Genomic DNA, 129,531 nt, shown 5'->3' with positions numbered 1-129,531 from the left:
AGAGATATGCTTTGTGCAAATAGTTTTGGCAAAAAAAGAAAAACAGTAAAGTGGATTTTCGTTTTGTGCATCTGATAATGTTTTTCTGTGTCTTGTAATATAAATATCTAACATTGGTCCTTTATGCTGCTGGGTCAGTTTGATGTTTCTAGCTTCTATTTATTTACTCTATTTATTGTTAGTTATGATGTTAAAAAAGTCCATGATCAAGCACTTTCATAAGATGCTTATAGCTGTTTGTAATTACTCAAATTATGTTCAATTCCATTTGTACAAAGAGAAGTGACACTTGACATATATTCCTTTAAATATGGTATACTTAAGCTTCATAATGTTATATACTTTGGACTCTGTATATAAAAGTTTGTGTATGCAGGATTCTTCTTGTAATTTGTGAATTTCATCATGAGTTTTGAAAATATCTTTAAGATGCCAAATTTTGAGACACCCAAATATGATAAGTATTATCCATAATATTTCTCATTAAGCAATCATTTTTATTTCCTAGATAGCGACATTTAACGATGAGGAAAATAAAATTATTTTGATTCTTATAGTGAAAAATCCAAATACTGACTTTATTGAAAAAGCTTTCCATAAAGCAGTTGTGTATGAAGAACAGAAATTATTTAAATTAAAAATATATACATTGCAAGGACTCACACTGTATGAATAAGGCTTTGTGACTCACACTGTATGAATAAGGCTTCTTAAAGAACGTTTTCAAAGATCTTTAAATCTTTTTGTTACTTTCACTGGACTTTGTTACTAGCCACTCGAATAAATTTTTTTCAGGGATACATTCAGGGTTTCATTTAGAACCTTAAGCCTGTCGACTTCCTCTACTCACAGTCATTCCTCAATACCAGCAGCCTGAACCATATTTCAGCTAATTTGGTGAAGTTGGAAAATCAATTCTGTTTTACAAATACTAATGCTGTGATCATTATCTTTGCTCTAAGGGCTTACATTTGAACACAACATAATTCAGATTAATAATGCATATTTAATAAATGCTAACATAAGTACCAAGGAAGCATTTTGGTTTCCAAATGAATCTCCACATACAGTTGTAATAACTAATCAATAATTAATTATAAGCTAGTTGACCCAGTAGACTCTTGCTTCTTATACGTATTAAAAAAAAGGAATCTGGTAAGCTGATTGGAAAACTAGAAAATATAATGTATAATCACTTTTTCTGCTATCTCTTCACTTGAACACAAGATTAAGATTTATTTAGAGTTCAAGAGTTCTTGCAACCGCAAGCATAAAATTAAAAAGAAGATAAATCCTAAATAGGGAAACAAGTATGCCAACAGTGTGTAATGCATGTTTGACCTCTGATCTAGTCATATCCAATCTTGGACTTTATGCTTTCAGTGAACTTAGTTGTGAACCAGCCTTTATGCTTATCACAGTGTCTGAGGTATCACAGGGCATCTTACCATAGTTTGCGAAGCAAGTCATGTCCATCTGGCTGACACTGAGGAGTTCCACACTGTCCTCTTTTGCCGAAGCCTGGACTAACTGCTGCATTGAAGACCTTGAATCTTAAAATGTTCGATCTTTAAACATATAACCATAATTTCTTGCAAGGTAAGAGCTTATTTTTAGGCAGTTCACTATCACTGAAGGTAAATCTGGTTTTAATGTACGAGGACCACTACAAAAGCAATTGGCCCGCAAAATCAGTGATGGTATGTCAGTAGAGTTGAACCTTCCCACTAATATTCTGTTACATTTCATTGCTGAATGGAAGATGGCAGCAGGGGGGCAGTCCGACAAAATGTCTGACATGAATGTGCAAATGAAGGAAATGTGTATCATTGATATTCATTGATGCTTTCTTGGACTCTGGAGACCAAACAGTGGATGTTAGTACAGTGAGGCAGTGAGTGGTGCATTTCAGCAGTAGTGACAGCAAAAGGTTCACCTCCACTGGTGCAGATTCTTATGAGCACAACATGTAGGCTCTTGTTCATTGCTGGTGAAAATACATAACTAATGGTGTTGAAAAATAGTGCTTAGTTGCACTAAGTGTGCATTATCAAACAGTATGTTTGTGCTCTTTGGATCTGTTGTAGTTTCCATGGAAATAAATAGGAGGTATTACTTTCAGAGAGACCTACATAGCTAGCTGTCACTGATTCTTCTGCTAGCAGCTGTCTACTGCTGGATAGCACTCAAAGTTATTTGTAACCTTTTAGAACCTTAAAAAATACAAAAACCAACACGTGCTTGTTGATATTGTTGAGTGGAATCGGATATGTTAGCAGTGTTAACAAATGCTTTGAGTTTTATCCATGTTCTTTGGTTAAAATGCACAAAAGTGTCTCTAATGTCTTTCTTATTTAACAGCAGTGTGTCCAATGAATTCCCAGTGATGATTTCTCCTAACTTTGGGTCCTGGTCTGTAGTGGTTTCCACTCAACAGGGAACCCCTGTTCTGGCTTGTCTGAAGTCAGCTTTTCAGAAATCCAAAGCACACCTTATCCCACTTTGATTTTCTGATTGCAGTGCATGACACTTCTTCAATTTGTAGGTAGCTTAGATCAGAGAACTGAGCTTTGAGTAGGTTGCAAACATCTAGTCAAGATTAAATTAAAGCTAACTTTATGAATTTCTTATGAGCATAGTTACAAAGTTTTGATTGGACAAATAGGAACAGACATGGTTCATAGCATCCAAAAGATGGATGGAGTCAAGATTCTAGCTTTCTAAAAGTTTGGAAAGAAGGAGACTGCATCTCACTTTCAAGTCTGAGGTCTGCTTTGTTTTACTGATGATAAGCATGAACATTTAGAACAAACAGTCTAGCAAACAAAAACAGTAACAGCAACTTCATCTCAGAATACATCTCTGACAGTTGTATCCCTGATAGAATATAACGTTATATTGTTCTGTGGTTTTTTGGTCTTGTACAAAGGTATCCACAAACAGAGGCTGTTAATCTTGTTTTAGTAAACAGAGAATAAAGGAATACTTAATTGCTTTGGTAAGATACCAGTTAGTTAGTAGATATACTTTAGTATGTAAATCGTTCCTTTATCAGCCATGTTTTAGCAACTTTCTAGTCACGAGGTATGAGAACAACTGTCAAAGGTTTTACGAATTCATTGCATTAAGCGTGCAGGAAAGTGATAGATATATGATTTAGCAGTTTATTATTCTTCATTAAAAATGCAGAAGGGTGTTAACAAGGTTTTGTTCTCAAAGGTATTACATGGAGAGAAAAGGGAGAGAGGCTAAAGTAAAAAACAAAGCTATGGATTGTTACAGGCTTGTGTATTGTTAAAGTCAGATGAAAAATCATACTTATTTATTCCAAAGCCTCGTTGTGCAGTAAAACAGAGTTAATGAGAGATCAACCCTATTGCTCAGAAATCTGAAATTTTGGCAAATTTCAGCTCATCTTCAGTTGGAGCTGGATAAATTTGAGTTTGTCTGTTTCTCTGTAGCTTCCATGGAAGTCCAAGCAGCTGACTAATTAGTCACTCTGAAGTAGAAGACAAGTGTATTGTCCTCATTGTCACTTATGTTTCTGGTTCTGTGTATCACCTTTACTCCCGAAGTCTCTTACTGTTTTGCTTCGTAGATTCATCTTTTGCGTGTGTGTGTGTGTGTGTGAAAATGGGCACAGCGAACTAATAAGAAAATCGTTCATTTTTATTTTTCTTTTCTGCTTATGAGTTGCATATGAATAATTAACGAGCATGTTGCATGCATGAAGTTGTTATATGCTGTAATAAGACAGTGCTGCAGATGTTGCAGTATGCAAAAGAAGCAGCTCTTTGCACCGATTGCACCAATTGGTTGCCCACTTGTGAAACTGTAAAAATATTTTATTAACGTTCGTTAGTTAATTTCTAAAGCAGAATCCGATTCCGTATATTTAGAATGGTGAACATGTATTCTCAACTGAAAGAGATATTAGAATAAGGTATCCATACAATTCTTCATCTAGAAAATGAAATAATTTCTAACAGCATAATACAGAATTAAATGTATGTTTTTTGTGATGTGTGAACGTAACTATTTTTATTGAAGATTGTAAATGTGCAGGACAATCTGCATTTCCATGAGTGATTTGGTACTGATATTTTTTTCCTATTACATTTTGGTGCAAAGTAGGAGCAAAATCTTCGGTTCTGACTGAAAGTACAATTGCATGAAATTTTCTGAGTCTTTTTTTTGTGTTATAAGATTTACAGGTATTTCATCAAGAACCTGTCCAGATAAAGCACCCCTTGGAAACACACTGAATAATGAAACATTCAAGTTTTTGCTATAGCAATAAGGGTAGAAAAGAAACAACCAATCCCCTTAGAAGTATTCCTCACAGTTTGTACAAAATACAGTCTACAGGAAGAGTATTATATTCTGATCCCATATTTTTTTCTCTCTCCCAGTAGACAAATTTCAATCTTGTGTGAGAGACTATAAACTAGTTTTGAAAAGATCAGTAGAGAAAATGCTGCATTTACAATTTGCAATTGTGCATTTGACAATAATCATATTTGTTCTAAGGACACAAGGACAAAAGATATTTGGCAGGTAGGATGGTGCAGAAGGGTATTGTTGAGAAGCCATTTTGTCTATTTAGCACAAGCAATTTTGTTACTTTCATATTGAAGAATACTCACCTCTCTATTTCAAAATAATCACTGTAGCTAAGAAACAGTGGTAAACGAAACTTTTCAAGGTTAAAAAAATGAGCTCATCTTTTCATGGTTGTGATACTTTATAAACAAATACTAAAGCTTGTTACCAAATTCTGAGATTAAGGTAGCTCTCCTTGTTAGGAAACATGAGCCTTGATCCATCAGGGTATGTTTGCATGTTTTACTTCTACTCAGGTTAAAACAACAAAAGACACTTCCGTGAGCTTTTTGTTGGTCTGCAAGTCTTCCAGTGCTGTGGTAAGACCTTTGTAAGGACTTCAGAGCCAAAAAGAAACACAAGTGAATCATACACACTGAATGTGCTGTTATTGTTACTGCCTTTATCATTCCTTGTATCTCATTTAAATGAGACACGTATCTTTCACTAGCTTTTTTTAATATATATATACAATATATGCAAAGGAAAGAAACCTATACTTTTTCTCTCTGCATCTCTAATTTGAAAATATATGATGTTCAGGAAATCATGTTAAGCTTGCAACAATCTTTTGAAAATTAGCTCATTTGTATGAGCTGAATTGAGCACCAAAATGTCAGGTGTGCTCCTTTTCCCAGCATCATTGCTAATCTATAGTTTTGGTAACTGAAGAGAAATGATGTATAATGAAAATGTCTACTGTGCTGTGTATCATTAGCTATTCCTTATTACAGTCAGCCATCTATTCATCCTTTCTGGATGTACTCATGAATAAGATGCATAACAAACTGATGTTCTGTTTTTTCCTCATTAAGAATCTGATATCTTGTTCAGCAACACTGAAGAGGAAACGATTTGCGTTTGGTTCTCAGTGCGCGTTTTATAACCCATAGAAAATTAAAAATAAACAGCAATATGCACAGTGATTTCATATACTTTCTTTCATTTAAATTAGAAGCATTTCCAAAAAGGATATCAGACAGAGCTTGTATGGTGTGAAGGCTTCTTTTATAAGTGACTCATAGAATATTTGATGAATCAACATCTATGAGATAGATATATTCTACACTTCAGTTCTTCAGTGTGACACATTGCTTATTATTCTGGTTATCCTCAAATCTCTGTCCTTTAAATGTTCATTTTTTAGTAGGGTCTCCAGTTCTACAGATCTATAATGCATAAACATATTTTCAGTACATGTAACGGACAGTAGCAATGATCAGTAGCTAAGGAGGAGGCAAAAGATATAGCTAACTTTGTATATGGTCATGGAGCTAATTCCTAAAATTTTAACTGGAGTTAATTTCCGGGGCTTTTCTCAATTGGTTTCGAGTACAAGGTCTTTAAAATAAAGTATTATTATAAACATTTTTATAATTATTACTTTTATTATTATTTTTATTATTTTTAACAGCTAACAGCTTCTAACTCCAAGGGTGCCCACAGATATTTTGTGATGCCACTAACAAATAGTAAGTTTCTATCAATGTAGGCTTTAAATCACTAAGATTTGGTTGGCAATAAGCTGAAATTACATGATTATTCAAATAAATCTCCAGCATTTGGAGATCATGAAAGGATCTGCTATTCACTTTTTTAGATGGAAATATGCTGTTAGGTGGGAAATTAAAATTCTTGCCCACTTGAGAATAATTTTATACTTGAAACAAGACCTGATAAAGGAAGTAGTGGGGAAAAAATCAAATGAAATGGAAATCATGTACTCTCTCTCTTTATGCTTTTCTGACTAACAACATTTGTTGTGTTGGGCAGAGATGTGGCTTCACGTAATCACTGTGGACCAGTGCAAGGCCAGATTCTCATTCACTCTGTAAAATCTGAACAGAGCTTCTAGTTCATTCTTAATGTCTTCTGTGTCCAGTCTGAACATGTTAGTGAACAGACCTAGTGAAAACTGTCAAGATAAGTATAATGTTTCTACCTTTGCTTATAGTCCATCATCTGCACCTAGTTTATATATACCCTGTAATACATCGCTGACAAAACTATAAATTATTGTGAATAATCACAGTGCAGCTACATCCGTTTAGAATTACTTATTGAAACAGTTCCTTTGGACTTGGAGAGTGTTCCTCAGTTATAAAAAAAAAATATATGAAAAGATCTATTATCTCATTTTACACCTACAAACCTTAGTGATAAGTGTTTTTAAAAATAACTCCTTCGATCAGTGTTACATGCCCAGATGGAATTGTTTTCCTTTTTACTCTATCTGTGCCCATATCACTACTGCAGAATTCAATCCTTAAGTTCTGTGCCTTGATGACTAACACAAGGACATGTTTTTTTAATAGCTAGTTGAGAAGGATCAAAGAGCACACAGTAAGTTACATGGAATTGGTATTGATCAACAAGGTTTTCTCAAGGCACAACAGGACTTTCAGCTAGTACCACATATACCAGGTATCTGATGCACTTTGGGTATGTATGAGCATGTGAGAAAACAAAGCAATCAGACATACACAGAAGGATTGTGGAGGGGGGGAAGGAAATACAGAAGGAAAAAAATGGCTAAATCAAACTGTGTTAACTCAAACCTGCAATGCAGCTGCCTATTTTTCTGTTACTTTGTGCAGCGCTTTGAAGCACAGATGCTAGGCAAAGAAGGCTTGCCAATTTTGCAGCACATCCCTTAAGAAAACAGGATTGTGGCTATGAATGTGTCTTGATTTTAACACCAAATATTGCCTTTCCAGATGCATATATTATCCTACACAGAATGAGGAGGAAATCTTTCTTCAATATCATTTCCTAATCTTTTCATATGAACCTTGGCCTGGCTTCATCCAGGTATGCGGATGAGATGGAGTAATAAAGAGATAAAGAACTGGTCTCCTGTCATTTTAGAAGGTGGGAGCAAAAAAGATTGTTCTTCTTTCTAATAACTTGCTTGTAGATTTCAGTTATTCAAAGATTAATCTCTTTGTTGAACAAGCAGGACTGACAGTTCTTTCAGTTAATACTCCTTGACTGATCATAGCTAGATTATTAACATTTCTTCATCTAATTTTGGCCAGACTCCCATCTAATCCCAGGATATGAGGGAAAGTCATATCTCCCTCACATTTTTCTTTAGATAATTTAGCTATGTACAACTATAGCTTGTCCGTCTAAACTCTGCATTTTTCTTTGTATTTTTCTTTATATTTTCTTTGCTACGTTTCAGTCCCGCTCCTATTCTTCCACATTTCTATAATCCTGAACTTTGTAATGGTCTTGGATGTGGTTTGAACTATTAATATGGTTTTTCTCTGCCCAAAGGTGTCTAGATCTCTCTTTGTGACAATTTCAAATTATTTAATCATTAAAACTAATATATTTATATGAAACATTATTGCATGTAAAATGTTAGCTATATGAGGAAAATGCCAAACAAAATCTTTCATCAGAATGTCTTTCTTTGTAATAGCATTCTGTGCTGATCGTAGCTAGATATCTTGAACTACTATAAACAGTGCATTTTACAATTAGCAGGAGTAAGCAGCAAAGGAGTATACTGTCCTCATTTTTAACACATTTACTTGTAATCGAAAGAAAAACAGAGGCTTCTCAGCATGCTGAGAACTTAATTTTAATAACTGATGTTTACTTAATGGTTGTAACTGCAGCTAAGAGATTGGCAGTTTATAATATGCTAGCATTCCCAGCTGTTATCATTCAAATAAGGAGGAAGACTGAGAAATTAACACTGAGAAAACTACTTAGCCACATGGTACAGCACAGAGGGTATAAACTTGACTGCAAAAGAGCAGAGCAGTGTATGGAACAGAAACATTTTCCCCAGTATGAAATATAGTTGTAAGTATAGTTGTTTTTTATATTTTACTTAAAAGGTCCTCACAGTAGAATCTTTTGAAAGGAAGCACTTCCAACCGATAGTATTTGTACCTATTTGTAATGTATGTCTATAATTTTTTTTTTGAATTCTGAACAGAACTGATTGATTGGTAGTTATTAGCCTCATTTTGTCAAAGCTAAAATTGACATGATTCTATTCAGATCTTCACAGAAATTACAGTACCAAATGGTATCATCAAATGTAATATTCTGTACAAGAATTACATTATGTTTATTATAGTTATTTAAAGGGATGAAAAAAATGATGTGAAGATCTTGTTCAGGAAGACATTCATCAGATTGCTACCTTTTGTGCCCAGCTTGGCTCTTAAGTATTTTGCTTTTCTTCCATCTATCTCCAAGTGCTTTTTATGAAAAAGCAAGTTTTGGTTACTTTATCTATTAGATAGGCTAATAGAGGCAGAAATGATAAAAAATGATTCATTTCATCTCTCTCTGCAGGTCAGTTTCAAAATAAGGAGCATACCTAGAAACACATTATTTTTTACTTAACATCCCCATGTGCCACACGCAGCATTATGATATTTGCAATTCTCACTTGCAGGATTTAAAATAGATGTGGGCTTTTTTGTTGTTGTGTTTGTTGCAGTGTTTTTGTTCATTTGTTTGTTTAGTATAGATATGGATACATAATTCTCATTAGCTCTGTGGAGTACACAGACATGCCTGAGAATGCTGGGCTGTATCGATCTAAATGAATACGGAGACCACACAGCATTAGTCTGGAGATATTAATTCAGCTATCTCTGAGTGATGGTGGCATTTGAAGCTTTCAATGAGGGAAGGTTCTCTGCCAGCCACCAAGAAAAACAGATCTCATCTATCCTAGGTGAAGGCAAAGCATTTCTTTGCAAGGTACTTGTGTTTCACTCTTTCTGCTTCTGCAGATGGGTGTCCCTGCCTGGAGAATCATGGCTTCCTGATGGAGGCACCCGAGAGTCCATAAATAACTGTATTCATGGTGATCCTGGTGTAAGTAATATGAAATTCCATTTCAGGTATCCCAATATATATGTGTCATTAAAGAAAGATAATAATAAAAAAGAAAGAATAATTAAAAAAAAAAAATTGAGAATTTGTGCTTAGCATGTAGGAAACTGACAGATTTCCATGTTAGTAGCTGAAAGTGACCCACCACCCAAGAAGCACACCGAGGATGGGCATAGGGCAGGGCAGAAGGTGGCAACTGTTTCTCTCCGCTAAGCGCTGGAGTTTCCACACTGCTGCAACCCAGAGATTTCCTTGGAAGTGCCTGGAAGCACTCTGAATGGAATCATATCATAGAATGGCTTGAATTGGAAGATTATCTAGTTCCAACTCCCTGCTGTGGGCAGAGCTGCAACCCACCAGCTTAGGCTGCCCAGGGCCCCATCCAGCCTGACCTTGAACACTTCCAGGGATAGAGCACCCACAGCTTCTTTGGGCAGCCTGTTTCCCTGTCTCACCTCCCTTTGAGTAAAGTATTTTCTCCTAAAATCTAAGGTAAATCTCCCCTCTTTTAGTTTAAAACTGTTCCCTCATGTCCTGTACATATCTGCCCCTGTAAAGTGTCACTCCTTCTCTCTCTTGTAACCTCCCTTCAAATAGTGAAAGGGTACTGCGATGTCTCCCCAGAGCCTTTTCTTCTCTAGACTGAACAAGCACAGTTCCCTCAGCCTGTCTTTGTAATAGAGGTGCTCCAGTCCTCTGATCATCTTTGTGGTCCTCCTCTGGGCTCGATCCAACAGCTCTACATCATTCTTGTTCTTCCAATAAAACACATCTAATAGAAATGCATGTAATTAAGGTACCTTCTGTTATGTTGAAATTGGATAAGTGTAGCCTAGCAGTCATTATGGAATGACTGACGCTTGAATTTCTGTTCCCTCCTTCACGACTGTCTTTTTTTCTTTTTCTTTTGCATTTATCACTCAAATTTCTGTATGCTATAGCCTCAAGGTGATGGTGAATTAAAGGAAAAAAAGTAAAAGGAAAAAAATCACATTATTCATTATGAATTGTCCATGCTTCAAATAGTATGGGTATATGGATGCAGTGAGAGTAATTTGCATTAATAGTTATAAACCAACTTTGGTTTCGCATAACAACATAAATAATGAACGATAATGAACAAAATTTATTTTGTTGCAGACATTTCACTGGAGCTATAACTATGAAATGAAAATATAGTTTTTTACAGTCACATTAGTTTGCTTTTTTTACAAAATAAAATATAAGCAATAGGCTTTTCTGTTTCAAAATAATCATTATTTTTCAGTATTTCATTTTCTGCAGTTCTCTCAAAGTGCTTGTGATAATATAGTTAATGCAGGTAATTTCATTCTGGTGGCGTATTATACATTAAGGTAACTTCAAATATTAGGTATATTTTCTGAATTCCAGCCAAGTACAATTTTTCTTGACCTAGAACTTCCTACTTTAAAATCTTCTTTCCAGTGTTAAATTCTGACCTTTGGCTTCTGACATCATCTTCTATAAAAGTAGCATTTGCTATTTGCAAAGAAGTCTTTATTTTATTTTCACAGCTAATAATTTACTTTTCCAGTGGAAAAGCCTTAGTGGCTGTTCATTTGAATTTTAACTTAATATTGAACATAGATATCTTCTTTGCTTCTACTCTATCACAAAGTCTTATATATTTTCTTTCTGTCTTTAAGTTTCCATGACAGTTGCCTTCATATTGGTTATGTAGAAAAAGTAAGGGAGATCATAAACTGTTTTTTGTTAGTAAATAACTAGTCTATGCTTTGCAATGAAATGTGTATTCCTTGTGTGATTCTGCTGAGAAGATTAACTAGTCGTTCAGCTGGGACTAATTACAAGCTGCAGCAGCTGGAGAGAGAAAGATCAGGAGGCCAGATGGCTTGGAGAAGTATAGGGGATTTTCTATTTGTTACAGGTTTGAAGTACTTACTTAGTTATCTGGGAAAAAATATCAGAGGATGACAGAACGAAAAACTCCTCGGGAGTGAGAGAGAGAGTGTGAACAAGGTAGAAAGCATTTCTTTTTTTTTTTTTTTTTTTTTTTTTTCTGAAGTAGAAAATGATTAAATTTGGGTGTTACTCCTGGCTAGCTTTGAAAAGATGGGGTGGGACAGCATCTGAAAGTTGCAGAGGGTTCTGATCTCTGCTTGCCAGGTTTTGCTGCTGGGGAGGAGATTAACTGAAGATCTCCGTCTGGGGCACGGGCAATTGTTGGTCTGCTGAGTATTTGTGTACCATTTTGTATTCTGGATATGGGAGAGTGTTGATTAGTGAAGATTGGGTTGAAATGAACCTCTCTGGTTATTAGTGTGTGAAACCCTTTATTGATGTCCACAGTAAGCTCGTTAAAATTAGGCTGTCAGTTCAGTGATTGCTTGTTTCATCTTTGTATTTAACTGGTGATTTTTTGACATATTGACATATTCCTTTTCCATTTAGTTGTGGCTTACATAAGCTTGTGTTCTGGCTATTGTGGATTATTTTGCTGAAATAGTGGTTATTCTTGAGTGCAAGAACTGAGCATAGCTACTTAAGGATGTCATCAAAACCATATGTTGTAAATGGCACACTATTCAGAAAGTAAGCATTACTACAATGGATACCTGCAACTTAGAAATGTTGGATTTATGTATCCCATCTGCTTAGAATAGAGGATCTTTTTTATCATACTTGAGATATGAGTTTGAATAGGTAAGATTAACTGAAAATCATTTGAGGAATTTGCTGCCAGCTCATGCTTGTCAGAAAAGCAATCTATATCTGTCTATATGATATCCACAATTGCTAACAATATTCTATAATTTGAAAATCTTAAGTACCTTGATTTGTGGGTTTTGCTTTCTTTTTCCTTTTTCTTTTTTCTGTATGTCTGACATTTCAAGAAATAGGGTGAAGGGATTTCAGAATTGCAGGGGTAATTGTAGAAAATCTTACAAGGTTGAAAATGAATTGGAATATTTTTAGTTGGACATTTTTTTTATTCTTACAGCAATCGGAAGTTAATTTTCATGTTCTATTTTGGATCAATTTTGTTACATAAACCTTCATGCAGCATTTAATCAAGGTTTGAGAGGATTGTGTACTTAGTTTTGCATAGTCAGTAAAGCTAGATGTAGTGGCAGAAGTGGAAAGATACATATGTTTATCTGCACAGTCATTTAGCCAATGATCAATAAATGTCTGACGATAGATCAATACAGATGTAATCTCCAATCTGTGCACTTCGAAGAACAATCTCCTGAGCGTTCTTACCACAAAATCTATATTTGCTCCTGTCTTCATTCAAGCTGATTTATGCTCTGATGCTGTTTGCTTTCAAGGACCTCCATTTCTCTAAGTGCTGCCCAGTACGTAAGCAACAATCCATCAGCACACTACTAATATCGCAGAGGCTTATATTTAATTACAGATAACAGGCTCAGTGGGACTAAAAACAAAGTAACCAATCACTAAGATTTGATATACTGAAATATAAAAAGAGATGGAAGCCATAAAGCACAAAGGAACTTTGTGAAACAAATAGGTGTTCTGATGTTGTGCTCAAAACATGTGGAATGTGAGAATAAGTTATGTGATAAAGTAGATTTTCAGTCTTATTTTTTTCACATAATAAATACACTTTTGGAAAGAAAAGAAGTCTGCTGAGTAACCAACCAAGTACTCATGTGAACTAAATACCCTTGTGAGTAGATGGTGTAAATTTAGTGTCTTAATTACACTTATGTAGAAAATACATATGGATTAGTTCTGTTTCTAAGTAAAAATCGGTGTTTTTATTTTGCTGTAATATCAAAAAAAATTTGCTTATCTTCCATAATGTGAGGTTTTTTCAGCATCCCTTTTTCCCATACATTACAAGTGATGTAGTTTCTCCGTACCAGATATAGCACAACTTCTTAAATGTTCCTTAAATTTGCTCGTATTTGCATATTTTAGAAAGAGTTTGTGTGTTTTTTTTTTTTTTTTGCACAGACTTAGGAAAACCCCCAGTGTCTTTATTTAAACTGATATGTGAAGAGCCAGTGTATAGGCTGACGTGGAGGGAAAGTGGTATGCAATAAACATGCTCAACTTTAATGTTGCTTTAAGTGTAGTTCTGATATCTGGGACTTTTGGATTTATTATAAACTGACTTTGTTAGGAAACTAATGTAGCAAAAATACAGTTTAACAATATCTGTCCTATTTTAAAGTTAATTTTATCTGGGTCTAATATTAATCCATTAATTCTTCTAAGCTGATGAAAGTATTTTTAAAGAAGGAAGTCTGTCGTGTCCAATAAATTCCTGACTAGTTTAGTCCCATGTCTTTGCACAATGAAGTTAAACCATCATAGGTAGGTAACTCAGGATTTAATGTCTGCTTGTTATTTCCATGGAAACAACAACAGATACAAAGAGCACAATAGCACTGTTTAATACAACAGATTCTCAGCTGCAAAACATGAGTTTTCAACGTAGTCACCATATTTAGCTGTGCATCTTCACCAGCAATGCACAAGAGCCTGCGTGCTGCACTCAAAAATTTGCACCGGCCTGCTGTTGCTACTACTGAAACACACTGCTTGTTGCCTCACTGTGCTCACTGGTCTCCATAAATCAAGAGTGTCAATGAACGTCAGTGGGTGCAATTTTTTCCATAGGGAAGATTACAAATTTCTTGCATGTATATTTCCATGTCAGACTGCTCCTTTGCTGCCATATGTCACACAACAACAAAATGTAACGGAACATTAATAGGAAGGTTCAATCTCTACTGCCATACCACCAAAAACCACCTCTGATGTCATGAACCAACATAATAAAATAGGAGGCACTGCTTTTAGAGAAGCCCTTGCAGGCACAAACAAAAGATGAATAAAATAAGCATCTTAAACTGTCGTAGCTGAATCTTATGAAATGTGGAAGAATCTGAATTAGTTGGGTGGAGATAGGAGAGTCAATCAATGGAAGAGGTAGGCAATGAAAACAAAGTGAAATCAGAAAGACTGCAACCAAAATGAAGAAAAGAGAAAATGCCAGTTGATACGTTTAAGCATTTGATGTGGTAACTATTATTTCAGCTTAATTATGCCTGTCGTAGTAGCTGGATAAATGGAAATAGTGGGTAATCATTGTCAGCTCTGTAGTTTGTTTTTATGGATGAAATCTGAAGTATTAATCTTTTGCTTCTGAAAAGATAACTTGAAGTTGAGCCTCTTAGTCAATAAAGAATGAATCTGCATGCCTGTAAAAAGGGATTATTGTTAAATATCTGTGAAATATTGTTAGATAGACTAATCTGCAGGGAAGGACCTTTCTGTTAATTTGCTGGTCACCGGATCTGTGACCAGCTGCTAAGGTTTTTCTGTCATTTTGTCCTTTTATTTAGCCCCAGGTTTGGCATCCTCTGAGGACTTTCAGATACATTTGATGAGTGTGAGTTTGCAAGTACAGCTATTTGTACACTAAAAAATCTGCCTTGAACTTAAGCTTTAAAAATATTTTACTATCTTCTGTAAGATGAATAGGAGCTTCTGTAATAAATTCTTGAACATGCAATCATTAAGTATAAATGTATAAGAAAAGGTTAAGTTGAATGAGTTGTGCTAAGATTAAGAGAAATGAATATAGGTTTGCTTTAGTCTGTTAAGTCACCACTGTTTGACTTGGTATGATATAATGTAGAGGTACTGTATTTACAAATTTTACTGATCACTGTCTGCGTAATAAGATTTCCCTTCTTACAAAATAATGATGAGGTAGAGAAGGGGCGAGAAATTAAAAATGAAGCTTCTTTAAAGTTATAGAAAACTTCCAGATCATATATTGAAAGGTAAGCAGGGGTCAGCCAGCTTTTGGACTGAGTACCCTGATTCACCAAATAAGAATGAATAAAAACGTTTTCATTTTATTTTATTTTTAATTTTTTATTTATTTATTTATTTATTTATTTCAGTATTACTGGTCTGCATTTGAATTAAAAACTGTAGATTCTTCAAACTCCTTTGTGTTCCTCAGTATCTGGCTGTGGAGAATGCACCACTGTCAAGTTTCTCTGTGAGGTAAGCTATTTTTTAATGGCTGGATTTTCTGCTGAAGTTTTCCAGGAGTGTCAAGTAAATTCGATGCTTCTCACTGAAACAAATTTATTTTATTTCATAATCAGAAAGTCTGGTTTCTTTTACTAGCTGAAGTAAGAGAACATCCAAACAGCTGCCGATGCAAACAGACCAGGTGCTGTATTTTAACTTATCCACCGAATGGTGGATAATGTAAGTTCCTCATCCTTTTGGTGCTTTGAATTTTGAAGTTGTGAAGGTATCCATGCTTCTATATAGTGTTTCCACATGTCAGATGGAGTGCTGCTGCTGCAGACATCTGAAGGCAAAGAAGTGTCAGTAGGTGAAACATGCCGCATGCGGAAGCTCAGCTGAATACCTTAAGTCACAGATAGTCCTAAAAAGAGAAGTTAAATCACTCTTTGATATGTGGCAGTGTCAGAATCCAGGGCTCGAATAATGATAGCCAAGAAAAGAAGTACACAAGATGAAGGATGATGGGAGGATGAGAAGCAAAGTAGTTTATAGTACTTAGCTGGCAAACAAGACACTACAAATCTCTTTAATCTTAGTTGTTAATTAGATTTCACATATTTTGCATGTGTTAGACTCTAGAATGATCCAAGAGCATAGGATTATCACTCATGCTTTGTCAAGACTTACTGTGGTTGTCAGGAGTTTTGTAGAGAGGAGCCAGAATAATGAATTAGAAATGCTTAGGATTCAGAAGCACTGCTGAGTCCTATCTCTAAAGTTACTCAACCTCTTTATCACTACAGCACAGGTGCTTCTATTTCTCTGTGTAAACCAAAATTCTTGTGTTTCTTGTGAGATATTCTGATACGATCCTGGTAGTTATACATACACTTGCTCATTTTACCCAGGGTTTCAGGTTTCACTTAGGTATAAAATAGAAATATATGAATTGGTACTTGCAGCCAAACGTAACTAACTGGAAAACCTGTAATATACAGGAAAATGAGAAAAACATTTTTTTAAAGCCTGACAGTGTCGTGCAGATATGGACTAATAGCATGAAACACTTTTTATTAGAATGATGTTTTTAGTAAGAGTACTAATGTATCTGTCAAAAACCACCCCTGGAATGTTATTCTGTCAATGTATACAACCTTTGGTATTTCAATATGTACTGGGAACACTTACGGAAACCATTTGGTATGGTATCATGTAGCTTAAAAGATCATTTCTATGATTTAGAAATAAACCTATGATTAAAAGTACTGCTTCTAGCCTGTTCCTGTTATTGATGGTTCAGTAATTCCACTTTTCTAGAATTAGTGTACGATGAATGACTATATAAAAATGATAGGCAAGGTAAATTAACCATCTTGGTTGCTTTGAACCCAAAAGTTTGCATTACAGCAACTTCCACTACTGGTGGACATACAAAGAACAAAAGCAGTTATCTAGCTATGCTATTACAGAAAGCAGTAAAATCTCTATTTGGTGTACAAGCAGTTCGATCTTGAATAAATTCTAAATGTTGTGTTTTAATATTACTGACATATAAACAAATTCATTGAATTGTGACTAAAAAAAAATTCAGGGTATAGATCTGCTGTCCCCAACAAATATTAGCAGAAATCCTTTTCTTGCTTGATAGTCAAACAAATGCCTATTTTCTTAGCCTCATGTTGTCTCAAGTGTTTAGACTCTGAGCTGTGGATACTGGGAGGAAGTTGTGGAAAAAAAGAGATGATCTGATTAACAACAGAATGCATGGCTTGTGAATAATTATTTAAAATTGTCAATGTGTGTAACCAGTGTGTAGATGATATTCATAGAATCTGACAAGACATGACTTGTCAATATGAAAAATAATGTGACAGAAAGTAAGCACAAGAGATGCAAAGTGTCACTTTACAGTTATGAGTACAAATGTGATGGTAGAACTCTCATCCAGTTCTCATTATGTAGGTAATTACAAAATAAGGTATTTATATGGTAGTTTAAGTAAAACTCATATGCCCATCAGCACTCTGAGAACAGTTTACTTCAGAGATAGAAAGGATTCTTGCTCTTGCTTATGATAATTAAGATAAAAAATCCTTGCCTGAAATCCCGTTAACTCTATTGTGTATTTCCTCCTATTGTGTATTTTCTACTAGAGCTTTCTTTTTAGGATGATGATGTGATATAGTAACAGAGTAAATGATGATATCATATTGCTAATTAAAAGTTCAGATAACCACATTATATATTTATATAAACCTAATCAAACAAAGGGTTTATTATATATCTATTTAGAAGAATTATAGATTTAATTTTTTTCCCCCACTAGGTATTACTTTTTTTTTTTTCAAAGGGGACTTAATCTAGTCTGTACTAGAGGAGTTACTTTTAAATGACTTGCATGAATTTTTAGCTTATGGTGTATCAAACAGTATTTGTTGCCAGACAAACATGTATATTAGATTTACCATATAACAGAGCAAAAGGTAGAAGTTGATCTAGTAGCAAATAGATTCTCATTAGGATGCTGTATTTCTTTACTGGGAAATCTCTAAACTATTTGCACGTGCATGACTTATTTCAAAATTCCAGCTGTATTGACACTTGGTCAAGTTTCAGGGCAAGTTACTTTCAGTCTAGGTTTAAGAATACCTCCAATTTCTAATTTATTACTATTAATTTAAAAAGTTATTACCTAGGCCAAGGCTGTTGTAAGCAAGTTAATGAATTAGGCTTCAGAAACTTTAAGAAAGTAGTACAGGTGTGAGTATATTGTGTTAGTTGCTTCTGAGGCTAGCAGAAGGCACCGTTGTCTTGTCCTCTTATACACAACATACAGCTTTTGAGGATATCTAAGAAAGTACTTTTGGACACATGCAGGAAGTAAACATGAAATAAACTTCTTTTAGCAACTGAGAACAACCCTGTCTGTTATACTGCGAGGCCTGCCGTCAGTGTAGGTAACTGAAACACCAAAACTCTGTCAAGTATGAAATTAAGTGTGAAATCAGGTGAAGCAAATGAAGGAAATAGTAATTCTGTATTCAGACTTCTTCATATTAACCGATATCCTGCTAGTACCAACTAATGCCCTTTAACTTTTGTTACCTTGCCACTTTCCAAGCTTTTATAATTATCCTTAAGTGCTGGTCACTATTACCTAGCATTTCTGTACGCTTACCGGAGAATCTGAAATACTGATGAGTTGCTCTCAAGTAAATCCTTAGGAAGTTCTTGTTAGGAGAGGAACAAACTTATAAAGCTCTAGTAGTTTAAGTACTGAAGAAGATATATTCTATCTCACAAGGTGGACCAGATGATCATGCTAGCATTTCTTACCTCTGAAGCATCCCCTTTCAGCCAAGGAGCAAAGGAGAATGAAAAGGCAGATAGCAGACTGACCTGGTGTAGTCAGGACCACAACATGGTTAGCCCAGGGAGCTGAGCAGGCTTAGCACAGTGCCTCTTTGAGAGACAAAGAAGTAGTCCTTCCTGAGTTGTAGTTGTTTCGCATTCATGGGCAAATGAAAGATGTACTGTTATTCTTTGGGACCATCCTATTGTTTCTGATCTTGGATGGATATAAGGAGGGGAACACAAGCCAGCAGTCGTCACCCGTGTCTCAGCTCTTCCTTAAGACAGCCGAGACGAGGAAGTGAGGAAGGAGGAGATGGATTTCCTGAGATAGCTCAATTCCCACCATTTACCACTGGAGAACAATGTGTAGAGTGTTTGTATTCACATCTACTTAAACTGCACAGACAGTAGTGTATTCTAATTAGATGGAAATTCCAATTCTCCCATCTGAAAATTCCCCCTTCCTTTGAGATACGACATAAAACATTAGAAGGATTGCAAAAGCTAGGCTGCCCTCAATATAGGAAAAGGTATCTCTGTGTTAAGGCTGATGCAAATAAACAAGATAGGATAAGAATGCTGTTTCTATGTGCACCTATTCTGTCAAAGGCTTCAACCCCTAAGACTGTCAAATTGGATCGTTCTTATTGACTTTTTTAGTGTTGTCTATAATAAATAAATAAGTTGACAGGTAACAGGAGGCATACTGTGCCTGCAACTAACCAAACTTCAGTATTACAGTTTGTTTAAATCCAGTGTACTTCAAAGAGCATAAGAAAACATTTCCACTTTTATTGTTTTTATTTTGGGGAAACAGGTGGGAGGTTAAATATTCTATTTCTTCATTACTTAGGGGAAAGAAAAAAAAGGATAGCCACTTTTTTAATACGAGAAAGCACTAGAATGATATAGAATGATAGATAAACAAAAAAAGTTATTCTTTCCCTTTTATTGTGTTAGGATAGAAAGTGATGCTATGACCTATTACTTTTTTTTTTTTCTTTTTTTTTTTGTTCGCTGCCTCTGGTTGCAGAAGAAGATAAACAAAAAGCAGAATTTTCTTTTAAGTGTTGGGACCTGGAAAACATCTGAAATCTAAAAAAAGCTGCTATGACCATTCTGGGAGGCTCTGTAGCTCCCTCAAGTTAGGATTATTGTTTCCATTTGATTTTGGTGGACATTACCTACATAGGCAAGGGTGCCCTAGAAATGTAACAAATGAGGAAGAGCTCTCCTGGTGACTTTTCAGTTTGAGATAAGTATGTGTAGTTCCTTGTATCACTGTGCTTTTCATTAAAGCAGAGCACCACACTTCCTTTTTTCCTCTGCTCTTGAGTTGAAGGAACTTTCAAACCAGCCATCCTTGTCATAGTAGAATGGTTTCTTGTTATTCTATCAACTGATAAAAGGTCTCACGTGTGTGAAGTGAGAACTGTTGGCCATCCTGTAGGTTTGAGCTTGGCAAAATTGTTCAAGTGTTTGAGCATTCTTCATTGTACTAGACAGTTTCCAAAATGGACTAGGAAAAAAACCAGCATAAATACAAGAAAAAATTAACCAGCATATGCAGGAAGTTATTAAACCATTTGATTCTTGAAGGCCAAGAATGAGCACAGGAATGAAGTAAGTACTGAATACAGCTGTCACAAAGGGAAAAATGCTTTCTCAGCAAGCTTCATTACACAGACTTCCCTAATTAAATGATTAAACACTGTGCAGGATGTGGACAACTTCTTATTTTTTATTCTTTAGAAGTCATTCACAACCTTAGTTTATACATTGATTTTATTGAATTATATTCACTTGAATTTCAATCTTAATGACATACCAAGGCTTTGTGAAAAGTCTTTCAATTAATAAACAAGTAGGTTGCTCACACAAAAATAATATTTTCCTTAAAAGTTATTTGAAATAGACTCTTTCTAAACCACTAATCATAATATCTTTGTAGGTGTGGTTTATTAACTTGTTTGAACAACATTACACAAAAGATATCAGAGGAGAACCAAGCAGCACTTGTTTTCCTAATGATTCCTCTTCAGAGTAATGTGCTTTTTGTAGAAGAAAGAGCACATTTCCTGCTCAGGAAGAGTATTTTCTGCTCTTGCATCAGTACCGTGTTCCCTCACAGCTGTTCCTGCCTCCCCGTGGGGAACACAATAAGCTGCAATTAAATGCAGGTGCTTGGAAGCAGGAGTGCCCTTGCTCTGTTTAACAATCTGAAGCAACAAACAAAAGAACCAGAGAGACAGGAATCCACCTTCTGTTTAATGGGGCATGAACACTTTTTCTTGGCACCAAGACAAGAGTCTACCTTTTGTTAGAAGTACCTTCCTCTTTTTCCCTAGGTGACAACACAGAGGCTTACCTCTTGTTTATTAGTTCACTGCTAGGAGAGAGAGAATCTAAACAAAACCATATGCTGTAACAGGAAAACAGCAGTCAGTAGGCAGACAAAGTAGAGCTCTTGCCTTTGTGTAGTAATACAGTTTATTTCTGTTTCTAGATTTGTGGAGGAGAGAGGGAAAAATATCCCTTTTCCCTCCCTACCCCTTTCCTCTCTGTGTTGTATAGTCGAGGAGTGGTAATAAGCAGACATCTTTTTAACTAGAATGCAGATTGCATTTTTCTAGAGTAAGAATTTTTGTTGCAGAGATACGTGGGTCCAAAAAAAATGGCAGAAAAGATGCCAGGGGCCTAACTTGATTAGATATTCCTGTCTGTGACTAGCTGCTCCTGGAAGTGGTAGGAGTCCTATTCTCAGCAGGCAGGTGAGCCCTGCTGTTTGGAGCAAGGTGGAGAAATCACTCACAAACAGCTCAGGGGAGATAAATTGCTCTTCCAAACTCCTGATCTCTCTGAGAAATGCTTTAGTGAGGTCTTGTTAACTTTGCCACACAGATTGTGTCTTTCCCTGACTATTGCATTTGTACTCTGCAGGTCCCAGCTCACCATTTATCCCCTGATCTGTTGGATGTGGAGCAGTAATGTCTCAAAATGATAGTCACATCATGTTGGATAAAAGAAAGAAACCAGAGAAGTCATAATTCACTTCGGGTATGAACATTCTTGATCTACTTTCCCTGCAGGAAACCTAATTTCTCAGCCAAAATGCTGATCAGTTTTCCCGTGATCATCAGACAAATGTCTCTCTAATGTTCCCCTTTACGCCCCTCACAGCTGCATGTGCAGCACAGCCAGCAGTGTTCCACACCTGAGTGAGGCATGTGCCTATGGCAATTACCCAGCCAAAAATGTATTTTCTACTTTGGAGTGCATGTTTTTTTCCAAAGGAGAACCCCAAACAAGGGATATTATTTCTCTGTTGAAGGGCCTGTAGCCATGAAATATCTTCTTGATCCCCTTAGACTTCTGTCAAGCTTAATTGAAGTGTATATAAACATTTATGGGGGAACAACTGTGAGCATATTTACACTTTCAAATAATTATGTATGCCACATTTGTTCTAAAAATATCAACAGTTAAAAAGAGAATGCTTGTGTTGAGCAGTTTTCTGCAAGGGGAGGGCTTTTCTCTCATGAAGTGTTATCAATGTACTCTTCTTTGTGAGATGGTATATAGTACTGTGAAGCTTGTAAAACACTGTGGAAGCCAGTATCATCTTTGCTTGCAACTGCAAGATTATCTGTAATGAGGGGTCCTTATGCTGGTTTATAGGATAGATTTGCAAAGTAGGTTATAAGCTATACCACAGTTTCAAAGACAACAGTTCTTTTGAGTAACTTAACAGATTTACCTAGCTGATTTACTGTGGGTTTTAAAGCAAGCTATGAGGCAAAATTTTATTTCCTGAAAAGTAAAACTGAGAATCAAGCTTTCAAGGTGTTTTCAGGTGAATGTTTTTTAGCTTTGAAGAGTTCAGGTTTTGGAGATGTTCTCATTTTTGGAATGTTTTGTACAAATATAATGAGAAATAAATTATGTTTCCAGGCAGCAGACAGCTTGACAGATAACAGGTTCTCTTAAGGGTCAGTGAATCCTTTTGCATAGCTTTCCTAATTAGGAAGAAAACTAAAACCTATCTTTAAAAAGAATGAGGGTAGGAAACAGAAGGGCAGATGTGTGAACAGGGAGGAAGGGGGATAAGGAAATAAACTGAGAAAGCTGTGTCTGTCCAAGTAAGTTGTATTCCCCATAGATCGTTCAGTGCTGGCTAGTATTTTAATGATTTTGTTTCGGAGAGGGAGGAGTGGGATTTTGTCTCTTCTGCTACACATCTGGTCAAAATTTCCCCTCTTCTACTCAAACAAGTAGCCAGAAAAGCAGGTTTCAGGCAGTTTTGAATCCTATGACTTTCAGAAGTCATCTCATCTCATAATGGTTTCTACGTACTTTATCTGACAAACGCACTTGTATATCTGTGAATGTTGGTAGTCATGGTGGCTCAGTTTTTTTTTTTTTTCTTCCCTCTTCTTTTATGGGAGGTCTTCTCCTCAGGGTATGTGAAGTGGGGTTGTTTTTTAACAAGCTAATTAAATAGCAGTAGTTTCCTGTAATGGAGATTATCTAATTGGATAGCCATTTAATGGCCTGCTTTGAAATTTAAAGTAACTCATACCTGTAACTGTACTAGAGTGGAAATAAGCACTGCCCATAATGAGCCTCCGTCCCTCTGCTCTCCCCCTTCCCTCTGTTATATGTAGCTGCAGGTAAACTGTACTGTGAGAGCAAATATAAAAGACAATATTAGCCTGTCAATTTGGAAGTAAAATACAGTAAGAATTGCTTCGTTGGTATATACCAGCGCACTAGTATTCTCCTGAATGTATCTTCAGGTTTTTGTTTTCCTTTTCCCCACATTCGCTCTAAATATGGAAGAGGAAGAAGGTAACTACTGCTAAGGAGAAGGGGCTTTAACAATTTATGCTATTTTTTTCATAATAGTTTTGAGGCTAAAACATGTTCATGATATTCAAAGAGAATATTTCAGAAAGTGAATGCAATGGCATGATGAAATAGAGTCCTTCAGGTAGGTCTGAGGTATGAAGAATTGATTGACTCTGTGGCCATAGCCTTCAGAGGTCAAAGTTATAAGCCAAGATAGCATAACTCTTGTTCAAGACTGTGGCAGAAAGTGGAAAAGACAAGAGCAGCTGAATTAAATCTAGAGATTATGTTCAGGGTTATGAAGCATTCACTCAGTGCTAGCACCTTTATCATTAATGTTTCCAGGAGGTCACAGGTCTCCTGTGACCAGGGAACTCTCTCCCTTAGAGCACTGTGAAAAAGAAATCTGTGATCTGTATCTGCTTTTTTCTCTCTTTCCTTTTGATATGCCGTAACTGATTTTAATAGTGTGCATTAGAGGATGTGTTCCATATCCTATACATTTGTTTGCATATTTTTTTTTCTCCTCACTTTTTATGAAAAAGTTTTGCTTAACTGCAGCTGCAGCATTTCCTTATTTTTTATGGAAATTAGGATGAAGAGGGTTAACATCAGGCTGTCAACAAAACCGTCTTTTCTTCAGGTGCAGACGGATGTCTGGACATTGAAGAAGTCCAGCAGCTGCAGATGTTGATTAAGTAGTTATTGTTGTGCCATAAAGAGGAAAATGAAAACACGTGGGCTTGTCAGTGAAGCTAAAGACCCAGTGATAACTTGAACAGGTCTTCTCCTCAATGTCATCTTCTTTCATGCAAAATAAGGCAATTAGTTTTCTTACTATCTGCGGCATAATCACACTATAGGTTTTCATTTTTTTCCTCTGCACCATTATGTATCACAAAGCTGGCTACAGCATCTACTCACTTGGATGCAACTGTAATTAAGAACACGTCATAACTTTTTACTGGAGCTTAAGTCCTTTGTCTTGGAAATATGCATGTGGCAGTAGTATTATGTGTGGGAACAGCTGAGTCACGGCCTGAAACTCTGATTGATCACCTAAGGTGAGCCATGAGTCAGCCAGAGGAGCACAGGTGAAGGCAATTCAGGTGGAGCCAGGCTCCACCCCTCCTACACTTACTTAAGAGCTGGCTACCAGTGGGGAAGGATTTCTTCTGGAGATCTGCTCTGCTGGAGTTTTGTGAGTGAGCCTAGGATAGGGGTAATCTTTTTATCTTTTTTTTTGTTGTTACCATTATCTACTTTGCCAAACTCTCTTGTTTATTTTGTGATTATAATATCTTAATATTCCTTGATTATACATGTTAGCATTGGAGATTTACTATGAATTTGTAATAAGCAGGAAACAAGCAAAAAAAAAAAAAAATCTCCAGTTGGTATTGCTAATATCTTGTGCTTTTATTATAGTTTTCTTAAAAGACCCATGAGAGTGTTTCCTGTTCAACAAGTTCAATTTTTAAGATGAAGGATGATGCTTAAGTACTGGCTTAAAAATATATATTCTACTCCTCTTCCTCTCTCCCTTCTTCAGTCAATTTTTTCTCTTACATTTTTAGTAAAAGTGCATTCATATCACGCATGCAAGGTGTCAGATCCTTTTACGTGTTGAATAATAATGCAATTACTTCAAAAGTACAGGTAGAAATGTATGAGAATTACAATCAGTATTGTGATTTAACTTGTGTAAAATCAAGTGTTTTCCAAAAGTTTGAGACATTTAAAATAATAATTAAAAAAAAAAAAAAAAGTATGCAATGTAAGTATGGTGGAAATTGAAACTCTCTGGATCTCTCCAGGATGATTTTGCAGTTTTTAACTGAAGTATGAAACAGGTCAAATTCTTCCCAAGTGTTTCTCCTTTGAAGTGTATTGATTTATGCTAGAAATAAATATGACCCAAGGTGTCTCACCGCTGATGTGTAATCAGTGGAACTGCTTCCAAAACCATACTGCACAATGTACTGCTATTGCCTTGAGGTTGGTGATTAAACCCTCAGTTACTTTTCCCTGTCGAATTCTGGGCTGCCATGAGATTTCCTATTCAGTGCTGTAGCTGTGTAAGAAAGAGGTGTGAAAAGAATGAATTGTAATTACGCTGGACACACAGGTCATGCAAGGCTGTTGTTAGGACTCTGCATGCTGTTTGTGCTTCTTGTTCTTGTTACAGATGTTTGATTTCTGAAAAACAGTACCCTTAGGTGTCATCGTGCCAGCGTGTCCTGGCTAGACTCTGATAAAAGATCCAGTCAAATGTGCCTTTAAAAACTCAAGGTCACAGTTTCAGCTTGGACTGGTTTGAATCCCCTGTTTCTTTACAGTGACTGAGGCGAAACTTTTTTGCAGCCTGTTTTCTTTTTGCAAAATGCCTGAAAGCTGAGAACTTGTTAAGAAATGCTTAAGTGACAGGATAGAATATGGCAGAAATCCAAATATTTGGATACAGTTGTTTAAGTATTTTGATTGCTTGCTTTTTGTTTTAGTTTTTCTCACAATGATGTCGTAGATATTGAATAATGAGAGGCTATGATTGTATAGCAAAAAGAAAGGCTTCAAAACATTTGGGCAGAGTTCCTAAGTAGAATGAATGTCTTTATCTAGAACACAATTGAAGTTGTCTCCCTTAAAATTCAGGTACTTTGAAATGTTCCTTCAGCAGTCTTTGTCCTTTCTTTTTTTTCTTCTAGTTATGTCATGTAGTACAATATGAGATATTCAGTTGTGCCTTAAATGTCAAATGTTAAATGTGATGATTATTATAACCCTGTCTTGATTTGGTATGGTGTACTGTTCTAACTGGCTTTTGGTCATAAACTTCTAGCCTTTTAAAATGACAAGTTTTATAGTCCTTCAGACTAACGAATGTGCAGTAAAAATGCAGAGATACCAGCCTTCTAGCACAAAAAAAAAAAAAAAAAAAAAAAAGGATACAAACATTTCCACTGAAATTAGGTTCAACAGGCCTTGGTAAAATGTCTGCTGACCTCTAGAATGTTTACAAGAAAGGAAAACCTTATTAGATAACTTATTAATATTTTGTAGCCCTCTATGCAATCCTCAGAAATGCAACATGAGTTTTGTGCAATGCTAACAGTGATAGAAAAGTAATATGAGAAGGAACTGTTTGAGATATGTAAGGCCAGTAGCTGAATCAGTAATTTGCTCTAGGCTATTACATATGTTGTCTAATGATAAATCGAAATTCAGATAAAGGTTCTCCATTAGAAGATGTAAACTTAAAGAGGTACTTGGTACCAGCCACCCTTCTCAGTTTGCTGTACTTTGTCTGAATGTTATACTGTTTTGTAATGATGACATCACTTTTATTCCCAGGATGATGTGAGAAATTTCCTTCAGGCATAGGAATATATTGCTGTATATTTAGTTTTAATGAGTTTGTTACTCATTGAAAAGAGACAGTGTAGCAGTCACCTAAGTTCCCTACTTTCTTTATCTCAGCAATGTGGACAGGGTAGATATTACTGTCTTAAGCTGCTGTGTTTCACAAGTGGCTTTATACTTGCTTCACAAGTGGTTATATCAACATATAAAAGGAAAGTGCAAAAACTACCACATCAGAAAACTGTATTTCTTCCTTCTATAGATATTTTGCATTAATTGCTCAGTCCAGCAGTCTGAAAAAGAAATCCAAATCTCTCTTCATCACTTCCAAACAATGCATATCATAACCTAGAAATACTTTCTGTTGTTGAATAAGTGATCTTATACTGACTAAATATCATTACTGTTGTACTCTTCTCATCTTTTCTATGAGTTATTCAGTTATATCTGGCTTTATCTTGATGATTTCTCTTGATCAACACTCTTCACAAGTGAACTCCATTTTTCTCCCAAGAAGTTATTAAGTAATTAATATTATTTCCAAGACTGATTCTTGAGCAATGTTGATCCAGTCAAGTGATAATCACTGTTATTTTTCTTTGCTTAATTCTTTTCACAGCATACAGTTCTTTTATTGCAGCCTGTCTTTTGTGGCTGAAGTCATGATTTTTGTTCTAGTGCTGTATTGAATGTTCAATGATTTATTTGAATTAATTGTCAGTTCATATTCTTTATAAAACAATTATTGCATTAGTCTGGAACAATCAACTTCGAATAGAATTCAATGCAAGTTTACTGTATTTCCATTAACTTAGGTTCTGATCTTTTGTAAATAACTTTTTAGGGATGGGGCTTTGGTTGACTGAGATCAGACTAATTATTTTAAAGTTTCTTTGACCTGTGTTGTACCTGAGGTACAATATATCAAACTTCCCTATTGTTATGTGTTATTTTTATGCTTTTAACTTTACTATATGTTCCTGTAAGTTCCAAACTTTTAGAAAGTCTCGGGACTTGCTGTCTTTCAATAGATTCACTCCTTTATCTCTCTCTCTCCTTTGAACACATTTAGTTGGGGGATTTTATTCTTATCTTAGTATGTAGGTTCGCTCTTGCTCTCTTGCCATCTTGCTGTGTTTCATATACAGCCCAGTATTTTCTTGATTTTGGAGCCATACGTAACATTATCTTTTAACTGATTCAATGATTTGGAGGATATATTTCCATGGTAATCTCTTATATTAATGATAAAGAAAAGGGATTGTTTTTGTGCTCTCATTGCTTTGCCCTGTTTCTTAACAAGCCAGAAGAAACAGGCAAAACCGATGCAGTGTTACAATTCTTTTTGCCAGTTCAAATTACTTTGGGCTCCCTTAACACTAGACAGAGCTGTTTTAAAATCTTCTGTTTCCTTAGCAGACTGGGAATCCTGATGGCCTTAAAGGCGCAATATCATCTTCTGGTTGAGAGATCTTGATCTGAAGCTAGATATCCCATGACTCTCACTTTTCTGCTATTAAGTTCTCATAGTTACTACCATCAGTCTACTTACTTTCCCTTAAAATCCAGCCAGCTGTCTGTCAGTCTTAAATTTTAATAGGTATATATCTTTCTACTATTTGGTACATATTACAAATCTGTCTTTCCGAAAAACTGCCAACAGTTCAGATTTTGTGAATGCTGAATTAAACAATAAATAATACCAGTATAAATGTAGTATTCAAACATAACTCACTTTTGCATTTAGGTTGCTGCTTGCTGTCACTGGAAAAGGAATAAAATTTAACACACAGGATAACACTGCTTCAATTAAGATATTGTTCAAATATTAATAGCATGTAGTTAAATGTGTTGTGTACACAATTTTTTTTTTGAACACTTGGCATGTAATTCAAATTTATTAAGATGGTAAGGAATCTGGGAATCATAAAATAAGAATGAGCATTTTACAACATTATTTTAGTGTTTTGTTTTTAACTGCATTTGAAAAAACTTCAGTTTGGTTATCATGTCTTAAAATAACATTATCTGCATTTCAAGAGACGTATACTTTGATAAGTGGCCCATATGTGAACAAGTTATATGGAAAGATATGCCTTAATGGATGTCCAGAGAATGGTTATTTTGCTGAATTAACAAGAGAACTTGGTTTTGTGTGATGAAAATCAAATAACCTCGTGCAGGATCATATAATTGAGCTATGTGGATATAACTAGCAGTATAACTACAATACTGATCAGTATATAGGTGTTGCTTTCTTATCTCTCAAGGGCAATGTACCTGTTGTTCACGTTTAATTTGAATGCTCCTTACTGGAAAATATGTTGCACAAGATTCTATTGATGGCTCTTTGACCTTGTCAGAGCACAACAACTTGATTGATGGAGTAAATAGCTCAGTGTGGAACAGGCTGGCATTTACTGCTACTAATTATTTAATGGTTAATGTAGTCCACAAAAATACCTTTTCAAATCCTGTACAAGCTCACCTGTCTTTGTTGTCCAGAATGAAATCTGAGGCAGAATTAAATTTTCTCGAGGAGACTTGAGGATAGTGATGATTCTCAGGAGAACATCAGTCCTATTGGAGTAAAGGAAGAAGCATGGGAAAGGGGGGTCTGTATGTTAAAACAGGGATGCTGGTATAGATGTAGGCAGCTTTTAATGGGGACATTTTTCTTCATGTGCTGGGAAGGACCCAGACTCTTGTTGTGTTGACTGAGACTGCATCTAGGTTCTGCTCTTGAGGAGGAAAGCAGGGCAAATTCCTTTATTTAGAATTTTGGACATTGTGAGCATAACACTTGGGTTAACCAATTGGTATTTTTTTTACTTAATGAGGTAGGGTTTTGCATGGTCTGTTCAAGATCAAATGATTATGTATTATGCATAATACATAATAGCTGAAAATTCATTATGTAATATGCTTCCCATCTCAAGCACTGAAGATGGGATCCATTTATAAGCACAGAAAAGTGAATCTGTTACTGTGTAGGAAGAAACAGCCTATTCACTACAGCTCCACAGTAACTTTTGCTAGTGTGACTTACACAGATGTTTCTTTAGTAGAGGTTGGGCAGCTACTTGAGCTTTTATTGCATATCTGAGCAAATTTTGTACAGTGGGAGCAAAAGTGTTGATATCATTTCTAAATAGATCGGTGTTTTTGTTTTGTTCATTTTTTTGTTGCTTTTTCTCCATTCCTCCCTATACATTTTTTGGTTTTTTTATTTCCCCTCTTTCTGTTTTCCAAAACTCAGTCATGGCTCAACTGTAGGGGTGGTAGAGCTGTTCTAATTTAAGAAAGGAACCTGAATGAATGCTCTGAGCTTACTGCAGGACCAGACATGAGTGAGGTAGCTGGAACATGGGCATAACTTCAGACTAAGACCAGAAATCAGTCCAGCATAACTGAGTCTTATAAACCTGCTGGGTGGAAGGTAGGTAGAGTTTTTGCCCGTATTTGGGAAAAGATTAAAACGTAAGTCCTCTCCTCCCCTTCCCAGTGGATCTCTTGTTGAGAGCAAGGATGTTATGATTTGACCCACCTGTATCTTGCCAGGGAGTATGTCTTTATGAATGAAATAATAGCTACCCTTGGACTTTTTTTTTTTTCCTAATTGAATTTGTTGCTATCATTTATCTCGTGTTTCTGAACTCCCCATCACCCTTTCACCTGGCATCACAGCCAGTCTCCTAGGAAAAGATAAGGTATTAAATCGGTTAATATTGAAAGGCTGCCCTTGTTGCAGATGTGATCTTATCAGTCAGTATTGACTGATTGCTTAGAAACCAAAGTTCCTGGCAATGTATACACAGTTAACATGCTTCTAATGTGACAAACATTACTGTACTGGAATATGTAGGCTATATTCCGAATAGGTGATTCAGAAATCTGCTCAGCAGCATTTTACTCAAGCAGATTAGTCCTTTGAGTAGCTCTGTGACATGGACTGACAGTTTTACTCTTGACAACTCATGAAAATATAATCATAAAAAGCTAATTTATTGTGAAGAAATTTTGTAGTGCTTTTCCTCTTAAACTTCTTACAGATTTGGATTTTTTTGTATTTTAGAGGATAGAAAAACTATTCCTCTGCAATAAAGGAGGAAAAGCCCTAGGTTGCTCTGTCAGTAGGTGATGCATATTGTTTTGGAAGATATTATTTTTAGTGCCTACAGCAAAGGGTAAGCATTGTAACAAGTGTAACATCTTTTGAAGCCAGCATTAACAAACACTGTCAAAATAGGCTTGCCCATCTTTAATGCTGAGAAAATTTTACTTTCAAGATAGAGTGTGGTGAAGTTAAAGGGGTGAAACCATTACTAATTGTAGTTGTGAATTCAGAAGCATCACTCCAAGTGTTTACATCAGAAGGGTCTACATGTAAAGAAGGAAGAGTTGGGCATAAGTAGTCTTAACTTATAATTATTATTTTTTTTAAGCAAAAATAACATTACTTAATACACTGTTGTTAGTGACTGAAAATGTTAACTGATGTTTAAGAATGGAGTGTGCTGGGGTGTTGTGTAGAAGTTTTCTTGTCCCTTCTCTCATAGTTAAAGACTTTCAAGCAATGCAATCTCTGTTGGTAAAAAGGAGAGTTAGGGAGAATGTGTATCCCGATGTGATATATCAAAAGCCCTCATGCTGTTCTCTGATCTTGACTTCACAAGACAGCTGGGAAAGCACTTTTTTGCACTTTAGTTTTACTCAGTCAGAAAGTATTTGCCAGTATGGCAGCACAGTACTGGAAAAGGACCTTATTAATTCAGGCATCTAGTTTAAAAAGAGGCAGACTCAAATATGTATGTGATATAATGACCACTCATGCTGTTCCTGAAGTGTTACCCTTGAGCAACAAAAATTAAAATTCATCAATGTGGAAGAAAGTGTGTCACAATGGATATCAGATATCTGACTGTGGAAGGGTAGTGAGACCAGTTTGGAGAAGTCTTCTATTTCATTATTTTTCTGCTTTCATAATTCTCTTACATCTTTAAAGAGGGCTCATGAATGAATTCAGAAATAAGTTTTAAGACAGACAGACTGTCATTCTCCCTTCACTTCAATCTCAGAAACCACGAGCCATCTGAGAGCTGAACTGCTTTATACTTCAAGAGGGAGAAATTGATAAGATTTAGATCAACCAGAAGAATAAGAAAAGCAGCTAGGGGGTGAAAACACCTGAATTCTCAAAGGGCCACTTACTGCCAGCGTGAATCCAAGAAGTTCTCTTATGCTCAGAATGGCCTAGTAATGTATTATAGTTCCATAATACTTGAATAAATAGGAAAGGAATTGATTGCACGCTTTTTATTTCTCTATTAGTTTAAAATAGAACATCTTCAAACATCTTCAGTGTTTGTTTGCTGAAGCACCTGAATACATCAATGGGTACATAATGAGAATCTATTTCGATCTCAGAAAGCACCAGAGGGGGATAAATAATGTACTCCATAGCAGAACTGGCAAATTCTTAAGCATCCCTTTAGCTGTACTATGATTTGTGTTGTGTGTTTGTACTCAGAGCTGTGAAGCAGCAACTGTGCAGCTGCTTCTCTCTGTGAGCAGCAATAGGACATTTGGGCCAGGTGGTTGAACCGTTGACTCTACAATAATGGGCAATAGAAACAAATTGCCCTAATCACCTGCCATATTTTGCTGCTTGGATCTTGCTCTTTCTCTGCCATCTTGAATTTAAGGTGGGTCCCTCATAGGCAACTAAACACAAATGCGAGTGTGATCATACACTTGGCACTTCCAGTTCTTTGATCTCCAGATCAGAGACATGGACTGAGCACTGCTAAGACCCGCGTAAACACAGAAAGGGTTTCACCCTGAGGGCATCACAGTGCTAGTGGTGGATCAAATTGCCCTACACCACATATTTATCTGGAGAAGAATAGCAGATGTTTCATTTTGCTTTTTGCTGTCTGCAGTGTGTAATCATACCAATGAAATCACTGGCTGCTTGCATGGAATTTAATTTAAGAGATGAACAAAATCTCTGCCCTTTTCAGGTGATTTGGTGTTACTTTTCTGTCTGTGACCTGGTCTAGCTGATCATCTCATGGTGTTTCTCTGGCAAAAGCCTCTGTGCCTCTCTCTTCTACTTCTGGTACCATTCCAGCCACTGTCAGCAGAGGCTTGATGTGTTTTAGTGGCTGACTGGGAGGTATGCATGCCACTGTTTCTCCATATGTTGAACAGTCTTTCATGGAGTTGCCCAGGCACGCTGCCTATAGCTATAGCATTTCTATTGCCGATTTCCTTAAAAGTAAATAGATTTTAGGTTGTGTCCTGTGAGCTTTCAGAAATTGATTGATTACAAGCCCACCAATGGTATAAAAATCTGTTTTTCTTATTTGTGTAATAACTGCATACAGCAGAGATCAAAAGATGTGTGCGAACACTACAGGGGGCAGATTAAAAAGAACGCGTGTGAAGAAATTTTGTATATAATGGAAAATATGTTGAAATTAGACTAAAATAAAAATATTAGACTAACATACAGCTAAGCAATACATATTTATGTGCATGCATATACCTGCACAGGCACGGACATGGAAAGACTGATGCACACATAAAACCCAAACCCTTCATCTTGTTAAAATAAATGATGATCCTGTATTGTGTGCTGTGGAGGACTACTTTTCCTCCAAGCATCCCAACTTGGAGTACACAAAGCAATGTGAATATTTAAATGTAGTTTTCTGTGTAAGGCATGTTCATGTATGGAAATAGTGACATTCATGACTGTGAATATTTAAGGAAGGAATCTCTTATTTGGAAATATTTAAATACATCTCCAAAAATATGCTATATCTCATCCATCCTATTTTTACATTATGCTATAGTTCTGGAAAGAAGGAAAATTGAAAAGTACCTCATCAAGCATGTTATCTCTTCTGCCACTTTGTTATCTTTCAGAAGCGAAATCCTTATCACTGACAGAATCTGCAGAAGACAGCTATGGACCATTAGTTCTTAGCATATTCTTTTGCTTCGCCCTCCCCACCACTCGTGGTAGCTAATGGCAATCTAGATAAGCATCTTCCAGGTCTCTGTCTAACTGATCATTTTTATCATTATCAACTGCCTTTTTGTGGGTATAAGTGAAAGTTTTGCAGTGTATCATGAAATGCTCTGTGTCTATCTTTTCTCTTACACACACTGTTACAGTACATAGCATAGCCCTCAGTAACTTCCCACTTCTTCTGAATAAGTAGTAGACTGTCATTTTTATAAGTTTGTCTAAAAATTTTGCACATATACCTTTATGGTCTGAAAGATAGCTCTCACCTGGAATGGAAGGCCTCTGCTCTGTGCATGTACTGCACATTGCAACAGGGCAAAATGCTTAGTGTCTATTAAACTGATCATCTGTTACCTCGGATCTGCTGTTTTAAGGTTATGTTGTACTGAATATTCCAAGATTTGTGATGAAAGTACATAAAATTCCCTGTGTATTTGCTTTATGCTTATACATTATTTGCTTCCTTCTGACCCCTTTCAATCTCGCACTCTTCTGAGCATTTTCACTACTTTGAAAACATTTCATAATTCTGAAATCATGTAGAATATTTGCTATTTTTCCCTTCCATATTTCTCCTTCTATTTCCTCAATGAAGTACCTAGAAAACAAAGTGACTCAATTGCGTGGTTCTGAAAACTACCTGTGTCAGTTTGTTTTTTTCATCTCCGTGTGTCTGATTAGGAACCAGAAAGAAAAAAGGAATCCTTTATATTTACTCCTTCTAAGATCTTCCTTTTACTGTCACTGAGCAAAGGTGGAAGGAATCAACTACAGAAAAAAGTGAACTTTTACCATACTAAAAAGAAAAATTCTAAAGTAAAAGATGAAGTAAATGGATTTGCTTGAAAACTAGTGCTGGAGTTAGTGATTTCTCAAATAAAAGATCCAGCCTCCACATGCTGAAGTAAAATGAAAAACTGGAGTTGTGAAGTGGGGTGGACAATTTGCCCTTGGAAGGACAGTCTAGCTGGGCATTCCTGCTTCAGTTAGAGAAATGGATCAAGCTGAAGCTTATATTTACTTGAGGATCAAGCCCTGAACTCCTGTTCGGTCTTGCAGCACTTCAAAGTACAGACAAAAATTTAACATGTTTAGCAATGGAACTTATCCAAAAGATTGTGAACATACATGAATCATTGGAATGATAACTAGTGAGTTCTGTCTTCAGAGTAGGATGACTTTTGTACATGAATGCTCTCTGTGGAACAAAGTTAAAAAATAAATAGCACCTATGGATTATTTTGTATATGAAAATAAATACCTATGTTTAGACTCAAAATATCCAAATTTTTTTCGTATCTAATGCATATCGCATAGTTGGACGAGATGACCTCTAAGAATTCCTTCCAACCCAAACAATTCTATGATTCTACGTATTTCATGTATTGAATGCATATTTTGAATAGTAACACTCTTACAGAAAATGAAAGTAGCAAATATAGCCTGTTTCCCTTCAGTTGAAAGTATGATATGGTAAAATCTGCTGCTAGAAGACTCCCTGTTAATGGATGTTTATGTCAATTATATAACTTGTGCACTCATTACAGTTGTGAAGATTGAGTCTTTGGAATATAATTTGTTTATTTTTAAGTATGTTTATATTGTTCCTGTTGACAAATAGGTACGAATGTCAGTGGACACTGAAAATTTTTCTTACATGGATGTATTTTTAGTTCAATAGCAACCAGACTTGATACATATTTTCTCATCAAATGCAGCTTCAATGTCTCTGTAGTTTACGTCTCTAGTTGAATGAAAGTGTCAAGAGATTAAAACAAAGAAAAAGAACACAATACTACATTGCTTGTTTTCTAGATTATGGAACTCTTCCTCTAGTAAAGGTTTCCGTTTCTTAGCCCTTGTAAATAGGTTTACATCCCAATGCTAGGCTTATTTTCTTTACTCCATTACAGTTGCTAAAAAGCTGTGTAAACGGCATTGAAATGCTTCTTAAAAAAAAAAATAGGGGAATACTCTTTTTAGTGCAGTTTCTTCTTCAACTTAATGGCTCAAGGACAGAGATTTCTTTTTTTTTTCCTGAACATTTGCTTAACTTGTTTTCTTTCCCTCCCTATCCTATAGGACTTACATGAAGCAGATTTCTGTTTCCAGTACCTTTGTAAATGAAGGGAGAAGGAAATTTGCTGTTTCCAAGGCAATGAACTGCCTTGCTTTGTTTTATTGTTTTAGATAATCGAATATCTGTGAAAGACATTCAATAAAGTCATTGGAGATTAGTCTTCTAGTCATAGAAAAGCACAGAGAAAGCTTTTTCTACTGGGCTTGATCTAGGAAACCTAATTTAGTGACCATTGCTTTTTTGCTGGCACCATCATAGTGTATATTGTTTTGTACAGAGCCAGGAAAAGCAGGCTCTGATATCAAATTAATGTTACCTGGATGAGTGAAGAGCTGTAATTTATAAGAATTGGCATAATGTACAAAAGAGAAAGGCATTGCATTGTATTTCCTGCACAACAGGGGAAATGGAGCTTAAATGTAGCTTTTCATATTTGAGACAAGGAAATGTTTTTGCAATGTTATTAATGTGAATTCTGAAGCCACTTGCTATACTATACTGGTTTGGCTAAAAGAAAATTATTAACAAATAAATACTGGGAGTTGAAACTGCAAGGAGCACCATATTTGGTGTTAATGAGCAGCACAAGAATTATTTCATTGTAATACTCAGAAACTGCTAAAATCTGAATCCATTTAGATTCATAATTATCGTTAATGGAATTTAGTGTTTTGAGGATGGTGGAAAATATCCTGGCTTTAATAAAATATTAACGGGCAGAAACTCTGGATTAAATATTCATCCCGGTGCCTTTGGAGGTTATGTTCTGTTACTACCATACAGCCCATTAGTAAATAATGATCTAGTGGCAAAACCTTCTGGGACTTAGTATAGCTTAATACAGAACTGCTGCAAGAAGTTAAATTTTAGCATTTACGTATTTTCTATTTTTATTTATTGATTTATTTATTTTGAGTAGTTACTTTGTTTACATGGAGAAAATTTGGTATTGATAGTCATCCAAATCTAACCAGTAGAGGTAAACTATCAACATTGACCTGGAGGCATGATTCCTCCCATACCAGTGATAGCTGCCTGACTGCATGTTGAGCATTGCCTAGGCGATCTTTACTCCTGCCTTGCTCAGTCTTACTGGCTCCAGCCTTTTCTGTCAAACAGATTTGGGCAATTTAAAGTAGCAGCAGAAAGAGAAGCAGATAGTGAGGGTTTGGGGCGTATCTTTTCCTAGCAATCACAACAGAAGCACATTAATATTGCCTTTTTGTGAAAGGATTATTGAATGTCCCATGAAAATCAAGATGCGAGGATTTACGTTTTCTAGCATACATCCTGTGGAGTTGATAGAAAGTGTATTGTTGAAATTATTAGTAATGGAAATTTGGGGCTTTGACATATCCATTTTTTAATGAATAGGTTTTCAATTTTAAAATCAGTCTTTCATTTAATAAGCAAACACTTGTAATGACATTGTAGCATCTCATGAGAGTTGTACTTGAGCCAAGAAATTTGCAACATGCAGAGAAAAAGGGTAAGTAGCAATCTAAATACAGCTTTCAAGATGCGCTGTGGCTAGTAAGTCCCATGGTATGCTGTTTTTTTTCTTTTTTTGTCTGTGTGAGAGAGAGAGAGAGGAGCATAGAGGCCGCAGGAAAAATGTATTTCAAGCAGGCAGCCAGGCTGCAACTTGCAATTTCCTTTCTCTGAGTACTACATACCTATTGTATTTGAAACAAATTGCCAATGTGAACACTGTACCAAGCCATTTCTATCTCTGATGTCAAAGATAACGCAATATATTGTATTTAAAAGTCAAAGAGCATAATGTCATGGAAGATACTTGAAATATGTCAGTTTTATTATTCAACTGCAAATATTGACTAGAACAATTATACATAAGATTGTTTTGTCTGCAATAGAGTTAAATATCAGCATTTTCTGATTCTTAAATGGATGTTGTCGGTTTTAACTGGTGAATGAACTGGCATTGAATATGGGGAATTCCAGCACCCCAGAATTTATGGTGCCATATCTCTCCAAGCCGTAAAAGTTCATAAAAACCTAAGTCCTTTCACGGACCTAAAGAATAAAAGTGGTTTCCAATGCTATTTCTGGAACTCATGAGGGAACAAATTAGGCAGAGAAAAAAAAAAGGAAAAAAAAACTTTTCCTTTGGGTTACAAATGTACCGAATCAGTGGTCTAGTATTAAATGTGGAGCTTGGTGGCACTGCATGTAGCAAGGGGTTGGAGATTGATCCTTGAGGTCCCTTCCAACCCTGGCCATTGTGTGATTTTCTTATGTGGCTTTCAGTAGAGTATGAAGAGTAAATCCAAATATCTGAGGAAAATCTGAATGCATGAATGTGTGCTGTTTCTGTTGTTTGTTTTCTGTTTCAGGTTTTTATGAAAGTAAATAACTTTTTTGTTTGTTTGTTTTAAAACTATTGTAGTGCTCAACAGCTTAACAGAGCTGTTCTGCTAAACAGCTGTTAGTGTATTTCTGTGCTCTGTTTAATTATATGCGTGAAATACCCTTGTTTACTAGGAAAATCACTGAACATCTACCTACAGAGTTCAACTCACTTTAACAAGTAAGGATCATCTTTTTAAAATAAAAAAATCTCTAATTTACTAATCAATGTAATTTACTGTTGTAAGCAATTTTTTGTACTCATGCGTATGGTAACATGGCTGCAATATTTCAAATCAAGATTTAGCTATATAATGGAAATAGCTCAGGAAAGGCTGCAGAGTTGGGTGCCAGATCATCTCCGGCAGTATTTGTGGGAGATAGGCCCTCTTTGCTCTTCTCCCATACATGCATCTGATTTCCTAGGAGTTAGGATTTGGTGAGCCTGGGGCAGCTCCAGATCGTTATTTGGCAATTTGTCTTGGCACATCTGCCAAGGTGCGAACTGTAGCAAAACTAAGGTTGTTTTCTGCAGAACCATCTTGGGCTGAAGAGGCACAGCAACAAACTGTGGGTTTTAAGATTTGCTGGACGCAGCCAGAGCAGACTTTGTGTCAAGCCATTTTATGCTTTCACATCCTGCTGATTTGCTTTGAAGAGCCTGGTGCTGAGTGCTGTGTTTTTTCTAAGATTTTAGTTTTGAGTTTATGTAATGTAATTATGTTCTTACATCACCATTGCTTTTAAACAATTTCCAATGTACTTGAGGTGATTGAGTATTAAACCATGACGCTGCCATGGATGCTGTATTATAAAGGGATTCAGATCTATGGGTTACTGACTATTATTTGTTTCTTAGTGGATGTCTGATAGTGATGACAACTGTAATATTAACTGGAAAATGAATGAAGTAATAGAAAATAGGTATTTTGCAGATGGGTGAATAATTTGAAATGGGGAAGGTATGCATCTTATTTATTAGGATAGCAATATATATTTACACATATCAGTGGGTGTGACAGCTTTACACCTTAGACTGTTTGTTCGCATTCAGATGTGACTGTAGAAGATATTTTTATTTCGGGCCGTAAATTATATATCGTCTCTGTGTTATGAACTGCAAATATATGCAGTATATTAGAATCTGTGGTAATTTCGCTACTTACAAGGACATATGATTTCATTGGTTTTAATACTACCTGAACTAAGTATAAAATGAAGACAGGCATCATATGTGTTTGTAGTATATAAAGATTCATATAAGCTGATTGACTATGTTATACACTTTTGCATGTGAAGGAAATAAGCACTAATGCAGTAGCTCTGTAGAACTGTTACAAATGTGAGTCTGAATTTATTTAACTAGTCATGCTGTGTGACTGCTGGAGAAAGAGGAGACTAATGAAGTCACAGTGCTAGTTTATGAGCAGTGTTAAGACCACATGACTTTGGTAATGGAGGAAATGTGGGCTAGAGTTTATATCTACATGATAAAGGTGCCACTGGCAGATTTGTCTGGTACATTTGTTTCTGCATTATAGATGTATAACAATTTTACAAAACACTAACTTTGGTGGAAAAATTTATCTGTGGAAACTGTTTTTCCTCCAGGTTACTGCCCTAAACTGTAGACATAGCTCGATGTTATGCTCAGAAAAATGAGTTACTCAGCAAAGTAACTGTGAAACAAAAATAATTCAGGTTGTTGGCTGGCTTTCATCTATACATCTGTGTGTGTGTCTATATAAATATATATATATGTGTAACTGTAGAGAAAGATGCATTAGAATTTCTCCAAAAACTTTTTTTCCTTAAAACTTCAAAAAATATCTACTATGGTTGTTTCTAAAGCTCTTGCAGAAATAATAGCTGTAGTAGCTTTGTGGCCACTGTCAAAAAATAGTCTTTGAAGAACTGCTTGGCCAGTTTTTAGGAAGCTGCCAAATAGCTACACTGAAAGATTTCTGGGAAATTTGCGTAGACTTTATTAATTTATTAATGCAGATCTATTCAACATGTTGAACCTCCATTTTACTTGATGGATTTTGAATTATTTATCATGAAAAGGTAGCAACTTCTGGAGTGTGACTTGTGTTTTTTTTTCCTAACAGTTTCGAAGTCACGCTATCAACTAGATTTTGACAAATCTAGACTTCAGGGTAGGCTAAGTCTACCTGATATCATTAACTTTGAGTAGCAGAGACAGTGTCTAGTTATCTCTTCTGAAATGTTGTCTTTGCTGTACTGTTGTAAACTTGTTTAGTACCTTTATAGCAGCGTAGTGCACTCAGCCGAAGCTGTACTTCTTTGACAGTTTTTTAATCTATCAAGTTCATGGACAAAGCCTCATAATCCACTAACTGAACACATACCTTTTCTTTATTTATTTAAGAATCAACGTTACACTTCTACGGTATTTTTAAGTCAAATATAAGAGTGCCAGTGCATCTGAAATGTCTCTTTTTCCTGTAGACCCTGGATTTTTTTCTATTGTATACTATCTGAGCACTACAAAACTAAGCCTCTAGTCATCTTTTAAATGGCTCTAATTTCCTTTTGCTAACTAGCAGAATAACCTTATCTACAACTGTATCTCAGTTTCAATCTAATTTATCTTCATCAATAATGCTACCCTTCACACCATCCTCTGGAAAGCTTAAAAGGAAAATAGCTTAATTAGGAACAGCAATGGCATTTCACTTTCAGAAAGATGGAATGTTCAACACACTGTGTTGAAACAGTACTCTCTGATTAGAATAACTTATGTGGCTAGCACTAAATAAATATGAGGAAAGGGCCTTCTGTAACCAGTGTGCCCAGAACAATGTTTTCTTGTGCTCACAAATTAGCAAGTTGTCATTAGAAACAATTAATATTCTTATACTTGTCATGTGAGCAAATCAATATCTTACATATGAGATACCAGATAATACAAATTTTAATATGGAATGAAATTTGATGATGTGCTTAAGCTGTCACGTTTGCCTTTTTGTAGTTCACGTTGGTTATATTTCAGGTTGTATCAGTAACTTTTCTTTGGCTTTTTGGTGGACGAATAAACGTTTCATGGTGATCTTGATTCTGCGTGCTGCGTGATTATGAGTTTAGTCCCCTTGCAACACTCAGGAAATCAAAAGTGGAAGAGACACCATTTTTCTTTTGTAATGGTCAAACATATATGCTGTATAAAATAGGGAGCACATAACAATTACATTAGCATAGAGAGTACAAAGGCTTTGCAAAGGCAGGATGTTCTATCAGAAATTATTTTCTGGAGAGACATCAGTGTTCAATATTATGAAACAGGTGAATTATTACAAATAATTAAGAAACTTGAGTTAATGTTTTAATAGAATCCTGGACATAGACTGCCCTAAAAAAATAAAAGAACATCAGGGGTTTACTATAAAGTCTGTTTCCTTCTATAGATTTGTCTGAATTGTTCTTGGAGAATTCTGGTCATAAAATGACTGTCGAGTTGCTGGTTATCTCATTTGTTAAACTGTGGAATCTATGTACCAAAAGAAAAGAGATGACAGCCAGTCTCCTCCAGCATTCAATGAAGTACCAGTAAGTATTACTCAGGTGTGCACAAAATTACATCATGCAAATCAGATCTGAAGAAAGTGTGCTAAAAAGTTCGGTGTATGTTTGTTATTTATTATTTCACCTACTACTTGAATACTTGGTACTTGTAGAGTGTTACGTTGAGGAGAATGTCAGTGTACTTTCTCCCTCAGAAAAGGCAGGACTGTCACCTCTTGAAATGGGACTGGCAGAGTACGAGGAGAGACTGTTGTTCCCTGGCTGTCAAAAGCTGGGAGAATCCACAATTATTCTGACAGTCTGAGTTATCAAACATCCAGTATGAAAGTGAGACTTGTTTATATAATATTCTTTACCCGTGTACTAACTTCGTGATTTTGTTTTCATAGAAAATAAAATTTTCTGTTTTTCTTATTAATTCTCTTGGGAAAACTGTTCTTATGCTCACCAAGTGCGATTCTATGAAATACTAATGATTATAATTATTCATGTGCTTCGAGTAGATGAGCAAGAAATATTCAGAACACAGAGAAACTCTGAGTTTTTTTGTTTGCTTGGGGGTGCAAAAGAAAAAAGGAAGAGGGATGTACTTGGGCCTGTTATAGATGTCACAATATTGATGAGCTCAAATGGAAGACTTTAAGGCTTTTTAAATTTTTTTTTTAAGCTTGTAAATCATATATCAATCCCAAAATGAAATGTGCTTTACTTCCACAGTCTTAAGCTCCCCAGATATAATTTGTAGCATTAGTTTTACAAATGTAGCAGCTGAAGGAAGCTGGAGGCCCAATCCATTTCACAGAGTTGGTAAAAATATGCAATTGGTCCAAATTCAGAGTGCCCAAATACTTGATACAGGCAATACAGTAGAAATCACCACTTTCTTTTCTTGCAACTTCTGAAGTATTTTCTCTGTCAAGCAATGCTCATTATCTCAGATGACTCCTATCTTTATCACTTCTGTGCTGCAAACTGCACAGCAAATAAAGGTCAAAGATAATTAGCTGAGGAAGGGGGCTGTTTATTTTCATCCTCACCAGAGCTTTTATTTTTGTAATTATTAATAGAGAGTTGGTAATGTTACAGAATGAATCCCCAGTGAAAAATTTAATACTTACTGGAAACAATCTTCACGTGATAGTTGCAAATTTAAGGTGTTTCTTATAACCTGTCAAAGTTTCATTTGTTAGAAGCCTGATAGTATAAACTGAGTTCACAATGAGACAAAAGAAGCCTAAAGCTCCATTTTAAACCCTAAAAGGCTATGGTTAAACTTACGTAAATTCAGACTCGGCAAGTGAGAAAGGACAGAAAGCTAGAGAGTTTGGCAGTGCATGGTGTTGTGACTAATGATACAGAAGTCTTCAAATGCCATGAACTGCTGGGACTGAATAAAGAGATGTCTGGACTTATTTTTTTTTGTAGTGTTATCACCATTCTCTGTCGTCTTTACCTGGATGTGCTGGACGCTGTTTTTTCTTCTTCTGTTTTTTTTTTTTGTTGTTGTTGTTGTTCTATAGTTCTTCTATGTGTGAGGCCTAGGGATCACTATCCAGTCATTGTCATCACTGTTCACTTCACTAGCAAGTACAAATGCCAACTTCTTGAAAATAATGTGAACAGCAGACTTAAAGCAAGAAAATCAGGACAGTTAATAAATGAGTTTCCTAGTTTTGTTCCTTCACAATAGCTGCTAGTGGTTATGTGCTTTTCACAGTAAACTTAGAACTTGTATCTGAAGATGAATTTCACTAGCAATGTTTATTGCAATTCAATGTTCAGTGAATGGAAATCTGAATTTGAGCTCTTTTAGGAAAATGCATGTGTGTAGCGCTAGACAAAACCTCAACATTTTCAATATGTAAAGGTTATGTGTTTTAGCTAACTTTACATGAAACAAACTTGAATGGAACAAACTTCTGACATATTGAAAACCTCTTGCTATAGCTGAACTGATGAAAGTGGTTATTTTTTTAATGGGAAAATTTTTGGTTTTAGTTTTGGAATTTGAATAATGAGGTTACTTACAAAGAAGATGCACCAAACATTCTCTTATGCCTTGTCAGTATTCTAAATAGTTCATAAGACTTTTTTTCTCCCAAATAATAATGTGTACACATTCTGTTTAAATGTTTGAGTTGCCTCTGTCTGATTTTAAAATAATGTCTTAATAAAATCGTAAGCATATTTTTCACCCAGTCCTTAACAAAACGGCACATTTCACAGTTAGCAATTACAGGTTGGTGCTGCGACTTTGGCAGTTGTTTTGGAATATTTTGAAGTGCTGAAGGTGAAATGTAATTAAGTGTATGTATCACATAAATGTTTCGATCAATTTAAATTAGTCACTAGGTGGCCATGTATCACAGATGGAAGTGTGGTATTTAACAAGAAGAAAATTCTTATTAATAATGCAGTCCTTTGTATATTAATCCATTAGTAGACTTTGTCTTACGTGCACACACTGTCTGATTCAATTACATCAGTGGGCCTGAAAACATGAAATTTATCCTTCCTCTTCTTAGTATCTCTGTCTACAATGCTTAAAGATAAAGTAGACATTGGAATCACAGGAAAACTGGATTGTATACAGATACTTTTTTTCTGTTTTCTAATCTGATGGCTTGAAAAAGACAAACTCATTTTCTCTGAAGTTCTTTCTGTTCTTTTATTGCCATTAAATGGATTAAGAGTTTATCTTGTTATAAGTATTTAAGAGATGTTATTCACCACGTGTGGGATAATGAATGCACTTTACATGTGTAGAATGTTGAGTTTAGCACCAAAAAAAAAAAAAAAAAATCATAAAATACCAGGTGAAATTCTAATAAGGTCAGCAAGTTATGTGTATTTGGTTAATTTTCAGAATGTCTTTCCCTCCCACCCCCCCAACTAGAAAATGAAAACACTTTTGTATATTTATAGCTTTCTGAAAAGGGAAATGTATTATTTTTGGTTATAGCTAAGTATATGTTTAATGCCTAATGTATCAGCTGTAACTTTGAAGAACAGAATATGCATGTTTTATGAGATGCAAACACCTGAAAACAAATAGAGTTGGTTTAAAAGAAATTGTGTCATTATTTTGTTACTTGAGGAAAAATGTTGTTGTTTCACCTTAAAACAGCAAAAATGGAAAAGTAACAGTCTGTTGTTATACCCCTGGTTATGGTGTATTTCTTCTTTTTTGTTTTTGAACATCTGTCCTCTTTTAGATTTATGCAATGTAAATAGAGAAGGTAAATGTTTTTTTGAATTGATCTTCTCTGATACATTAGACTGTCTGAGAAAGAAAATAGAATTAGCTTTCCTAGTTTTTATGATGTTAGAGTCAAGGCAAAACAAGAACTAACCAATAGATTGCTTCTAGCAATGCACTAGATATTCCTGTTTTGGTTAAATATTCCAGAATAATGTCATCAATCAAGAAGTTTTCCCATTCCACATGGAGAAATGCTACTTTGTTAAGCATTGCTTAACACTTTGACATGTTTGAAAAATTGAGTCCTAGATCCTAAAGGTTATTTGTCATAGGAGAAGGAGAAAATATGTTCTATGCATGTGAGAATGGCAAATAAAGACTGTAAAGATGATAAATCTTGAGTTGAATACATAAACTACTTGGATTCATAGTTCCCAGCTTCGTTTCTCAGAGTTGTAGTTTAATTTGGCCTTTACAGACATGTAACTGTACACAGCAGGGAAGTAGATCATGTCTCAGAATGAAGCCTGGTAAGGGAAACAGAGAAGAGATCAAGCAGTACATACTGTATTTTGAATGTTGGCCTTGCTGACTCCTTATAATAAGTTGATTTGATTTTCAGGATTACTGGGTTTTTTTTTGCTGATTTTCAAAGACACACACAGTAAGGTAAAGCAAGCCTTGATTCTGTCCTCTCTCACAAGATTTAAGTGATGAAATATGTGTGTCAGGCCTGCAAATTTTTTTGCATTTGCACCAATTTGTATTGGTGACCTAAAGACCAGCCTAGGTCACTTACTGGTATGATTAAAGCCATTTTATTCAAAAGAAACTTTCTAAAGGCTTTTTCTCAGAGCTGATAATTTCAAACAGAGACAAAATTATTATTTTATATTAAACAATTTTGCCAGGCTACTGTGAACATGTATAAAACTGAAGAAGCTTGAAGTGAGCAAAAAAAGAAATCACTTCTTAGAATTGTATATTGTACATTGTGGCCATAGCATGCAACTTTGTTATGAGATAAATAGTTCAAATTTTAGGGTAACATAGAGAGTTTTGGCTGCATCACTTGAATAAAGGTTTAGTAATTTGATAGTGAGAGGCAACAAAGTGATGCTTCTTAAGCTCTGTAGTGTTTGAATATAAACTGATTTTGGCATTTGTAATATTTTAGGATTCTTTCAGTAATTCTACAATTCTCTCTTTGTTAATGCAGTAACATCACCAGATCATTAGATAATGTCTTTATAATATATTTCAAGGCTGTCAGAGGCACCTTTATCATTACAATATTCAGCAACTGAACACTCTAATGACAGATTAGTGAAGGTCTGGGGACTGGAAGTCATTGGTCATCCCTGAGTATGTTGCAGAATAAAAAGCTGTGGCTACTGTGCTGAATCTCACAAAAAAAACCATGACAGGAATTCTCTTTGTCTGTGTTGTCTCCATAAGAGAAAACAGTAGAGGGCAGTTGGGAGGAGGAGATATTCATGAATCATTTCATGAACCAGTCCAGACAATTAATAGTAGTAGAATGTGGAAAGAGGACTGGAGAAGCTCAGGTCCTGTGATATGAGCTCCCACTTAGCATGGAGTGTTGGTTGCTTTCCACAGAGCTTGGCTTTGCGGAAGCCATTGGTACTTTGGATACAAAGTGTTGCTCCCTCAGTCTGTTTACATGTAAGGAGTGCTTTTCTCCTCACCCACTGAGGTTGCAGTCTTTACGTAGTAGCACATGCTTTTTTGGTGGGCACAGTATGTAATTGTTTTGTTCTTTTCACTTAAATCAATCAGCACAATGGTACAAAAATAAATTGAATGGGAAATGCTCTAGACAGGGGTGAAAATTTAAGGTTCTGTAGATTTCAGGTATGATGCCAAAATAGTGAGAAATACTTGCACACTAACCTACTGGTAAATAATAGCTTTTGCCTTTGGTTCCCTGGTATATAAATACCTTTAATTCCCTTGTTTTGCATTTTGCTATATATAGCTTATATAGTTAATACTATATAAGCATATTGTTATGCAAAATCTAGAGGATGTAATGTGTTTTGTGACAAGGTAATAAGTGTGCTGTACATCCATAAAATAATTGCTTTGTAATTCATGGACAAAAGCCCATTCATGGTCAAATACCATTCAGAAAATGCCAGCTGGATTTTTTTTTTTTTTAATAACTTGTGTTACTTCGATGCTCTGTATGAATATTTTCATTGTTAAACTAACTCATAATCTTTCCTCAGTCTCTAAATAGTCTAAGAAATAATTATGGCTTAGTACAGTTATTGAAAGTGAAGACTGGCACAGAGTTGTGTAAGGGGAAAAAATATGTCTATCAATTATATATCAGTATATATCATATATATCTATATATGTATGATGTATATATCTCATATATATAATATATATATCAGTATATACTTTTTAAACTCTAGACAAACAAAGCAACTTAGTAAATTGAGTGACGTCAGTTATTTTTGTGAGAAAGCATGTACTCCTTCTAAGGTGAATTTTAAAAGATTAATTGTTGTTATATCATATTTGTAACGTTAATAGATAATGGCAGTAAAGACCTATCTCGCAGTCGGACCTAAGCATACTCCAAGACCTTCAAGTGATGTAGGACAGATGTTGCCCTTGCTACCCCCAACTTTTTCATAGGGGAATTTTTAATTAAATTATATTGCCTCAGGATCTGCACCATATATTTGTCATCTATAAAACTAAAACGTATGTGAAGTAAGGTGAGGAAGATGAATATTTTCATTAGAAAGCCACATTAGAAATTGACGTGCTAACTGGATGTCCTATTTTAATAGACAGTGCTTTGATTTGCAACTGTTTCTGCCGTATTTGAATTTAAATCTGCATATAAATACATATATATATGTTTTCAAAAAGATTAATCTGGTGATTGCCAACAAGAAGTAGATTTCTCTAAAGGAAATATAGAGGGATTTTATTTCTTTTCTGGAGTCTGGGAATGACAGAGCTCAGTCCTAGCTTATCTATATGAATTTATATAAGCCACATAGCATAAGAAGCTATTAATATTCAAGAGTTATTAGTACAAATCCCTTTATAAAGCAGACTTACTTTAGCTTTTGAGTGACATTGCAACATTGTTTTTCAATGAGACTGTCCTTGAGAGTCAACAAACTCCATTTCACTAAGAGGGTTAATTAAGGTCAAGTTTATAATGGGGTAGGAAGAAGCACAGACTGAAGAAGCCATATATCAGATTGAGTTTTCAAGGTCTTTGCAATGCATTACTAACTGGGAGGCTGGCTAATGTGGGTGACATAACATATCCTATGGCAAAAATATGCTTGGAATAAACCTGAAAAATCAAATAGAGTTTTTTTCACGGAAGATCATTTCTGTTCAATGCTGTTAGTCAGCCTTATTTCTGAGGGATTGTACTACAATATGAGAGCAGAGCAGTGGTCAGCAAATGTGTTTTCCTGGCTTTGTCCAGAATATGGAAAATGCAACATCTCTGCATTGTCCAGGCTGCAGCAGGGAAATGAATCTGTTTCTCCTGCTTCTCAAGGATGTGGTACTCTGGCTGTGATATCTATGTATGTGATTCTTTTTGCATGTGCTTGTTTTTGTTTTTTTCCTCCCTAACATAAATGTCACAGAGTCAATACCTCCTTCCCCAACCTCCACCTTCTGTGCTGTGAGGTTCTAAATGGGCAACACCCTTACTTGGAAACAGATTCTGTGAGTGATGCTGGAGCTATTGACGAGAGGCAAGGGCTCTGTCCCCCTGGCCAAGCAGCAGCCTTAGTGCCTCCAGCTGACAGACAACAAGCTGTGTGCCTGTCTGGTCCAGCTCTGAGGCTTCTGCTTTTCTTGAAGTGCATGAAACAGGCTAGGCTGGATGCTGTGAGATGGCAGAAGGAGGAGAGGGTATATTAACTTGTGTTGGCTGTGACTTTTCGATTTGTTTGTAAGTAAGTACAGGGCAATATTTTGTTTTCCTTCAGATGAAGTCCCAGTTTGTGCTGGGGGAGTTGTTGGTAACTTCTGAGGTGCCTTCTGTAAAACTGCTTGTGCAGAAGGGGTATTCACAGAGTCATTCTCCTAGATTTTTAGAGCAGTGTTGGAAGTTACAATTCAACAGAAATCATCAGAATACGTCTCTTCAGTTTCTGAAAATTGACGTGGTGGTATTTGTGTCGTGTTTACATTTCTCTCTATGGGAATTAGGGCTGAAACTATGTAAATAAGTGTCAATAAGGAATACTGTGTTTGAGGACAAGTGAAAGAATACTGCTATGGAATGGCTACAAATGAGAGCTCTCTCCTTCGGTCAAGCAGCTCTAAACCAAGATGTTTAATTTCTCTTCAGGGGCTCGTTTGTCACAGGCTAACGCTGCTTTGCATACTGTAAAGAAAGCTTTTCAGATACTTTTCAGATGTCTTTATGATAGCCTATGTTTCACAGAAGTTGTCTTGTGTGATTTCTGATTTTGGTGGTGATACTCTGTGCCTTATTGGTGTAGATCTCTATATGGAGTGAGCTTCTCCGAACTTCACCATATTGGGTTCAACTCTTCTATTACTCATTTAAGTTGATCATGTAAACGTTACGCAGCTCAATACTATAAAGGTTATGTTTTTCAGGAGCAGAAGAGCAAAGCAAGTGACAAAAGTCACTTTTACCAGGATTGCTTTGGGAAGGACTTTTGTCTGTAGCTTTGGCTTTTTCTCTACTCAAATTCCCAGTTTTCATTCAGTTTTTGTGAATTCAGATATTCTGGAAAATGATTGTGTCAAATCAAAATCTAGAAGGTATCTCTGTCATTAATGCAGTGAATTGTCAGGAGACAAGTGTTTTAACACCAAATTACTTAGTTTTCATTCCAAACTCAGGAGAAACAACAGTTATGGATTCAGACTTGTTTTCTCCTGTCTTGCAGTATGAAATCATTTGTGCCACTGTTCATCTTCTGCTCATTTTATTTTGAAGCCTTTCACCACAGTCCTTGCTTATGTATTCTCTCGAGCCTAATTCCTTCTCTTATTCCATCCCTGTGTGTAAGTTTAGCCTCCTCTTGAAGCAGAACTCTGGACTTCCCGTGCAGAAAACATGAGCTTGTCTGTAAGCCTGGTTGCTTCCAGCTTCCTCCTGTGTGCCCGGCAGGGAACGAGCAGGGAAGCAGAGAAACTCTGCTTTCAGCTACAGTGCTTTGTGCCACAGTGGCATCTAGCTGCAGCAGTTACAGCTAAACTGCTGCAGTCTGTGCAGTCCTGGTTTGGAGCAGGTCAGCTCAGATGAGCTTTTTAAAGAATTCATCTACCAAAATTCTGAGCATATGCAAAGTATGATCAAAGCCTTAGGATTGTTTTAGCATTCCCTTTTTTTCTGTATCCAGCAGATGGGCAAGAGACAGTCCCAGAAGTTTCACATCTGTGCTGTAAAACTGGAGTAGTTTCAATTGGAAAGGACCTTTAAAACTGTGTAGTTCCAACTCCCCTGCTATTGTCAGGGATACCTCCTACTGTAATAGGTTGCTCACAGCCCCATCCAGCCTGGCCTTGATCACCTTCAGAGAGGAGCATCCACAACCTCAATGGGGATCCTATTCCAGTGTATCACCACCCTCACAGTAAAGAATTTCTTCATAATATCTAGTCTAAATCCATTCTTTTCTATTTTAAGGCCATTTTTCCCCATCCTGTCGTAATATGCCCTCATAAAAAGTCCTTCTGCAGCTTTCCTGTTGTCCCATTTCAGGTACTGGAATGCTTCTACAAGGCTGCCCCAGAGCCTTCTCTTCTCCATGCTGAAGACCCCAAGCTCTCTCAGCCTGTCCCTGAAGGGGAGGTGTTCCACAGCCCTCTAATCATCTTTATAGATCTCCTCTGGACCTGCTCCAACTGCTTGGTGTCCTCCTTGTGCTGGAGGCCCCAGAACTGTACTCCAAGTGGGGTCTCACAAGAACAAAGTAGGTGGGCAGAATCACTTCTCTCATCCTGTTGATCACACTTCTCCGCTTGCAACCCAGGATACTTTTGGCATTCTGGGCTGCAAGCACATATTGCTGGCTCATGCTGAGTCTTTCATGAACCAATATCCCCAAATCCCTCTCAGGAGAGATGCTAAAGCATTTGAAAGATCTGTCTACAAAACAGTTTTCATATTTAAAATAATTTCACACCCTAATGTAGTCTTGGAAATAGTTTAAGTTTGTTTTGTTGTTTGTTTTTTTTTTTTTTAACGACTTTTTAAAACATTTTAAAATGTTTTTTTTAAACAATAAACGCATAGTAAATACTCTCAAGTAACTAGTGGGGACTGAGTGAGCCATCGCTACAGACATGAGAAAAAGCTTCAGCAATTAAAAACACAGGATCTTCTTGTAGCAGTTGATGCTGAAGATATTTTTGCTGTTTCTCTGTTGGTATCGTTTAGAGAAATATTCAGTTGACAGTTATTTTATACTGTGGGTTTACAGATAGATCTTCAACCAAAATTCAATTTGCATGTATCCAGATTATAGCAACAAAGCAAACCAATGCAATAAATGTAAAATTTCCATATGTTTAAACCTACAAAGTTTTCTAAGCATGCCCAACTTTTCTGATTGCTGCTGGTGTTTAAGGAAATATACGGGTTTGTGGTCAATTTTTTGTATCAGAAATAGGTCCATAAAGCTGCTGCTTGTGTGTAGCGGTTTACAGCCCTACTCGAGTCCTGTAAGCATTCTTCTAATTTATAAGACAATCTTTATAACTTTTCTAGCATTTTCCCTTCTAATTCTTCAAAGTAGATCAAAACCTTAAATCACTCTACACGCAATTTGTGAGATACTCATGCCAGTGAAAACATTTTTACAGTTAAAAAAATCTTCAGGGTTTTTTTTTTTTTGCATCATGTAAATAAGACTGGAAACTTGACGAATGGACTGTAAAGAAAAAGTGTTTTCATTATACTCATGGCAGACTCTCCTGGCATTTATCAGAGGGGAGGCTGAAGAGCCATGGTGCGTGCAGCAACACCCAGCAGGGCGGTAACTGTGTCACGAAGCTGGCCATAGGGAACTGCTAATCAGGGCACTCAGGGCAGCAGGACTTTCTTGTTGGCATGCAGTCTCCAGTGTATTCTGGAACATTTAGTAGTTTTAGATGGTAATAACCTTGTCCAATTAAGGAAAAAAATATATACTAATTTTTAACGTGGTGACAATTTTGTGACATGTATTTGACAAGCTCCTTTGATCATGAGCTGAAGCTAGGACTGAGGAAACCTCAAAACACATTTATGTACTGCATAGCATCCACAGAGACAGGGGGACTGGCATGGTACCGTGTCAGAAAAATCCTTTGGTATTCTTAACACACAATATTTATGTATTTCTAATTTGTTTTGCGAGAGTTTAGTTTTAATTAAAATTTAAACATTATGAAATCAATGATTTAGTTTCAGGGCTCTGGAGCAGAATGAAAAATTTTTATTAAGCTTTTACATTTTTTATAGGAGGAAATGAAAGTTACAGTTTACTGTTTACCATGCTTTCTTTCCTTCTTTTTTAAAATTGAAAATAGTAATTAAGATGATATACTGGTGAGACTGTGGATCAAGGGGGAGACATGTCTCTTCACAGTAGTTGAGACCTGGTAGGGAATAATGGAAGAGAAGGAAGTAGAGAAGGGAAGGATGATGGTATGGCCTGGCAGTATATCTCATATGGGCTTTCTTCCCTTCTTACCTCTGCCCTCTCCCTCATTTTGTTTCTTCAGGATAAAAAGCATGTGTAGTGATTTGCTTTCCCTCTTCTGTAATTCAGTGGCGTGCTCTTCCATCATTAGTATCAGCAGACAGTGACGAAGTAATAAAACCCACCCAAGTACTGTACTTTCAGAAATAATTTCTATTTTTAGAACTAATTTTATAATAATTTCTATTATTAGGCCAAGATTTAAAAATAAAATAAAAATTACCATGTCTTTTGGTAGAAACTATCACTAGATGAAGGAATTAAAACTGAATTCATTTTTATATGCAAGCCATTTAGAGAAATGGCTGTCGGCTTGATGGAGCATCTGTCAATAAACTGTCTCACAGACATATAGTATATGTACATGTGATGATACTACATTTTATGTAGTATAATTACATTTAACATAATGAAACATTTTTGTCCTGTTATTTTTTGTTTAATCTTACATTTTTCTTCTGATAGGCATGAATTTCTTCTAGAAGGCATTTTTCAGGACTGTTTCCTAATTCTTATTGATATGCACAGAAGGGCAGTGGTAGTGGGGAAGCTAGGTATATGACTGAAGGAGGGTGTGGGGCTGAGGGATAAAATGGAAAGTCAATCAGTCTTCTATAAAAATTAAATATCGGCTCCATACGTTGGTTACATTTGAAAGTTACACTTAAAAAAGACAAGAAAAAAGAGCCTGAACTCTTCAAACTTCATGGTTACTTATGCCTTTAAAGATATAGATGAAGGGAAATTATTGAAGTAGAGAACTAGATGCAAATCCTCTAATGGTATTATAACAAACTTACATAAGCAGAGTCTTTGTGAACGAACTGTGGTTTTGATACTGGAAAATTATTTATTCATTTTGTCACACACACAAACATATATATATATTTGGCTAATATCTATATAAGGATCTTAATGGGGCAGGCTGATATAAGAGCCAACAGGACTGAAAAATTAGTTTTTGGATCATTAGCATAGAAATGAGAGGCAATCTCATCTATTTCAAGACAGTGGAATTAGAGGAGACCCTTTAAAAAACACAAGTGGAAGGAAAATTAACAGTGATTTCATGATAAAGTAGCAGACTGGTATGTAGGAGGGAAACCAAGAGAGCAAATTTCTGCAAACATACAAGGCCTTCAGAATAAAAGCTCTCTCCATATCTTAGACAACAACAGGAAAAGGAGACCATAGAGCAGGAGGCTAAAAACATTTGTCATACTTGCAGAGTGATTTTTTTGGTAGAATTTTATCCTTAAACATGTGGTAGAGGAATGGTCATTTTGCCTGATTTTCAGGGGAAACATTGTCTGAAATTAAGAGACCAATTATGTTCGCTGTTTCAATGCTGTTATGAAATCTGCTGTTTCTCATCGTTTTTATCCAGACCACCAACCCATTGCATCTCTTCTATGGTTGAGTCCTAGGAAATTATCAGCATCAAGATAAAAGTGTGCTGCTATTACACAGCTTTTTTAACTTGAGAGTTCTACCTATTTGTCTTATAGGAAAGCCTAGTACAAAATGCCAGTGATTTGACGAATGCTCTAAAATAAATAATAATTACAATAATAATAAGCCAATGTGAGTGGGAAAATGTTTCTGTGTGGATTTGTCTTGTCTGTGTATCAGGAGGATTCCCTCAGAGCTTTAGAAATTTCAGGATAAATAATATGAGACCTCTGCTCCTGCGGTTATCAAAAATCATTCTCCTGTATCACTTAAGCCCAAGCACATGTTAATAAATTGTCACATAAGTCTATTATCATTTTCAACATTGGTAAATATTCTTTAAGATAATCAAGGCTCAAGTGCACATACTTTTCAGTGTAAAGATTCAAAATGTATTTCAGAGATTAAAATCTGTAAAATCTTAAAGCATATTCAAAACTGGAGGTAGTTCATTATTAATCAAAACTTAAGCAAACTTTGGATCTGTGTGCTTGCTTCATCCTAACTACATCAGTATCAGCTTCACGGGAAAGTCTAGGATCCAAATAAGCTAGCCACTCTAAGTAGCTAAGAGTGAGACCAACTCAGTATCCAGAGTTTTCTTTTTCTTCTTTGCAACATCGTCTAAGTCCATGTATCATCAAGCCCCCTTTGAAACAAAACAAACAAACAAAAAACCAACAAAAACAACAACAAAAAAACAACAGAAAAAAAAAAGAAAAAAAAAAAAAAGAAAAAAACCCACAGGACAAAAGGCAGCCGTGAGTTTTTAGATATGGTATATGTGCTTCAGAGATCAAACTTCTCCTTCTTCAGTTGCCAAAGACTTGCTATGCAATTACTAACCAATGCAATTTGCAGAATCTTTTAAATTTTAAAAAAAAAAACAACAACAACAACAACAACAAAAAACCCAAGAAATTTAAAATAATAAAAGGGAAATAATACGAAATACAACTAGTAAAGCATTCATTAACTTCAGTGAATGATTGCTGTGATATTTTGCTGGATTACCGTATATTCTTCTGTATAGATCAGCACAGTTAGTGCTATTAGCAAGTACTCATCCTTTACCAGCAAACATGACAATCAAGCCCATAGTCTGGTATGTAATCAGGGTTCTGAGATGCTTGGGTACTCAGACACCACTTCAGCAAAGACCTGAGATATGTGTTTAGCTGTCGACATGTCAGGAGTCCCAGTGGTCCTCTAAGTGCTCTACTGGACTGAGGCCAACTTGGTCAGTTCCTTGAACAACAGGGCTGCTTGCAGAAAACATATATTTTACCCTATAGTTTCAGTGTGGGAGCTGCCAAGCTCAGATCTTGCTTGTAGACTTGTGACTCCAGTGATGTTGTCAGTCTCCATGTAGAAAAAAAAAAAAAACACCTTAAATTCTGGAAAAGTCTGCCTACATGGCTCATCAGACAATGCGACCAGACACATCTGTATATCCTCTTCCTGTCCTAATTGTTTTTCTAGGGTATGGCATGTATGTCTCTACCCATGGAATAGCTGTTAACCATAGTGAGCTCTTCTTCAAAGAACTTTTTAAACTAATGATACTGAGTGGCATTTTAAAATTGTTTCCAGTTCTCACAAGGGAAAAGCATTGCAGCAGAAAAACAATTGCTTCAGTCTGCTGCTCATTGCTGATCCTTGGCCAAAAAAGTCATTCAGTGTTGCATAGATGAGTGACTCTAAAATCTGTATCAGCTGAATTACTTTTTTTTTTTTTTTTTCCTCAAGTGAACAGCATGCTCCACTTGTGGGATTGTGCTGGGAACAAGTTCATTAAGCTAACAAAACGAGACAGGTATATAGCAGAACTGTCAGAAAGAGCTCACATTGATCCAACCTAGTGTCTTGTTAATGAAATGCTGTATTTATGGGATAGTACTAAAGGTTTTTAAGGTAGTGAACCATTTATGTCATTTTCTATGATAAGCATTACATTTTGCAAGTGAAAACTACTTGTGTGGAGCATGCTCTTTGGGTACTATGATTCAGGTATAAATATAAGACCTTTGAAAGAGAGACTAATCAGTTCAATAGCTCCTCTATGTTTCTTTGTTTAAAAAAAAAAAAAAAAAAAGTTTTTGAAAGCTAGCAGAGAAGCAATGTAACTAATTTTTTCAATGTTGGTTTGTTAGCAGCAGTGTCTGAGTGGTAAAATGGAGGCCAGCACCTCTGCCTGGAGTTTTGGCTCTGAATCTACACAGTGATGAAATTTCACATTTTCAAAGAGTCTGGCTGTTTTCCTGAGTGATTTGTTCTTGCTTGTACTACAGGGTCAAAATCTTTAAGGGAAAGAAGAAAAATAAAACTTTGAATATCAATAAATTAAAATGAAGCAAGCAAATATTAAGAAATAGAGCGAAGCATGAAGGAAGGCTTAAACAAGATCTTTGTGAGATCATAGCTTGAGAGTAATCTCAAAGCACAACTCTTGCTGAGGTTGTTGGTATAAATTTAAAGACTAAAACCTGAAGCTGATTTTTTTTAATAGATGATGGATCATTTATCAGCAATAATTCCTTCTGATTTTTTCCTTATAGATATATTTTTTAAATAGAAAAATAAATGTAATGTCATCACTATTACTTATATTTTATATTACTGCTTCACTCCAGCAAACTTTTATATTCCAGGTTATAAAGGTAGATCATGTTTTGAGGCGATTTCAGCTAAGTAATATGATTAGTATTCTCTGTTCACTTCGGGTCCTTTCCTTTTTAGTTCAAGTGTGGGGATCAGAATGAAAAAACTCCAAACTTTGTAAGTAAAATATTCCTCGTAATGATTATGCAAATTGCAATTGTCTACTGAATGAATTAATAGCATTCATCAGAATAGCATATGAAAAATCAAAGATACTTCCAAATGTTAAATAATGAATGGGTCATTCTGGAATTAAAAAAAATTAAACAGATACATGGTCATAGGCTGCTACTCACCCTGTGAAATTGCATTTGACCTCCATTTGGGTAATTGTATTATGCCTGCCTAAATTTCCATGCGCAGTGATTTACAATTGAACATACTATTCTACTCCTCCTATTCTACTTTATTGCATGTGGCTGCTGTTTATTGCTGTGTAGTTATATTTATTTAGAGGATGATCATGTTCTAGTGGCTGACTCCCATAGCTCCTATATAGATTTGTATGACAAGTGTGCTTTCCAGCTAGATAATTAATACCATGTAAACAAAAGATTACTTATTTATGTATGTTTATATATTCTGATGTATTTGTGATGAAAGAGAGGAGACAAAAATGTAGAACAAATGGAAAACAATTGTGTTCACTTCTTTGTGAAAATGACTGGGGACTCCTTTCTAAGGACTGTGCCAAGAAACATCCCATAAACTACTTCATCAGGAACAGAGACATTTTCATGATGCTGGCCTTACAGCTCCATGCAATACATATAGAATATGAAGATATTTCTTCCTGCCTGAACGAAGGCTCAGCAGTTATCTGACATCAGTCTTCAAATGTAATTGCAAGTTTAAACTCATTGAAGAGAAAGGTGTTTTATCATAGAGAAAGCAGCGCGTGCTCGTTTTTCATTTTTAATCAGGCTTTAGCTCTGTGGCTTCATTCTAAGAAGAATTCATATCAGATGGAAATAATAGACAGAAGGTCTAATTTAAGCCCAATAATTTGAATCCTGTTTAAGAGTGTTGGAAAATGGATTGCTTTGTAATAGTTAAAGTAAAATGTCTTGCAGTTGTAACAAACGAACTTTTTCCCACTTCATGGCCAGAGGACTATATTTTGCAAAAGGGTAAGAACTTGATATAAAACAGTGTTTGGCTTAGACACACGAGCTCTGAACTGTATATAATGCCTATTCTAACTGTACCTGGATTGAACTGTGTAGTACTAAATAATGCATATGCGAAGTAAATGTTAGATCTGAGTGGCAGTGGAACTCTAGAGACTAGTCAAAACAAACAACAACTTATTTTATTAGTAAATGTTTAGTCATTAGTGAGAAAGAGAAAATTCTTCCATTTTTGCAGTACCTTTGAAACCCGCCTACCACACTTTCTGTCAGTCTGTTAAGTAAACCTTCCTGAATAAATGAGTAGGTAAAGCAAGGCAGGTAAAGGAAGGACTAGTCTGAGTCTATCCCCAAAACACAATTCAAGTGTGAACACAATCTGGTCTTTGAAAATGCCAGGTATCCTGATGCTTTTTTCTTTATCTCTGTCTTATGTATTAGTATTTTCTGCATCCTGGCAAGACTGATAAAAAAAATAATTGTTCCTCTTTCTAAAGGAACTTCGAGCCAGGACTCAGACTCAGTTTTGTTTTCAGTGCAGAAAGTGTATCATTGCCAAAACTTCATCTAGTTCTCAAGAAACATAGCACTTGAACTTTTTATTTGATTCCAGTCTTTTTTAACATAAAGGTGTGTTTTAGGCTTGAGGTTCGCCTGAAAATACAAACTGAAATACTTCAAAAACTGAAATGGGGCACTGACAATTACAGAAGTGTTTAATGACATTAGATGTTGAACTACAACTATTGTTTAGGTAGAACATATAATGTACATCCTAAATTCCTTAATTTACTTAATTATCTCCTAATTACAGTCTAATTAATTAGTAATTTATCTTAATTTCCTCTGGTAATTTCCCTATTAATCCCTACTTCAATATGTTGCATTTTTATCCTTCCTCCTTTAATTAGGAAACAAATTCTATGGTCTTTGCTATGGCAAAATAAATATTTCTATCTCCTGCAAAAGATAGCTAATTGTGGCTTTGAAGACTGTATATTTTCATTACAAAATCAAATGACAGTCCAAGGGTCAGTTGCACTGAGAACCCAGGAAAACAAGAATTCTTGACATGTTATACTTTTCCTACTTAAAAATCAAAATGAAAGAAAGTTGTCTTTGTGGGAAAACCAAATATTCTGATATATCTGCATGAAATATAGTAGTTTCAATGTCTTATTTAAGCAGATTTTTAGTGATTCTCATTTTAGAGTATTTATTTTTTATTGAAGAAAGTTATGCCTTTTTTCTCCATGTGCGATTATTAGTCTTTTGCATTTCTTCCTATGCCAGAGCTCAAGTTTCTCCTTGCTTGAAAAACTTTTTAAATAAAAGGTCTAAATTCTTTCCCTCTCATTGAAATAAAGTAGCATAGATGTGTAGGTATCAGTTGCTTAGATTTTGCGTACGTAAGGGGGGAAATCATTTCAAAGTGAAGGAAGTGCACAGTTAAAGTGATTTTTCACAATATAACTTATGAACATTTTAATCAAAAAGGATTCTGTTGTTAGCACAGATGGAGGCAAAGCAGTGGGAACACGAGCTGTCCAATGGTAGCAGAGCCAGAAAAAGAGAGGTTCTCAATTAAACAGTGTTGGCAGAGTGTAGTTCCCTGTAATTGTGCAGCAACTCTGATGTTACATACAGGGATGAGCTGGAATGGTTTTATTTTGGAGGAGATTTTTCAAGGATTGCTTTCAGACTCGCATCACATAATTTGCAAATAAATAGATTTATTATGCTTTTCAACCAGTTGGGGAAAAAAAAAGTCTAAATCATCCGAGAGAGAAAAAAAAAAATCAAAATCTGTCATAGGGTACATGGCATCTTTGCACTTCTGGGAGGTTTCTGAGTTAAGAATGATGCAGAAATATTTTTCCTCTGCATGATACTTAGCACCTGTATGCTTTTAACTAAGTAGATCTCAGCTTAGAGAAGAAAGGAAGGAAAGGTAAAGAAAAAGTGTAAGTCACAGGGAGAGCGGTGGATATTATGTGTCTTTGTTTGCAGCTTATGATGGCATAACTTAAAGATGGCAACAGAAACAGCTGGAGCTTTTTGTTGCTGATTTATTTTTGTATGGATAGTGGTTATGGTGAATGAGAACACCATCAGGGTCTTGTTACTCTTCTGATTGCTGCTGCTTCCACTGCAGTCTGTGTATTACCCAGATTGCAAAGTTGTGGGCTCACCTTATGCTGCTGCTGATGAAGGACTTAATCTGAATTGCTTGATTATAAATTAGCTTTGATACATCCTTCTGAGAAGATGCTCACCTCTGACTGAGGGACAGTAACAAACAAGTTGGCATGTGGTATCTCTAATGGCCATACTGGTTTTCTTATTAAAGGCGTATCAGGTGTGTTGTATGGCGTGAAGTAAATTAAGTGGAGAGCAAGAGGCTTTTGGCTGTCAGGATGATCATGGAGCCCCAGTCCTTCTCTGGAGAGCAGTGAGGCAAGCAGGGCTTTGGTTTCTGCAAGATTTAAGGTTCCAACAACATTGTAAGCAGCCTATATCTGGGGTAGAGTTTTTTTCTGGGATTATGATTTAGGACTAAAAACTGCTACCTAAAAGCTTGCACAAGTGGCCACTCTTGGCAGTTATTTTAATTCTCTGTGATTTCAGTGTTTTCTCTATTTTTTTATGGACATAAAGTATACTTTTATTAGAAAAATGACTGTAGTTTAACCTTCTGTTTATAATTTCCCACATACCTTTATATTAGGACTTCTAGGGTTTTTTGGCAAGGCCTTGTTTTACTCATTGAGTAAGTTTATCTGCTATGTTAATAATCTTTCTAAAATCTGGCAATCTACTTATGATCTTTCTTATCCTTTGAATTGAGGCTAAATACAAATTATAATTGGTTTTCTGGTCTTGTAGTATTTAGTAACTTGAACCAAGTGGTAAAGTACAACTAAAGAATCTAGGAAATTCAAACTGAAGAAGTGTTTGACTTCCTTTTCTGTAGAATTTTATTGTTTTGTTTTTCTCAAGCACTAAGTCAGCAGCAAGCAGCAGCATCGCTGTGGAATCCACTCAAGTTATTTCTACTTATTTACTTACTGACTTCTGCTTTTGGGGATCAAGACTTGCTAACTTTGAAGCCTGAGTTCAGTTGAATGAAGAAGACCGGTAAGTGGAAATAAGGTTACTAGTCTACATCCTCAATCATCAAAAAGCATTTGAACTTACTGTCTCTTGGTGTTGAAGGTCATGGGGCTCTAAGAGTCTGCTTGTGTTGCAGTAGTCAACAAATCAAATTTCCAAAAAGTCTCATCACGTATCTTACTAACGGATTTTCTAATACAACACAGTGACCCACAAAAGAAACTATCCAGTCATGAAGGCAATCAGGCCTAACTTGATTTAAATTTTGGAAATATTAGAAAATGAAAAGCTGAATTCTTTTCTAGAACGTAAATATCTCCTTTTATTTGTCCTATTGTAGTAGATTGAGTAGCACCTTTTAGTATTTTAGTTAATAATTTCCCTCCATTCAAGGAAGTGCCATAAGTGCACTTGGTTTTGTGTTTTCCCAGAAGGCAGAAGCCTTTGGTGTCAGTAAAGATTCTCAAGTCCTTGAATTATCCCCTTGGCCTATCTTGAAATCTAATCTTAGCCAAGCACTTACTAGTTGTATGATAAAGTCAGTGATTATGGGCCAAATTCTTTTTTCAGTTACTTTACTGAAACCCACTGAAATAAATGTGAGATTGGACTTCTGTAACAGGGGAGAATTTGGGCTACTGTCTTGAAGAGATAAGAACAGGGCCAATACTGTAACAACCTTTTCCATCAAAACAGACTGAGACAAACTTAGTGTCATATGCTGTCCTTTATGTATATAGAACTTCAAGGGTCCTAATTGGAATTTCTTTTATCTAGAAAAATATTTTTTTTTACTATTGGTTAGATGCAGAAGGGGCTTGGGTGGAAAGCATTGCAAATTAATTTAACAATTAAACTTACAAAGTCCCATATTTATTTCGTAGGTGAGCAGCATCTTCAAAGATGCAGTATGGCACTGTACAGATAGAAATAGGAGTCCTTTCTTTGAATCCCAAAAATCCCATCAAGAAATAAGTCATGACTGTAAATGAGGATGAGTATAGACAAGTGACTTTGCTGCATAGTGTTTTGTGGAAATAACGTGACCTCTACTCTTTTCTCTTCCCAGTTCAACTACATCACTTTTATAAAAGAAATTGTGTTTCTTGTTGTTGTCATGGAGTTTCACTCTTTAAATTAAAATACCTGTAAGGGGTATGTCTGATTATGTGAATGTAGGAAATCATACACTTACCATAAACCATTAGACTGGTTTGACCACAAAAATGAATAGAGAACAAGTTATCTCAGCATAAGGGTGTTCTTCTAGTTGGGAACTAGAAAGAGAAAAGAAAAATATTTTCCATTTGCTTTTTTTTTTTTTTTTTTTTTTTTTTTTTTTTTTTGCTAAGCTACTCACCAGCCTCCTTGACTGACCTCAAAACTCAAGCTTTGTTGTTCTTGTTTGAATGCTTAGGCTTTTTGGATCTAATCGTAAGTATAAATACATCTAAGCACCTTAAACGCTGCTCTTTATAATTCTTGGGTTCCTTTCATCCATTTCTACAAACAGTGCTTCAGACTTCCCTTTATACCTACTTCTGTGGTTCAGCAAAGATGTAGCCTTATTTTCTTGGTAGAGTTACACAGCATATTGGTCTGTATTGTTAACTCCTAATGTCATTGTGCTGCGCTTCTGCACTCGGATGATTGTGATGCTGTCTTCTATAACGGATACAGTCATATAGGCACATTCAAATTGTTTTTGCACTGCTTTGCACTGTTAAGTGGTTATATTTCATGCTACAAGTAGTTGCTTTTCAGTGTCAGGTAGAACAATCTGTAGCATTACATTCGAGTTAAAAAAATATAAATAATATGTTTGCAAAGTATTTTTAGATTCTTGGCTGAAGGGAGATTTGTATAAATGTAAGATATTATTATCTTTAGAGTCATTTTATTAAATAATAATAGTAGGTGTCTCTAGGCATACAATTTATGTACATGAAAAACAATGGTTGACTGCTTGCATTAACAGCACAGTGTGTTGAGATGATGACAATAACAAATACCTCTGGAACACCAGCAGAAGCCATCGTATCACATATATACTGTGCAGTATGTGAACAGGCTGCAGCAGCTTTATAGAGGATTGTAAGGAAGTGCATAAAACTAAGTTGAAATGGTATGAGAAAAATACAAAATAAAGTGAGCAGCCTACATCTGGGGCTCTATGAGAGAATAAAATGGATTGCTAGTAAAGCAGAACTTCTGCTAATTGGCAGATGACACTTGTTTTTCCTTATTTAGAAATGTATTTGGGATTTTTCACTGACAGGATAGTGATTTTCACTGAGAGGATGGTGAGGGGTTGGAACAGTCTTTCCAGAGAGGTTGTAAATGCCCTGTCCCTGGAGGTGTTCAAGGCCTGGTTGAATGGATCCTGGGCTTTGATCTGGTACTTGAACTAGTGGTTGGCAACCCCACCTGTGGCAGAGGGGTTGGAACCTGATGATCTTTGTGATACTTTCTAACCCAAGACATTTTTCAGTTATGCTGTAGCAATGAACGCAAGAAAGAGACTGCATGAATCTGTCACTGTGAATCAGAAATGGCAGACCTTTTGAAGGATCCACCATTTCAAAAATTGTGTGGATATTTTTCTGTGAGAAGCGTCTTAAAAATCTCATGATAGTCAGACTCCATTTTTGTTTGTGACTATTTTATTTTTTTCGTCTTTCTCTGATAAATATCTGGATTTCTTCGAGGTGAAAATGTTGCCCTAGTTCTTTGAAAGTGAAGCAAGAGTATTTTTCAAGAAAAGTAAAGATTTTGAAAGCAACAGAATGGCAAATGTGGATAGATTTGTCTGGAAAAAAAAGAATCCACATGTGATACAATATTGTGTTTCCCACATTTATTTTTGTTCTTTATTGGAGAGAACACTGCACCACTAAATTCCAAATTATCATGAAAATGCAGAAATAGAACCCTAATTACATAGCCTGCTGATCAAGGCAGTCATTTGGGTTTTGGGACACTTGTATACAAGTTCCCTTCCAATTAGCACATTCCAGATGAGGTCCCAGTAGCTGGCCTGCAATCAGGTTGGCACACATTCAGTAAATAGTTTTCTGTGCAAAGAAGAAAACCTCAGAAAGAAGATGATACTCTTAAATATCCTGCTAGTTAATGCTAACTTAAGATATACAGTGTGCAAGTATTTAATCTGAAGCTGAGATCTAAGGTGTCGTTTTTTTTCATCAGCTTTCTACTGTTGAGTCTCAATACAAAGATTTGACTGAAATAATGCTGTAAATTAAAATTTTAATGTGTTCTGTTATGGTTATGTTTCTTGATAATGGTCTATGTAATATTTATCTAATTTAACTTTTAACTTTTTTAGCTTTTTATGCTTTGTTCTGCGTTCAAGATTTGAGCAAGATCTTTGACTAAACATACATAAATCACTGGCTTCAACCAACAACTTTTCTGGTAGGTGTGGGAATGGAATGTTGTTGTTGCAATATTAACGTCTTTAGAGATTGCTCCAGAAGTAATGCTTCCTATTTATTTCCATGGAATCTGCAACAAAAATGAAGAGCACAACAGCAGTATTTAATGGAGCAAATTCTCAGCAACTAAACGAGTTTTCAATGCAGTCACCACTATTAGCTATGCCTCCAGAGACAAACAAGAATCTGTGTGCCATGCTCGTAAAAATTTGCACCAGGTGGAGGTGACCCACTGTCACCACTGCTGAAATGTACTATCCACCAGCTCACTGTGTCTGCATCCACTGTTTGGTCTCCATAAACACTTATCAAGTGTCAATGAATATCAGTGGGTGCAATTTTTTCTGCGTGAAGGAATTCAGTTCTACCCTTTGATTCCTACACACTTCCATGTTAGATGCCATTTTGTCAGACTACCCCTCTGCTGCTACTGGTCCCACAGCAACAAAATGTAATGGAATATTGGTGAGAAGGTTCAGCTTCTACTGCTATGTTTCAAATATCTGCCTCTGATATCATGAGCCAACATAATAAAATAGGAAGCATTATTTCTGGAACATCCCTTGTACTAGAAAAGTGCACTGTTAAGACATGGAATTTGCTTGAATGTGAAGTGCAGTCCAATTCAAAAAGCTTGCAGTACTTTGGCCTGACATTAGGAAAACTTGAAATTCAGGAAAGGAAAAGGGCTTGCAGATATGTGACAAGAACTAGCTTGAAGGCTATGTCCTACTATAGATTTCAGAGAGAAGGGGAAAAAAGCCATTCATATTTAGGAAACCTTCCAATAGACTGTACACATTTCCCATTTATCTGGAACAGCACGTTTATTGGGCAAGTCAGATATGTGTCTATGTATTTTATTGCTGTGATTTAATTTTGAGATTTTGTGATCTTGCTGCATAGAGTACATAGACCAGTTTTTCAGAAACAAAGGAATTGAAAACTATGACTTCCCTTTTTCTTTCTGCCCAAAGTGTTCTTAAGCCAACAAATAAATTTATGATTGGAAGCATTTTTTTGCAGAGAAGTCCAGGTGAAGCTTAAAACAGGAAAGAAACATTTTTCAACCCACAGACTTTGGGAAGCTCATGAAAATTACTAAAGATAATTTTATATGAATAGTACGTATATCTTTCTATGAAAAAAAAAAATATATATATATATACATATATATATATACAAAACCATTTATCAAAGTAAAAAGTGTACGTATCCATATGCACACAATCTTTTCTGTGATGATCGCATCTGCAAGGAAGAATTGAAATTAAATTTGCCTGTCTTGGTAATGTTCTGCCTTTCTGTTTTCCCATGTTCTTCTAGACCACTGCTTCTGGCAGTCCACTAGTCTTTGTTTCATGATGGTAATTATCTGCCCAAATTCTTCAAGAATGACTTTGCATCGAACACAGTGATGCTCATGCTGTGGGTGAATTAATTAAAGCACTAAGAAATTCATGCTCAGTGATGAGAACTATTGGCTTGATGCACTCTAATGCAGACTTACTCACAGAGACCTAAGGGTATGAGAAGTAACTGCTGGGAGCATCCACCACAAATTGGAGTGTACTGTAAATTCTGTGTCTCTGTTCTGAACTTAGGCTACTAGTCATACAGCAAGTGGCTCTTTCTCCCACATCTGTTCATCCTGTCTCATTAGTGTTGAAGCTATTGCCATTATGCTTCAGTGGGGTAAAGTATAGTGAGAACAAAAGTCTGGAGAAGGCATTATGTGTAGGAAAGAAGGGCAGGAAGGGGTCCAGAAACCTGGAATGGAAGTAATTCAAATGAAGCTCCTATATAACAGCGGGACCTGGAGGAGCTTTACTGCCAAGCCATATGGGATGGAAATTAGGTAATGAGAGGACACTACTGCACCATTCCATCATCTATGATGATTTCCTGGAAACTGCAAACTTTGATATATGCATGAAGAAATACAAAGCTGTAGATCAGGAGAGGGAGGACTGGATTGGCAGCCTTTGTAAGAATTCAGCCCAATAAGCAATAGTCGTTCAAAATGCAATTAGATTTTAACAGCCTAATTTAGTTACAGGTGAAATTTCAGAGGTTTCACTGTGGATAAACATGATGTGTGCAGTCACAGTTTATCCATTTTTTAGCCAGTTATTTTAAGAAATGAGGATTGTGTTAGGTTACTGGGAGCGTACTTCAGAACATGCATAGGCTGAAGTAATCAGTAGCAGAGGTCTAATTATGTCCTTATGAATGTCAATGAGTTGTTGCAAAATCACTTCAAAGAGCAGGATAGCATTCAGGTCCTCAACCACATATTTGGAAGTAGAACAGATTGAAAACAAACTGATCAAACAAGTCTCTATTTATACAGCATTGTTTTCACGTGCATTGCTTTTGTTGATAACAGTTTTAGTGTTTGGTTAAAACTGTGCGACTTCCTCTATGGGCAATTTCATTAATTTAGTTCAAAATTCCATTGATTTTTAGCTTTGTATAAGAAAGAAATAACTTCAAATTTATCTATATTGAGTTTAAATAGGATTATGATAAATTGCCTGTAGGCACTGGTGAGCCCACAAATTTTGGCAACTTAGTGATAATTCCCTCTTTCAAGCTCTGTAATAAGTCAATTGTTTCTCACCCCACTCATCTTCCAGCAAGACTTCCCAGGGTAACTTAGAATTAATTTCATTCTTTTTCTATTCCTAAGTTCTTAAAACCGTAGACAAATATTGTCTAAAAGTCAAAAGTGCTGTAAATGTAATTTAGAACTAGTAAAATGCATCAGTTGCATTTAGTTTTCTATTAAAGCTCAGAGATGCTTGTGTGGTTTTTTTGTTTTTTTTTTATTGAGGAGTTGGTTTTTTGTTGTTGTTGTTGTTTTTTTTTTTTTTAGTAGGTATTATGTCTTAGTGGAAATTTTAAAACTTTTGGTTTGCTTTTGTAACTGTGTATCAAGTCTAGCATAGTGCAGCATACTGTGGTGGAGCTGGCTACCTTTTAGCTACTGTCATGCTCCTCTTGTTGGAAAATTGGCCATTGACCAGTCTGATTTGCTTCATGATTTAGAGAAAATTAAAGCTCATTGCCTTAATGCTGCTTATTGGCAAATAGAAATTGCTGGAACTTAAGGACATCACAGATTCATCCATTTTTTACCGATTGTGTTCTCTGCAATAGAGGTTCAGAGAAAAAGGGACATGGCATCACACCAATATTCCTGCTCATTAGTGAAAATCCTGTTCCTAGGGAAACTGTGCTGTTGGGCACATCTGTTGATTAGCTTCAGAGCAGCAAAAATGGTGCTGTATCTCTGGTACGTAGTAAATTGTTGCATGACAGCACCGACCAGCTGTGCCCAGGGTATTTCTCATCTGAAATATGTTGCTTTTTAAATACGTGAATGATGAGATATTGGGAAAAGATAATTGTTGCTTTTTCTGAAGTGGAGAGTGACTTAGCACAATAGAAACAAGAAGAATGATACTTAACAAGATTTTTATTTTGCTTTTTTATTGCTGTTCTCCTGAGGAGAAACAAAACTTTCTACTATCTCTAAACTAGCAGTTTAGAGGAAAAAGTACAAGTGACTGAAGGTGGCAGGAGAAAAGTGGTGAGTCTTGCTGCAATAACAAGATGAAACTAGATGCATATGCAACAAAAACCTCTGTTCCATCAGTATTGATTCATGTCTGTCTTATTTTTTTGATGGTTAGACATCCAATTTCTGGAGAATGTAAGGCTAATGTCTAAAATATGATGGCTATGAAATTATATCAGATTTAAAAAAACCCAAGTGTTCAAGTAAGCTGTCTGCAACCTTCTATGTTATGCAACAGGAGAGAGAGAAATAATGTGAAGTTATTGTCACTTAATGTTGGTCTTGAAGAAGCATCATCATCAGACTGAGGGCCTGAATGAAATCTGTAAATACGTCATGAACTAAATTGTTAAAGTAATACTTAGACAGTGGAATTTCATTTTAGAAGGTAGTTGCACTGTCGAATGCAGTACAAAAGATATACAAGAATTATAATGTCTGGAAGCATTTAAAAGAATGTTCTTCTGCACAACTGATATGTCTGTCACCTGTGATAGTAAAGCAGGCAAAATCAGCAGAAGTTGATATAGCAGGATTTCTATTCAAGATGAAAAACAGTAATTCCAGAATCTTCTAGAAATAACAATCTCTTTGGAAATTCAAGATACATTTTTTAGATTTGTAAATTCAACGTAGTTGAAGTTTGCTTTTTTAAAGGCATGTCTGAATTCAGGCTTGCTGAATCAGAACAAGGATCTGCATGCAAATCATATGTTAATGTTAGTCACACAACAGGTCAGATTAGGTACTGCATTTTTGAGGAATTCTACAAATGAAATACAGTTTCTAAACTTCAGAAGTATCTTGGTTTCTTTTTCATAAGCAAATCAAGGGATTTATTTGTGATTTTTTTTTTTTTTTCCCCAGATTACTTTTAAGTCATCTACAGCCAGTTCATTTTCATTAGCTTTACTTTCCTTGAAGACTACAGGAATTATTCTTATGAGATAATTCAAGTATTACTATAAAAATATATGCATACTTGAACTGTGTGAACTGTATTACCAGAGGCAATGGTAATGTGATCCTGTCCAAACATCAGATCATGGTAGCTGAGTCAGAAATGTGAATGCTACTGTCCCACGGAAAATTATACTTATTGTAATACATTATCAAGTCCTGTTTTTGAAGGTATACAAATATCGCTAGCATATTTCTGCTGCTATCCTTGATGGGCCTGAGCACTTGCTTTGCTTCTGAAGGTTGTGCTGAAGTCAACATCAGCCAAACAAAACTTTTAATGGTAGTGTTTCCTCACTTTTGAGAGTGAAATCCAAAAGAAGATATTATGTTATGTGTTACTATGTACCTCCATTTGCTTCTTCACATAACAGAGTAAGTTATTCTTGCAGTCGATAATCCCTACTTGTTACAGTCAAGGATACAGGAAGATTCAGGAGGATTGAGCACTGGGCATTAAGTGAACATCACAGTTAAGTGCATTTGGAGGATGAAATAAAAATATTAAAAAACAAGTCAAAAGCAAACAGACAAATACAACAAATAGCCAGGCCACTGCTCCTCCCAGCCACTGCAAAGATCCCAGAAAGCCTTGGCAATGTTTTTAAGAGAATGCAAGTGGATGAGTGGACAAGAAAACTTGTATTTTATTTTCTTGTTTGTTTGTTTGTTTGTTTTTGCTTTGTAACTTATTTGTACCTGCATGAGATAATTTTTTTGTCCAGTACACTTATCAATCTCTGTTCTGGCATCATAATCTTGATCACTTAGCAATTGTAGAAGAAATGAGCACCAGAGTCTGTATGACCCACATGAAAGATATGTTAGCTTCACATGGAGAACAGCTGGGGCTGCTGTGTTGGTGAAGGTTTAGAAGTGGAGAAGTGAAGATTAATTTAGATGCTATTTTAAAAAGGAAAAGACCGTAAGAGTGGGCTTTACACCCTAAGGGTTATATGCTTTATTCATTATTCATGGATTATAATTGAATACATGATTATAGAAAGGGCAGGGAAGAGGCAGAACTATAAGTCCTGAAGGCTGTTACTTAACAAGGTAGCAAGGAAGCTTAGTGTTCCTGCTGATAATGAATAGTTAAATGAAATAGTTTGGTACTACATCTTCATGATGTTGTATCAAATATACTACTATTTTACATAACTTGAAGTAGTAAACTTAATTATGATTATAAATGATAGACGTTAATGGATCATTAATCCCTATAATACTGCAATCTCAATTAATTTAAAATTCTTCTTAAGAAACTTTGTGACATTTTCTACCAGAAACTGACTTATTTTATTTATCCCTAATCATTCCACAGCTCTTTGGTTCCAGTAATTACTGCTCTAGTTCTCAACTGTTTGTTCAGATCACCTTTAGCCATGATTCTCAAAAATTTAAATACAGAAACAGCATGTCATGCTTTATAGAAATATGTAAATTTGTTAACTGAACTGTATTCTATAAGATAATACCTAAGAAGGCTCCATGCATAAACCAATTCTTTGCAATAGGATTATATTTATTGCTGCATTATACGTAATGATTCAGATAGGCGTTTTCCATTTTAAGCCATCAATCAATTAATTCCCATCTCATGATAGGCTGAGATCTGCAGTTAACAAATATCTTCTGTTTCTGAATTTTGGCAACTTGATTTCTCTAAACAGGACTTTGTCAAACATCAGTCACGAAAGTTCTGAAGTCATATATTGACACAGAGGCCATGGGTTAAAATGATAATAAGTTAAGTTGTATAGTTCGAGCAGCTACTTTTAAAGGCTGTAGTCCTTGATGTAGAGGAGACTGAAAAACCTAAACTCTAAGCAGCCATTGTTTACTTTGGTGTACTATGCAAATTTGCATTGATTGGCTTCTGATTGACATCAACTGGCCAGGTTCCACAGAAGTCGAGAAGAAACTGAGTTCAGTTTATGTCTCATGCAAGATAACTTTTCACAATTTAATGAGTAAATAAGCAAAGGCATGAATCTCAGAAGTCAAGTTCCTAAAATGTTGTATTAACTTCTAAACTGGATTAGCATAATGGATCTACAGCGGCATTAATAAAACTATCCACACAAATTTGGAAAAAGTCTACTTGTTTAGTTCTCCAGATTCAAGTCTTTCCTCATGGTTGATTGCAGTCTGAAAAAAGTGTGCCTGTGTGTTTTTTATACTAAATTTGGATAAATAATACAGTAGAGGATGTTAAGAAATTTTTGCAGTCAGTCAGGGCCGTGAAGTTGTTAGTAAGTGTAAAACAGCTTCTTCATTGTTCAGTTTTGCTTTTATTTTTTCTTCATTTGCTAATAATTTTTACCTCTGTAAACCTCTTTCTAAATGCAATTATGTGTAGATGCATCGCTTTATAGCTGTCCCCTCTACGTTCCAAACTCCTGATCCGGATGTAGTTCTGAGTGCCTTTTCTTCATTCGAAGTTAAGTTAGGAAGAGGATTAGCATGATTCTGGCCTTACATGTACTCACATACACTGTTACTTTGCCTAGTATCAGGAGCAGTGTGTGTTTCCTTGAGTACTGCTTGTGCTGCTACTCATCTCAAACTCCTTGTGAAACTATGATGGCATCCTTACTGATTCAAGTCCTTCGTGTCTGTTGTACTGAAATAGTGTTCATACGGAATATCTACCTCTCTTGTATAATTTCTTTGTTTATTGAACTGCGATAGTAAACCATTATGAACTATGTGGATAGGCATTTGACTCCCAACTGACTACTGTATATAGAACGGCATACAATCAATTTCATGAATTCCTTAACTGAAGCTGTCAAAAAATGGGTTTTCTTTTAAGCTAGAGGGTCAAAAATACTTGTAAAGCTTCTGGATCAAGAGGATTTGTATAATAGTGATGCATAAGCATAATCTGAGTAAGTATATTCTAATTATCTGATTTTGAATTATGATTTGGTGTTCTGAAAGTGACTGTGTGAGAAATGATTTGAGTTTGTTTAGCTGAATTATTTTTAATAAATATTACAGAGATTTCATTTTACTAGATTTTAATTGTGTTTCTCATCAGGCTTCCATTGACTTAGAAAATATCTATTATGCCTTTTCTTTCTTCTTCTTTCTTCTTCTGCATTTTTTTTTTAAATAATTCTCAGTATTTTCCAGCCAGGTTTTCTGTAAGAATCACTTTTGAGCCTCTTTGTTGTAAGCTGATCTTTGACAATACAGAAAGTATTTCAAATAATTGTGTGGAAATGCTCCAGTATTTTCCTGCTGTTTCTCAAAATGTATTTGTTTCCGGAGGGGTGTTTCTTCCTTGATCTTCACACTGATTGGTAATTTAAAAAAAATAAAATCCCTTGCTCTATAAAATTAATTGGAATAATTACCATGCTTCTTCACTGTAACATTGTTTTATTTCAGAAACAAAAACAAAAGAGTTTGTGCTGTCTATTTTGTTTGTTTCTGAAGAAGCATGGTCATGAAGGCATTGCTGCATTTTTTAAAGATGTGGATGTCTTAGAATTATCACAGTATAATGCTTCTAAATTCTATCCAGGATCTAAGGAGAAAAGCGCTTGGAAGAAATCTCTTTGGATCAGTTAAAAATTCATCTGAATCTAATGCCAATACTCTAAATTCTCCAATTAATAACTCCACCTAATGCTCAACTTCAGCTTCTACAGAACTGAACTTGTACAAATGACAGGCTTTACAGAAGAATGCAACCAATTGCTTTTTTCTCCATTTAATGCATAAGTCATTTGCACTGAAATAGGACAAATAATCTTAAGTATTTGTTATATCTTTGCTTTTCTGCACTCAGAGAAAGAGACTCTTTTTCTAGTAACTGACTCAAAGAACAGGAGGAAGGATAGCATATGGAGGCCATGTTATATACATTTGCTGTACCCACAATAAAACATTTATGTTCTGTCTATGTGAATGATCTATCATATTCTACAGTTATTACTTTGTGTATTTAATTTTTGTACTATTTTGGCTCCTGGTGTGTGAAGAATGCAGTATACAAGATGGGTAGCATTGCTTTGCCTGAAAGTAAAGATTTATAAGAGTATTCATGTGAAGGTCATTGTTCAGTGATAAAGATCTAATTGAAGAATTCATTCAATGTTTTACAGTGGTTGTTTTCTCTATCTACTTTCTAGTTCTGGAAACAGAACACCATCACAATGACAATTTGTTGTATCCTAAAAAACCATAGTTGCAATTGAAAGGCTAAATGTTAGCATTAGTCTTACATTTAGATTTCTTTAAGGCACACTTAAGGAAACCTAGAAAGAAGAATTTGTGTTTGGGCTTTTTTATGCATTTCTAAATTCCAGTGTATGTGCTTTGCATGGGCAGTGTAAAATGATCTCGTTTAGTTTTAGGACATTGTTAGAGAAGCCACTTGACATAACAGCAAATTACTTTGCAGGTCTTCAAGCTGCTCTTTTCAAATATACAGTGTCATAATGTTGCCACACGGATCACAGAGAGGAATTATAAAAAAACTGGATTATGATGTCGTAATATGAACTGTGACTTCAAAATGGACATCTTTCTGAGTTTGAAAAGAATAGAGACATACACTGTATTATCACAAGCTAGAAGAACTGCAGTAAAAATTATTAGAGGATTCTGACAAAGAAAACTTCACAGAAGTTATCCGAATGTGTTACTTGTATTCTTTCATCTTTGATGATTTCTTCAAGTCTTATGGCTACAGAAATAACTTCAATAGCTATATTTTTAAAACAAAAACTGAAAATAAGCTTGAAAAGATCAATTAAAAGCTCCTGGTAAGAACAAAACATTTTACCTCTGTTGTCAAACATTGAAATAAAATCTCTGAGTATTTCTAAAGGAGGAAAATATTTTATCACATTTATTAAAAAAAAAAATAATAATTACAAATCTAAAATCCATTTACAAGTGAGTGCTGTTGTTTTTTTTTAATATATATATTTTTATATTCTTTTTAAATTTGGAGGAATGATGACTGGAGCCTCTTTTGTGTTGAATTCTTTTGTAAAAGAAGAGAAAGATGTCAAGAATCTGGTGTTTAAATAGCACACAAAACAGCTTCAGCAAACAAAAAAAGATATATTTTAAGCATTTAAAAAGTGAGTTTAACATTTAATTGCTTTCAGAAATTCTCAGACTATGAATGGTGCATTTTCCAATTCAAACTATGAAATATATGCTAAAACATTATGGACTTTCAATTCCTAGCAAAGTAGATATTTTACTGAAAACATGTTTTTGTATCTAGAGAGCAAATGCTGTATCACAGATGAGTGAGTATGCTGCTCATGTCCTTCATGACAATTATATAGAAACAAAATGCTGCTCACCATGTCCTCCTCAGTTAGCAGACAAAGGAACAGATAATAAAATCAGAGAAATGGATTTTAGTTTCAGTATGAAAAAAAATGAATAGAAATGTTGAAGTAAAATAGTGAAAATGTTTATGAAGTATTTTCATGGAAGTACGATTTCAGTAAGAAAATATTCAAATTAACTGATTTTTTTTTTCTCTTTTTAACCAGACAGAAGGTCATTATGAGGAACTATGCAAAGTGTTCTGAATGAACATCCCATGAGGAATTTGAGAAAATAGTGCTTTGATATATATTTATATATTTATGTATATGTATATAATATATTTATATATTTATGTATATGCATTTATTATATATATTTATGTATATGTATAATATATATATATATTATGCATAATATATTTTATATATTTATGTATATGTATATATTTATATTCAAAACCAGAGTCAGCCTGCTTTAAATACATCTGATTGGAGAGTATTAAAAATTGGAAAGCTGAAAATTGGTAATGTGCAAAAAAATGTCTTTCTGATTATAAGCATATTTATGTTTTGCCTTTGTAAATAACATTTTCATATAGCATTAACAATTCACTTGCTTTTCTTTATGATGTTCAATGCTTTTCATGTTTGGTTTTGTCTGGAACTAAATATTCCCTGAATATTTAAGCCACATAAAACTTCATGGTGGATCTTTTGAGAAGTCTAGGAGATTTCTTGCATTGCCTTTGCGTAGTGCGCTACAAGGCCACAAGTTTCTAGGCTTATAAGACTTTCTCTGCTTTGATAAGTTGTAGTATACTCGGTTGTTTCAGTTAACAGTCTCTCTTTTTTCTATTCCTTTCCGATTGATGGAAATGAAAAAAGGAGACTTTTCAGTTTTCTCTTCATATGATCATTGAGTGCTTTATGTGAGACTTCATATAAAATTAACAGAATTTAGAGAGGAAAGTAGAGAACATGAATATTCCAGTGACTGGAAGAGAGATACTGAGATAGAAAGCAGTCCATTTTCAATTATTTAATGAGCTTTCAGAATACACTGAGTCCTTGTACTGTGTAATACAAAATAGTACATCATAGCACTTCCCCCTAAGTATGGTCAGTGGTTGTGATGGGGATACCCCTGCATTTATTCTCTGATGACATCTAGGGACTAAATTATAAGAAAAAAAATAGAAACCTAGGTAAGACTGGCATGCTGCAAGATGACATAAATCAGTAGGCCATACCACTGAGTGAGTTTGTCCTTTACAAGTAGTGTGTCAACAGAGATGTAATACTGAGATTTCTTTGGATTTTTCTTTTATTGACAGGACATTATGACGTTACTGGACCTCTGAGAGATAGCAATTTGCCAATGATGACAGTGAATTGTACAGCAAGGTGACTGGTATCATCAGAAGGAGGACCCAACCAACACAAAACTGTGAACCAACACATGAAACTATGAGAGCAACCACACTGCAAGAAATAAGTGGAAAGGTTTTATGCTGTCTATGGATATGCATAGCATATATACATGGCTTTGCAAAAGCAGTTTGCTGGAAGAGGACATCATTAGAGACTGAGGTAATTGCACTTGTTCTGAGTGTTGAAGTGGGGAGAAATATGTAGCTGATGGCAACTTGTAGCTGTTGTCATGATGATAGAGCTAGAAGGTAACTTGTTAAAGACAGTTCTGAAGAAGAGAGTTGCATGCATTACTTCATTTCTCACTGTTGATACAGTTAGGCTGCTGTGAAACAATCATTAAAAGACTGGTTGTAAAACATGCAACATTATGAGGAGCGCAGCCTCAAATTTTTTTGCTCACTGTTCAGCCAAAGTTCTTCCTCCTCTTTTCTTGTGAGGCAATTATTTTAATACAGTGCAGCTTTCAGTGTTACGAAGATGCCTTTGGTAGAATGAAACTGTACTAGTGCTGTTGAGGTTTAATACAGTTATACTTTTCTTCCCTTGTCAGCCAGTCAGATTGCACACGTGATGCAGGAGTTAGGAGCGGTGTGATACTTTTTGTATAAGCATTCATATTACAGAAGATGCAGCTCACCACTGTGAAAGGTTTACTTGAAGCAGCCTGCAGCAAAGTCGTGTATGCCTGCTTTTCAAGTCATTAAAATGCAGTCATTTTGTGGACAACTTCCTTTCTAGTAGCCATTCCACACCATGTTCTGAAGTAACAAATTATGTTTTTATTAAGAGAAGTAATTATTAAAATTTTCAGTGCTTGATACTACTTTTTCTTTATGCTACTGAATACCAGAGATGTTTCTAGTCATGGAAAGAATGCATAATTTGAAGGAAGAAGAAAACTGTAACCATTTCTACTTACGTTTTGTTTTTCTACCAAAAAATACAGAAAGGATAAAGGGTTGGGAAACAACACAAGTGACTTACAGAAGTAATGAAGAAGGACATTTCTAAGATTAATTTTTAGCCTAAAATACTTCACCATCTCAGAATATGAATAAACTGCTTGGGTGTCCCTGTTTCAGCTAACACTGTTTAAAAAATGAGGCTTTCCTAGCGATAAGATATTGTTTGACTCAATTATCAGGGCTTCATGCTTTCTATACAGGGGCTGTAGCTTTCTTAAAGCTAAAAATTTGACACTTTTTTGTAAGCTAAAAAATTGACACTGTCATTGTCTAAACATCACCTTGTTCTCTTAATATTGTTACTGCAAAAGTTGTAAGAATATTTTATTTTTCTCCTTGTTCCTTAGCCTTATAATTCCCACACCTTATATTATATGTGTACATATCAATGGACGGAACATCCATGCACCAAGTTCTGACATTGTTAAGATAAATCTACACAGCTTTTACTAAAAGCTTTAGCAAAACTTTCATACTCTTTCCCTTCCTACAGTGTTGGAGGCTTGGAATCTTTTGTTTTGTTTAGTCTGGAACTGCTAACTGATGGATAAAATAGGTTTATGTTGTATTATTTATTTGGAAAATCTGCCACCAGTTTCCATGGATGCTTGGAGATCTGAAAAGGTGAATAAATTTTAACTATTTAAAATCTGCCACAAATAGCATATATTGCAAACTCCAAAGATACGGAGAAGAATCATCTTGTAGGCATTGTTAAGTCCAGTGCTTAGAGAAAAGGATCTGCAAGGAGGAAAAGAGTAATTCAGTTATCACATGGACATGGTGAGCTTTGCAGTGTTCATGAGAGTAAGAGAGCATAGGGAGCCTATTAGCTTAATGTGGAACCTGGTACACTATACCCACCTCTACCCATATGAAAAGCTATGTTTGCAGATGTTACCAATATTTCTTATATGCCAAACTTTGCTGGCTTGCGAATTACAAGATGTTCATCATTTATCATATCTTTAAGACTGCTCTTATGGTCTGTCACTATAGCAACTCAGTTGGCTTCTGCAGCAACACCTGGTCCTATCAGTAGCTATATACTATGGAGGTTTCCTCATAAATAATCCATGTGAAAGTGAATGTAGCTGTCATGTTAATTTGTGGGTAACCTGGTTCTAGCAAGTTTATAATTATATTTATGAAGCAAATAAAGCAGATTGTTTGCTTTTTCTTCAGCAATGACTTAACACAAACTGACAGAAACAAATAAATAAGTTTTACTAATCACAGTTGAGGTAAAAGAAATGTCACAGGAATGTTCTATTTGCCATCTCGCAAATACAGTCCTAAATGTGGCCTACTGTCTCTCTGGCCTCCACTCACTCAATAAGTAGTGTGTTACTCTTTAGGAAATGTGTTTAGCTTCAAAGCAAATATCATATACAAGTTTTTCTTGCTTAAATTCGTTTTTTCTTCCCTTCTGACCTTCAACTCTTTTCTAATCTTGTCCACCCCACTCTTGTTTCATCCCTTACAGCTGGAGATAGCATTCACAAATGACAGAATAATAGTTATGTTTAAGAATATTACTGTAGGTTGAGAAAGACATGTTGTAGTTAAGCTTCTTGTTCACCATTGAAACTAACTGTGGATGATTGCAAATTGAGAACTGGCGACTCCTTTGAGTTCCAAGTGTTTCCTCTCCAGATTTGTTCTTGATTTTGTGGCAGACCTTTTCACATCAAAAAGAATTGCTAACCTTAGAAAGAGTCTAACATTGTGGGTTGTGTTATGCTTTTTCATTATCTTTGGTAGCTGAATATGTTGGTGGAAGATAGTTGGAGTGGTAGAAGAGCCTTCATTTCTTACCTTCTGTTGCTTCAACAGACATTTCAGCTAGAAATTGCAATATTTCTGTATAAAGTAGTAGGAAATAATCTTAGACTGAAAATGAACTGTTAGAGAAACTACAAGGAAAAAGTGCCCACAGGACATAATGTCCTCTGGAATTATTCCTTATGCATGACTGTGTGATGAAAACTTTCTTATTACTTTTAGAGGACTAGATTACTATCTCCTTAGCCAAGATAAACAGCTAAGCTGAAAAAATGCTGGTAGTTGTCAGTGTGCACTGCAGTTTGATACTAAAAAAAAATACATAATGATCATTCCTTGTCTCTATTCTTGTTTGGCAAAATGTCTATTTAAACTACTAACTAATTTTATGGTTATATTTTTTTTTTTCAATTAAGATGTACTGCACTGTATTTGTCTCTCTGGCAAATGAAATAAATTCATTTAATCCATTAAAGAATTACTAATGAATATGTTTAATTTATTTGAGATCCTATTTTTACTATTTCCTGTATTACAGGAGACTTTCATAAATTGAGAACAATGCAAGACTTGCTGTATTTTACATCATATAGAACAATTTCTCCCGTTTCTCTTTCTGCCACACTCTGTAAAGATTGTTTTAAATACAATATATGTGACAAGACTTAGAAAAAAGAATAACCAAAAAATCAACTGAAATGGAAAGAAACCTTTTTAAGGAATTAAATCAAGTCCGTACAACATAACTGCAACTCCGTGTCATAGTATTGTTGCTATAGAAAATTAGCTTCTTCAGTTTGCTGCCTTGTCTTTTATAAATGCCAGAGCAGTTAAGTGTGTCTTTGAGTTCATATCTGTGTATATAATTCATGGAGGAATTACATCTGGAGTTGCTTCCTACTGAAATAGCTGACCTGTTTTTATCTCCTCAAGGATATATCTGTTCAATGGATCCCCTGGAAAAAAAAATATATATATATATTTGCTATCTCATAGTGCAATACTTAACAATACTTAGCAACAATGAAGCATGTAAAAATATTGTTGAATTGAATGTGGCCAGTAATTCAGATGTAGTGAGTGAGAATGTGGTAGAAAAAGACAGAGAAGCAAACTCCATTGCCAGTTTTCTCTCTGCAGTCACAAGAATACAGTGTCCAGCTAATTAATCTGACCTTAGCACTTAGTGTGTGCACAAAAAGAGGACAATTGTTTATCTAGTCAGTGATTTGAAATAACTTATTTTTTAAAGCTTAACAAAGCTATGAGTGATTTAATAAAATTTTAAATACCAATATGGGTACAGGTATGGAAAATCCTCGATCAAGCAGCCTATTACATTAAAATAAGTTAGAGAAATTTTGAAATATATATATGATTTGAATAATTGTGCATGTATTGAATATTAGCTTAATTATGCACTGGCCATAAAACCATAATTACCTCTGTGAATATGTATTTCAGATCAGGCTATCATATAATCCTAAAAGCATGACCAAAATTGATTCCTTAAGGTATTTCATGGGATACTCTGTAATCTACATGGGACATGATCCTAGTAGATACAACATAAATGTTAGCTCTTAGCCCAGCTCAAAATGTCAGTTCCTTCAGAATAGAAGCAGTGTGAGGTTGTGTGCTTTTTCCAGGCTTAGTACTCGTAATGTAAACCTGGGATTTTTCAAATGAAAGTCAAGAAATTGAATACGAAGATGCATCTCTGGAATTTCTATTGGCAGTGATGAGATTGTTTTTTTGCTTGCATTCCTAATGCAATTGTCTGTGTGAAAATGGTAACGCTTCCCCTTACAATCTTTAATAAGATGGCAACATTTCCAAAACCAATGTAGATTTTCTACTGACTTATCCCATTGTCTCCAATAGGACTGTTTGTGTACAACAGCCACTCCAGTATTAATACCTTCCATTTTATTATGTTGGCCCACAGTGTCAGAGGTGAATGCTGGTGGTATGGCAATAAAGACCAAAGCAATTCAGAAAACACCATTTTCTTTTCTCATAAAGAGAAGAATAGTATTGCAGATGTTTGTTTTATGAGAAAAAATTGATGTCTTTAAAATCTAGAAAAAAAGACTTTGGGAAAGACTTTGACTATAGTTTGAATACAAATATGACTTAGCAATTGCAATTGAATTAATGGTGAGTAAAATATCAAGAACAAAACACAAACAAATCATCTAACACAACAGGAGGACAGCTTGCCCCCTTGATTTTATTTTAGTAATGTCAAATGATGATTTGCATTTTTGTCACATGAAACCTTAGTAAGCAGCTTTCTCTAAATTTCCTTAAGAATTTAAGTAGTAGCTGCAATTATGAGTCACAATTAAAAAAAAAAAAAAAACATACCAGGAAGTTGTAGTGTTACTACGACTAATTTATAGGTACTTATATGGAATGAGAAAATCTTTTTTTGTTTTTTTTAGTAAGCTGCTGAGAATGATATGCTTATATTTTACTGGAACTGCAGAAAAATTTCTAATTTTTATTCTAATTATTCTGTTTTTCTATTGTTATTCTGTACTGTAATTGGTAATACAACAACTTTATTAGTATTTCTGAGCTTGTAGAAATGTGAAGGTTTTATGTGTCTAAGTTGGAATTTGCAGCATATATTGTACTTGTTTTTCTTGGAATGATTGCCTCTTCCTCAAGGCACTTTTTAGGATTATTTATGTTTTTCTTCTTGTATTATTTATCGGGAGGTGCTGGATAGTGACAGTGGTCCCAAATCTCAAGGCTTTTTCCACCAATTGATCAAGCTGAACTCAGGTGGAAAACTGCTATTTGGAGTTGTAATTCTTGAGTGGCCAGTAAGCCAATTTAAGTTAGCTAATACCGTTCATCACTGAAAGAAGAAAGCCTGTGGGAACTGGACAACTGGTAACTTTAGATTTCAGTTTAAGTAGCAGAGATGAAATGTACACTTGAAATAATAGCTAACGCTCCTCCCCGAATATTCTCAGCACAAAGCAGAACATATTTTGATCAGAGAGTATCTAATATGACATTTCCAAACTTCATAAAATATACATACCTTTCTCTGACTGATCTTAAAACATTTAATCTTTAAAGAAATTATTATGAAGTCTCTCTTGTTTGTGTGTTTTTCTTCTGTTTATTGCATTCTGTGGTAGAGAGAAAAAGATAAAAAATAAAAGGAACTAGTAATGAGAGAAAGCAAATTCTTGCTCATGAAATAAAAAAATGATTACTAAAATAATAATAATAATAAAGTTTAGGGAGACTTTAAACAATTCTGTAAGAATTATTGTACACCTTCAACTAACTATTTTATAGATACTAACGGGAGTCCAGGTGGGAAGATTTATTGAACTTGCAGTTTCCTTCCATACACATCTGAATTTCCTTTGTGTGGAAATCCAGGCATGTGAAGATGGTATGCAGCCATGCCTTGACCCACTGTGTGCAGGCTGGAGGGAGCCCAGCATGCCCTCAGGCTAGAAATTGTGGGATGCCCCATTCCAGATGTATTCAGTGAATATTAATTTTTTTTCTTCCTATGCAATGCAAGACAGGTCAGCCTACAGGGCTGCTGCCATAACAGCACTGCTCTCTGTTAATTAGGCGTGGTTACTGCTGCAGTACTGTTACACATGCAGGTGTCCTAAACTTCGTACGATGCTCCTTTGAAAGGGAAATCCACAGCAAAGGGAGGATGGAAATGTCATTAATCAAAATGTCTCTTTTAAAAATGTCACTCTTGGTGAGGCTGAGTGGTTCAGCTCAGTCTGTTGAAGGAAAGGCGATATAAACAGGAGCTAATAAATAAGAGCTGTCTGTCTGAAAAGGTGGTGTCTCGGTCTAACAGGACTAAAAGAATGAAAAAGAAACACAATGATTGCATCAGTCTTCAAGGGCAGAAAACTGTAGGAACAAGAGAAAGATGTTCAGCTAATCTGAGTGTAGCAGGAACTGCCTTGGAACGGGTACTTGGCTTCTGTACTTGTTCTGCTTCTGGCCGCTCACTGGCCATCAATATGTCTCGTGTTTTTGACCATCTTTTTTGCCACTGTGTCTCACTGCTGGTATTTGCTGTGTCCTAATATGTTCTCGTTGTGATCTGGTGACAGAACCAACTGAGCTAGCAATGCTTTCAGCTTCATCAGTGATTCTCCCTTGATATGCTGCATTTTGTACCTACAGAGCGACCTCTGAAAACTCTTGGAAATTTTGGAAGGAAGGTAACCATAAGAAAGATGAAATTATATGCTTTCTTTTGGAAAGGCCTCTGTCTGTGTTTCGAAGTTATTCTAATCATATTTCTTGGCCTCCTGCTTTTTATTAAGCTTATTTCTCCTGGTCATCTCTTTTTTATTTGTTCTGCAAACAACTTTCTCTTGACTGCAGGTAATTTTCTGACCTGTTAAGCAGTGTCATTTTGACAGAAGACAAAAGGTCTCAGAGTTTTGAACTACCTACAATTTTCAGATCAGTGGCTGTCTTGAGGGAGTAAATTAGGGGGGAAAAATGAAGGGGAGCTTGAGCTTACCTGTTTTGTTGATGTGCTAGGTGACTCACTAAAAATATTTGTGGCCCAAAACCAGTCATGAATGTGTTTTTTCTTTCTTAATAGATTTTGTGAAAAGAGAGGAGCTGTGGCAAGAGTTCAAAGGGTGTCGAGGAAAGACTTAATATTGCAAAAGTGACAAAGAACTATACTGGAATTCATAGGAAAGAACTGAAAGCAATGTGGAGAGGGACAGAGGATAAAAGAACACAAGTCATAAATCTATGGGAAGGATTTTGTTAGCCATACTCCGTATGAAGTATGTAATTTAAATGCAGAAATTTTCTGAAGTTTCAGACCTTTTCATTAATCTCCAGGTTAGCACTTTAAAAAGGTTCGCTATAAACTCAGCATTTGATAGTTTCCTCCCATTGGTGCAAGAATTCACTGCATTAGGTTTTACACCTTCATTTTTTTCTTTTAGAATTAGCGCCAAGCAGCTATATGCCACATGCACACTTCTCTATTATAGGCAATCCCCAGGAAGCTCATTAAGTTTTCTTTATGGCTCCTGTGCACTGCTGGAACCAGACCTAAGTGGAGTGTCTGACTGTCAGTGATTAGATACCATGATGGTATATACTTTAGAAAATATCATAGTTGGCATAGAGAAATAGACAAATATAACAGCACTGCAGAGGGCCATTTATTCAACAGGCATTTCAGTGCATAAACAGTAACACGCAGTTCCTGACGTTAGCTTCCAGTTTCAATAGTGAAATTATTTCTAAAGAGCTTCTCTGTAACCTTACTGTACAGCAGAAATAAATATATATTAAATTCAGGAAAATGGTGGATGTCAGAAAGAAGCAGGTTTCTACTAGCTTAAAATGTTACTGTTTGTAATTTTATTTTGAACATATTGGTATAAAATACTTCTTTCAACCATACACCATTTGAAAAAATGTGGTATTGGTGGAATTTTTGGTGGGTAAGTGAGGGAAAATTATATTGTTACTCACACTACACCAGCTTAACGTGATTCTTACTGTACAGATGTGAGAAACACACAGCAATAATGCCAACAGATAGTAAGTTCTGAAATAAAACTTGCCAGGTCTGTAACAAGATTTTCTATTAGCTCTTGTGTTGGTAATCATGAAGAACTAATGGTGTTACCAAAGTAATCTTTGATATATCTCTACTAAAAGCTATAGAAAAATCTTTTCCTTCATCATTTTTTTCTGCCTTCACCTCTTTGTACAGGATTTCTGATTATCAATTAATGTTCTTGACTTGATTTTTTCCATAATCAATCATCTTTTCTGTTTTGGCTCTTCCTACTTTTTTCTATTGATTCATTGCACAGTTTTTCTTGTATTTGAGTGGATGGGCTGACCTTTCATTCTTAAGTTACAATTTCCAGCACTTATGAGAGCACTAATAAAACAACAGATGAGGAGATTATGCCCTGTAATGTGTGTAGTTTATCATGTTGTGAGGCATGGCTCATGGCAATGCTTGTGCCAGTCATGTTTTAAAGCTTCTTGTAAAAACTTAGTTAAATCATTTTTTCTTAGCTCTCGGTAGTAGTCTAATAATGCCATTAGTCAGTGCAGGCTGTTCCTGTATCAGTCGGACTCAGGAAAGTGTATTTGAAAAATAGGTCCCTTTCTTTAGCTGAGCATGTAACATTCTCTCTGTAACATGCAGCTCTCCTGTTTATATGTGGAACAATTACCAGTTCTCAATAACTTTTAATGCAGGCTTATGCAATGTGGTGTGAATCACACCAAAATTACACGTGATGTGGCAGAATCATACATTTCACAGACTCACTTTCATAAACAGTGAGTGCAAACATTATCTGAAGATTAGTTACCTCATTAATACCACCTCCACATCAAAAGAAGTGGTTAAACTCCTCCCAGAGTCACAGTTACCATTGTGTCTAATGGGACTCCGGGTACATATGTGTAGGCAGAACTTGGATGTGTGTAGTCTCGATGCCTCCATACTGCTCATCTGAGCAGGCTGTGAGCTGCACCACCCCATCCGCACAGCCCTGGGCATGATTTGGCTTGCACTATTAGTCAGAATAACCACAGGCTGCTGTAATTTTTCTTGGCAGAAAGAGATCCCTGGAGGAATTCCTCTGTTTCTGAATACTTTGCATTAGTTGTAGACACTGTTTGAGATACTCTCTCTGTCTGTGTCAAAGATGGGGAATATGTTGCATAAAGCACTTTGCTCAGAGGCCTGTTAAAGGCACCTTTATGTCTCTAATGGACGAGAGCTGTGCATGAGGGGATTAATCAAAGAGCAGAAATGATCCCCCCTTCCTGTTTCAAGAAATATTAGTATCTTACAGGCCTCATTTTCCTACAGCAATTGAGAAATGAAGTGAATGCTTCAGGACAAGTCCCTTACTACTCAGGGACGGTCAAGTATAAAGCTTTACTGAGGCAATATATTTACTTCTTGAAAGAGTATGTTCTGTCAATTCCCATTTGTTTTATTTTTTTGTTTGTTTGTTTTTGAGTATGCCTAGGAGCAATTCTGATAAGTTCTGAAAGAAATCGCCATGGAAGGTCACTGTGACAGGAGTTAGGGGAATATTTTTTATTATCTCTAGTAGCTTCTATAAAACAACAAAATTTTCTCTACCCTCTCTCCCCTGTACTCCCCCACCCAGTAATAACCAGATACTTGTGTGAATTTTCGGTATCTGGAGAAAATTTAGAAATGATACAGTAATGGGTTTCCAGTAAGCATTATCTCCACTGTATTATACATCATTTGGAAGCCTGCTGATCTAGATGAATTATGTTAACCCTTTATGTTTGTTTTCTAACTAGATGCAAAAAGAAAAAAATGTGTTATACTAAGCAGCTGTATTTTATATATAAACCTTCCCCTTATCACTTATCTGTATTATTCCTGTATATTTCTATTCCACCAAACTGGAATAACTCATTTTCAACCTATCAGATATGACTTTTCTACAATCATCTACAGCTGAAATTGCAGTTTTCCAATCCATTGCATTAGAGGCTTAAATGGTGCACGTTCTAACCACCTCTTCTTCTCTTCGCTCTTTCTTCCAGTGAATTCTGTGCTATTCTAGTGGCCTGCTAATACCTGATTTCAAAAGCAAGAGAAAAAAATGAGAAAGTTTCTCAAGAGAAAAACTCAGTGTGGGTAAATGGTTACCGCTGCAATTCCATGACTTCATACTTCGTTTTGTAGCACTGTAGCCAGCGTTTGTTACAAAAATCTATAGCAGATTGTGTCACCTACTACATTTCAACCTCAAGGAAAAGATTAAAAGCTGTTCTTGAGAGATCAGTACAAAACAAACAAACAAACAAGCTGATTAAAAAGAAAGTTCCCTATTGGTGTGTCTCTCTCAAAATAGGACTGTCATTTGCCCAGGTCCTGTCAACCTGAGCTGTCTGCTACAGTCTGGAAAACCTTCTAGGACTGATCTTGCACCGAGTCTATAGATGAACTGTTCCAGTCTTGCCCTCACCATCTTGTGAGTAATGTTTTTCTCCAAGATATCACAGTATACACCTATACTAAGAAGAACTAGGCTGTGTACAGTGCTCTCCATGTATTTGTAGGCTGCATAGCTGCCAACTCTTCACTAAACTAAACAAATGTAACTCCCTCGTTTTAATTCTCACAGGTAATGTTATTTAGGGTCATTTTTATCTTCTCCAAAGTCTCAGTAAATCTCTTAAACGGGCGAGTCCAAAAACTGGTCGCACTAATTCAAGTGAGCTTCAACAGTGCTGAGTTAGAAAAGTATAAAAATTTAGCTTGATCTGCTGGCTTTGACAAGGATGTGTAGTTTGTCTTGTTGCTCAGAGAGTACAGTTAGCTCATTTTCAGCTAAACATTCGTAGCAACTACCAGACCTTTTCCAGCATTGCTGATACTGTTCAATTTGGCTTCATCTGTTACTAATAGAATGGCCTAAGACAAGGTTATTCTGACCTGGGTGCAGAACTTTTGCTTTTCCATGAAGTTTAGTTGGTCCAATTCTGAATTTTTTCATGGCCTTTCTGATTGATAAATCTCAACACTCAAAGACTGAGTCTCTGGAATGTGTTAGAAGTTCAGACTTTGCTGATTTGACCACATTTAATTAAGTATTTTATCAGAGTAAGTCTCTTTATTCTAACAGGGACACATCAGTGGTTAATTTCATTCCCCTTGCTGTAAAAAATTATGAACTGAATGTTCCACTGAAGCAGAACATCTATACCAGATCTTGACTCTTATGTTCTAACTTGCGTGATCATCTTCTCTGTAAACTTCCAAAGTCTGAGTTTTATCTTTCTCACTTGTAGTATTGCGATCAGTCCAGATCACACTATATCAAGAAGTTTAGTCTAGTTCAAAACAGACGTTCTGGATTCTGACCAATCCATTTCAAGTATTACTAGTCTTGTAGTATAATTAGCTTACACGCTAATTTATTTCAGTCATCTTAACCGTCAACAATTTTTGAAAGCCTACAGTATTTTTTTTTTTTTTTTCCAGGACAGAATGCAAGAGATTCTGCTAGTAATTTATTTATTTTTTTTAATTTTATTAATCATAAAACTAGTTCTCATTTTCAAGTGCATAAAATAAGAAGAGCATTAAAATTTATATATTTGAAAGAAAAATTGACTTTCTTGTGTCTATTTCTTGTTTTACTTCACCACTGAATCATTTCAAAATCATTGAAGGCAAAGGTGTTATACTAGCATAAAATCAATAAAAAGGGAGTTGAAAGGGCCATATTTTCTACATGCAGTGAATGAGAAATGAAAAAGGGATTTATAATATCATAAACCTTGGAACTGTGGTGATTATCCTAGATATGGCCTGCCAGGGAAATGACCACCATCTGCTGCTGCCCACCAGTGTCCTGAAAATATAATCAGGCTGCTAGTATTTGCTGAAGCTAGCAGCAAGCTAATCCTTTCAGTTTCAGCTCTTAAGATTACATGTAATTGTGTGTAAGATGCAGTCTCAGTCTGCACAGATTTTTCAGACTCTGAACACTGAAGTAGATCACATTTGCCTTGAACTTCTAGCTCAGCCTCCCCTTTTCTATTTGTATTTCATTGTTGCTTTTGTTTTTAAGTTGCTGGTTTAAAAAAAGAAGCAGAGCTATCTGTGTCTTTCCTCTGGTTGATGGATTCAGAAGTGGGACTTTATGCCAAACATCTGCTTTGAAATGAAGTTAATCTTTTACTTTATGAAATTAAGATAAGACTGCTTTTAAAATACAGAAAATATTTCAAGGTTCTGAGGGAGCTTTGAGTGTATATACACATCTCTACAAAAGGAATGCAGAAGCTAGTCCATGGTAAGACACGATGTGATAAAGAAATCTGCTGAAGTGAAATAATCTCTAGCAGGGAGAAAAGGCACCAAAAACATGGATTACAAGAAGAAGGAGGTGATGTAGAAGCGGGGAGAATTTTTAAAGAATACAAAGGAACCCTAATTCAAATTTATCTGTTCCTGTGCACCTCTGACTTTCAAAGTACTACTTATAGAGAATGTTCTTAGAAGATTTTCTTAGTAAAAAGAAAAGGAAAAAATACTATACAAGTTCCCACTACTTCAAAGTGCAGCTAAGCATTAATACATTCGACCAACAGCTTCTGAAATTAGAGAAATAAACAGTTTGAAGAGAAATGAGAATATGAATAAGGTAGAAAAGAGAAAAAAATTGTGTAGGGATTCAATTTTGTTTGTTCTCATTTCCTTGTTTCAGAAGAAATAAAGAAGTATTAAAAATTAAAATGCGAAGTCACTCTCAGACAAACCAAATGAGAATGATTTCAGCTGGGCTGGTAATACTGAGATCTCAGGGGAGCCCATTTTTCTTCTGTGTTTGGCTATTATATAAAGAGTATCTCTGAACCGTTTGGAGTGGCCTGCTGCAGTAATAATGTATTTCTTAGAGTTGCATGTTTCACAGAGAAAAGGCAGGACAAGAGAAACAAAAACCACTTGAAGAGGTTTTTTATGTCAGTGTGAAATGATAAACTTTAACTTCTGTAAATGAAAACAAGGCTGAAAATCTATGGTGACAGTAGACACAAATTAAGGATACAAATACATTTGGCTGTAAGAAGTATCTCCCCAGCCATCTCAATTTTTGGTCAGCGCCCAGAGGAGGCAGGAAGGGTTTAGAGTACAAGCTGAACTTGACCCTGTCATTGAAGGTGTTTACAAAAGTAAGGTTATGAATATTTTAGAAAAACATTGTGGAATTTGTTCCTTTAATCTTGGAGCTATCATTGGGATTCATAGATGTTATGTTAATAGATAGAAGGGAAAATAAATACAATGGCTTTTCCAGCATTAATGGGCACTGAAGATGTAATTTCCACTCCATGACATAGCAAATCCCATTGTGTATATAGATAGAGATGAAAATAATGGCTTATGTATCATACTAAAACAACCTATTAGTCTATATTAGGGACTCCCATGTGGAAGCTTAAGAGAGTGAGTTATTCCTCTAGCTCCCTTCCTCTAGCTTACCTCACTGCCTCTGTGTCTGTTAGTCACACTATGTTTCCCAAACTCTCCTGTGCACAATATGGAAAACACAGCTGATAATGCAGAAGGAAAGAAGGCACAGCAGTTGCTGGTAGCAGCAGGAGGCAGAGGGCACAGCAGAAGATTTCCTCCTTGGTATTGGTCTTCTGAGACAGCTGTGGCAGATCTTTACTTCTTCCACACCCATCCTCCCATTTTTGTTTTCAAGTCAGTGCTCTCCTTCTAATTATAAAATAATAAAGGAAGTGGTTCCGTTGCAATCATCTTGAGGTTTCAGTCCCAATTCTGCACTCGCTATATTTTTATTTCAGCTTAATTTCCTTTTCTCCAGTGATATTACTTCCCAGTTACGTAGAAAGAAAGCTTTCTGAGCTATCTGTATGACTAACATATAGAGACAAGTTCAGTTAAACATATATTACAAAATCTATCGCAAGTGCTGCAGTACATATAATAAGGAAGATGAAACGTCATGTGGAGAAAAGACAGCTTGTTGTATCATAATTCTGTTTCTACTTTTTCTCATAGTGAGTGAAAGATGGCACAACACATAACTGATGACAAAGGTAGAATGCGACAGATCTATCCTTATTCCAGTCAAGTGGAACAACTGTGAAAAAGATAAAGGTCCTAACCTCACAAGGTATATAAATGATAAATGTGCAGTAATATTTTCTCTTTCTCTATATTTTTTTACGTTTGATAATGCTGTACAGAGTGACTTATTTTAAGATCTCTATCTCAATATTATATACTACATTTTATTGTTAAGTAAATTACTGTGCTACCTTTGTTTAGTGCATCTGTATCTTAAGATGCTAAAATTCTCTTAGAATATCTACCAAGTGAGTGGCATCTTTACAGTGCTATTTGTTATGGTGAAGCCTAATGGTATTTCTTATTCAGAGGCTGTACCCATTTGATGTGAAAACAAATAATTAAAATAAATTATGCCCTTAGAGTCTACAAACTAAGGAGACAAAAATATCTATCTGAGAGGGAGGTTAATACAGGGATATCTGTTGACAGTGTTATGAAGACCTCAAAGGGATACATACATTTGTCTGCCTGAAGTGATGTGTGTGAGGGATTCCATGTCAGATTGTTAAGTTTAGCGAGCAGGATTTCTAGCAATAGATTTTCAGAAAAAATGTGGTTACCCTGGGGTGTTGTTTACTTCCCAATTGCTAGAGCTTTCAGTGAGATTTTGGCCTTTTTCTTTTCCGCTTGCACATTTCTGTGTGTGTATGCATGTAATTACTGGGTTTGCTTTTGTTTTGTGTTTTTCTGCTTATGTGTTATCGCACTCAATGTACTGAGAGAGATTTTGCAACCTTTAACGCAGCTGCCAGTCACTTTCAATAGGTGCCTGTAAGAATGCATACCAGTTTTCTTGATAGTGATGAGCAACTCTTAGCTGTTGTTATTTCACCTTGCATCTTTTTTTTTAATTGTCTTCCTCTGTTGTTTACTCACTGTGAAAAGCTCCCACCTTCTGGAAACTTTAGGTCCTGAATGTTAGCAAAGCTGAAGGCTTTGAAATGCATGCTGCTCAGCCATGCTGAATAGCTAATGACCATTAAGCTTCTATTGCAAGGATAACATTATTAACAGCCCAAAATTCTCAGCTTGGGGCAGGACTTTCACTTCATTCTGTTTTGTGTGTTCCATCATCTATCTGCTCATTGGTGCTCATAGTTTTAGAGGTGGGAGCTAACTGAGGCGATGTATGAGTAGAAACAAGGAAAGAATTTTAATAAAGAAAGCAGCATGGGCTAAGAGGCCTTCTCTGTACTTTAATATGCCTTGTGGTCTTCTTGTCTCCAAACACATCAGACTATAAATAGCTTAGTTTTCACCAATCTGCTACTCTTGCAGAAAATAAGAGGCCCTAGGCTGGTCTGTACTGTCTTGCTGGGAAAGAGCAACCCGTATCAGCCACCTCAGCACATGAGCTGCTGAGACAGGTCTTCAGGGCACATCCAGATCACAGCTGTCCTGCCCATAGAGCACCTGAATAGGGTGTTTGTAGGCACAGCACTTGCCCTACACAGCTTACATCACCCTCCAGAAAGCTTGATCCTTTTGCGACTATGTGTATGCTCTAAAAGCCAGTTTTGACAGCTGACAAATAAACAGTATTATCTGGCATATCAGCACTTAACAGGGAAACCGGAGAGACAAGGACAAATTTGGTATTGTGCTGTTCTGCATTGGAGGACCCATTCACTCATAGCCTCAAAGGTTGCCAGCTGCTGTATTAGAGCAATAGGCTGAGCCTATTCCCAGCTTCTCATTATTCGAGTGCTTAAATAGATGTCTCACACAGTACCTAAACTCTTGCCTAATTCAAGATCTGGATGTTCATTTATTGTGGACGTATAATCTTTTTATTATGTTGGCTTTTTTGAGTAAGTCTTGTAACAAGATATTTCAATTTCTGCCTTGTCTTCTTCTATCCTAGCTGTTAGGCTTTTGTTTGTTTGTTTGTTTGCTTTTTTCAGGGTATCTTAGCCCACAGATGAAAAATAGAATTAGAGAAGTCGTGGGGAAATGAGATTTCCATAGGAAATAAAGCTAAGTAAATTGGGATTTAACAGAATCACAGAATTGTAGGGGTTGGAAGGGACCTCCAGAGATCATCGAGTCCAACCCCCCTGCCAAAGCAGGTTCCCTACAGCAGGTCGCACAGGTAGGCATCCAGGCAGGTCTTGAACACCTCCAGAGAAGGAGACTCCACCACTTCCCTGGGCAGCCTGTTCCAGTGCTCCGTCACCTCACTGTAAAGAAGTTCTTGTGCATGTTTGTGCAGAACTTCCTATGCTGCAGTTTCCAGCCGTTTCCCCTTGTCCTGTCTCCACTCACCACTGAAAAGAGTCCAGCCTCACCATTCTGCCCCCCACACCTTAGATACTTAGAGACATGGATCAGGTCTCCTCTCAGTCTTCTTTTCTCAAGGCTGAACAGACCCAGATCACTCAGCCTTTCTTCATAGGAGAGATGCTCCAGGCCCTTCACCATCTTTGTGGCCCTCCATTGGACTCTTTCCAAGAGATCCCTGTCCTTTTTGTACTGGGGAGCCCAGAACTGGATGCAGTACTCCAGATGAGGCCTCACCAGGGCAGAGTAGAGGGGGAGGATCACCTCCCTCGACCTGCCGGCCATGCTCTTTTTAATGCATCCCAGGATGCCATTGGCCCTCTTGGCCACAAGGGCACACTGCTGGCTCATGGCCGACCTGTCGTCCACCAGGACACCCAGGTCCCTCTCCGCAGAGCTCCCCTCCAGCAGGTCATCCCCCAACCTGTACCAATGCATGCAGTTATTCCTCCCCAGATGCAAGACTCTACACTTGCTTTTGTTAAACCTCATCTGGTTTTTTTCTGCCCAGCTCTCCAGCCTGTCCAGGTCTTGCTGAATGGAAGCACGGCCTTCAGGCGTGTCAGCCAATCCTCCCAACTTCAAAGTTCTGACCCAGTTTGGATTATTTTTAAGTCACTTACTCTCTATGAACTTGTAATAAATCCTTTTTTTAATGTGAAATTCATAACACTTTCTGTGTATCAATGAACAGTATCCTATTTAGTAGCAGTATCTACCTTCTAAATTTGAAATAATTGAATGATTGATTCATTTACAAGACCGTAAGAAGATTTGGGAACAGATTTCAGACTTGTCTGAATTCAGCTTAGCTATTGATGACTTCAGAGTAGCTAACCTAATTTATATCAGCTTTAGACATGGGATTTACAACCTCTTCCCATCTAGTTCTGATTCTGCTCCTCCCAAAACAAAAAACCAAAATACTTACTGATAAGTCTTCCAAATGACTTCCAAAAGCTGTGTACTGCAGTTTTCTTCTTTGCAAAGTGGTATGATGATGATAGTTACATTGCTTGGATAGTGATATGGAATTATGGAATGTGAGATTTTCAGAATGAAACATCTGTGGAAATAAACTCTGTATAGAAGTGATATCATTTAATATCTTGCAATGGGAATAAATACAGAAAGCAGTTTGATGTTTTTAGAAGCCAGGCCTGTTTTATCCATGTTATCATCTAATCTACATCACAACTCTTTAGGGATGGATACTTTCTCATCCTTAATCTGATCGCTGCACAAACTGATAATGATCTTAGGTATAAAAGATAAGTTACTCATGACATGAGAGTGTGCCTAGAGCACTTTATTGCATTGCTTTTACCATTTCTTGGTCTATAAGTGTCTTTGTAGAAATCAAAGGTTATTTCAGTTCTGAAAATTGTGTTGCTGTTATTTCACTGCACTGAGCTTTCATGCAGTGCAGTAGCTATGAGAGGCAAGAGAGCTGTCCATTTTAGAAAGAAAAAGCTGAGACCATCCATTTAATGTCACTTAGGACCTATTACAGCAGAATAATATGATCATTTAGAATTTTAGATCAAAATATAAATAGTCTGAATCTATCCTGCGTCCCAGAGGTGAGTAAATGGAGACAATTTGCCGTCATAATACCAGATGTTTAGCTGTTGCTATAAATTGAACAACAAAAATTGAAAATAAAAAGTGAGCTGCTAATTAGGGATATTAGGAGCCATGTCACAGGTGAAAGATGATCTAAAATGTTGTTTCAGAGTGCAGTGCAATAGTGAAATTAGCACATGTCTATTATCACTGCTTGCAACTCTGCAGGAAACTAATGGAAATAGCTTAATCTTTTCAAGCTGCTCTAAGAGGAGAAATATAGTGTTTCACCTGTTAATGAATTTTCCCTCCTGTCTTACTTTTGATAAATTCTTACTGTAGATCAGTTTTGTTTTGTTGAATGCCTTAGCTGTAGATTCAATACGTAACTGTGAAGATGAGTGATGCAATCATTCATTTTTAGTAAATGGCTGCTGCAGTGATCTGTTGTGATAATGTTTGAAAAGAAAAAGGGCACCGTCCTAAAATTCCCCCTCTTAAACAAGTTTCAGAGAGTTCTTCCATGGTGGTAAAAGGAAAGGCATTAATTATACATTTTCATTATGACAGAACCAACATCGGCAGTGACTAAACATAATTTGTTTAGGTGATAGTGCAGGCTGTTCTGTGATTAAGTTTTATTTCCCACCAGGAGGCATCAGTCTTAAATTACACAGCAAACAGGCAAGAGAAAGGAAGCAAACAATAGAACACTTCCCAGAGGGGGAAAAAAAAAAAAAAAAAAAAAAAATTGACTCTCATTGTCCTACTAAATAAATACTTGTTTATTTATATATTTCTGTTACTTAACAAGAAAATCAGCAATGAGGTCCAGCTTTAATTAAAAGATGCATGTTTTCTTTGGGGCTTTGTTTGACTGTATTTTAGATTTTCAATAACAGTTGGCTTTTAATGAAAAGGTTCTGTTCATCTGGAAAAGAGGAAAGGATGAAAGAAAGAAAAATCACTGAGAAGTGCCTATTGTATGAAACATGCAGTGTCTTACTTCCTTGTCCTGTAATCCGTAAAGAAAGAGAAATTTGGATTTTATTTGGTAAGGTAAGTACAACGCAAGGACCTGTGTGCCTGAAAGTATTTAACTGTGCATGTACAGTTAAGTCTATACAATTAAAGTTGGACATTATACCTTTCTGAGGAAATCTCTGTATATTTTTAATTAGAATTCAATGTAATGCTATTAGAGGCCTAATTTTACTGTATCTTCAACTTCAGCGCATCTCTTACTTTGCATTCATCTATAAATGTGCTTTAGTACCTTACTGAATCAAAGACCACAAAGGAATGCTTTGATATTTGTTAATTTTTAGCTGCTATTAAAAAGTGTTAGTTGTGATTTTCTATTGTAATTTGACTTTTAGTATCACATCCCCTGACTGTTTCGGCCTCTGCATTTAGCAAAAGCAAATACGATCTGATTTCTTATTATCACTGATGCTAATGTGAGAAACAATAAAAACTAGGATGAGCTATATGCTGTTTAACAGGAATGTCTTCCTGTTCAGCATTCTGTTTTTATTCCAGTAGAATTGCATGGCAATTTCAGATGAATGAATAGCCAGACAAATTCAGAAACGCACGTCATTTACCCCAGGTGCAGCAAATATTCCTTGGGAGCTGCTATTGTGCAAAATTAGATTCCTGCTGAATGCAAGTAAAGAACTACATATGATGAAAATGATGGTAGAGAATGTTGTGTGAGCTCAGCAGGTTTGATTTTAATTGAAATAGTTAATGTTCTCTGCATTTAAAATAAATAATTCAAAATATTTCTGACCACTCAAACTCTCCAAAGTGATTAGACACTAAGAAGAGTATCAAAGGGATATTAATGCAGTGTTGTCTCCTTACTGCATGCTTTTAAGTTAGTACAGTTTATTGTGTACTTTAAACATTCAGCTTTCCTTAAATAATATAAATAATTGTACAGTTTTAGTTATTTGGAATCTTAAAATCCAGTTGTCGAATACCAGGTACCTCAATGCATGTCATACATAAACGATGATTACATTGTTATTTCCGAAAAGAAGTGATGCAGATGTGGATAAAATGCTAAATGAAGCCACATAAATTGCTAAAAAAGTGAATACAGTGGATCTGTTGGCAAATTCTCTAAATCTTTTACATATGTACTCAATTTCATTGCTCATAATTGAAAGTCGCTGCAAAGAATTAATATGAAGACTGGCTGACCTGGTGGCCTAAGATTACATCACCTCGAGTCAGAATTTTGTTCTCATTATTGAAGTGACAAAGGCTACAAATCCCAGTAATATATTATGAGTACGTAATGTGGGGGGGAGGATGTGCAGGTTGCGCTGTACATGGTCACCCCCTTCTGGCTACTTAAGAAGTAGAAACTCTGTAATACTTTGAGTATCTTGAATATAGTCTACATCCCCTATACTATATTCATACTCTTCTCTAGAGCACTCAATTGAATTATAACTGGATTTGTCAATCTGCAATGAAAATTACTTTCAAAGGGCACATTTGTAGTTGCTAGTACTGGTGAGATTTGTACAAGAAAGGAGAAGAACTGTTGTCATCCAGCAGTTTTCTCCTGAGCATCTCAGAACAGCTAAGATAAAATGAGGCTGTTTTGCAAGCACACCATTATCCTCTTCCAGAGGTAGAGTACAATGGCAGGAACAAAGTAGTTCTGTGCTGCTGAAAAATACTTGCCTGGCTTTAGAAATAGAATCATAGGGTTGTTTCAGTTGGAAGAGACCTTTAATAGTCATTTAACCCAACTCCCCTGCACTGAACAGGGACACCTACAGCTAGGTCAGATTGCGCAGAGCCCTGTCTAGCCTGACCTGAATAGATCCTGCTGAAAAATCTGCTCCCTTCTTTCCTGTGGCTCCTTTTTAAATATTGAAATGCTGCTATCAGTCACCTGAGAGCCAGGTAGAACAGCCTTAGCTCTTTCAAGCTGTCCCCATAGGAGAGGTGTTCCATCCTTTGGATCATTTCACTGGCCATCCTCTGGGCAAGCTTCAACAGGTTCATGTCTCTTCTGTACTGAGGACTCCTCATCTGGATGCAGTACTGCAGGTGAGTCTTCACCAGCGCAGAGCAGAGAGGCAGGATCACCTCCCTTGCTCTGCTGGCCACACTTCTTTTGATGTAGCCCAGGATTGGCTTTACTGGGCTGCGAGGACACATTGCTCGCTTATGTACACCTTGCCTCCCATGAGTATGCCAGAGTCCTTTTCAGCAGGACTCAGACCATAAGAATCATATGAAAACGTGGCTAAGATGATTATAACAGAAATGCTAAGTGATCTGGTGTATGCAACGCACCTGAATGACTGCAAAGAATGGAGCCAGGATCCACCCCTTTCCAGACCTCATTTAAAGGTTGGCAGTGGCAGTGAGGGTGTCTTGTTGGAAGTTTCTACCTACCTGTAGTTTTCTGTGGGTAAGCAACTTTTTTCCTTTGTTTCTGTGGCTGATGAATTTGGACTTATTTTGACTTGCTATAGCCTAGGATTTTGGCACTCTGCTATTATTACTGTGCTTTTCATTACATTATGGTTTGAATAGAATAGATTTTACTCAGAATAAAATGCAAGAAAGGTAATCAGGGCGAACTGTGCTTCAAGTGTCCAACTTGCAATGGAAAGAATTCTTTTTATTGTCCTAGTAATGTTCCTGAAATGCAGAACTGGGCAGAGAATGTTGAAAGTGGAACTCAAATGTTCCAGCCATGAGACAATCTTGTGTCCTGGAACAATGAAAATCTTATTTATCGACACTTCATTGTAGCTAATCTTTTTTGTTTGTTTGTTTGTTTTTCCTTGGTTCTTCATCATCACCATGTTTCAGTGGAACAGGTGATAAGACAGAAGTGCTTTGATGTATGTTAGTGATTTTACTTCAGAGACAGGAAAAGATTAAATGATTGGATGAAACTTTCTAGGTATATATATGTGATAGCACATATATGCAATCTAATCCGATGAAAATGGATAATAATATGACAATGAAGTAGGTAAATGGGACAAATAAAATGAGAAATGCTAATTAAATCTGAAAAAAAAAATTACGATCCTGAAGTTGATGGGAGTGAACTCCCTTTGGGAGCAAGTAAGGGCAGGATTTCTACCAAAATGCCAGTGCTGAAAAGTAATAGGATCATAGACTGAGAAATCTTTTGCAGTAATGTCTGCTTGCATGGAAAAAATAAAATAACATAAAATTGTTGAAGCGTATTTCAAAATCAAAACCCTGGAAGGAAGTACCTCCAAGCTTCATGAAAGAATGGTTCAAAAATTAAATGTGGTAATTCAGGATCAACATTATGTATATATATTTTACTATCTTTTTTCCCAACTTTTTAAGTTACTAGAAATTTTGTATTGGGAAAGGGCATTCCAAAGGGCATGACAGTTAACTATGATGACAAAATAGTTTCTGATAATCTTGTTTAGGTGAGCGTAGAAGATTGCAGTGTTGGGAGAGGCAAGAAATTGTTCAAAACGGTAAAACAGGCAGGAGTGTGAGTGCCAAAACACAGCTGCAGTGATAGAAGCCTTCCTGCTGGAACAACTACAAAGTCAATTCCTGTGTCATTCGGTTAATTCTATTTTTGTTTAGTTTATTTTTAAAAACTGCTAAAAAAGAAAATCCCTTATCTCTCCTTTGTGTGTGCATAATTCTTCGTAACTCTTGTTACATTCTGATAGTTTAGAGCAAAACCAAAAGGAACCAGGCAACTTCAAAAAGTATGTTCAGTTTTTTGATGCTGGAAACTGAAATTAATTGGTTTTTGAAATGTTCTCAGTATTTTCAGATTTTGTTTGTGGAAAGTTAATACTGCTTGAGAGTTTTGCATCTTCAGCTCTACTTTCCCTCAAAAAACAGACAGTTAATGATAATATGTTATGTGACATTTCACATTCTCTTTGAAAAGACATCTTTTATTTAACAGTGTTCTGACAGTGTTTTAAAGATAATTTACCTAAAGTCATTGTCATTTATTCACACCATTAAAATACTATGCAGGCTTCATGAACAGGGATGCCAAGATGATCTTGAAAGTTCAAAAAGACACTTTTTGCAAGAGAGCTATAATATGGTTGCACTTGGGGAGCATTTTTCCCTCTTATGCCTTGTGTTTATGCAGCTTTTATGACCTTAAGGAAAGATTTCAAGCTGATCCATAGCTGAAGAATAATTTTCCTCATCGTAAGTATGGCACATAAGACTGACTATTGTGATTTACTGAATTCACTGAAAATGTCTCTTGCTTCTTCATGTTACAGATCAAAGCTGGGTAGCAGGAAGAGCTTTCCTCCTGTGTAAATGCTCTAGTTTTCATCTGGAGGTATCAGAGCTTCCTGGGAAATGCCAGACTGAAATGGTTTGGATGTGAAAAGCGTTATTTGGTTATTATCCAGACAGTAGCAAGCCATTACCTAAATTGTTCTTTTTCTGGGGATGCAATGAATGCTGAAATCTTGGCAATTTCCTTTCCAAACACACTGAAGTGGACTAAGTTTTGGACTAAATACTGTTGTGAGCAGATTGGAGACCCTGATAAATGGAATTAAGAAGAAAAGTTGCTCTGGCTCTTCATCTCTGTAATGTGCTTAATTGATATTTTGAAGTCTGCCACTCCAGACTGGTTGCTTGTTTCCCAGACACAGTCATTCTTAAGTCCCCTTTTAACTTGTTCTCCTCAGCAGGATCTCTTCTTCTCACTAATTGCCAGCAGTGAAAGTCTACAGATGCAAACTGATGAGGAAGAAAAGATTTTCAAATGAAAGTGACTAAACAAATTCCACACATTGTAGAGTGGAAGGGAAATGAAGCCTTTCTTATTTGTGTTTGCTTATTTTAATAAGAAATTTATCTGCAATTATTCTATTGGCAGTAATCTGACATCACAAGAAATGTTTCTGCAGATTCCTGTAATCCCAGTTCTCCTCTGGGATTTCTTAAGCAGACAAGGGGTGAACAACTGGAAATCAGCATGGCAGCTAGAACTCCTGAGTTCATGTTAAACAGTATGTATTTTCATGTTTTTTTCAAGCTATGACTCACTCCATTGCTTGAGTAGAATGGCCCCCACTGATGTGGATCGGTAAGGACAAGATCTATGGCTTCAAGTATGTTTCTTTTATCCCAGATTGTGTTAAGTATTTGTAAAATACAGTGATAAATATTTAAAAGTGATTGTACATTTGAAGTCTTCTGCGGGGAGAATTTCTAACAGCATTTGGGTTTTGTTTTTTTGTTTTGTTGCTGTTGTTTGTTGTTTTGGTTTTGTCTTTGAAAAATTTGAATCATTACTGGCCAACATCTTTATCTATTAATTGAAGTCGTAGGCAAAAATGGTATTTTTTCTAAATAAACACAGCATTTGGCTGTACTCGGCTGACATACTTGCAGTGAAACACAGCATTAGACCCAAGTACTATGTTGTACAGAGAGCTGTAATATTACAGGGGTAAACTGATATCAAAAGATAGTAAGACATCTTTTACAGAATCAAATTTTGCTTATTTCCAGTATATTATTATATGTTACGTGTATATTAATCAATATCTCTATGGTGCCACACTCTTAAAGCAAGACCATAATCCACAGTTATTGAGGAGCTTTGTAGCATTGCAGGTTTTAAACCAGGATCCTTATTTAAAATTGTAAGACGTGATTGCTGGATGAAAGTTCAGGAGAATAAGGAGTAAGAGTAGATATTTGCTGTTCTTCTGCATGTAATGTTCATAAGAACATTATCAATCACTGGGTCAAGTTTCATTTTATTTCTAAAATGGATTCAAGAAAGAACTGCAGGAGTGATTTGAAGTTAAAAATATCTGCTTTTCAGCAAGAAAGCAGAGGAAAACTGAAATGTCTGTTTCTAGTAATGATTGAAGAGACTCAAATCATTTTTCAGTTAGTATACTAACTTGCAAGAAATCCTAGGAAAAAACTTAGGTCTAGTTCAGATCAAAAACAAATTGTTTGCAACATAGGCTGTAATTGCTTACTGAGGCTTCTTTACTGGGGATATTACAATTGAGATCTGTGAAATCAGCTTTGAAAGATGTCTTAGCCGAACCAAAACTGCTAGATTCTTTGCAATTGCATGATATAATTTTCTAAAAATCACAGCTTTCTGTGTTTTACTCAGTCAAGTTGAGAAGCTCTTACTGTACATTGTTCTTGTTCTACTGCCAAATTATTTTCTATGTCTATTTTTCTGTGACAGGATAATCACTTTCTCTTCCACAAGCTGAACAAACTGAGATGCTTTAAATGTTGCATTATAATTAGAATGAGACCTTTTTGGATTATTTTTGTTTTTCCACGCTCACTTTGAACTGTTTGTGTGTTTGAAAACAAGACATAAATACTATATTTCTAGTACAAGTCTTGCTAGCACTCTGTGTGCATTCTTCAGCTTTAAATTCCCCTAGTTATATTACCAAAGATTGCATTAGACCTTTAGCTGTGGCAAGCATATCCTGCAATGCTTATAGCTGATGACTCATAAATCCTATTTTCTCAGAATGAGTCTTTCGTCATAGCTTGAATGTTTTGCTTACATATGTATTTCGCATAAGCTTCTGTTTTAAAGCCTGTTTATTGGCAATCAGTTCATTCTTTAGTGGCTCTTTTCCTTGTTTGTTATTCTTCAAAACTTTTGTAGGTGTGGCAATAATTGCTTGTAATCATATTGCATTCTGTGTGGCTAATGAAAATACCAGAAGAGCAATTGTCCGAAAGGGATTCCTAGAAGGACCTATTATTGGTTCTCTATCACAATTTCTATTCGGTTCAACTTGAAATCAATGCAGGGTGCACTGAAAGTCATGCCTCCTACTGATTCCCATGGGAGCTACAACAGATACAAAGATAACAACAACATTTGAAAGAGTGCACTCTTAGCTGCAAAACATTAATTTTCAACATAGTTGCTGCCATTAACTAGGCATTATTTGCCAGCTGTGTGCAAGAACCTGCATGGTGTGCCCACAAAAATCTGTATGAATGTCTGGAATGTGGCTTGTCTGTTTCACTGTTGCCCTTGCTGAAACAAACTCATCATCTCACTGTGCTCACATCTACAGTTTGGTCTCAATGTTTAGCAAGTGTCAGTGTATGTCAGTGGGTGCCATTTTTTTCTATATGGAGGAATTCAGTGACATATCTTTGCTTCACATGTTGTTCTGTTTTGGATGCCATTTTGTCAGGTTAGCCTTCTGCTACCATCTGTCATACGGCAACAAAATGTAATGGGGTACTGGTGGAAAGGTTCAGCCTCTCCTGCCATGCTGTACTGACAATAGCTTCATCTGGCCTCAGAGACCAATGTAATAAAACAGGAGGCATGACTTTCAGAGCAGCCCTTGAATTTTATTGCATGATGTTTTAAGTCAATTTACAAGCTTTCTTTAGGTAAGTTAAATTATCTGGATAGTGGAAATTAGCAGTGATTGTTTTAGCAATCCAATATGGTGTTGAAAACAAGAAATCAAAGTACAAGTTAACCAGAAAAGTTTTGATCACAGAGAACTGCATTAAAAGCCTTTATTTTTATGATGATTATCTCTTGCGGAGTCCCAAATGGATATTTCCATTTCTTCATTTCACATCCATCAGGACAGTCACTTAGTGGTTTCGTGTGGACACTTTTTTGGTATTGAATGGGATGGATATTATTCTGACTCACTGCAGAATCATACTGGTAAGTGAACATCTAAAATGTTTTCCTCATTAGGACAATTTCCTGACAAGAAGCAGAACAGTCTTGTGATCGCTTGGCTTACATCTGAGAAGTAGCGATGTTAAAGAACACTTATCAGAGAATCATCAAGTCCTATCATCTCTCTGTAGTTCAGAAAACAAGAAGGTACAAATATTAAAGAGCCTCCAGAGGCTCCCAGAACCTTTTATATAGGTAAAACTCTTTCCCTAGATTCTCCTGCTATGACTGAGACTGTTAGTTTATCAAGACAATCAAAATGCTACCAGAAAACTCCAACTATCTCAAATAAGAAAAGGAGTTACTGGTAATTCTTCCTCCAAGATCTCAATTATAAATTAAAATTCAACATGCATAATATCATCAACACCTACTAGATTATTATTTTTTTAAAATTCAGGTAAGTTATAATTCTTGTTTATATATACTTTGAAAGTGAAGACAAGGGGAAGACGCAGTAAAAGGTGAGAAGCATTCTTGCTATATGGTGAGAAATGAACCAGAAATAACACCCAAGTAGGAGAATTATTTATAGAAAGTAGAACCTGAAGAGAAATGCCAAGAGATGTCAAAACTGATTGAAACATGCAGCCTTGACAGCTCTGAAATTCACAGGCTGACTGCCTGCTAAAATTTGTGCATGATGCTTTATATTCTTCAGCCACTAGGTTTGGCTAGCAGTTTGGTGTAAGTGGGTGAAGGTAAACAAGAAACTATGAAACATAGTAGCTCCTCTTCTCTCCCCCAGTCTTGCATAATGTATACTACTTACCACTCTGATACAGTTGAAATACTAACGTGAATCAATGAAATACCATTGTTCTTATCAACTGCAAAATGAAAGTTTAAAATAGATTTTTAAAGGATTAATTTAGACAATTTCCCTATGCAGAGTTGATTCTTGATTATGATGCTGAATAACGATTAGATTCTTATCATTTTAACAATTCTACAACAAACAAAGCTATATAGAGAAAAAGCACTGGGTGGGATGATCTATTCTCCTGTCAGAGTATGAGTTCTGTGTCTTTGGGGTGAAATCTTTTTGAAGTTACACAACTATAAAAAATGTATAATAAAGATAATGAAATACGGTATTTTCTCCATTATAGGCATAGATCAGTTGTAGTTCTGTAACACTTGCCACATAATATGAAGGTAGCCGAAGCACGTAGCATAAGCCTTGCAAAACCACAAGAATATAAATATTATTGTACTGTTTACAACAACTGGGGTTGTTGTATTTTTAAAATCTACTTTTTTGTTCTCCTTTCACAAAAAGGCAGACAGAATTGTACAATAGTTAACTGACCTATTTAAAGTTGTGTGGTGTCTTCAGTACACCTGAAACTAGATCTGTTAGTCTCACCCAGATGTCTGCATGGAGACCAGTAAAATGACTTTCCTTTTTTACAAAAAGAAAAATACATAGGCTTCACACAATTACATCTTAGGTAGAAATGTATAAAGGGTTTGTAAGATGTCACACTGTATGGATTCTCTCTTATTCAGGACCCATTGTAACCAAATCATTGTAGAGCCTTACACAAAAGCAAGATACATGCCTTGCTCTTGTTTTCCTTTAAACTTTAGTAGAAAATTATCTTAAATAAAAATAAAAATAGCAATTACGATTCTTCTACTAGTTTAATTTGCATTGAAAGCTCATGTGGAGATACAGTAAAATAAGTACAGAAATATGTTAGGAAGGATTCATCTGTTCTCATTACTAGACATTTCAAACTGGTATTTTCAAGCAATATCAGTTTTCTATTCATAACCACTTCTTAGAGTGAAAAAATATATTGTTATAATAAAGGTAAATTTAGAAGCAATACATCACAATTGCAAAAGAGATTTTTCTACTGATGTGCTCTAAACTGGAGATGAATTAAACACTTCAATATTTCAGTAATCATCAGAAACCCTTTCCAGTTTCAAGATTTAGATATGTAATCAATTTTATCTTTAATTATATTTCATGACATAACCTTCGGCTGACAGACTACTCAAAGCTTATGCCAACCAGAATAATAGGTTGCATGTTATTGATATAACTATCACTTCTAGGAACTGAGCTTGTGGTTTTATTAGGCTGTTTTTAACAGTTACTTTCAGATAATCTAATTCTGCACATCTAAGCAAATATAGATCACGTTCTCTTGAGATGTGCAATTGTTATACCTTCCTTGTAACCACCTACAATAATCAATTAAAATTACAGAGCATTCAAGATGTTCAGATGCATTAAGTTGGATTCATTAAAGATCGAAAAATGCCAGTTAAGAAAGAGTGTAAACAAGAGAGGTTTATACAAAATCATTTTATCAGAGAAGTCATCTCTGAAAGCTGTAAAATTGCTCTCTGTGGAGTTTCTTACCACAAAATATGTAAATTTCATTGCCCCATGCTAGTTTTAATGTATGCCCAGGAATTAAGAATGCTGTTTAGGAACTAAGGATGAACCTAAAATGTGTAATGTCCCCTATATTATTACAATAATATAGTAAATGTTCTGTTCGTGTCACTCAGACTCCAGCTAAAACTTTCATTTTTTAGCATGCATGTTGGACCAGAATTTTTCTACTTGTTCTTGAGTAGTGTCTCTGCATGGACGTTTCTTTAGGTAGGCTTAGTGTCCTGAAAGCTAATGTAAGGTTGTCAGCTGGGATGCAGCTTGCTCTTTCCGGTTGGTATCACTTGGGAAAGCTCAGAAAATCTCCCAGAGGGACACTTCAGAGATTGAAAACTAGCTGCTACTTCTGGCTTTCCCCCAGCGTATCTTAGTTGACTTGTGTGAATATCCTTAAAAAGCACCTTCTGATAATACAAAAATCTCTGAAACGTTCTGAATAGATTAACATCCAGAACTAAAGTGCTTCTAGATCCCTAATCCCCAGATCCCCACCTATTTTGATTATTTTAATTTGCGTAGATTTTGTTTTTGATTTAATTTATAAGGAAAAAAATTCAAATTAACAGACTAAGTAAGACAGAGTAAGAGGGAACCTTAAAGAGATGATTGCTAGAACCAGTTCTGGTAAGAAGACTTCTGAGGTTTAAGAATAATTATGGAGATTATGGATAATTATTTCTGAAGTGCATTATGCTGTATCCTAAAAAAGAGAGTATACTTTGTTTTGTTTGATGTTGCTTTCTTTCTCTTTTAGTAGATATGTTAAAGATTATTTAAATATGTTTGTATATATATATATATATTTTTTTTATTATTATTATTTTTTTCTGGGAAGATTGAAAGGTTTTGACTGAAAAGAATTTGTTTGCTTCTTTTTTATTTTTGCATGTTTTTTGCTATGATTTTAATGTTTTCAGGAGCTCAAACTTGCAGTAAAATGTTTGAAATGATTGAAACTGCCTTAGTTAATATTCATAGGTCCTTTTTTTATATTCCAAATATGTACTCTATCAAGTAGAAATATGAGAATTTTCTTGAAATGATGTGTTCTTGCATTTTCTGTCATCCCTCTGCTTTTAAATTTTGTCAGCTATTCGCTATCTGAATAAGCATTCAGATTCTTACACTGTGGGTTTGTGATCCTTTCTTCTAGGTTTATATGTACATTTACATCTTTTTCTATTTGCTGTGTGCTCACAATGTCTTTCTCTTTTACACAGAATGTCATTAAAATGTAAGGGATTGTACTTAACAAATAAATTTTGCTCCACTGAGGTAAAGAGAAGCCTCCTGAATCATATGAACTGAAGTTGTTTCCACTAAAAGCAAGAAATATTAGTCTGCCATACCTGACCATTTAGAATGCTAAACCCAAAGATACATGAGTTGTTCTGAAAAAAATGCATCCTATTTATTTCCTTAGGAACTACAAAAGACAAGAAGAACACTATTAAAATAAATAACACTATTTGGTAGAGCAAATTCTCAGCTACAAAACACCTTTTCAACACGCATTTCCATCATCAGTGAATAAGAGCCTGCATGCTGTGCTCATTAAAAAATCTGTACTGGAAGAGGTGACCCACTAACACTGTTATCACTGCTGAAATGAGTCACTCATCTTCTCACTGTGCTCACATTCACTATTTGGTCTCCAGCAATGTTCAACAATTGTTGACGAACATCAGTGGGTGCCATTTTTTCTGCATGGAGCACGCTTGCACTTCATCTGCACTTTCATGTTAGACACTGTTCTGTCAGACTGCCTCTCTTCTGCCATTTTTCATACAGCAACAAATGTAATGCAAGATTGTCTGGAAGATTCAACCTGCAGTGCTATACTACCAGCACCCGCCTCGTGTGCGTTGTGGACCAGCGTAATATAATAGGAGGCATTACTTTTAGAGCAGCCCTTGTAATTTTGGTAGTCATTCAGATGTGTAAATGGTCAGATATATACCTGTATTTACAAGTCAAACCATATAGACATGTTGCTGATTCTTTGAGGCACCATATCTTCATCTACAAGAAACCAAGAATTCACAGCAATGATGTCGTGATTTTAAAAAGCCATCTTCTGTGAACACAGTTTTTCTTCTTCTTGCTTAGCTCACAGATTTTTCTTATTTGAAAGTTACAGGGATTTCTGACAGGTGAGAAAAAGGATGAATTTTTTTTTCATTTCCATGTTTCCTATCTTTAATTTTCTTCATCATCTTTCTTTTCTTAATAGAGTTGAATAATAAATAGAGTTCCCACCTCCTAACTTTGTAGTACAAACTGGTGAATCATTACAGATCTTTCAATGTTACCTTTAGGGAAACTGAGAACTACCTTCAAAAACCTCCAATTATAGGTAAGTAATTTGATTTCTCTTCCCCATAAATCATTCTTTTTTAGAATATAAAATTAAAGAGATTTCTTGACGTTTACCTACCTTTAACTAGAAGTAAAACAAAACTGGAAGACACTTCTTTTATATTTGTTGTACTGAAACTTTTCATGCCTGTTCAAAGTTAGATGCCTACAGGCTTTACTTTAGTTTAAATAAAAAATAATAAAAATTAAGATAAAGAAAATATAAGGGTTTTTTTGCGAAGCACTCTGGGACTGGATTTCCTTCTTTTTGCATACTCTGGGATGCTAATGAAATGCCAAGTAGATGATATGTCTTATCTTATATATATAAAAGTCTTGACAATAGGAATATTCTCTTTCAGTAGTATACAGGTTTGATATGAACAGTGGTTTCCATAAAAATCAGAAAAATCTGAGCTTATTTTACTTTGGGAACTCAGTAAGAGTCATACAAAAATCTTTGTGTTACCTTCCAGCTTAATATTGCAACTTTTTGTTGAAGTCAGTCTCACTGAAGTTATGTCAATGGAATTTTGTCAATACTATTTGCATTGTTTTATTTGTTCATACTTACTGCTGTTTTTTACTATTTTACGATAGTATAACACAGGAAACAGGCTTACAATAGTAAAATCAGAGCAGATATTTTCTTGCTTTTCTACATTGCTAGTTTCAAAATAATTGTATTTCTTCTTGATGTCATTCAAAACCAGTGATCTTCTTATGTAGGCACTTAACAATACCAATTCTAAAGATTCTTTTCAATCTACTGTACTATGTCCTATCTCCTGTGTGTCCTATCTATAGCTTAAAGTTCATTAGAGCTTCTTAGAGTGAATTCTTAGGTTTGTTAACTATATATACATATATTCTGAGCCAGTGTTTAATTATCAGATATAATGAATGCATACAATATATATAATTATTATTGAATTGTATTTCATCGTAGTCAAATACAGGCAGCTTTTCTGGTATTCTGTTCTCCCTTGTAAAAGAAAAAAAAAAAAAAAAAAGTGTTTTGAAAATATCTTTCCATCCAGTATTATAAATTCTTTGAGTAGGTGAATTTTCATAGCTTTTTTTTTTTTTTTTTTTTTTTGCTAAATATGAATCTAAACAAAATAAAAATGTAATCTTATCTGATAGTGCCACTGTAGGTTGTTGTCCATGTGTTGACAACCAACAGAATAGCAAAGATCTGTGAAATATGTTGGTGGCAGTAGTATCTAGTTACTTTGGTTCTTGCTAGTCAGTTGCATTGTCTCTTACTATTGTAAAAATATGATAACTAGAGAATTGAAAAGTCATACTAAGATATACTCCTTTCTTTTTCTCTATCTTGTTTGTCTTCGAGGCTGCAAAAGCACATTTCATGTTGGGCGGTGTTTCATCAACTGACAGCCTCAAATCCTTCTTCTCGGAGCTGCTTTCAGGCTGTTCTCTGCCTGTATCCATGCTTGGTATTGCCCTAACCCAGGTGCAGGTCCTTGCACATGGCCTTGTTGAACTTCATGAGGTTGGTAATATTAAAATTGAGTAAGTGAGAACAAAGTAGGTCTGCAAAATCATGACATTGATAATTAAATCTTCTGTCTAGTGTCAGGTAGAGTGTCAAATTGGTACATGCCTGCTTTCTTCTGTCTTTTATAGGTACTTGTTAAGTATCAAATGTGCTACAGTAAACCAATTTTCAGTTTTTAACTTCAGCAAAGCATGTGCATAGTACTGTGTTTAATGTTTTATGAAATATACCTCGTATTTGTTTGTGGTGAAGTCTAGAATAAGATTCACGATAAGGGAATGTTACATCAAAGAATATTATGTGAACTGGTTATTCATGATCTTCGGAGAATGATATTGGGTGAGCTCATTATTTGGAGTTGAAAGACATTGAAAACTATAAAAGCTGACCAGTTTCTAAATACACACAGTTACCTGTGGTGCATGTACAGTTCACTGATAGTGCATCTTTTGCTCACAGCAAGAAGGCATTGTAGTTGGAATTTTCTACAAAGCTTCAATGACCTTTGGCATTTGTTAACGATACTTTTTGAAATCTGAAAGCTTATGCCATTCAGGGAAGTTGCAGTTATCCTAAGGCACTTATTGCAAGAGTTGTCTCTTAGTTCCTGAATGGTCTGGATGTGGTTGGTATTTGAATGACATATTTTTGAGGAGTCAATCTTTTCATTTTGTGAAGTCTATTGTGCTTTTCTGTTACTATCCACTCCCTAATCACTACTGAGTTGATTCTGAAAATTCTGTGCAAATTTTTCTTCCTTCTATTAAATAAAAAAGTTGTAGGTATAGCATTATATGACTAATACAATATGTGATGTTTAGCTTTTGTAAGTCTTTCAAAACTTGGGGATTTTTAGGGAAAATAAAGAAACCTTCTCCCTATTTTTATTTGAACTAAATATATCCTATTATGCTACTAAGAGATTATGACAGCCCATTTAAAGGCTGAATTTCTGTAATTTTCCTCTGAATCTCTGATTAGTCCTTTGGTACACACATACACAGTATTGTGCTACTGCAGTTATGATGTAGCACAGCACTGTGGAGGGACAAGGAGTAACATGGGTCCTGCAGAGTGGGGCAGAGTGTGTTAGTGCTTTATTTCTGTTGTGTAAACATTTTAGCTCATTGCAGACCTCTCTGTGTTTTCCTGACTAAGAGTTCTTTGGATTTCAAATGAACCTCTGACCAAACAAAAGAAGGTCCTAATTACTTAGAATTCATTTTCTCTCTGATAGAGTTTAATGGGTATGAAGTGTTACTATTGATTTCCATGGGAACAGGAAAGGGCTTATGTTATCCAACGCACACTGAAAACCCTATGACAGTTACAGGAAGGAAAGGAAGAAACAAGTTAACTCTTGTTAAATTGCAGGATGAAAATTGTGTATTAGGACAATCATGCCTCAGGGTGAACGTGTAAGTGAAATAGTACTGAAACTGCCTCTTTTCAGAATATACACATCCGTGACAGTTTGCTATTGAAAAAGCCAGCGATTCACGTATGTAAAAAATAGAAGCTGAGCAAAAATGTCAAGGTGCAACAGAGGGCAAACTTAAATTACTTCTAATAAGAAAAGAAATTGTTAGTTTTCAAAAGGATAATTGCTGGGTCTCTTCCTATGAATATATTTATATCATTAAAATATCATTTATGTATTAGAAATAATTATAAGTTAGGTGAAATAATTTTTCAAAGTTGGAAGTAATTAGAGAAGCCTCCCATTCTATACGTTTCCCATGCACAGAAACAGCTCACAGCACAGAAAGGTGGACTAAGTGGTCAGTTTTTGTGCTGGAGGATCACTGTAGGATTCCACAGGGTTGTATTCATCAGTGAAGTGAGAAATAGAATGAGTGTTGAAGTTATACAGTTTTTGTAGGTTATTCACCGTAACAAAGACGATGGTAATGGCCAAAAAGATACAAAAAAATTATCAGGGATTAGTGGTAAACTAGGTGGTACAGCAGATTAAATTCCATATCAGTATACACAGTGTGATGAACATGGGAAGAAAAATCATTATAACTTAGCATGTATAGTTTTTTATAGATATATATATATACATGCAATTAACTCTTACAGTGAGAACTTTGTTACTGAGTAGTGTTAGAATTCTACAATATTTACCTTCTATTTCTTCTGTATTCAATCCTCAAATATTTTATTAAAAGAAAAAAAAAGAAAAAGGAAGTAGAGGGCATTGTTATCCATTATATATGCATCTGCCACTTGACCTCAGTTTGAATGTTGTGTACAGATCCTCTCCACCTTAAAGCAATACAGTAAAATGTAACAGTGTAGATATAGCATAACAAAACTCAGAAAGATACAAAGAAAAGTGATGAGGATAAAGAGAAGTTGAAACACTTTTTCTGCTTGTATTTAGGGAAATTCAACTATGTCAAATGGGGAAGAGGAGGTGGGAATAAAGTATATAAACAGTAAGGAACCTGCGCTCCTATGCTTGTGGGGTATCTGTAACTGATCGGTCAAAATCACACTAGTTTTTAAACCATACTAAACTGGCTTGATTTTCAGTTGACACCAGTATCTCTGTACTTACCAAATATATGTACTTGCATACTATACCTCTGAAAGAAAGTTTCTGTTCAGGAAGGACAATAACCCATCTATTTGCACAAATATCATCCTTAAATACCCTTGTATAACTTCTACTTGTATTACTGGATATCTTTATAAATTCTAGTGAAATGATAAGTTAAGCAAGTGGCACTGGACTCAATAACAGAAAATTCTTAATTAATCTGTAAGTCACAATAGTCCTTTGGGCCTAAATTTTTGCATATTAGTAAGTCAATTATATATATTTAACTAGACTTAATACCTCTACTGTTAAGCAATTAACAAACAAACTATGCCACTCTGTTGCTTCCATTTCCTTCCCAGTTGATTTGTGTCTTTCTCATTTTTTCAGACTGCTCTGCCCTTTTTAATCTGGGATGAGTTGAAGAAGAAACAAGACGAAGTTACAAGCAAGCTTTTTAAGGTATTTCCACTCCCACCCCACCCCCAGCACATTACTCATACCACCAGATACTTGGATTCTTTTTGAAAAAATGTGTTTTAAGACAGCGTGGAATGTCTGCAAACTACTGAAATAGATGGGTTTACTATTGCTCTTAGAGTACTCTTTACCATTGTTCACCTTCAGCTGAGGAAACTGTATGCTTAACTATGAAGGCTTGAGGTTTATATTCAGGACAGGTTGAAGTGGTGCTGGTTCAGAAATAAACAGTATTGCTCTGGTTTTAATTTAGCTTGGTTTGGAGAATCTCTGATGTAGGTATGAATTAGCATGGCCGTATTTGCCATAAGTGACAATTACGTGGATGTGCTTAGCTTGTTCTGGCAGTGATTGTTTTAAAAAGTCTCCATCCATCTTTCTTTCAAGTCTATGCCAGTATTTTACTTTGCCGTAATGAAGATTTTGTTCAATGTGTTGTACTTACATCTTACTCTGTTACCAGTACGTTATGATTTTTCTTTGACAACAGGTTCTTTTTGAATGGGATAATTTTTGAAGTGGAACCATGCTTTGTATTTACTGCTACTCTTGGGTAATAAGATGGCTGCTACTGGTGGTATTGTATTTGTGAATAGAAGTGAAGAGTTAGCACTACGGTGAAGGGGCCAAAAATTTTTTTTCTGTGGCAACTAAGAACCAGATCTGAGAGAGTTCAATATTATCTGATCTTTTCCACAAATGATAGGAGTATTTAAATGTATAATGTCTTCCACAGCCTTATTTAATCATTTTGAGGGAAAAATAACAACAGCATTAAATCAATTTCTGTGTAGAAAATTGCCTAAGGACTTAGACCTCAAATGGTTTGAATTTCAGTATAGAACTAGAAATAGCTTATTTTCACCTCTAACAGCAATTTTTCCCTCAGCTGCCCAATTCTGCCTCTGCATGTTGTATAACTTCTAATGCAGATACCCTGAGTACGAAAAAGAGCTCTTTTGGGCATTTTCAATCCAATTTTTATGAATATTGTTTTGATGTTATCTACTCACACAGTTTTCCAGCTTTGTGTTAGTAATCCACTCCTTAATAGAACAAGTGGGGAATGGATATTTATTCATATTAGATCTATTAATATCACTTCTATTCAGCTCCATTGCCCACTTAATCGAACATTTATTAGCATGAACCCTTGCAAAGAATAAGATATAAATAGGCTGAGTTATAGGGGGAGGGGATAATTTTTTGCATTTATCTGCTTATCTATATTTTTAGAAAACCTAAAAATTTAAGAGTGTGTGAACAGTAAAGATCATAGAATGGCTTGGGTTGGACAGGACCCAAGGATCATAGAGTTCCAACCCCTCTGCCACAGGCAGGTCTGCCAACCTCCAGAACTGGTATTAGATCAGGGTGCCTAGGGCCCCATCCAACCTGGTCTCAAACCTCTCCAGACAGCCTGTTCCAGGGCCTCACCACTCTCTTCGTAAAGGACTTCCTCTTGACATCCAATCTAAACCTTCCTTCTTTGAGCTTAAAACCATTCCCATTGTCTTATCTCTGTCTATCCTTGTAAAAAGTTGATTCCCTTCCTTTTTATAATCCCCTTTTAAATACTAGAAAGCTGCAGTTAGGTCTCCTCGCAGCCTTTTCTTCTCCAGGCTGAAAAGTCCAGCTCCTTCAACCTGTCATTATAGGAGAGGCGCTCCAGCCCTCTGGTCACCTTTGCAGCCCTCCTCTAGAGCCTTTCCAACAGCTCTACATCTGTCCTGTACTGGGAGTCCCAGACTTAGATGCAGTACATCAGATGGGCCTCATAAGGGTGGAGTAGAGAGGCACAATTCCCTCTCTGTCCCTGCTGGCCTCCCCTCTTCTGATAGAGCCCAGGATACTTTTGGCCTTCCAGGCTGCATGCTGCTGGCTCATGGTTTTCATCCATGAGGACCCTCAGGTCCTTCTCTGTGGGACTACTTCTCCCAGTCTATATACGTATCTGAGATTACTCTGTCCCAATGTTGAATCTTGCGGCGCTGAACCTTGTTAGGTTCACATGGGTCTACCTTTCAAGCTTATCAAAGTCACTCTGGATGGTATGTCTTCCTTCTAATGTGTCAGCTGCACCATTGGCCATTGGCAAACTTGGTCAGAGTGCACTCAAAAAGCACTGGTCCCAAGACAGACACCTGGGGGACAGTGCTTGTCACCCAGTCTCCACCTGGACATAGTGCCATTCACTGTAACCCTTTGTCTATGCCCTTCCAATCAGTTCCTTATTCATTGAATAGTCTACCCCTCAAATATGTATCTCTCCAATTTTGAGGTAAGGATGTGGTGGGGCACCATGTCAGAGGCCTTGGTAGTTGTCCAAGTAGATGCCACCTTCCCTTTTTCCACTAACATCATCACTCCACTACAGAAGGCCACAAGACTGGTCAGGCATGACCTTCTGTTGGTGAAGCCATGCTGGCTGTCTCAGCTCAACCGTTCATCTTTCTTGTCTAGACATGTCTTCTAGGAGTATCTATCTCTTCCATGACATTCCAGAGCACAGAAGTGAATCTCACCAGCCTGTAGTTCCCTGGGCCCTCTTTGTTCCCTTTCTTGTAAGTGGAAGTGATGCTTCCTTTCTTTTGAGTCCCTGGGAACTGTGCCCAACATCCACAACTTTTCATATATGATGGAGAGTGGCTCAGCAACCATGTCAGTCAGCTCCTTTAGGACCCTGGCGTGCATGTCATCCAGCCCCATAAACTTGTATACATTCAGTCTGATGAGGCGATCTCAGACTATATCTGCCAGCTGGGGGGGGAAGGAAAGAGGATTTACTCCCCCAGTTCCCACCTAGAGGCTCAAAGGGGCAAGATTTAGGGACGTGAGAAATAAGTGAATCCTGGTTGCCAGGGAAGATGAAGCAAAAAAACTCATTTAGTACATCAGCCTTCTCCATGTCAGTTGTAACTGGTTCTCTTTTCTCACTTACCAAAGGAGGTATGCTCTTTTCGTCCTGCCTCTTCTGGCCAACTTACCTATAGAATACCTTCTTGTTTTTAACATCCCTCACAAAGTTCAGTTCCAGCTGTGTCTTGGCTTTCCTGTTTTGCTCTCTGCAAGTCCAGACAGCATCCCTGTTTTGTCCCCAGGTGACATGCCCTTGTTTCCACAGCTGGTACAATCTCTTCCCTCAGTCTGGCCAGCAGGTCCTTGCCAAGCCATGCCAGCTTTCTACCTCCCCTGCCTACTTTCTTAGTCTGAGGAACAGAGAGCTCTTGCACTCTCAGAAAGGCATCCTGAATGTGTAGCCAGTTTCTTCCATTCCTTTGTCTCTAAGAACAACTTCCCAAGAGATCTCATCCAACAGTTCCTTGAACAGCCTGAAGTTTGCTCTTCCAGAGTTCAGGGTCCTGACCCTACTCTTTGCCAGACCCACGCACCTCGAGATCACTAATACTTCATTTAGTGTGTATTAATAAGCCCTGGTGACTTTTATCTGACTGTTTTGTTTGTTTGTTTGTTTTGGTTTTAAAGAAAAATGTCAAATAATTTGAATAAAGCCTGCTTCTTAAATAATGTTGAATTTAATAAGAGATTCTGCAACAGCTTAAAATCTGCTCAGGAGCACTAGAAATGTTTTCCTCCTCTAATGAGAATCTTCAAAACCAGCTACATTAGCTGTTCTAGTACACCTGGTTTAAGTTGTAGTTTCTCAGTTGTTTTGGGTTTCCTTGTATAAACATAAAATGTCCAGATAGTGATAATTTAATCTACTTTATTCATATAAATATGCTATACCATCACATTAGGAAACTTGGCTTTATTTATTCTGTTTTTATACCCCTTTAGCTCAAAGATGCTTCTCCATCTTTCTATTTCATCATTTCTATTTTTAATCCTACTTAGTTTCAAATAATTGGCAAGTGAAATGTTAATTAAAAAACTGTTTTAAACACTCTCTTGAGCACATACAATTTCCCATAGATTTTTTTTCTGTATGAAATTTCTGCGTACTCAAACCAGCTGTTTCTAATTCAGCATAATATTTAGCAATATAAGCTTTATTAAATATTACAAGTTAATTCCATGCTGGTTACTAGAGGTACCCTGGATTTACTTTTCTTTCTTCAGAAACAGTCTCAGTGTTGTTCTGCTTTTATAGAAAGATTATTAAAAAAAAAAAAGAAAATTGAGTTGTTCAAATGCAGCAACAACCATTCACAATGGAGGATGTAGATAAAATACAGTACAACAGTCCTATGGGCATATAATCAGTTGCAACTACTACAGTTTGGGTAGATTCCAAAGATTGCGCATAACTTTCAAATAATTACCTGCCCTTACATGGCAAAACTGATGTATAAATAGACAGAAATAACCTCTGTATGGCGCCAGGACTAGAGCATTGTATGAAAGGTCAAAAGGTACCATATTATTTTTGATTGCAAAATGTCTCCCTTTTTAAAATAACTTACCAAATGAAATAGGTGTGACATTCAAAGCATAGGGGCCAAATAAATTCATGGGATTTGCAAATATTAAGAACTGCAGTGCATTACCTTCAAATCTTGCTTGAGAAAACAAAGAGTCATTTCAGAACATCAGAAAAGGTTTTGATGTGTTCAGAGGAATGCCTATACTTTCCAGGCTGATGGGAGAGAACTGAAGGTCGCTGCTTATGCAAGGTGTGGCCTCTCAAAGACAATACCAATATTTTATTATGAGAAGAAAACATTCTGATTTGACAAAGGTCAGGCAGAGCAGCTTTTTTTTTCTGGAAAAGAAAAGATTTTATTTCTTATGCTACATCACAGGATTTAAATCTTTTCAACCTTGTGCTGAAGATATTTCTTAGGCAGGTTTTTTTCTGTTGTGATTCACATATTTGTAGAAAATTCCGTAAGAAAGAAATGTCCTTGTTCTCTTTCTTTTCCACTGAAATATCATCTTCATTGAAAAACAGCCTATCAATGTATTAAAGATGTTTGGGTTTTTTTTTTTTCTGAAAAATGATAAGACTAAGATAAACATTTCACTCCTGTGCTTTTATATCATCAATAATAACTGATTGGGGGAAAAATTAATTAATAACTTGAATTTTTCATTCTGTAGCTCTTAATTTATGCTTTGTGAACTCCCAAATTTCTATTGACCCCCTCCTTTTTTTTTTTCTTTTTTTTTTTTTTTTTTCCCTCATCAACAGGATGAGCTCACATTCACTGATGGGTTCATGGAGCTTGAATAAGTGACACTACTGTGGAATGATTCCAGAGTGAGTACTTATTTAGTAAGTCTGAAATAACCAATGCAACTGTGGACCTTTAACCATGCATGCTTAAACAGAGAAACTACCCAAACTTCAGCTGAGTCATTGTGAATTCCACTTTCCTGTTTTTCTAACAAGGCTTTATCTTACTACGAGTTCTGTGCGTGTCTCACTAAACTAAACAAAGCTATAGTACAGTAAGATGTGGTTGGATCTAATCAGTTTCTCATTACGTGTAGATTTATTCAATCTGAGAACTAAGCGATTCATGTCAGAACCATGGTAAAAAATCCGGTGTGTGTCAGATCAGGATGTCAAACTGCGTCATTGTCTGGTTCTACACATGGCATTTCCACCTCCCTTTCCACGCTGCTTTGAGGTAGGTGAGATAGCTTCCTTCCATAAGTATATTCCAAACAATCGCACCTTATTACTGCTCTTTCTTATCCTCTGCACCGTGGAAGTCAAGGTCACAGTTTGTGCAATAAGAACAGTGGCAATAGAAGTCTCCTGATCAACATTTGTCCGGTCCTGCTTCCCATGTGACTGAAATTCCTCTCTATTTCTGTGGACCTGGAGAAGCTGATGATTCATGTTGTCACCTTTGCATACTGAAAGGAGTCTGTGACATTGATAGGTTATTTTTCCCTGGGATCTCATTAGAGATGGTGTCATCTGGAAGCTAACCCAAAATAAGATCCCCAGCGTATCATAAGGTGAAAAATCACCTTGTTTCCTCCCCTTGGTCCCATACTGGAGCTCTTTCTGTATCATAAATGAAACTTTGCTACAGATTGCTTGTACAAGTATTTAACAATAACATAAGCTTCAGCTGAGCCCTTTTATGGTAGATATAAGGTGTTATACATAATCTTCTTAGGAGCTTTGCATTCACTGCCTTATAGAGGCAGAATAATGATAACAAAGTTATGTCAACTTGGTAGCCAAGAAAAAGAAATGTTATCATTTCAAGTTATATATTCTTCTAAAGAGCATTTAATTATCAAAACAAGACACAGTAGTTATTGTTTGTCGATTAGAAATGTAATAATTACTCTTGATTAGCTGATAAGAACAGGATAAGTAGGCAATTACCATTTAAAAAACTAAAGTGCAAGTAAAATCAATGGAAACATATATTATCTTGAAGTAAGTGGTAACTAAAATAGATCAGATCATCTGCTCTTCTTTACAAGATAAAAGTTAAATTTTCTTTCAAAAAGTTCTTAGCATGTGCTTTCCTCTTCCTCAATCTTTTGCTTTCAGTTGTCCAGGTTTCTGTAAAAGCCACTGTTTTCACAGAAGAAAATTGGTCACCCAAATTGTGTCAAATTTTTCTCAAAGAGAAACTCAGGCTTAGAAGAGGATATATATTCCTGATTTTTTTTAAACCTTTATTAGAAGGGGGAAACAAAATAGTAACATTCAAGAAAATTTCCTCTTATTCTGCTCATAAATTATTCTCAAACAGACTGAAATTAAGGAATTTGCTCCTATTCACAATTACTCAGAAATAGATTGTGCAAAGACAGACCTGCTTTTTGTAATACTTACCTAACTCATATTCCATTGTTCCCTTACTTTGATTAAATCACTAAAATACTTAGAAATCTTTTAAAGGGTAATTGGAGATTTTCTAGCATTGAGTTTTTGAGGCTGTCACTGAGAGGTAGAAACAAACACATCCATCCAGTAATGAAAAATAAAGTTGAATAACAAATAATCAAACGTCATTGACAACATCGTAACCTTTCATTTTTGAAAGGAATGGGTGTCTCAATGCGAAGTATGATGGCAGCTCCCAAAGTAATGCCTTCTATTTTATTGTTTTGACCCATACTGTCATAGGCAGATGCTGGTGGTATAGCAGTAGAGGACGAACTTTCTTGCCAGTGTTCTATTACACCTTATAGCCATGACACGACTGGCAGCAGAGGGGCAGTCTCACAGCATTCTGTCTAACCTGGAAGTGTGTGTGAAACTAAAAGGTGCCATGGAATTCCTCAACATGGGAAAAATGCATGTACTGATATTCATCCATCCATACTGGCTTATCTCTGAGACCAAGCAGTGGATGCAAGCAAGTCAAGTGGCAGGTGGTGTGTATCAGCAGCAGTGACAGCAGGTCACCTCTGTTTGTGCAGACTTTTATGAGCCTGACACATAGGCTCTCGTTCATCATTGGTGAAAATATATGGCTAATGGCAGCAACCAAGTTGAAAATTGGTATTTTGTAGTGGATAATTCTCTCATCAAATAGCATTATTGTGGTCTTTGATCTGATGGAGTTTTCATGGAAATGCATCGAAGTCATTACTTCTTGAGCAACCAACAAAATATTTATCACATTTCAAACAGTTCAAAATGAGACACTTACTCTGGTCTACTGTGCAGTACAATTTCTATTGCTCAGCTGCTATAAGGAGATTACAAAATAAACTCAATCTTCTCTGAGGGATAGCTTTTAAAGCACGTTCAGAAGCACGTAAGTACTTTTTACACATCTTCTAAGGTTTGGTTTTTAGGCATCAGATGAAGGATGAAAGCAGTCACGGCCAAAGTGCTTTTATAGGCAGAAAGGTCATAGGGCAGCCTATGCATTGGAGCTTATTAACAGCTGTCTAGTTTAGATCAGGAGCATGGACTCTTTCTGAGGACTGACTGCTTCCCCTGAAGAGGGTTCCACATGCATTACTTTGAAGGCAATTCTGTCTCAAATATCCTTATCTCTAACTACTGCTTCTTACTCCCCTTGCTGCTTTGCTGGTACAGCTCTTTCTACAGCTTAGTAGTAAAGTGGACCTGGGAACTGATACAGTAAGAAAAGCCAAAATAATATTTTTTTTCAGCAGCATCACTTCCACTCAAAATACATAGAGAAGTAGTTCATGTTAACTTCAACTAATAATTTATCTCTGTTGTATTATCTAAAAAATAAGGTATTTTTAAATAATGGAAGCATATGTTAGATTTCTATTTTTAGGCAAAATTACGTTATTTTTAGATGGATAACTATGGAAATATAATTTCGTTTAAGATAGAAGCGCAAAAATATTTTCTAACTCTAGCCTTTTCTTTTTCTTCTGATGTTAGATTTCGATCATTTTCTTATTTAATTATTCTTATTTAACTGAAATACTTGTTATAATTATGTAGACCAAATAATGGCTGTGAACCTGTGAAATGACATATTCTGACTACCAACATCAAGTACTTACATTGTTTTTTTTACTTTCCATTCACAGCTTATGAGGGAGCCATTTGTTATACAACTCCTTTGGTTTTTCAAGTACTTTAACTCAACTTCACTTTTTGAAGAAGCTGCAAGTTTAAACAAAGTCTGTTTTTGATTTATGCAGTTGTGGTGCTCTGTATTCCCACGGCAGAAATGTAACAAGTAAGTTCTCTGTAATGATTATCATTTTGGTGGCATGAAGATGATGTGCACAGTGCTTACTGTATTGGATACTTATCATGTTATTTAGATAACTATACATAAATTTCATGAGAAGGTAAGCTAGTGAAAGATCACAATTGGATGGAACTAATTTTATTTTCCTTCCAGAAAGAAGTGAATATCTCTTGCTTTTCCCGGAAAGTACAAAGGTAACAATAAAAAAAAAATTCCATCATGACTTGCACATCCTTCACTTTGGGTAAATATGCACAAATTCATTTTCAATTTTTCTCTGTACTTTTCTAGCATTTAAATTTATAAAAGTTCAAAGTATAGATTCAGACTTCTGATTCTATTTTTCTATATTAGGATTCATCTTGGCATGAAATGTTGCAACACCAGTCTGTTCTCTATTGTTGTAATTTTATTTTTCCACTTAGCATTTCTTTAATGCACAGATTTTAGAAAAACAGAAATGCTAAATAAGTGGACAGCTGTTTAGGTTTGTCCTTGGACGTGTTCAAGGCCAGGTTGGACGGGGTCCTGGGCAACCTGATCTGAATGTGTACGTTTGGTGGCCCTGCTAGGCAGAGGGGTTGGAACTACATGATCCTTGAGGTCCCTTCCAACCCGGGTGATTCTGTGTGTGATTCTGTAATCTGCTGCTGCACTCCAGGATGGGACTGAAGTAAAGAAAGCTTTAAATGATCACAGCGTAATAAAATCGCAGACTACAATTTGGAAGACTGTCTCAGGACATGCTCTTTAGCATGATCTTGGAAGGGGGGTTGGAGCGTGATGATGCTTAAGGTCCTCTCCAACCAAAGCCACTTGATTATTTTATGATATACAAAATGAAAGCCTTCGTCTTTGTTCTGTAGAAATGGTTCTTATTTTATACTAATTAGTATAACTATACAACTAATTAGTACTAATTAGTTTTGTTTTTTTTAAATTGCTGAATGTGTAAATTAGAAGACTGTTTAACTTTCTGGGTTTTTTTTTTTAAATTATAATTATTTATCTTAATTAAAATGACATGATTTTTTTTTTTTTTTTAATAATAATTGTGGAACAATTTTTGTCAATTAAGAACATGAAAGATGCTATCTCGCCTATCAAGCTAATTGGTTTTAATTCCAAAAAGCAAAAGGTATTTTCTTAGTCTCAGCTGGGACAGAATTATTTTTTTTCAGAGTGCCTGGTATGATGCCATGTTTTGGTTCTAGGAGAAAAACCATGTTGACAACACACTGATGTGTTTATAGTTGCTCCTGGGCAGTGTTGTGTAGAGAGCCAAGGCTGTTCTCAGCAAAGAGCCCAAGGAGCTGAGGGGGAATGGAATGGGGACATCTGGCCAAATGGTATTCCATACCATATGACATCATGCAGGAAGCACGTTAAAGAGAGTGGAGTTTATCTCACTCTCTTCTGTTTGCTGGGGAGTTAGTTAGTTAACTGTGCATCGCTTGTTGCATACACTCGTATATATACATATATGTATATTGTCCTAACTATTAACCTTTTCTCTCTCTCTGTATATAGTTTTATCTCAACCCACAAGTTCCAGTTTGTTTTTTTTTGCAGTTCTTTCCCTCATCTAGATGGGAAGAAGAGGGCAGCAAGCAACTGCAGGGTTCAATGACAACTGGTATGCTTTTAAATAGTTGTGGAAGGGTATTGATTGCACTGGAGTTGGAAGCTGTGGGAATAAAAAAAAAAACTGTTCAGAGCAGCAGCTGCGGAGCAAGATATACAGCATGAGAAACAAGGACAGCTCTAGAAGAAGAAAGAACAGCTCTGATTGGATAAATGCCTGCATGAACAATTAAGGAGTGGTTGTAGAATACTCTGCTGATATGTAATGGTGGATGGAAAAGTTTTAAAGAGGGATGGGAAAGCAAAGTAAAGGAAATTTAGGGAGGAATATAAGAAATGTGGGAACTTGTAATAAAGGATTTGGATCATTCATCTGAGTCTGTGCATCAGATGCTGCAGGAAGCAACTCTTGAAAGTAGGTTACGTTGAGGGTGGAAACTGGTAAATCTACAAGTGGATTACCCTGACATCACTTAACTCTCCTCATCACAGAAGCATTTTCAGCACAACAGTTGTGCAGAAAAAGGACCTTTGAAGAAAGCATGACAACACAAAACTTCTATAGTATCTCATTAAAAAAAAACTTTCCTATGAAGCCAACACGTATTTATCTGAAAAAGTCTCCATCTTAAGCTCTGTCATTTACAACTAAAATAAAATGAGAAAGAAGTATCTTTTGGGCTTCTCTGGTCTCAAGTTGTTGGATCAGCTGGTGTCTAGCGTTGCCAGAATCCAAAGATATTTTTTTACTGAGATTTTTCATGCATAAACTTGGCTACAACTAGTGAGATATCATATTCTGATAAAAGGAACCAATCCTTTATTCAGCAGTGATACCTAATTAAACACAGGTAATTTAAATACATAGTTATAAGGAACTTTTTCCTAATTCATATATGGGCAGGAAAGGTCTAGAGAAATGCAAGGGAGGGTATTTTGAAAGTGCAGAATATAAACAAATATAATTTCTTACTGTGACACTGGAGAAACTTCACCTCAGAATCTTGAGAAAAGGAGTCTGTACATAAAAACCCTTGGGTTACTGTAGTTGAAATACTTAAAAAACAGATGGAGAAGACGATGTAGGCAAACCTGGATAGAAAGTACATGCAATGACCAGTGACACCTACAGCTAGGTAAGGTTGTTTAGATCCCCATCCAGCATTTATCGGCACTTTCCTGAAAGAAACATAAACTTGTCTAACATTTGCAGTGGTCTTGTCATTCATTAGAAAAAAACTGGAAAAACAGTCATTGCAAATGCGAAGTTGTTACAAGAAGCATTTTTTTTCTGTTTTTATTTCATCTACTACAAGTTGGACTTAGTTTTTGGCTAATGTTGTTGCTATTCTGTGATTCCCAAAGGACTTTTCTTTAGAAGCGAAGGTTGTGGAACAATAGTTAGCTGTGACAGTTACAAGCAGACCATTCTTGGATAGCTCAGGTTTTTGTAAGAAGAACTGTCAGAAGCCAAACATGTTGAAGTATTTCACAAGCTGTCCATTTTCAGTAGCAAACTCAGGAAGGAGTAGCGATAAAACTTACAGTTGAGAAAGATCATTATACTGCATTCCCTTGCCATTTGAGAGCTAATCATAAAAGGAGGTTGCTCTTTGGGGATGCAGTTTTAGGAGATCAGAAACTAATGAAATGGACAGACAACAATTTCCTTTTAAAGCATAAGATAGCTTTTTGTTTTTTAATGGCATCTAAGGGGGAAAACGTATACCTCATTTGTGCACTTACTTAACTAAATGTTGAGCACTACTGTTGCTTTTTTTCCACATACTCCGCTGAAAGAAACTCTGCTGCAATAGTCAAACAATTTTTTTCTTCCCCAGAAAGAGATCCTGAAGTAATCCAATCCATCATCCTGCTCAAAGAAGTCAACCTTGAAATCAGATGCCACTTCAGCTGCAAGTGAGATTGCTCAGGGCCAAATCCAGTTTAAACTCTAGTCGCCCCCAGCCATGGCTTTCTTCCTCCACCACCAACCAGACAGTGCAGGTATGAGAGAATATTGCATCTAAGATATGAGGCTCTGCCTTTTCCTTTATCAAGCTTCATGAGGTTTTTCCAGCTTGTCATTGAGTTTCTTTTAAACAGCAGCTTTACGCTGTTCAGTTCTCCCAATTTAAATAATTTTATGTTCTGCAGACTATTTTAAGAATATGAGAGACATTGGGGAAATAAGAAAATTGTAGCATGAAACATGCAGGGCGGCTTAACTTGAGTAACTGTGTTTTGCAGTCAGAATGGAAAAAATTATTTTTTGAATGCTGTTTCTGGTCACAGGATGTAGCAAAATGACTGTATTGGGGCTCAAGTTATGGCTCTTGGGTATAAATTGCGTTCTAGTACCATTGCAAAGGAGTCTACCTGCAGAAAGTACCAGCAAGGTAAAAACAACTCAAAACATGTCAAATGTCAGCCTGGGAAAGAACTTCAGTACAAAGTCACTTGATTCTGTACATGCACACTGCCTTCCCCAGTATTTTTTCTTTTTGAGATTTATGATTATTTTTCCTATCATATGTCACTATCACTACAAGCTTCTGTATACTAGTCGTATTTTAAAACATTTTTTATTTCCTTTCTTTTACTTTTCAGAGTTTAAAGGTGCCTGAAATGCAACTGCTGTAAGAGAGTTAACTTTCACCCTCTCAGAATGCCATTTTTTTTTTTGTATACCAGACATTTTCACATGTCTTATGCTCATGAAAAACCCTTTTAATTGCTTACTGGAACACTAACTTAGTATATAATCATGCAGATATATTTAAGGAGTTGTCTTCCTTAACAATATCAGTTTTTTTCCCTTTGAATTTTAAGGCAACTGGTTAACGTCTCATTACTTTCATCCACAAATATAGGAAAATTTACTGGTAAGCTCACAGAAAGCTGAGCTACATGGAACAGTTTCAGTAGCAAACCTTCCTTTACATTTGCTTCACAAAATCATTAAATCATTATTTTGAATTCTAGAATCTGGGTGAGACTTCAGTCTGAAATGGAAAACAAGTGATTCTCTAGGACTCCCTATCTTAAAGTCTCAAGCAATGCGTGGATCTAGAAATCTGCCAGAATGCTGTGTACTCTGGCCTCTCCTCTCCCCATAAGAAGCTCTGATGCTCGTTTCTTCGATATCATTAAAATCTTTGTGTAAGACTTAGGTCTTCTATTATGTGGTCAGTATTGCCACCCGGCCGCTTAATCCAGTTTCAAGTTCACTTTCACCATTTGTACAGCCTAAAACTACCTTCTATGCAGATGGGCCTTGACTACGCTTTGCAGATAATCAAATATTATTTAATTACTGCTGTCTATCTGATGGCTGTTTTCCTTGCTCTTTAGAGCATATGAAGCACATGCGTCCAAACCAAATCTCTGTCTGGATAGAAAAATGCTGGTCTAAACACAGATGGAAGAGTAATACGAAATACATCTGACTCTAGACATTTCTCACTTTAAATATTTACTTAAGAACTATATTTTGTCTTCAGATGAAGTGTAGACAGAGATGTGTGTGACTGTTTTCCCAGGGTAGACTTTCAGACCTGTTTTCCTGCATGGGTTTAGGTTTCCAATAGCAGGGTCGGAGGGCATTCTGGAATAAAATTGTCGTTAGTTCAGTGATTCAGAATGCATTAGAATGACCTGGCTGTCCTAATTTTAAAGGTTATTTAAATTTTATGTAAATCTTTAACTGCTACTCACTAAAAATCTGCATAATATGTCTTGTATTTTAGTTTTACTTGTCATCCACTTTTGTACATGAGCTGACTTTTTTGCTGTCTTTCGGTACTCCGATGTAATCCCAAGGGAAGCTGATATTAAACAGAGGGAGAAACGCCTCTTCAGTTTTATGGAATGCAAACTCACATCTTCCCTTTCTCGTTTCTTTCTGTTCACTAAACAATTTTCAAATTGATGTGCAGCTAACGCAGAAAAAGACATCTTTTTCTTATCTCTGAAAAGAATAATCTGAAACACAGACAATATTCAAATGCTCAGGCTTGACTCTGACCTCAGTATTCATATTGGTGGAGACTTATTCACCTTATTAAAATGAATCCCATGTTCATGTTACTACCTGCCCTTTATTTTATTATTTCTTATATTTCATATTCTCTACTTTTAATTAAATTTTATCTTTAATAAATCCATTTTTCTGTGTTTCACCTTATTCTCTGATCCACTAGGGAAGTTACATGATAAGGACTCCCATTTCCTGATTGGTTAGTACTGCTTCCAGAACAAATCTGCCCTGAGTCATTCCCTAAAAGCAAATGTCCATGTTTCATATGTTACCAGAAAGTCAAAAAAGAAAAAGCGTCAGCATATGAGCATGCTACCTCCGTAATCGATGTAGATGATTTCCTCTCCTCTATGATTGTATCTTAAAGTTAATGTCTACAATTTAAAGTTGGCAGTGGCCTGTGATGAAAGAAATATCAGAGAACATTCTTTAAAAAGTGCCTGCTGATTCTTCTTCTGCCCAAAGCCCAAAGACTTCTCACTGGAAGATGGTAGCTTATGCTTTTTTTTTGGTTAGTAAACAAAGGACAGGAATCTAAGGAAGTAAAAATTTTCGCAAATGTTGGTGCATGGCAATGTACAAAATTCAGAACATACAAACTCAGTTACATAAGAACTAGACATCTTCTCCCAGCAGGTCTCTTTTGCACTCTGACACATTAGAAGGTATTAGAAGGGAATAAACTAATCCTGGATGCCTCAAGAAAATAATGGAGAGATTCAGACGTTGCAAAAATCTGTATGCCTTCAGTATTGCTAAATATCTAAAATATTTTGAAGGATGACAAAGTTCTATATGTTTTTGAAGAATTAATTGATAACTGATCAGAGATCAGAGAATTATAGACATTGGAAGGGAGCTCTGGAGATCATCTAGTCAACTCCTCTGCTAAAGCAGGAACTCTAGGGTAGGTTGCAAAGCCAAATCGCTTTCTATCACTGAACCAATCTAATCAAGTAACAGCACTTCTGTTCAGACACCTCAGCTTCCAGGTGAAGATGAGCAAATGTGCCTCAGATACTAATGCTGGTAAGTTTACCTTTATATCCATATAGTGGAATGATTTTGCTATGTTTTGAGATATTTGAACAATCTGTCTTGATGCGTGTAGCTACATAAAACGAACCTTGAGCATCTCAGTTGTTCTCATAGGACATTCTAAATTGTTAAACCTTCCTTTCTCTCCTTTCACACATTTGTTCTGACTAGAAACATGGTGATAATGAAGTACTCCCAACAGAAGAATCACATTAGTTGTCTTTCTGTTGCTTGACTTCATTATGTTTTAGCTCTTTTTAGTTTAACTCTCACAATGACTTTGTTCATTGTTTTCATTTAATGTTTGGCAATGGCAGTCTGGAGATGGAGAATGCTTAAACATGAAAAACATCACAGAGACTGTCAATTAATACCTGATTAATAAAGAAAACAACAACAAAATGAACAAATAAACAAGGAAAATAGGCTAAGTGGAAAGGTGTTAATTGAGGAAGAGGCTTCAAAGATCTAAACAGAAGAGATTAAGAAAGTGGTGAATTTTTTACATGAATTCATCTGCCTGTAGGTTTGAGGAATTGTTTTATTTTTACATGTGTGAAATGCAAGCATAAGTGAAGTCAACTAAACATGTAAAGGGAAAATGGACAGTCAAGACTGTGTTAGTGCGGACAGAAAAGATTTTTGTTTGTTTGTTTGTTTTCAGATATCATTGAAAAAAAGTATTCAAATCATTTCTACAAGTTGAACACCAAACCAGTGACCTGAAGCACAGAATAAAAATAATAACAGTCGAGATTTCTGCTTCTGTTTGAAGAGTCTGATGTGCAGTGTGTCTTAGGTTCTTGGAATATGGTCTTCACATACTGATCACTCTACACATTTTATATGATTTTCTTGACTGAACTGTGTTAAATGCCAAAAAATAGAAAAAAAAAAAGTGAATATTTAAAAATATTTTTGGAGAATAAACAGGTGAGTTTGAAGGTAATGGAACAAAGGAAGAGAAAAAAAGGGAGAGAAAGAATCCTTCATGTACAGATAACATCTATTACATACTGTTAGGGCAATCATAAAAAAATGCTATCCTGTGTGATAGATTTCAGGAAACAAGTTGATAGTTCAAGAGAGTTTACAGAGAAAAAATATTTGGAGTAGACTGCTAGCTGCTCTGCTATTAGCCCTTCTTGCAAAATTCTACTTAATTAAAATCACTCATTTCTTAAGGAAATTATTTTGCTGCTGTGTAGGTCTGGCTGTGATTAAACAATAAACATATAAGCAAAATATAAATTTAATTTTGAAGCATTATGTTTAAGAGAAATTTGTGTTTCGCTTTTCTTGTCTGATTCCTGTTATTAACATAATTGAGGTATTGCATGGCAATTTTTCCTTTTGTTTTCACTGAAGCAAACAAAATAGTAAAAGTCTTTGGATCTTATTTTAAAGAAACCTTTTATAATCTTTGATTATAAAAAGATATTTTTAAGAGAGAAAAAGCTATCTAATTGTGATCATCACAGAATGAAAACAAGTAAACAAATAAAAATAGCATGATTGTTTCTAGAGCTCCAGTCTCTTGGGTTCGATATGAGCATTTGGGTTGAATGGAGGAAAAATCTTGCGCTTGCAGTTTCATATTTTCTCTCTTTGCATATTTTAATTTCTAATGGTGTCGCATTAAACTGTTTTATTAAAAATAAATTGACTGAACTAAAACAACAGCAGCAACAACAAAAAACAGCAGCAAAACATAGACCTTCTTCATTATCCGTAGCGAATGAGGTGTACAATATTTTTTTTTCTCCAAGACCAATTTATTCCATGAACCATGCATGCAAGCT

The 129,531-nt window shown here is 35.9% G+C and overlaps 2 long non-coding RNA genes across 4 annotated transcripts; both read left to right on the top strand.

Moving 5' to 3' along the window:
- Positions 1-11,356: 11,356 nt before the first annotated feature.
- LOC128084286 (uncharacterized) lies at positions 11,357-74,148 on the top strand. 3 transcript variants are annotated; one of them, XR_008208434.1, is made up of 6 exons: positions 11,357-11,472; positions 15,402-15,507; positions 21,775-21,891; positions 61,262-61,399; positions 64,722-64,810; positions 66,157-67,653. It is a non-coding gene; the product is annotated as an uncharacterized LOC128084286 (long non-coding RNA). The 3 variants fall into 3 exon arrangements; XR_008208435.1 differs by lacking the exons at positions 11,357-11,472; positions 66,157-67,653 and adding exons at positions 15,164-15,278; positions 73,791-74,148; XR_008208433.1 differs by lacking the exon at positions 11,357-11,472 and adding an exon at positions 15,164-15,278.
- A 973-nt stretch (positions 74,149-75,121) lies between these two features.
- LOC128084293 (uncharacterized) lies at positions 75,122-95,422 on the top strand. Its single transcript, XR_008208442.1, has 4 exons — positions 75,122-75,203; positions 76,014-76,269; positions 90,460-90,574; positions 95,298-95,422. It is a non-coding gene; the product is annotated as an uncharacterized LOC128084293 (long non-coding RNA).
- Positions 95,423-129,531: the final 34,109 nt, after the last annotated feature.

Source organism: Tympanuchus pallidicinctus, unplaced genomic scaffold (assembly GCF_026119805.1).
Source record: "Tympanuchus pallidicinctus isolate F22 unplaced genomic scaffold, pur_lepc_1.0 scaffold26, whole genome shotgun sequence".
NCBI classification, from domain to species: domain Eukaryota; kingdom Metazoa; phylum Chordata; class Aves; order Galliformes; family Phasianidae; genus Tympanuchus; species Tympanuchus pallidicinctus.
The sequence above is the reverse complement of the archived record's forward strand: the minus strand, read 5'-3'. Positions and strand labels throughout refer to the sequence as shown.